Source organism: Chlorocebus sabaeus, chromosome 2 (genome assembly GCF_047675955.1).
Source record: "Chlorocebus sabaeus isolate Y175 chromosome 2, mChlSab1.0.hap1, whole genome shotgun sequence".
NCBI classification, from domain to species: Eukaryota; Metazoa; Chordata; class Mammalia; order Primates; family Cercopithecidae; genus Chlorocebus; species Chlorocebus sabaeus.
The window spans coordinates 96649953-96791868 of record NC_132905.1 but is presented as its reverse complement, the minus strand read 5'-3'; the positions used below and the strand labels follow the sequence as shown (position 1 = coordinate 96791868).

The 141916-nt window shown below is 52.2% G+C and overlaps 1 protein-coding gene and 1 long non-coding RNA gene across 4 annotated transcripts; both read right to left on the bottom strand.

The window, feature by feature from the left end:
- Positions 1–5372: 5372 nt before the first annotated feature.
- Positions 5373–7019, bottom strand: LOC140710497 (uncharacterized). Its single transcript, XR_012091563.1, has 2 exons — positions 6653–7019; positions 5373–6460 (listed from the first exon to the last, which is right to left on the bottom strand). It is a non-coding gene; the product is annotated as an uncharacterized lncRNA (long non-coding RNA).
- Positions 7020–21843: 14824 nt separating this feature from the next.
- On the bottom strand, positions 21844–139497 carry PDE9A (phosphodiesterase 9A). 3 transcript variants are annotated; one of them, XM_007969241.3, is made up of 20 exons: positions 139204–139497; positions 107216–107286; positions 105507–105584; positions 94798–94841; positions 64887–65066; positions 64712–64766; positions 63420–63490; positions 54350–54434; positions 47074–47155; positions 44201–44275; positions 39363–39449; positions 37962–38066; positions 37491–37573; positions 36189–36345; positions 31095–31208; positions 28028–28132; positions 27170–27298; positions 25292–25387; positions 23590–23671; positions 21844–22078 (listed from the first exon to the last, which is right to left on the bottom strand). In XM_007969241.3, exons 1-20 carry the CDS (start codon positions 139270–139272, stop codon positions 22065–22067), a joined length of 1782 nt encoding a protein of 593 aa, XP_007967432.3. In that variant the 5' UTR covers positions 139273–139497; the 3' UTR covers positions 21844–22064. The 3 variants fall into 3 exon arrangements, with proteins under 3 accessions (XP_007967432.3, XP_007967443.1, XP_037840783.1); XM_007969252.3 differs by lacking the exon at positions 64887–65066 and having other exon boundaries at positions 139204–139491; XM_037984855.2 differs by lacking the exons at positions 64712–64766; positions 64887–65066; positions 105507–105584; positions 107216–107286; positions 139204–139497 and having other exon boundaries at positions 94798–94816.
- Between the last annotated feature and the right edge of the window lie 2419 nt (positions 139498–141916).

The following is a 141916-nucleotide window of genomic DNA, read 5'->3' as shown; positions in this document are numbered from 1 at the left end:
CCTCGCTATTGCTGTTGCCCAGGCTGGAGTGCAGTGGCACGATCTCAGCTCACAGCAACCTCCACCTCCCAGGTTCACCTTCCTCACTCCCACTAGTAGCTGGGATTACAGGCACATGCCAACTATGCCAGGTTAATTTTTATATTTTTAGTAGAGACAGCATTTCGCCATGTTGGCCAGGCTGGTCTCAAACTCCTGACCTCAGGTGAGGCACCCGCCTTGGCCTCCCAAAGTTCTGGGATTACAGGCATGAACTACCATGCCCAGCCATGAAGCAAGTTTTTAAACTTGGGCTTGACCATATGATTTGCTCTGGCTGATGAGACGTAAGGATACTTGCATACTGAGACTTGAAAAGTGCTTGAGACTTGGGACTTAACGTTCTCTGACTGCTGGGAACCACTTGTCACCGTGTGAATGAGCCTTGTTAGCCTGCCACACAATGACAGAGACGTGTGCTTGAAACTGCAGTCTGCTGGCAAACCAAGTGGCAGACATGTGGGTGAGGACATTGTAAACCAGCCAGCTCTGGCTGGGCTGGTCAGACCAAAAATCTGCCTTGTCAACCCTCAAAACTGTGGAAAATAATAAACATTGTTGTTCAGGCCAGCAAGTGTTGGGATGCTTTGTTACACAGCCAGGGCTAGCTGATACACTCCCCTTTTATGTCCAGGCAGTTGAAGGCAAAAGTTTAGGTTTGAGATTGACACAAGCAGATTACACATTGGTCATGATTTGTTCTCCTGAGTTCTTACCTCCCTGTCAACCTTTTCCTTCTTGCCCCTTTCCATCAGTTTCCCCCTCCCATGTCACACTGTACCCAGTTTGTAGAGCCCCCGAGCTATCCAAGGCCTCTCAAGGAGACCTGGCTGGCAGTCCCTGGATCTCACACACACTCTGAGTCTCCAGTTCCCTTTTGGTCGTGGATTCCTCAGATCCTGACTTGTTTGGGGAAAAGACGTTCCCAACTAACAGCTCCACCCGTGCTTGCTTGGATTAGGAGTAACGATGCCTCCACACACAGGAGAGACCGAGGCAGGCCCCGAAGGGTACCCAAGGAGCGCCAGACATTGTGCAGAGCCCGGTGTTATTTCGTGTTATTAAACTTCACAACAACTGAAGAGGTAGAAGTTGACAGATGGGAAAGCTGAGACAATAAGGGTGTCGTGAGTTGAATTGTGTCTCCAAAATGATACATGCAGGTCCTAATCCCCAGTTCCTGTGACTGCGACTCTATTTGCAAATGGGGTCCTTGCAGATGTGATCAAATTAAGATGGAGTCGGTGAACAGGAGTAGGGTGGGCCTAATCCCAGCATGACTGGTATCCTTATAAGAGGAGGGACGTTTGGACACAGAGAGACACACAGGGAGAAGGCCCCATGAGGACAGACGCAGAGACCAGAGTGACGCAGACACAAACCACGCAATCTCCCAAAGTGCTGGGAACCACTTGGGAGATAAAAGAAGCTAGGAAGGACCCTGTTGATCTGCTGACCTCCAACTTCTGCCCGAGGACTCTTTGTTTTAAGCCACCAAGCTTAAATGACTCCCTGCTGTTTTAAGCCACCAAGCTGGTGTCAGTTTGTTACGGCAGCTCCTGGAAAGGAGCACAGAGGCTGAGCGGTCTCCACAATCCCGGGGCAGAGGAACGCGGAAAGCCTCAAACCCTGTCCTGCCAGGCTGTCTGCAGAGCAGGTGGCTTCTGTGTGGGCCACGTCCTGATGGCAGAGGTATCCCAACACAGCTGCAGTGATGGGCCACGCCTGAGGCTGGCAGGGGTGTCGGAGGGGCCAGCGTGGGCCGCGGGAGCCTCTGGTGGGTCCATCCAATGGTGGGCAATCCGAGGTGGGCAGGTGATGTGCAGAGGGAGCACCTGTGTGGATCCTTCCCCTGAGAGCTGTGCGGTGTGCCCCGCCTGTCTCACCTTGGCCTGCAGGGAGGCAGCAGCGATGGAGGCAGCAGCGATGGAGGCAGCAGCGATGGAGACAGCAGCGATGGAGGCAGGGCCGGTGGCCACACATGGGGAACTCTGCGAGTGCTGCTGCAGCCGCTTCCTCCAGGCCCTATGGCACAGGTGGGACATGCTCACGGCAGCTGAGGGGAGAAGCAGCCAGGCGGTGTAGCATTTCCTTCTGTTACATTCTGATTGGCACATCCAATGCATTTTGAATTTCTGGATAAAATTACTTTCAATCAAAACAACAGAAAGTGAGTCCAGACTTCTCCTTGCCATAAGTAGTTGTCGGATGCTGCATGAGGCCTTGGCGCCCGATGGTGCTGCTCCAGGAGGGACTCGCTCTCTGCCTGCCTCCCCCCTCCGCACTTGCCCCTTTGCTCCTTCGTGAAGCCCAGTGTTGCTAGCTTTTACTCTGTTCCCTGCCAGGTCTGGAAAACTGTGGCCAGGGTGCTTGCTTGGCATCTTTGCATGTTTTTGGCTTCCTTTCTCTTAGCTGGAAGCAGGGCTAGGTGAGTGATATGTGCACGTCTGCACATAATGTACACACATGCCCAGGCACACACATCACAGGAATACACATGCCTACCAGAGGACCCCCTCCTCCCCCAGCACAGTCTGCACTGTGGGATTTTTTCCTCTGAGCTTCTTTAGGTTGGCAACCACCACTCACATCCACCCGGTCATCCCACAAATGGTCACTGAACCCCTAGCATGTCCCAGCCACTGGGCTGCCCTGAGGCGTTCAGGCTCCTAGGAAGGGACGTTCTGCAGTGTGCCTATCTATACAGACACTTGGAACCACCCCAGTTCAGCATGCTAGCACCATTCTGGTGGTCAATGTCCAGTGATCCCATGACAAACGTGGCCCTGGCCAGGGGACGTGCTCTGCTGCCAGCCACGGGTGCCTGACTCCAGCAGCGCCTGGGTCTTCGGCTGACCCCGCCTGTCTGGGGTCTGGATAGAAAGTTAGAGTACATCTCAAAAGGTGGAATGTGGAGGAGCCCACGCGTCCCTGCCCAGATGGCACTGCCAGGCCGGCTGGTCTCAGGCCATTGGAGTGGGACTTGGAATTTTGGGGAGCACCACAGGGCAGGGCCTGTGGCTGTCTGAGGGTGGCATCACAGGCATGCTGAGGTTTGGGGCTGGAGGAACCCTGGACAGAACAAGGAGTAGGGGAATGACAGACAGAGCAAGCCAGCCATGTGGAGCACATGGGGCCAGGACATCAACCTCCTCCCGCCGTTAGCCTGGGCTTTTCTGGTTTTTGTACCCAAAGTGCGGAGTGGGGGTGGGGTGGAGTGGGGGTGGGGTGGAGTGGTGGTGGGGTTGGGTGAGATGAGGGTGAGGTAGGGGTGGGTGGAGTGGGGGTGGGGTAAGGTGGGTTGGAGTGGAAGTAGGGTGAGGTGGGGTGAGGCACAGGTGAGGTGGAGTGGGAATGGAGTGAGGGTGGGGTTGGGTGGGGTAGTGGTCGGGTGGGCTGAGGGCGGTGGGGTGAGGTAGGGGTGGGGTGGGGTGGGAAAAAGGGGGGGTGAAGTAGGGGTGGGATAAGGTGGGTTGGAGTGGAAGTGGGGTGAGGTGGGGTGAGGCAGGTGTGGGGTGGGGTGAGGATGGGGTAGGGTGGGTTGGAGTGGAGGTGGGGTGGGTGGAGCGGGGGTGTGGTGGGATGAGGGTGGGCTGCGGTGAGGTAGGGGTGGGGTGAGGTAGGGGTGGGGTGGGATAAAGATAGGGTGGAGTAGGGGTGGGGCAAGGTGGGTTGGAGTGGAGGTGGGGTGAGGTGGGGTGAGGCAGGGTTGGGTTGGGGTGAGGATAGGGTGGGGTGGGGTGAGCCAGGGGTGGGCTGAGGCAGGGGTGAGGTGGGATAAAGGTGGGGTGAAGTAGGGATGGTGTAGGGTAGGTTGGAGTGGAAGTGGGTGAGATGGGGTGAGGCGGGGTGGGGTGGGGTGAGGATGGGGTGAAGTAGGAGTGGAGTGGAGTGGGTGGGAGTGGAATGGGGATGGGCTGGAGTGGGGGTGGGGTTGGGTGGGGTGGGGTAGCAGTCAGGTGGGATGAGGGTGTGGTGGGGTGAGGCAGGGGTGGGGTGGGATAAACGTGGGGTGGAGTAGGGGTGGGGTAGGGTGGGTTGGAGTGGAAGTGGGTGAGGTGTGGTGAGGCGGGGTAGGGTGGGGTGAGGTGGGGTGAGGCAGGGGTGAGGTGGAATGTGGATGGGGTGGGGTGAGGTGGGGTGAGGCAGGGGTGAGGTGGAATGTGGATGGGGTGGGGTGAGGTGGGGTGAGGCAGGGGTGAGGTGGAATGTGGATGGGGTGGGGTGAGGTGGGGTGAGGCAGGGGTGAGGTGGAATGTGGATGGGGTGGGGTGAGGTGGGGTGAGGCAGGGGTGAGGTGGGGTGAGGCAGGGGTGAGGTGGAATGTGGATGCAGTGGAGTGGGGCAGGGGTGAGGTGGAATGTGGATGCGGGGGAGTGGGGCAGGGGTGAGGTGGAATGTGGATGCGGTGGAGTGGGGCAGGGGTGAGGTGGAATGTGGATGCGGTGGAGTGGGGCAGGGGTGAGGTGGAATGTGGATGCGGTGGAGTGGGAAAGGGGTGAGGTGGAATGTGGATGCGGTGGAGTGGGGTAGGGTGGTGCTGCAGTTTCTGACGGGGCGGTCAGGAAAGGCCCCCAGCCAGGTGCAGGACAGAATCCGCCCCCACCCTCCCAACAGGATTTCCTGGTCCTAATTCCTGGAACGGTGAGCGTTGGCTCCCACAGCCAAAGCGACTTTGTAGATGTGATTAAATCCCGGACTGCCCTGTGGGCCTGGGTCCTCTCGGTCCTTTCAGGAGGGCAGCAGAGGAGGGCAGGGACAGGCAGTGGAGAGGGAACGAAGGAGAGGGGAGGGGATGATAGGAGCAGAGGCTGAAATGATGGGCTTTGAACTGGAGGAAGAGGCCATGGGCAAGGCCACAGAAAAGGCTAGGGAACGAGCTTTCCTCCAGGCCGCTGGCAAGGAAGCAGTCCGGCTGGCACCTTGGCTTCAGTTCTGTGGCAGGGCCTGTGGGCTCCAGACACCCAGGGCTGTCAGAGAGGGAATCTGTGGTGCTTGGTCGGGGATTGTTACAGCAACAACAGGAAACCAGGGCAAGCGGAGAGCCGAGCCGGAAGAGAGGGGGGCGGAGGAAGGGCGGCAGCCTTAAGCGGCTCAGGCCGGGCTGGAGATCGGGGCTTCTGCCCTGCAGCCTGGGCTGTCTCAGCTCTGGAGGTCCGAAGCCGCAGATCGGGGTGGGATGGTCGGGCTCTGGGGAGGGTGCTGCTCCAGGTTGCAGGCAGTGGTCTGCCTTTGTGTGCATCCTCACGTGGCCGAAAGAGAGCTTCCTGGGGTCCCTTTCGCAAGGGGACCACTCACACTCCCCTCATGACCTCATCACCTTCCAAAGGCCCCACCTCCTAATACCCGGGGGCTGGGATTTCAACATAGGAATTTGTTCAGCCTGTTGTAGCCCTCCTGGACCACCCATTGGGAGAAGATGTAATAGGACATAGAGTTAACTGCAAGGGATCAGAATCCAGAATTTAAAAAGAACTGTGATCTGATCGCCAGGTGAGATGGCTCACGCCTGTAATCCCAGCACTTCTGCGAGGCCGAGGCGGGCAGATCACCTGAGGTCAGGAGTTCGAGACCAGCCTGGCCAACATGGTAAAACCCTGTCTCTACTAAAAATACAAAAATTACCCGGGAATGATGGCGGGTGCCTGTAATCAGCTACTCGGGAGGCTGAGGCGGGAGAATCGCTTGAACACGGGAGGTGGAGGTTGCAGTGAGCTGAGATCGTGCCATTGCATTCTAGCCTGGGCGACAGAGCTAAAAAAAACAACAACAAAAAAACTATGATCAACTTGGAAAAGACAAACTGCCCCAGCGGAATGTGGGCAGAGGCCATGGCATCACAGAAGAGGAGGTGGAATGGCCAGTGAGCAGATCAAAAATCAAAGATCAGTCTCATCAGCCATCAGAGAAATGCCTGGGAGCCTCGGGTAGGGCCCCCACGCCCACCACGGAGGCGTGACTGACGCTGGAGGTGACAGGGTGGTTGGTGACCATGGACCGACATAGAGGGTGGGGGCAGGGGTTTTACAGCTGGCTGGTAGCGTGGACAGGGACGAGGAGCAGGCATGGGAGGGCAACTTGGCGGTCCTGACAATTGAGGCAGTGCGAAGGTTGAAAGGGGTTTCACTGCGAGCTAATTAGACTCCCCTGGTGATGTTGAACAGGTTGTCACTATGGTGAGGTTGTGAATTCGATGGTCTAAGGTGCTCCTAATGCCAAGAAACAAATTACTAGAGCACAGCCGTAGCAGGTTGCGGTCCCCTGTGGGCCTCTCTGGTGACGCACACTAGGCAGCCTGTCCCTCGTATTTCTGATGCTGTGGGTGGACAGCACGAATCATTTTCCAGCTCAGTTTCTCAGGTGCAGGGCGTGTGAGATGCCTGGATGCGGTGGTGTGGGTAGCACGTCACAGTCCTTATGTCTGTGGAGGGAGAGAAGGGGCATGCAGGCTGGCTCTGTTCCCGCGCCCACTCCCCACCCAGCCATGCCCCCAGGCTGCCTTCTCCATTCTCCACCAGACCAGAGCCCCTGCAAGAATCCACTTCCAAGCCAGGACACTTCCCTGAAACAATTAGGGCCTCCCGCCCCACACTCTTGCTTCCTTTCACGTCACCTCACATGCATCAGATGTAGACACAGATGGGCAGATGCCAGCACCCAGGAGGCCGTCGAGCGTGGCACCCTACGCCTTGCATCAGAAACACACAGCTCGGCAAAACGGACTTGGCAACCGGAACAGACGTACAGAATCAGAATCTCAGGGCTGGAGCATGTCTCAGTGTCCATAGATGGCCTGAGGACCAGCCAGGCTCAGAAACTCCTGGCCCAGTGCAGCTGCTCCTGGGACTTTCAAGAGGAAAAGCTCAAGGTCATGGAGGCAGGGAAGGGAGAGGAGAGAGGGGAGGGAGAGGAGGCAAGAGAGGGAAGGGCAGGAGGGAAGAGAAGGGAGAGAGAGGAGAGGGGGGAGAGAGAAGAGGCAAGAGAGGGAAGGGAGGGAGGGGAGAGAGGGGAGGGAGAGGAGGCAAGAGAGGGAAGGGAGGGAGGGGAGAAAGGGGAGGGAGGGGAGAGGGGGAGGGAGAGGAGGCAAGAGAGGGATGAGAGGGAGGGGAGAGAGGGGAGAGAGAGGAGAGAGGGGAGGGAGAGGAGGCAAGAGAGGGAAGGGCGGGAGGGAAGAGAAGGGAGAGAGAGGAGAGGGGGGAGGGTGAAGAGGCAAGAGAGGGAAGGGAGGGAGGGGAGAGAGGGAAGGGAGAGGAGACAGGGGAGGGGAGGGAGAGAAGGAAGGGGAGGGAGGGGACAGAGGGAAGGGGGGAGGAGAGGCAGGGGAGGAAAGGGAGGGAGAGGAGGGAGGGGAAGCAGGGGAGGAAAGGGAGGGAGAGAGGGAAAGAGGGGGAGGGGAGAGAGGGGAGGGAGGGGAGGCAAGGGAGGAAAGGGAGGGAGGGGAGAGAGGGGAGGGAGGGGAGAGAGGGGAGGGAGAGGAGGAAGGGGAGGGAAGGGAGGGAGGGGAGGGCAGGCAGGCGAGGCAGGGCTGACAACAGAAAACCTTGGCCTGTCTGGCCGCCCATGCTCCTGCCATGGGGAGCTGCCTGTGTGCAGGCGCTGACTGCCAGGCACAGCTTCCTGGAGCTAGGAGTCCCCTGAATACGTCCCCCGCTTTCTAGGGTTTAGCAGGAGTGGCCATGGGGGTGTGGGGGCTCAAACCTGGCTGCCTCCAGCTCACAGAAGACAGTGTCTGCTGTCTGGAGAGCCTGTTCCTGGTGAGGAAGGAGGATAACGGGATGCGCTGTTCCATTGCCAACAGTGTTTTTCTTCGGAAAGGAGAAAGGACATGGTGCTGTTTGAGGAATTCTTGGAAGCTCGTGGTAGGTGAGCAGAGCGGGAGGAGTTTTTGGCAGGAGCGCGGGTTTCCCACCGGGCCGGGCAGCAGACCTGGCGCTGGTGCGGCTCCCCCGGGCTGCGTTCATCCCGCGCGCCAGCCCGGAGGCAGAGGCTGCATCGCCTTCGCAGCCGCGTGTGGGTGAGATCCAGGGTCCGGCTCCTGCAGAATTACACCGGCTGTGACCCCGGCTCATCGTGAGCTTCTGAGGCAACACTTGTGTTTAGAATTTTCCATGATATGATGTCTGCAAATACATTCTCATGAGAGGGAGCTTCGGACCGTGCCGGCCCCATGTCCAGCAGGAACGAACCAGAATTAAGAGGAGGGTGTCCAAGGCGGCAGCTCACCTTGTTTTCCAACTTCTCAGAAACCCTGAGAAACAACGAACATCTCTTTGCAGCAGATGGAAAATTTTATAGTCTTGCTGTCCCAAATTCTTTGGCTAAACCACCAGATTTTAAATATCTGCTAGCAAAATATATTAGAAAAGTTAGGATTAACTGGAAAAAAAACAGCACTCTATATATTTTCACTTGTAACCAGGCAGCTTAACTTCAAAATGCATTTTAACGTTTTTTTCCCCTTTCTCTTCGATTTTAAGATACAACCTTGAAGCGAACTGCAGAAGCCTTTTCTCTTAGCCTTAAAGTAGACTCCACGTTCCCGCCTTCCTCACTGTCTATACCCGCTTCACAGTTCTCTAACTGCCTGCGCGTATCTAATTATGCACCTTCTTAGAAGTTCCGGGGGCTAATCTTGAGACAGACCAAACCTGGAGATCAAGCTGCAAAGTTGCACAGATGACATCCAGGTGGCTAGTTGACCACCTGGTCACTGTTGAGGTGATGCCAACCCGAGACCCAGGTGGACGGGGACCCAAGATAGCCGCCGGAAGAAGACACACAGACATTGTACTCCACCCAATTCTTGTATTTCTTCCTTATCAAGTTCTCCTTTCTTTCTTTCTTTTTTTTTTGAGACGGAGTTTTGCTCTGTCGCCCCGGCTGGAGTGCAGAGGTGCGATCTCGGCTCTATGCAGCCTCTGCCTCCCAGACTCAAGAGATTCTCCCACCTCAGTCTCCCCAGTAGCTGGGATTACGGGCACCCGCTAACATGCCTGGCTAATTTTTGTATTTTTGTAGAGACAGGGGGTCACCATGTCGGCCAGGGTGGTCTTAAACTCCTGACCTCAGGTGATCCACCCACCTCGGCCTCCCAAAGTGCTGGGATTACAGGAGTGAGCCATGGCACCCGGCAAAAATCACTTTCCTTCTATCAGACCTCACTCTTGTTAATTGTAGAGGCAGGGGTGAGCTTCGGGACCTGCACTGGGTGGCATACCTGTCCTTTTTGTTGGTTTGTTTATCCAATAAACATCATACACCTACACTTTCAATTCCTAATTTTGAATATTTTGTTTCTTATTAAAAATGCAAATTATATAAATACAATTATCTATATTATGAATAATTGAAAATCCTGTGTGAAGGCCCAGGTATGTCATACGAAGTGTGATTGGAAGCAAATCCTAGAGTAATGGTAGAAATTTGCATTAGGTTAAAACCACATGGGAAGACTCCCAGGTAAGCCTTTTAAAATATTTTCTTTTCTGTGCAAAATATGTTTAAAATTTTTGAAGTCAAATTAGGCCTGGGTCTCGTTTGGAAGCCTAAGCTCAGTAGTCTGGGGATCACCCCGGAGGCTCCTCGAAGTCTTGGGGTCCAGGCGTCTTCCCTTCCCTTAAGGCCGCTTCATCATCCAAGATGGTGGCCTCGGTTGCAACTATCTCACCCATACTCCAGCCTTTAGGAAGGAGGAAGGAACATAGATGAAAGGGGGCAAAAATCACACCCTGCTGTTTTGTTTTGTTTTGTTTTGTTTTTGAGGCAGGGTTTTGCTCTTGTTTCCCAGGCTGGAGTGCAGGGGTGCGATCTTGGCTCAGTGCAACCTCCACCTCCCAGGTTCAAGCGATTCTCCTGCCTCAGCCTCCCGAGTAGCTGGGATCACAGGCACACGCCACCACACCATGCTAGTTTTTTTTTTTTTTTTTTTTGGTATTTTTAGTAGAGATGGGGTTTCACTATGTTGGCCAAGCTGGTCTTGAACTCCTGACCTCAGGTGATCCATCTGCCTCGGCCTCCCAAAGTGCTGGGATTACAGGCGTGAGCCACTGCGCTGGGCCTGCTCTGCTGTCTCTTGAGGATTTTTAAATGCTACCATATGATGATCACAGTTCTTACCATTTGCCTGGATCCAGGCAACATCGTCGTTGCAGGAGAAGCAAGGGAAGTTAGCCTTGATGAAGGTGCTACCCTGGGCGCTCGTGTGTTCCGCTAAAGTTCTGTCGCTAGTGGGGAACCTCTTCTGGGGTGCAACTAACAGGACCTGCCACAAGGTCCTTTGATGAAATCCACAGAATGAAAGTGACAGATGGATAAACAAAACGCGGTCTATTCATACGGTGGAATATTATCCAGCCTTAAGAAGAAGGAAATTCTGGCCGGGCGCAGTGGCTCACGCCTGTAATCCCAGCACTTTGGGAGGCTGATGTGGGCGGATCACGAGGTCGAGATGGAGACCATCCTGGCCAACACGGTGAAACCCCGTCTCTACTAAAAATACAAGAAATTAGCCGGGTGTGGTGGCGGGCGCCTGTCGTCCCAGCTACTTGAGAGGCTGAGGCAGGAGAATCGCTTGAACCCAGGAGGCGGAGCTTGCAGTGAGCTGAGATCGCCCCACTGCCCTCCAACCTGGGCGACAGTGCGAGACTCCGTCTCAAGAAAAAAATAATAGTAATAAAAATAAAAAAAAATAAAGAAGAAGAAGGAAATCCTGACACATGGCCTACATACAGCATGGATGAACCGTGAGGATATTGTGCTCAGTGCAAGCAGCCAGCCACAAGAGGGCAGTACCGTCAGATTCCACTTACATGATGTCCCCAGAGGAGTCGGATTCCTAGAGGCAGGAAGTGGAATGGTGGTGCCAGGGGCTGGTGGAGGGAATGGGAAGTGAGTGTTTAACAGGGAAGAGTTTCAGTTGGGGTGATGAGAAGTTCTGGGATCGCCCCTGCCTCTGTGTTGGCAATCTCCTTGAGGCTGTTTGCAGACAGAGCCCAGCAGCCTCTGGCTCACGGACACCCTTGAGTCCCAAATGCCCCTCTGAGTGGGCACCTGGCCTCTGGGGTGCCAATGGGACCCTCCCCTTTGCTGTGGGGGATGGGGGAATCGAGAAGATTCTTCCCAGTCCTGCAGAGCCTGAGAAGTTCTTTTCCTCCCTGGGCCAACGCCTGAGCTGGGCATGGGGCAGAGCCAGCTCCCCACAGATGAGGTCATGGGAGAGCTGAGGAGCTATGACTGCAATGCTGCTTACGTGTCTGGCTTCAAGCCTCATGTCAGACTCGGAGGCTGGTTCAGTTAACATCTTGACATCACAGGTGAGTAAGGGGTGCAAGGAGAGCTTCAGTCATCATGCCTGAGGTCACATGGCCAAGGTGGTGGTGCTGGGATGGATGGATGTTGGAAGGAGGGCCACCCACATGGCTGGTGTTCTCAGTGCCCAGGTGCCCAGGCTGTGTGCGCTGGTGCCCTGTGCCTGCTTCCTGGGGTGGGGGGGGGCCTGGGAGGATACCCTCTGTGCCCCTCAGGTGGATGGGGCTGGGCTCCCAGTGACTACCTAATTGTATCATACATCACCCCCTGGACACAGGTCCAGCTTCCAGCGCCCAGGCAGGAACGCGTGCCTTAACAGTGTTTTTGCAGGGCATTGGAGAGGGAGCAGTCTGTGGATCCCCAAAGATGTGTCCACATGCTAATCCCCAGTAACTGTGAATGTGATCTTTTTTGGAAGTAGAGCCTTAGTAGATGTAATCAAGTGAAGAATCTCAGGAGGAGATCACCCTGGATTTTCAGTAAGCCCTAAACCTAATGACTGGGTGTCCTTTTGGGAAGAAGAGAGGACACAGAGAGATGCATGCGGACGCACAGGAGGGAGCCAAGTGCGTCTCTGTGTGTGATGAATAAAGCCCAAGTTCTTTTAGGACTCACCACCCAGCACAAGAAAGACAGACATCAACAACCACCACTGATGACCAGGTTTGGACTCAACAGCGTGGACTGAGGCAGAGATTGGGGTCAGGCAGCTACCAGCCCAGGACTGAGTCAAGGACAGCGTCAAGGAAGAGTTTTGAATAGATTCTCCTTTAGAGCCTCCTGAGGGAACCAGCCCTGCTGACGCCTTGATTATGGATTTCTGGCCTCCAGAACCATGAGACAATAAATCATTCTGTTGTTTAAGTTGCCAAATTTGTGGTGGTTTGTAACACAGACACCCACTTGGCCTGATGTTGGGATCCTCCCCTCTACACCTCACTCTAGAGGTGCCCTTGGTTCCTCACAATTGCACCGACCACCTAGGTCTCTTCAAAAAATCTGGTGAACTTGTGGGGTCCATTCTGTTGAGTCTGCACCTGATCATCATGGTGGTTGTTGATGTTTGACTTGCCTGTGGTGGGTGGTGAGCCCTAAAAGGGCTTGGGCTTTATCCATCATAATTTCCTCCCATTCTTTTTTTTTTTTTTTTTTTTTTTTTGAGACGGAGTCTCGCTCTGTCGCCCAGGTTGGAGTGCAGTGGCCGGATCTCAGCTCACTGCAAGCTCCGCCTCCCGGGTTTACGCCATTCTCCTGCCTCAGCCTCCCCAGTAGCTGGGACTACAGGCGCCCGCCACCTCGCCCGGCTAGTTTTTTTGTATTTTTTTAGTAGAGACGGGGTTTCACCATGTTAGCCAGGATGGTCTCGATCTCCTGACCTCGTGATCCGCCCGTCTCGGCCTCCCAAAGTGCTGGGATTACAGGCTTGAGCCACCGCGCCCGGCCTTTCCTCCCATTCTTACAATAAGGCCTGGAATATAGTAGGTGCTCCATTTGTCCATGTATCCATCTGTCCATCCATCCTTCCATCCATTCATCCATCCATCCATCTCCATCCACCCATCCATCTGCATCCACTGATCCATCAACCATCCATCCATCCATTTATTTATCCATTCATTAATCTATTCACTAATCCATCTATCCTTCCACCTACTCCATCATCCATATTGTATCTATTCATCTATCATCCCTCTATCCATTCATCCACCCACTTCATCAATTCATTCATTCATCTTTATCCATCCATCCATCCATCCATCATCTTTATCCATTCATCCATCCGTCCTCATCCATCTATTCATCCATCCATCCATCCATCCATCTCTATTCATTAATCTATCTATTCGCTCATCCATCTATCCCCCATGCACACCAGTATCCATCTTTTCATCTATCTATTCATCCATCATCCCTCTATCTATCCACCTGTCCATTCATCCACCCATTCTATCCATTCATCCACCCATTCTATCCATCCACCCACCCACTCATCCATCCATCCATCCATCCATCCATCCATCCATCCATCCATCCAACAGGTATTAGAGCACTTGTTAAGTTCTGAGGATACATCAGTGAGTAAACAAGCCAGACAAAAGTCTCTTCCCTGTGGAGCTATGTTTTAGTGGGAGGAGATAGAAAATAGACAATCACTACAATAAATAAGAACTGTAGAGTCTGTCAGAGGTCGTAAGTGCCATGGGGACAAATGGGGCAGAGTGCTCAGTGGTTTGAGGGTAAACACAGTGGTCAGGGTGGGGCTGGTGGAAATTAGTGATGGTGGGTGTTTAACAAGATCAGCCACACTATGGCTTAGACTCTTAAATCATCTGTTTAAACAATCTCAAAGAGCAAATGGTTCCTGGCTTCAAACACTTGTTCCCTGTGTGCAGCTTGAAACACAGCCTGTTCAAGGAGGGGCTGCCCGCAGACAGCACTGGGGGAGGGGAAGGGTTAATGAGGGTGCTTGTCCCGTCGGCCTCTGGACGGGAGGGGACAGCTGGGCTGGCAAGGGGGACCTGCCCTTTCAGAGGGTATGGTCTGAGGCTGTCTCATGCTGGGGACAAGCATGAGGGATCAAAACCAAACCGGAAACAGGAAGCTGGGGCACCCCAGCAATCTGCTTACATTTTAAAACTACATCATCTCTGATAAAAGACACAGAAAATTAAATTCTTCTTAAAATCTGTGCTAGGAAAAAGTTGGTTCCACCTGAGTAATTGGTTTGCTTCTTTGTGTTAGAAAATTAGGACTGGGTAATTCATCATTTCTTTTTTCACCCTGGCTGCCGGGAAACTCAGAGCTGAGTTTTAACCTCTATTGTAATAATTTTCCTTAAGCCAGGTTTTCTGTCATAATTGACTCTGTGTCTTATTTATAAGCTCACATTTACTCCCCACTGTTGTAACTGATGCTCTCTTACTACATACAATTCAGCCCATAACAAGGGGGCTCATGCCACACACTACATTAGTGGGCTTTATTTTTCCAGGTTGGTGTCACAGTTTAGGGCACAGGCTCTGGAGTGGGAAGGCCAGGGATCAGACCAGACGTAATGGTTAAGAAAGTGCTGCCATACCAGCGCCTGAGCACAGCAAGGGTGTGGTATCCTGAGCTGTTTTGACCTGTTACATCTGTTTTAAAGTTTGCATATGTATCTTTTTTTGAGAGCTGTCTCAAATCCCTTTTGGAAGTAGGTGGGTGTATTCGGCTGCTAGGGCTGCCATAACAAAATACTGCAGACTGGGTGGCTTAAACAACAGGAATTTATTTCTGTGTTCTGGAGGCTGGAAGTCCAAGATCAAGGTGCCAGCTAAGTTGGTTCCTGGTGAGGGCTCTCTTCCTGGCTTGCAACCGGCTGCCTTCTTGCCGTGTCCCCATGTGGCCTTTGCTTGGTGCATGCATTCAGAGAGAGAAACACTGAGCTCTCCAGTGTCTCCGTTTTCATAAAGGACTGACCCACCAGGAAGGCCTTGCCCTTATGACTTCATCTAACCCTAATCATCTCCTAAAGGCTCACCTCCAAACCCCATCACATTGGAGGTTAAGGTTTCAACATGTGAATTCTGGGGAGACACATTCAGTCCATAGCAATAGGGAATAAATCAGAGATTATAATAAGGAAAATGAAAAAAAAAAAAAAGAAAGGAAGGAGGAAGAAAAGAAAGAAAGAGACGACACTGCTGACTCTCTAGTTCTTATCTTCTTCTTCTTTTTTTTTTTTTTCCTTAGAGGTGTGGTCTCATTTTGTTACCTATGTTGGTCTCAGACTCTCAAACTCCTGTGCTCAAGTGATCCTCCCACCTCGGCCTCCTAAAGTGTTGGGATGACAGTTGTGAGCCTCCATACCCAGAGGCAATGGTTCTCTGTCTGCTTTTCCAGTGCAGTCAAGGACTCAGTCCACCCCAGGCTGTGACCTTGAATGTCCCCCAGAGTCACTGGAGCTCGGGCTCGGGCTAGAGGGTGAGAGTTCGACAGCGCCGCCTCCTTCCTCCCTCTCCAGTTCACACGTGAGTGGGTGGAGGAGCCCGCCTTCCTCCCTTGGCAGCTGGAGGGGGAAAGCCGCATTTGGGGAGTGGGGAAAGGGAAAAGCATCGGCCCAGACAGTGCCTCTGATGGGCACCCTGGCCCCTCGTGGCCTCTATTGGGTCATTCAGGTCCCTGGCACCACACCAGGCCCTGTGCTGGCACTGGGAATACAGTGACAAAAGGCCCTGCTCTCATGGGGCTGCCTCTGACCAGAAAACTGGTGCCACAGCGGAGGGCTGGTGCTGTAACCCCAGCCAGAGCTCAGTGAAGGAGGGCACCGAGACCAGGAGGTCAGGGGGGGCTTCCTGGAGGAAGATGCGTCCCAGTGGAGACCCAGCGGACACTCTCTGCCCCTTTCTTTTGAGTTCCTCAGGTGGAGTGCCTTCTGTGGCCTTGGTCACTGGGCCACACGCACTGGGACACCCCACCAAGGAGCTCTCCTGGTGGCCCCTGATACCAAGCCTGAGGACCAGCCCTTCTTCTCCCACACCCTCTCCTGTTCTTCCAGCATCTCAGGCCATGCCCTCCTTGTCCCCTCTCTTGGTGCTGGGGGCCCTTCCAAAACATCCCTGGGGTGCACGAGGGAGGCCTGGTCCCGGCTGAGTCTCAGCCTCACTCCCCGCCTGGCTCTAGCCCTGCTCTCCGGGAGCCTGTGCTCTACTCACCAGGGCTCCCCAGAGAAGCAGCCGGACAGGATGTGTGCGTGTGTGTATGCATGTGTCCATGTGTGTGTACTGTGTGTATGCTCGTGTGTGTGTAGTGTGTGCAGTGTGTTTGTGTGTGTACTGTGTGTGTGTGTCGTGTATGTAGTGTGTGTGTGGTATGCATGAGTGTGTGTGTGGTATGCATGAGTGTGTAGTGTGTGCATGAGTGTGTAGTGTGTGTGGTGTTTGTGTGTGTGTTAATGTATAGTGTGTGTGAAGTGTGAGTATGTGTAGTGTGTGAATCTAGTGTGTGTAGTGTGAGTGAATGTGTTTGTGTGTGTGGATTGTGCGTGTGATGTGTGTTTGTGTGTAGTGTGTTCGTGTTTGTGTGTAGGGTTTGTGTAGTGCGGGTGTGTTTGTGTATAGTGTGTGTGCCGTGAGTGCGTGTGTAGTGTTTGTAGTGTGTGTGGTTGTGTGAGTGAATGTGTAGTGTGTGTGTAGTGTGCTTGTGTGTAGTGTTTGTGTGTACTGTGTGTGGTGTGTGTAGTGTATGTGTGTAGTGTGTGAATGTGTAGTGTGTGTAATGTGTGTATGTTTTTGTGTGTAGTGTGCGTACTGTGTGCGAATGTGTGTGTAGTGCGTATGTTTGTGTGTGTAGTGTGTGTGTAGTGTATGCGTAGTGTGTGTGTGAATGTGTGTGTAGTGTGTGTGTGCGCGCGCGAGTGAGTGTGTAGAGAGAGATTTTAAGAATTGGCCCACGTGACTGCGGAGCCTGGCAGGTCTGAAATCTGGTGGGCGAGGCCGGCAGGCTGCAGGCGAGCGGGGCGTGGCAGCTTGAGGCCAGGCCGGGTGCAGAAGGCTCCCTTTTGCTGGGGCGGTCAGCCTTGGTCTACCCAGACCCTCTCCAGAGTGGACGAGGCCCGCCCGCATTAGGGCAGCCTGCTTTACTCAAAGTCTACCATTTAGAGGCTAATCTCATCCCCGCAGAGCACCCTCCTAGAAACACCCAGAATCACGTTTGGGCCAGGTCAAGGTGGTGCGTACGTTGACCATCGCCCACGCATCCACACGCCAGCTGCCCGTTCCGGTCTCTGGTTTGCGCCCCGGGCATGCGCGCTTGGCGAATGGCAGCCCCTGCTCTCTGCCAGCATCCACCCGGAGCCTGTCCGTGACTCAGACCTGACATGCTGCAGCCACACTCATCGTCCTCCCCGTTCCCTGTCTCCTTGTTCCCTGTGCGGGGCTCCGCAGCCTCCTCCAGCCACGTGGCTCCCAGGAATGCTGTCCAGGGATGAGCGGGAGGGCTCCCGTTGCGCCTGCTCTGGGGCTCCGCGGCTCTGTGACCTGGTGCGTCACACGCCTCTCTGTGCCTGTGGCCCTCTCTGCCCTAGGGGTTACTGATGACAAGGAAGGCCGCTCAGGGCTTGCTGTGGGGAGGGGCTCCTGAACAGCCCCGGGATGGGGGCGGGGTGCTGCAGAAACGCAGGGTCAGAGCAAGCAGTTGTCAGGAGGAGGATCATCACTCAGTGACCGCTTGTGTGTGCTTCCCCAGGCGGCCCAAACAAACGACCCCAGAGGGAGCCTTCAACAGCAGAAGCTCATCTCTCACAGCTCTGGAGGCCAGAAGGCTGAAGTCACGGGTCGGCAGGGCCTGCGCTCCCTCGGAAGGCTGCAGGGGCTCCTTCCTGTCCTCCGAAGGCTGCGGGGTAGGGCTGGGGGTCCTTCCTGTCTCTTCCAGCTCCTGGTGGGCCGAACGTCTGTGATGTTGAAGCCAGACCTAGGTTGGTGGTGTTAGGAGTGGATCACTTGGCATGAGGGTGGCGCCCTTAGGAAAGAGATCCCCCCACTGACAGCTGGTGGGCCCTTTCCCGCGCCATCTGGGAACCCTCACTAGACACCGAGTCAGCCGGCTCAGAGCGGTGGGAAATCCCTGTTGCCACAGCCACGGGACGGGCTGAGACGCCAGCAGGCGGTGGCCTTGCCACTTGTGGACACAGTCACCTTGGCTTCTTCTGCACATGTCAGGCCTTCTCCCTGCAGGTTACACGTTGCTATTTCCACACCCCAGCTCTAAAATAAAATAACGTTTATTTATTTTATTCATGAAAGGAAAGCCAGTTGTGGAAAAACTGGAAACTACAGGGCAAATAATGAAAATAATTTCCCCCATCTGCGTCCTGTGGTCTCACTGTAATTCGGCTGGAATCCTAACTCGACCTTGGCGGTGAGGAACTGAGGTCAGAGGGCTTGGATTTGGGCTCGATGACCCCATCTCATGCTGGCCGTGGTGGTGGCTGGGTCCACGGGTCCTTAGACGGAAAGGCCCTGCAGGCAGCTGGCACGGACTCCGTGGCGGAGGCTTCCGGAGGGAGCAGCCTCTCCTTTTGAGGCCCCCTGTCCCCTCGCTGCGTCCTCACTGCCTGTGCCTCATAAGGGGTGAACCACAGGCCTGGCCTTGCCTGAGGAGAGAGAAGGGCTGGACGTTCCCTGAAGCTGCCTCTCCTGGCTCCCATGGCCTCAGTGCTGGAGAGTACCAGCCTTCTGGGCAGCGCTGGGGCAGGGAAATGATGATGGCTTTGCCTAAGGGAGGTTCTTTAAGGGAGCTCTGCAGGATTGGGCTGGCCCCAGAGCAACTGCGTCCCAGCGTGCGCCCATGCAGAGAGAGAGATCATGCTACCAGCGTGCGCACATGCAGAGAGAGAGATCATGCTGTGCTGGCCCCAGTCAACCCAAGCTCAACCTGTCTCCAGCGCCTGTCGTGAGCCGGGCCCACGTTGCTGCCCAGGGAGGCAGTGGTGAGGGAGGTGTGGTGTGTGAGTCTGCTCGGGCAGCCCTAGCGAGGCACACAGGTGTGTGTGTGTGGGAGCTTGGCTGGGGGCTTAAACCACAGACACTTATCTCTCAAAGTCTGAGACAAGGGTTGACAGGGCTGGCTTCTGCTGAGCCACCACTCCTCTGTGTGTTGGGTTCTGTCCTCCCCCGGTGCCCTCTGTGTGCATCTGTGCCCTGATCTCCTCTTCTTGTAAGACACACTCAGAGTGGCTCAGGGCTCACCCCGTGAGCTGTTATCTTAACCGCCTTTTAAAGGCGCTGTCTTCATAGTACTGGGAGGCACCAGGTTGGGCTTGGATGTAAGTTTTGGGGAGAGAATTCAGCCCGTAACAAGGTGACCCACCCCCACCGGCCCTGGCTCCTGCCTGAGGCCGTGTTTCACAGCGCCGTGTTCTGGCAGGGCACCGGCCCTAGCTCCCAGGAATCTAGGGACCCCTGACCCTCATGTTCCCCTGTGGCAGGGCGGGGAGTCCCAGGGTGGGGGCTGGGAAGACCTGCCTGAGGACTCAGGGAGACTGGAACCCCAGCACCTTGCTGGGCCCCTTTTGGTTACCAATAGAACACAGTCCCCTCCCAATTCAGAGTGACGATGTTATCTGTCCCTTAGACTACGGTGAAAGCCCTTGGACCGAGATTTTTAAACCTCCCTCATGGCCACAGTGCAGGAGCTGTGGGCAGAGCACAGCCTTGTCCGGGCACTGCCCGGTGTCTCCCGGCTCAGGGGCATCCAGCCCCAGGCACTGCCTCTAGAGTGGAATGAGGCGTGGCTTCCCGTGGGATGGACTAGGGTGTGACATGCTTTCCTGTTCCAGAGGCCACCTGGGAGCCGATGGTGTCCACTGATGGACATTTTCCTGGGCTGAAGTATTTCAGATGCCCAGTGTTCTCCCAGCCCTCACAGCGGTCAGTTCTGCTTCACGGGTTTCCCATGTGCTTGGGCTAAGACGTCAGCGGGCAAAGACGCTTGGGCTGGCTTTAGACATGACGAATAAAGGAAGCTGCGAGAGGCGGCCAAAGTCTGGGACATGACAGGTGACACGGGACGGCTGTGCACAGGCCGACCCTCCCTTTGCAAACTTTCTGTTGTTTTTGGCGAGATGCTTTCTGTGTGCTGGGAGGTCATGGTGGAAAGTCCCGGGCATTGCTGCTGCTGTCTCCTGACGTGCGTGCGGCTTAACCGTCAACATCTTTACCCTTCATGCTGACTTAATACCGACTGTTGGGCAGAGAGTTCACTTGGAAACACAGCGTCCTGGGAGGAGATGGTGCCGCCCACCCCAGAGGGGCGTCGTGTTCAGTGGGTTGTGCTCATGGGGGTGGGCGCCTGTGTCTGCACACTCACTCCCTATGCTGGGTGTACCCCCAGGCCTGGGGGCTGCGTTCCCCACACCTGCCTCTGCTGCTGGACCCAGAGCTCTCTGGGGCTGTGGGCACATCTGTCTTGTCCTGAGCCTCCACTACCACATGTAGCCCATGATTCGCTCACCCGTGTGGCTGCCTCCCGGTGCGGGTAGGCTCTGGGTGCGCGGGCTGACCAGGGTGGACACGGCCTCCAACTGTGGGGCCTCAGGGACTGCTGTGCGTGACAGGAGGGTGGGTTGGTGGGCTTTCTGGGGGTCCTGTGCATGGAGACCAGGCTGGCTGCATACGAACCGGGACTAACAGTAGAGGCCGTCTAGACACCTCCCCTAATGGACCTCAGTCATTTGATTTAATTGCTCCAGGATGCAGTATAGCCTAGAACCAGAGGAGGTATGCTGACATGTAAGCGCGTGTACGTGTCCATGTGTGTGCGTGTGATTGCGTGTTTATGATAGTAAAATTCAAGGGAGTGTTGTATGGAGTTTGATGAGGGGCGCAGTTGGGTGAGGTGGGCATTCCAACTGCTGTAGCAGATGAAGGTGCTGTTCAAAGAGCCTTGTTATGGATGAAGAGAGTGGGTAATAATCCCTCATAGAGGCTGGCAGGAAGGTCGAGGGCATCAATATCCACAAGCCTATGTTTTGCTTCTATTTTTGCCAACGTTGCCATATCTATTGGCTTTAGTAGGATTCAAATGAAGAACAAAAGCAGAAACAAGAAGGGGTGTAGAAATCAAGGTCCCTATACGTATTGAGCTGGAGTCAAGATGAGATGGAAAATTTTACAGGTAAAAAATGAATTATTTGAAGGTGGGAATATTCTGGAATTCACCAAGAGGAAACAAATGCTCCGAGGAAAGTGACCCAACACAGAAACGAAATGTTGACCAAGCTCCGACCACGCCGATGGCCTTTACAGACGAGCTCTGTAGGGCGAAGCGCGTCGGGAGGTGGTTCAGTCTCTGGAGTGCAGCAGAGATGGAGCCCAAGGCCCAGGGGACTTTTCCTTGCTTTTCATAAAGCGGGTCTCCAGGAGTCCACCGCATGCAGGCAGTCTCTGAGAGCTCAGGGGTGCGACTGTCCCAGCAACAACAGGAGCCTGGCCGTGACCAAGCCGGGGGCTGGGTCCCCCGTGTGGACACAGTGCCACCCAGAAGGTCCCCTGCGCTCGTTACCGGAACAAAGGTCGGAGGGACGGCCATCTCTCCTCCCGAGATAGAGACCCTCAGACGTGCTGAATACATATGTCTCTTTTCCTTATCTGAGGATTTAAATGTGAAGTCACCAGTCTTCCTGCGCAGGAGCACGTAGCGTGTGTCGTCCCCGTGGTCATGGGTGCGTTTGCTCCGACACACGTCCTACAGTCTGGCCACCCTGCCTCAGTCCCCAGATGTCCCACACACGGCACTGACGTCCCCCTCTGCTCAGAAACACAGGACCCGGGCACGTCCTTGCGCTCAGGGCACCGTTCTGACATTTAATGCTGAATTTACAGGGACGTACGCACCGTATCACACCGGTCAATTGCTCTGAGATACATCTGGGGGAAAAGCACAGTGTCCTTCGTCTCCACGAGAGAACTTACCGGAAGCAGCGTACACAACTCTAGCAAAGAAGAAGTACAGTACCCATTTCCGTATAAGAATATATTATTTAAAAGACAGTTTAAAAATAAAATTCTGTACAGCATCATGAATTCCGTGTTTTTTTTTTTTTTTGTATCAGTGAACAAAATGTTTCTTAGAAAACGTGGTCTTGTGGTGCCAGGTGCTCAGGGCAGCTCTTCCCTGCACAAGGATCCCGCGAAGCTCCGCCAGCCCATCCGGAACTGCGGCCATGCCCCTCAGTTTCCTCAGGCACAGTCTCCTAGAAGAAGGGAAAGATGACTGATTTGTGTTTTTTAGGAATAAGGCGCGGTGGCTCACGCCTGGAATCCCAGCGCTTTGGGAGACCAAGGCGGGTGGATCACGAGGTCAGGAGTTTGAGCCGAACCTGACCAACATGGTGAAACCCTGTCTCTACTAAAAATACAAAACTTAGCCAGGTGTGGTGGCACATGCCTGTAATAGCAGCTACCTGGGAGGCTGAGGCAGGAGAATCGCTTGAACCCGGGAGGTCGAGGTTACAGTGAACTGAAATTGCACCACTGCACTTCAGCCTGGGCAACAGAGTGAGACTCCACCTCAAAAAACAAGATGAAAAAAAAGCGCCAGCAGTCGCAGAAACGTAACAGGATTATACACAGACTTTTTTTTTTTTTTTTTTTGGAGACAGAGTCTGGCCCTGTTGCCCAGGTTGGAGTGCAGTGGCGTGATCTCGGCTCACTGCGACCACCGCCTCCTGGGTTCAAGCATACGCATCACTTATAAGAGTAAGGACTTTTTAAAAGTGCAATTGAAGTACTGGAAACTTCACAATCACGTGTTGGCTTTCTGTGGCTTTGAGAGTTTCTCTCTGCACTTGTTGATATAGTTATACAGCTCACGGGGAATGCAGAGCAGCCATTTGTTCACCTCATAATAAGGTCACACTGTACATGTCTAACAGATAATTCAAGAGAGAGTGCATCAAGCATGTAAGGCTCAGGGCAGGACAAACGGGACATGGCTTATAAGCGGGGCAGCAACAGGCTTTGGCGTCCAACACACCTGGTTTTGAGTCCAGGCTTGCCAATTACAAGCCAAGAGACGTGCACAAGTGCCTCAGCCTCTCTGAACCTCAGAGCCCCAGTCTCTAAACCAGAGGCAATAATACCATTGTCACTGCTGTTTTAGTGACTAAACAGTCAAAGTGCGGGTCTGGTCCCTGTGAAGGGCTCAGTCAATGTTGGTATTTAATTTTTTAAGTCAGTTCATATTTTTCAGTGGCTCAGAAAAGGGATCAATATTGTTTTATTTTGCCTAAATGTATTCAGCAATATATCTGATGGCCTCTTTCTTTTAAAATGGTCTGTGTGTCGGCCGGGTGTGGTGGTTCACGCCTGTAATCCCAGCACTTTGGGAGGCTGAGGCAGGCAGATCACTTGAGGTCAGGAGTTCAAGACCAGCCTGGCCAACATGGTGAAACCCTGTCTCTACTAAAAACACAAAAATTAGCCAGCCGTAGTGGCGCGTGCCTGTAATCCCAGCTACTCAGGGGGCTGAGGCAGGAGAATTGCTTGAACCCGGGAGGTGGAGGTTTCAGTGAGCCAAGATCACACCATTGCACTCTAGCCTGGGCAACAAGAGCGAGAATTCGTCTCAAAAAAAAAAAAAAAAAAAAAAAAAAATCCGTTCATTTAAAGGTATTCCAAAATTCAGATTTTCTCGCCTTCCTCTTCCTTCTGTCCTTTGTCGGAATCACGGTATGGACTGACGCCACGTCAGCAGGGACATTACCTTCACTGTGTTTCACATCTCTGCTTCTCTCTCTGGACTTCTCGGTGGCTCCAGACGTTAAGCTGTCAGTCTTCTTCTGTAACTGGAACAAAGTGCAGAGAAGGCCAAGTCAGGGAGCAGGAGACAGCAGGGGAGTGTCTGCCTCTCTTCCAGCAGCTTCTGTTGCCTGGAGGTGCTGCAGTGTGAAAGCCTGTGGTCTCCAGCCCCTGTGAGCCCAGTGCTCCTGACATGGGTTTTTCAGAGGCACCTCTGTGTACCCTGTCCCAGTACCCTTGGTGCCTCATCCGGGGCCTGGACAGTGAGCTCACCCAGCTGCAGCCACCACAGCCGCAGGGACTGGTGGTGTGTGCAGAGCCTGTGACTTGAGCCTTTTCACCTCTTTGGTGTGACTGTCCTTTTTGTGGGGGCTGAGAGGGGGAAGGCAGAGGTCTTGAAGAACCCTAGTGTCCCCTACTGGGCAGCAGGCTCAGGACTAGAGACTCACGGCCATCAGGGCTATGGCTCTCAGAGGGCCACGAGAAAGGCAGAAGCCCCCTCAGCTCTCCCGTGGGGCTCTGGAGAAGGAGAAGCCTTCTTGTTACATCTGTCCCTCTGTGTAAGTGCTCTCAGCCTTCCAGAGGTTTAGAGACCTTTCTGTGACTTTCCATCAGCTGGAGAAGTCAGGGCAGCTGGTCTGGATTTTCAGTCAATTTCTAAGCAATTGCTGGGCATCTACCACGTGCCTGGCCTGGCGCCCCAGGCGGGCGTGGGCACGGGGCCGTCAGTCGAGGGAGATGAGACCAACACAAGGCTACGCCTGGGCAATGGCTCAGTGCTCAAAAGGGCATCGTGGGCCACATGGGCTTCAGGAGCGCCCAGGCAGAAAAGATGGCGTGGTGGGCACAGTAACTAGGGGAGCCCTGACTGATGGGCCTTGGAGGGTGCTTCAATGGTACAATGGGCACTGTGGGGAGGGGAGGTGGCAGAGGCAACACCAGCCAAGGCCAGGAGGCGCCAAACTCTGCAGGAGTAGTGAGGCTGTTCTAGCTGCATGGGGGCGCTGGGGGGAGGAGGCAGGAGGGCGGGGCAGAGGCCACACCATGGGCAGCTGGACAGCAGACAGCCGGGGGGAATCTGTGGAAAGACTGAGTGGGCCCTGAGCCTGTGACCTTGACCCCTTCCTCCAAAACGATGTCAATCCAACAGCAACCGAAAGCCAGTCCCAGGCTCCCTGTCCCCTGAGACGTGCTGGTGTGTGTTCTGGGCCCGGAAGCTGGCAGGTGGGCGATCGCTTTGCCCCTGTGCCAGGGGAGGGCCCCTTTCTAGCCCATGGCCTCCTCTGAACAAGTCAGCCCTGGGGCCAGGCCAGGCGCTGTGCTCAGAGGGGTCCCAGATGCTCTAACAGCGGCTGATACGCCCAAGGACACCTGGGTGCCCACAGATGTGGCTGACAGTTGTGATTTTTGTGAAGGGCACGGCCAGTAAACTCCCTCGAAGGTTCTGAGCCCTGATGCGTTCTTGGCGAATGCAGTTTTGGTTTCCCGTATCACATTCCCTAGTTTCACTGAGCCAGGCTTTCTGATGGAAGGGACACGTGCGCCTGTCCATGGGGTCACCTTCAGTGGTGCCCTGCTTGGCACGTCCAAGATTCTGGAGTCAGGAGTGTGGAGGGCGGTGTGCCTGCTTGCCACAGGGAAGAAAGGTTCTTCTCGGTGCGTTTTACCTCTTTCATGGCGTCGTCTATCCGCTTTAGTTCCTCATAGCGATCTCGGGATTCCCAAAGCGGCTGCAGCATGATCTCCTCAACCATAGGGAAGAGCTGGGAGAGAAAAACGGATTCGTTCAGAGTCGCTGGTTCTTAAGGCAAATGGGGAACGTTGGAGAAAAACAGGTGTCAGGTGCACTGTGCAGAAGCATGTGGGCCAGTCCCAGCTCCTGGACACCCTCCTGCCGGCTCTGCTGCCCCCACCCGCTGCGGCTCTGTCTCTGGCCCTCATCACCCTCCATGAGGTCCTACAGAAAGTCCCCCCCCGCCTCCTGTGTCCCCCGTGCCCGTGAGATGAGGGTTGGGGACGGGTTCTGAGGTTCTAACAAAGACGAGGGGCAGGGGAACGGAGCCGACAGCCTCCCGACTGAGGGTCCTGGGAGTAGGAAGTGGGTGGGGGCGGCTCCAGATGCCCTGGAGCAGAAGGATCCACAGCACTTGGGAGCCCAGGAAGGTCGGAGGGTGCAAGGCTGTGAGCCCAGACCCCCGGGGTAAACAAGAGATGGGCCTGTTTTGGACATGCTGGGGGTGCCTCGAGGTGGGGCCTTGGCAGGGGCCATAGGCAGCTCAGGAGCCCTCGGGGGGAGCTGGGTAGGAACGAGCTGTGTGCAGGGAGCAAGCTCTCGGTGGCTGGGTGCGGTGAGACTGGGAGCTGGATGGGGGCTTCACAGCTCGAGGGCACAGAGCTCAGTGGTTCCTCCACAGGTGAGGACTCGGTGGAACTGGGACACAGAGAGGGGACAGGAGAGTCAACAGCCGGTGCTGCCTCCAGGGACCTGAAGGCCAGCAGTGATGTGGGAGGGCAATGAGGGGCCCCCCCAGGGCCCAGCGAGGCAAGGCAGGGAGTGCAGCACACAGTGGGAGATGCTGGGGTCACGGGCCAGGCTGTGGGGAGCAGGCTCTGGATGGAGCAGGGACAGCGGTCACCATGACAGCTGGGGAAGAGGCTGCTCAGGATGTGCAGGTGTGCCTGTGTGTGTGTGTGCGCCTGTGTGTGCATGTGTGTGCATGTGTACGTGTGTGTACCTGTGTGTGTGTGTGCCTGTGTGCATGTACCTGTGTGTGTGCATGTGTGTGCCTGTGTGTGTGTGTACCTGTGTGTGTGTGTGCATGTGCATGCGTGTGTGTGCCTGTGTGCGTGTGTACCTGTATGGGCATGTGTGCGTGTGTACCTGTGTGTGTGCCTGTGTGTGTGCATGTACGTACCTGTGTGTGCATGTGAGCCTGTGTGTACCTGTGTGCATGTGTGTGCCTGTGTGTGCATGTGTATGCCTGTGTGTACCTGTGTGTGTGCATGTGTGTGCTTGTGTGTACCTGTGTGTGCACCTGTGTGTGTATGCGTGTGCCTGTGTGTGCACCTGTGTGTGCATGCGTGTACCTGTGTGCATGTACCTGTGTGTGCCTGTACCTGTGTATGTGCATGTGCATGCATGTCTGTGCCTGTGTGCATGTGTACTAGTGTGCCTGTGCGTCCATGTGTGTACCTGTGTGTGGATGTGTGTGCCTGTGTGCATGTGTACTAGTGTGCCTGTGTGTACCTGTGTGTGCATTTGTGTGCCTGTGTGTGCCTGTGTACGTGTGGAGGCAAGGCATGACTGTGTGCCTGTGCGTGTGTGTGTATATGTGCTTGTGTGTGCCTGTGTATGTGTGTGTGCATGAGTGTGTGCCTGTGTGTGTGCCTGCGTGTGCCTGCGTGTCTGTGTGTGCATGCGTGTGCCTGTGTATGTGCCTGTGTGCCTGCGTGTGTCTGCGTGTGCCTGCATGTGCCTGCGTGTATCTGCGTGTGCCTGTGTATCTGAGAGTATGCAAGTGTCACACGTGGTGACAGTTACTCACCTTAGTCACTGTTTCAAACATTGGGATCAGGACAAACTTGATAAACCCAATCTGGGCTGTGGCCTTGGTCACTTTGTCTCGGTCCATGAACGGGGCCACGGGAAGGCCTTCTGACTTCTCACGGTCACTCTGCAGGGAATGTAGCAGATAGCGACATTAAAGACAGAAATGCCCCAGAACCAGATCGGTGTTCTCAGAGAAAGACAAGATGCGTCAGTTAACCACCAACCAACCAAACCACACCACAAATATGTCTCAGTAAAGAACAAGGCGAGGGCGACAGTATCTTCAGTGCTAAACAGAGCTGGGCATGCAGGTCTAGCTGGGAAGACTGAGATGAGAGACAGACAGAGGTAAGTTGCATGTAACACAGACGGCAGAGGCGCCCTGCAGAAAGCCTCCTGAGTTCTCCTAGGTTTGATCAAGCTGCTGTATTAACATTCGGTGGTTCTTTTCAGCTGGCTTGGTTTTCTACGTCCCCGACCTTCCCCGTGGCCATCTGTGTGAGCTGACCTGCTGGGTCTCAGCCCTCTGGGGGCCCCTCCTGCCTCTGCAATTCTTGCTTCTTGACTTTCAGGCAATTGGCTTGACAAGGCTGCTTCTAATAATGGTTCAATTAGCAGTGACAGGTGGCAGTTTTAGGACATTAGCTTTTCTGGATTGTCACTCTCTTTCAGGTCTCAAATTATAATCTATTTTGTTTCTGATGGACGCCTCCTGTGAAGGCTTTCTGGAGGCTGAACTGGCCGCGGCCCGGTGAATATGCGGGTCCACCCTGGCATGCTGTTTCACGCAAACCCTTACTAAGTGGGGTTAATAAGACTGGCTGGAGGCTTGATTGCTCTGCAAGACTCTTACCTGCATAAAATATTCCTCTAATAAACAGTCCACCCAGGGCTCTGCGACTTCCATTGGACGGACCTCGTTAGAGATATCACAGCATTTTATCAAAATCATCTTCAGCTGAAAGAAGAGATTTTGGAATTGAGATCACAGGAGGTAGAACATGGCCTGCTGAGCTGCTCGGGTCTGGACTTGCCATTACAGGCAGGAAGAGATGGAAGACCGTGCAGCTGGACCATGCAACTGAGCTTGGCTGACTTCAGGGAAGACAGGCTCCCTTCTCAATGGAGAATGAACCTTCAAGGTCCTGTTTGGGTCCCCTCCTTCCAGCCTTTCTCGCCATCCCAGCCCAGGTGATATCCCCGGAGCACTGCCCCGTGCCTGGTCACCCCCTATTTGCTGCTGTTCCCCAGGTGGGTGCACTGCTCATCTTCCCAGGGGACAGGTAGCTCTGTCCGAGCGTGGCCAGGGTTGGGCATACCATGGGAGCTTCAGGAGGAGATAGGGTGGACCCAGGGATGCAGCAGCTTCCACCTGAACTAGCCCAGATGTCGCCATAGGACAGGCCGTGGAGGGCCGGTGTCCCGCAGCCCTGCCTGCACTGGGCACAAATGACTGTCTGGAATCACCAGGTTTCCAGGCCAAAGTGTTGGCTGCCATTCAGGCTCTGAAGCTGATTCGACAGGAAAGCCCAGCTGAAGCACATGGCCCCGGGCTGCGGGCTGCACCTGCTGGTTTGGGGAACGTGACTAGGTGAGGGGCAGGTCAGTTCAGCTGGGTGTCTGCACGATGCTTGGTGGATCCTGCCTTCCAACCTCGGCGGGACCTCGAAGGGACCCCGCTGTGGTCACCCGTCCTTTCCCCACCCTATCAGTTCCCAGGAAGCCATCCAGGCCTTTCTTTGACTCCTCTGTGGCGTCCGGCTCCAGACCAGAGGCAATTACTAGCCTGTGCCTGGCAGCCCCTAGGGGAGCTGTCCCCACACCAGATGTAGGACAGGGCCAGGGCAGCACTGTCTCTGGGGAAGGTCAAGGTCCTAGGCCCTGCTGGCCACACTCCCTGCACCTCACACCTCCCACGTCAGCCTGTACTCTCCTTGGAGGCCTCCTTATCGAGGCCCACTTTGACTCAGAACCTTTCCCCCGGAGACCTTCCCCCCACCTCTGTCCTCCAGTGTTCATGAAGCCCCGTCTGGAGCTCCTCAGCAGTGAGAGGATCCCTGGCTGTGCTGCTTGTCATCTGACCCCGCCCGGTGCCGGTCGTTGGGATAAACGGAAGCCTGGGCTCTGAATCTCGCTTGGCCTCTGGGCTGCACAGCTGCAGTGTGTAAGGCTGGGGGTGGGAGTGGGGACCTTCAGCTGGGCTCGGAGGTCCTGACCACCTGGCACCCGATCTTCCAGCATCCTGCCCCTCCCCGTCTCTTCCCTGACCTCTCCTCCCACCTCAGAGGGAGGAAGAAGGCATCGGTGGGGCGTGGGTCACCCCTGCCTGCAGGTCCATCCCTGCCTTCCTCATATCTAAGAGGACAAGGCGGTGCCTCCCACCTTCCCTTGGTTTTTCGGGAGCGAGGAACTTGCTTGCCAGGAAGCTGTTCCATGTGTCCGTTTCCCTCTTGGGGAAGGGGCTTCTGGAGACCCTGGCCTGGGGAAGTTTGCCTGCTGTCCAGCCCTTGCCTGCGGGAGCTCCCGTCCTCTCGCACAGCCTTTGGGAATTAACTGCACCTCAGCTCCAGAGAGCTGAGTCCTAAAGACTCCACCTACGGGGACTGGATGGTTAGAAGATCAGCCTGAGCCAAGAGTTCCCTATTTTTCAACCTCTCTGGAGGTGGAAAGTGATGCTATTGATTTTTTTTTTTTTTGAGATGGAGTCTCGCTCTGTCACCCAGCCTGGAGTGCGGTGGCCGGATCTCGGCTCACTGCAAGCTCCGCCTCCCGGGTTTACGCCATTCTCCTGCCTCAGCCTCCCGGGTAGCTGGGACTACAGGCACCCGCCACCTCGCCCGGCTAGTTTTTCGTATTTTTTAGTAGAGACGGGGTTTCACCATGTTAGCCAGGATGATTTCTATCTCCTGACCTCGTGATCCGCCCGTCTCGGCCTCCCAAAGTGCTGGGATTACAGGCTTGAGCCACTGCGCCCGGCCGATGCTATTGATTTTAAACAATCAAATTTCAGAGTAAGACTGCCAGGGGTGTACCCAATGCTTAGACAAGGTTCCACAAAACCAGCTTTCTCTTTGAAGACTGGAGAGCAGTTCTCATGCACCTCTCTCTCTCTCTGTTTTTTGAGACAGACCCTTGCTCTGTTGCCTAGGCTGGAGTGCAGTGGAACGACCGTGGCTCACTGCAGCCTGGACGTGGGCTCCTGCGACCCTCCCACCTCCACCTCCCAAGCAGTTGGGACCACAGGTATGCACTGATTTTTTGATTTTTCTTTTTTTGTGGAGATAGAGTCTTGCTAATGTTGCTCAGACTGGTCTACAAACTTCTGGACTCAAGCAATCCTCCTGCCATGGCCTCCCAAAGTGCTAGATTCCAGGCATGAGTCATGCTCCGGTCCTTGTGTGCCTTGGGGTGCCCAGTGCCTGCCCTTTCTGAAAGGAAGATGCTGCACCTTCTCATGGGGGAGGCCCCCTACCCCTTCTCTGGCCACCTTGTCCTGGTGATAGAGGGGTGCTGGGCTATGGTGTGGGCCTGGGGGGGATGCCGGCTTGGGGAGCAGGGACTGTGTTGGAGTTGCCCCCACAGAGATGGGCTGGGCTGTGCCTTCATGGGAGAGCTGGTTTTATTCTCTGGAAAGCAGAGCGAGATGCATGGCCTTCACCCACTTATCTCCCTCAAATCCAAAAGAGATGGAGGAATGGGAGAGTGCCACCACCGACCACGAAGGAGGCTCCGTCAGGAGGGAGGCCCTGCCTGGGACTTTGCTAGTAAGAGTCATGACCTTGAAAACCAGATTTATAGATACCATGTTTCAAGGCAAGACTAATACTTTTGGCTTCATGGCTTCCAGTATGAGCTGGATGGATGACCCACTCAGCCAGTCCACTGCCTGGCTGCCCACACAGGCAGAACAAGCCACTCACCAGGGTCATGTGCTCTTCATTGCTGTAGTCAAAATTCTCCATTTTCTCTTTGAAAGAATCCATAATTTCTGCATGTCTTGCCATGTCAGTGGCCAAGATTAACGTGATCATTCCCTAAATAGTGAAAGAACAAAGCGTTAACACGGGCATAATTCCAACAAGTATTCAACGGAGGCCTACTGAGACCCCTGCACACCTTATTTCATGTATCCCTCATTCTGATTCATATGTGCATCCATCACCCATCCATCCATTTGTCCACACATCCATCCATTCACCCAAAAAACACATCCATCCATCCATCCATCCATCCGTCCATCCATCCATCCACCCACCCATTCATCCTCTATCCATCCCTCTACCCATCCACCCATTCATCCTTCCATCTGCCCTTCCATCCATTTATCCATCCATCCATCCATCTATCCACCCATCTGTCCTTCCATCCATCCACCCTTCCATCCATTTATCCATCCATCCATCCATCCATCCATCCATCCATCCATCCACCCATCCATCCACCCATCTGTCCTTCCATCCATCCACCCTTCCATCCATTTATCCATCCATCCATCCACCCATCCATCCACCCATCCACCCATCTGTCCTTCCATCCATCCACCCTTCCATCCATTTATCCATCCATCCATCCATCTATCCACCCATCCATCCACCCATCTGTCCTTCCATCCATCCACCCTTCCATCCATTTATCCATCCATCCACCCATCCATCCACCCATCCACCCATCTGTCCTTCCATCCATCCACCCTTCCATCCATTTGTCCATCCATCCATCCATCCATCCATCCATCCATCCATCTATCCACCCATCTGTCCTTCCATCCATCCACCCTTCCATCCATTTATCCATCCATCCATCCATCCATCCATCCATCCATCCATCCACCCACCCATCCGTCCTTCCATCCAACCATCCATCCATCCATCCATCCATCCATCCATCCGTCTTTCCATCCACCCACCCTTCCATCCATTTGTCCATCCATCCATCCATCCATCCATCCATCCATCCATCCATCTATCCACCCATCTGTCCTTCCATCCATCCACCCTTCCATCCATCCATCCATCCATCCATCCATCCATCCACCCACCCACCCATCTGTCCTTCCATCCATCCACCCTTCCATCCATTTATCCATCCATCCATCCATCTATCCACCCATCTGTCCTTCCATCCATCCACCCTTCCATCCATTTATCCATCCATCCATCCATCCATCCACCCACCCATCTGTCTTTCCATCCACCCACCCTTCCATCCATTTGTCCATCCATCCACCCACCCACCCCTCAAGCATTTACAGAATACATCTCTGTGCCAGGTATGATGTTTTCCTCTTCCAAGAACATAAAACCACAAGCATCAGATACAAAACCCAAACCCATCAATCTAGGTCATTTCAAATGTATACATATATTTTTGAGGGGGACACCACTTGCATCTTGAATTATTCAATTTTCCTGTAAACATTGAATTGTGTTATTAGTGAAGCATTTATTTGGTTATTCCTGAAATCTTCCATGACAAAATATATTTTTTTAAAAGTGGGACAATGAATTTTACCCCCCAGAGGAGAGTCACATTTTGCAGTCAGTGAAGCATTTGAAGCAGCCAATGCTGGTGTGTCCCCACGGTGGCTGGGCACGAGGACGATCCCCTGTGCAGAGGGGCTGCTTCTCCAGTCGGGTGCCGCCTCCTTCTCTTGCGGGATGCTCTCCGACACGGCTCAGTGGGACGAAGCCTACACTAAGGGGCGTTCACTTCCTTTGATTCCCAGGGTCCTGTCCCTGGAGGAGCTCCCCACTGGGGCAGCAGTGGCAGATGCAGTGTTCTCTCTTCACGGTTGCCCCTTGACCTACTGCAGACGAAGATTTGCCACAGCTTATAGCCACACAGGGCACCTGCTTGCAGGGTGGGGAGGGGCACAAACACGGATGAGAGGCCAGAGAGCCTATAGATAAAGGGGAGATAACTGTACTGGGAACCGGTGATTCAATAATGACTGTAAATTGTCTGTTGAATTGTGTATGTTTGTGCAATGATGTCGTCACAGGCCAGAGAGCACTGCTGCTGTGTCAGACCTAGGGGGTTCCGAGGTGCGGCTGTCCTTGCTCCTCCCGGGGCCATCACCATGCACACCCATCTATTCTCCTTCTGCTCATTTCACACTCCCAGTGGCCGGCACAGCACAGGCCAGCAGAGGCCTTGACCACAGCATCCCAGTGAACCACAGCCTGGTTCTGCCCACCTGCCTCTGGCACCTGGTGACATTTGACAATTTCGCAAGAGGCCGTGATGCCTCAGGGCTCCGTCCCAGGGAGCGTGCTGCTTCCTCAGAGCTTCCTCAAATGCTTCACTGACTTTAGTTTTTTACATTGGGCTTTGAACCTCCTGGAAGCGTGGACAAATTGGAAAGCCATGGTCGACGAGGCTGCTGCTCTCTGATAAAGGAGGCTCAGCAGCACTCCGGGAGGGCGGTGAGTATTTTCCCAGTGCTGGCGTCCAGACGGTCTCTGTCGGCTGCCTCTGGAAGGAAGCCACTTAGACTTCGAATGGCTGAGGTCTGCCTTACGGAACGGTGCCCCGGGTGAGTGTCCTGGGGCCGCCACATAAAGTACCACAAACTAGGCAGCTTAAAACAACACTCATTCTCTCACAGTGCTGGAGGCCAGAACCAAGATCAAAGTGTGGGCAGGGCCCTGCTCTCTCTGAAGACTCCAGGGGAGGGTCCTTCCTTGTCTCCTCCTGGTCCTGGGGGACGGGGAGTCCCTTGGTTCAGGGCCGCATCACTCACCACATCTTCACGCTGCCTTCTCCTCCGTGTCTGGACTGTCTTCTCCTCCGTGTCTGGACTGTGTTCTCCTCCGTGTCTGGACTGTCTTCTCCTCCGTGTCTGGACTGTGTTCTCCTCCGTGTCTGGACTGTGTTCTCCTCCGTGTCTGGACTGTCTTCTCCTCCGTGTCTGGACTGTGTTCTCCTCCGTGTCTGGACTGTGTTCTCCTCCGTGTCTGGACTGTGTTCTCCTCCGTGTCTGGACTGTCTTCTCCTCCGTGTCTGGACTGTGTTCTCCTCCGTGTCTGGACTGTCTTCTCCTCCGTGTCTGGACTGTCTTCTCCTCCGTGTCTGGACTGTCTTCTCCTCCGTGTCTGGACTGTCTTCTCCTCCGTGTCTGGACTGTCTTCTCCTCCGTGTCTGGACTGTCTTCTCCTCCGTGTCTGGACTGTGTTCTCCTCCGTGTCTGGACTGTGTTCTCCTCCGTGTCTGGACTGTCTTCTCCTCCGTGTCTGGACTGTGTTCTCCTCCGTGTCTGGACTGTGTTCTCCTCCGTGTCTGGACTGTGTTCTCCTCCATGTCTGGACTGTCTTCTCCTCCGTGTCTGGACTGTCTTCTCCTCCGTGTCTGGACTGTGTTCTCCTCCGTGTCTGGACTGTGTTCTCCTCCGTGTCTGGACTGTGTTCTCCTCCGTGTCTGGACTGTCTTCTCCTCCGTGTCTGGACTGTGTTCTCCTCCGTGTCTGGACTGTCTTCTCCTCCGTGTCTGGACTGTCTTCTCCTCCGTGTCTGGACTGTCTTCTCCTCCGTGTCTGGACTGTGTTCTCCTCCGTGTCTGGACTGTGTTCTCCTCCGTGTCTGGACTGTCTTCTCCTCCGTGTCTGGACTGTGTTCTCCTCCGTGTCTGGACTGTGTTCTCCTCCGTGTCTGGACTGTGTTCTCCTCCGTGTCTGGACTGTGTTCTCCTCCGTGTCTGGACTGTGTTCTCCTCCGTGTCTGGACTGTGTTCTCCTCCGTGTCTGGACTGTGTTCTCCTCCGTGTCTGGACTGTGTTCTCCTCCGTGTCTGGACTGTGTTCTCCTCCGTGTCTGGACTGTTTTCTCCTCTGTGTCTGGACCGTTTTCTCCTCTGTGTCTGGACTGTTTTCTCCTCTGTCTTGTCCAAGGACACTAGTCTTTGGATTTAGGGCCCCCTTGGACAATCCACACTGATCTTATCTGGAGATCTTAACAAGTACAAACGCAAAGACCCTTTTCCAAATAAGATCACACTCACGGGAGGTGGGCCTTGTTTGAAGGACGCTACTATTCACCCCACACATTTCTCCCAGAGGTTACTCTGAGGGCTTCCCTCCCCTGCAAACGGAGAGTGAGGGTTTGATGAGGAATTCCCGTGTGGAAGGGGGCGTTATTTCGATGAACTGGAGGTGTTTGTCTGGGGCAGGTGGACTGGGTCATCTTCCTCTCACGCAGATGTCCCTCTCACTGTCCTCCCATCACGCCCTGAGAGGCAGAAAGCCCCCTTATCTAAAACGGAAGGGGCGGCTGGGTGCGGTGGCTCATGCCTGTAATCCCAGCACTTTGGGAGGTCGAGGCAGGTGGATCACCTGAGGTCTGGAATTCAAGACCAGCCTGGCCAACATGGTGAAACCCCCATCTCTACTAAAAATACTGAAAATTAGCCGGGTGTGGTGGCGCACACCTGTAATCCCAGCTATTTGGGAGGCTGAGGCAGGAGAATTGCTTGAACCCAGGAGGTGGAGGTTGCAGTGAGCTGAGATTGCACCATTACACTCCAGCCTGGGCAACAGAGCGAAACTCTGTCTTAGAAGAAAAAAAAAAAAAAAGAAATGGAAGGGGGCTGACTGGGCTGTGGGTGGCAGGTGACAGCAGCTGGGGTTATGGAGCAGGGTAGCTCTCCTATGTTGGATGCAGCAGACGTGTCTGTCCAGGGCCCACCCCCTCCTTGGGCAGGCTCCCTACCTTCGCTAAGCCTCAGTTTCTTGGACTGGAAGAGGGACAAAGGATTTATCTCAGAGGGAGCCAGTGAAAGCTCAATTAAATAGAGGCTGGGAAGTGCAGGTCAGTGGGATACACGTGTGCATGGCGAGGGTACCCTCTTTTTGGGGCTCCACTCTGGGCCCTGGAGGAGGTGAGGAAGGAGGGAGGGCTTCCCCTGGGTCCACAGGGCACTGCTGTGGCCAGGAGCTTCTGGGAGCCTCCAGCCAGTGGAGAATGGGGGCTGCTGTCCCTGAATGTGCCCCCACTCCGGTGGGAGGGCCCTCATCCCGCGCACCTGTCGGATCTGCTTGAACCCATCAGGTGGGATGTTGGAGAAGATGTTGCACTCGGGCTCAGCGAGGATCTGGAAGGCCACGGCGCAGTGGTGGTTCTCCAGCGGCGAGATGTCATTGTAGCGAACCGCCAGCTCTGTGCGGGCGTTGATCTGGTACCTGGGAGGTGAGGGGAGAGTGAGGGGAGGCTCAGGAGCCCTCACCAGGCACCTGCACTGGGGAGCAACGCCCAGGCATGTAAGTGGAGTAGAGTCGGGGAAAAAGTGCCATGGGGGCTGGGGGAGCCGCCTGTGCCCTGCCCCACCCAGAAGGTCCCTCCTGCTGCTCGGCTGCCCCTGCAACTTCACGTCCCCATACTCCTGCAGTCCCAGAACCCCTCTGAGGAAGCAGCACGCTACCTGGGACAGGACCTGAGGCATCACGGCCTCTTGTGAAATTGTCAAATGTCACCAGGTGCCAGAGGCAGGTGGGCAGAACTAGACTGTGGTTCACTGCGATGCTGTGGTCAAGGCCTCTGCTGGCCTGTGCTGTGCCGGCCGCTGTGAGTGTGAAATGAGCAGAAGGAGAACAGATGGGTGTGCGTGGTGATGGCCCCGGGAGAAGTGCTGACTGCCGCACCTTGGAACCCACTAGGTGCCAACACACGGCAGCAGAGCTCTCAGGCCTGTGATGACATCGTCACACAAACACACAATTCAACAGAGAGAGCTGCTGCGCCACTGTGGACACGAACCCAAGCCCACGGCCTGGACCGTGTCTGCCACGTGGGGAGGAACTCTGTGCCCGTGGAGGCAGGAGTGGAGCAACGGTCTGTCCTTCTGATCCCTGGCCCCACGAGGGACACCTCACTCCCACCTCCTGTCGTTCTGCAGTCCCTTCTCTCACTCTCTTCTGGCCCCTGCCACTGCCTTCCCTGCGGAAGCCCGCCCGGGGAGAGACGAGCTCCTGAGAGGGTGTGTGGAGCCCCCATCCCTGCGTGCCCACAGGCGTTGCTCCCTGCCTGGGGTGGAGAAGGCGCCGGCGTGGCCAGGGCTCTGCCATGCACCTGAGCCTGGACCAGGCCCGCGCAGGGGTGGGAAAGTCCCCCTGGGGTTTGATAATCCCGAAAGTTCCTACTCCGGGGAGACCCGAGGCCCTGGGCAAAGTCCAGAAGCCGGGAGCTGTGTCACTGGAGGCAGAGCTGGGGCTGGGAGGCCGTCGCTGACAGCTCCTTCTGGGAACTGCTCTGAGGGTTGGGCTGACAGGTTCCCTCCAGTAGCCAGGGTGCCTTTTAAAAGGAAAACAAGAGAAAATCCTGTACATACGTGTTGTTGTAGCCGGGATGGTCCAGATCATGGCAGATGGCCGCTGTCATTAGGATTAGGATATCCGTTTGTGAGAACTTCTCCTGGATTGGAAAACAGGGCGTAGGTGTTTGCCCTCTTCACTCGGAGGGTGGGATGGGATGAGGGGGGTGGAATTGGGGGAGTGGTAAGGTGGGGACAAAGGCCCCTGCAGCCATGTGGAGTCTCCTGGCATGGTGGGAGGGGACCAGCCTTCCTGTGGGGGTGGATGGGTGACCAGGTCAGGTGCGCACCTGCTCATGTAATCCTAGGAGCAGCCTTGCTCATGGGGAGACTGACAGTGGTGTGGGGGGTGCTTCCCTAGGAGGGGCGGAGCGGCTGCGGACACCACACCTGTGGCTCTCGTGGTGGGATGGGGCTGCCACTCCCTGGAAGGGGCTTCCATCTGACCCCCGGGAGTGGAGGTCTGGGTGTGCGGCAGGCAGGACCCACCTGGAGGCCACAGAGCCAGACCATGCTGTACATCATCTGGGCCACGCAGAAGCAGTGCCGGAAGTTGTGGAAGGGGTTGTTTCTGTAGTTGTCGTGGACGCAGAGCTGTGGGAGGCAGGGGGTCTGGGTCACCCTGTGCCTGGGCCCGCCAACCTCTCCTCCCAAAGTCACCCAGAAGGCTGTGCGCTGGTTTGAACGTTCTCTGCCAAACCCTCATCCCAACCAGAGGTCAACAGTGTTCCCATGTTTACCACAGGTACCAATGAGGTGACACAGGGACCCTGAGAATGTCCAGTGGGCCACACCATAGCACCCAGGGCAGGTGTGGGGACAGAGCTCCTAGCAGGGGTTTTCACCTTGCAGTCAAGGACTGGGGTGTCCCCGGAGGTGTCTGAGGAGCTACAGTGGGGCACAAAGTTAGGGGATGGGGGAGGGGAGGCTCCAAGAGGGGGCTCTGGGTCCCCAATCACCATGAAACCTTTAATAGGCTTTTAATATTTGGTTCTGAGCAATATTTCATTAAAAAATGCCTGCTGCTAAACATACACACACATGCAGACGTCCACATGCACACACCCGCTCTCTACACACTCCACGCACACTCACAGCCCACATCCACACACACACATACACATGCACACACACCCCACATCCACCCCCCCACATCCACACATCCCACATCCACACACCCTACATCGACACAGATACATGCACACCTACATTCACACTCTCATACACACACGCCACATCCACACCCACACATGCACACACCCACCCTCATACACACCCCCATATCCACAGATACACACATGTACACACAGACACACCCCACATTCAGATACACACAGACACACATCCATACTCCCACTCCCACTCCACACACTCCCACCCCACATTCACATACCCACCCCTAAACTCACACAGACGCCCCCCACATGCTCACATCCACACCCCACACACACACGCTCCCATACTCACATCCACACTCCCATACACACACACACACTCCCACACTCACATCCACACCCCCATACTCACACACGCTCCCACACTCACATCCACACTCCCGCACACACACTCCCACACTCACATCCACACCCTCATACTCACACACACACGCTCCCACACACCGCTACGTGAGGACATGCTGCTTCGCTTGGTGATGGCAGAGTCTCACTATTTCCTTGCTCATCAGAGCAGGAGCTTGGGTGTAAAGGTTTTGGTGGAAGGCAGAACAGAGACAGGCTGAGCGTCTTCACAGAGCGCCCGGGGAATGTTGTCTCTGCTCACGGGGAGCGCAGTGCCATCAGGAAGGTGCCCTGGTGATCCATTCCCTCCATTCCTGTGGAACTGGATGAAACCACGTGCCCAGGAAGAACCGAAGGCGGGTTTGACACTCACCAGCCACCTCCTGAGGGTGACGGGGTTGATGCTGAAGTCCCTGACCAGCCCCAGGTCGTGGTACATGTGCTCCAGGCAGCTCAGCATCTGTGGGCACAGGAGAAGGATGGGCGCCGAGCAGTCATGTGGCTGGCTCCCCAGCCCCTGGCTTCCCTCCCTCTGCCGTCCTCGGAGTGCCAGCAGAGCCATTGGCAGGAGGTGGGTTCTCCCCCTCCCAGAAAGTCCCCGGAGAGGGAGGAGAGGTCTTTGGACCAGCCTTTCCAGGCTACCCAGATGGGTGAGGGTTTGAGAGCATACTGGGGGTCTCCTGGTGGGTGGAGGGCCGGTTCCGAAGTCAAGGAGAATTCTAAGAAAGAAAGGACGGCGACTGGGTGGGAGAGTGCACCCGTTCAGAGAACACTGCACCAAAAAGGAATTTATTGATTTCTACGCATGGAAAACAGTCTCAGTGGATCAATATCATAGCTGAGGTTCTAGGACAGAGTTCCATCCGATGCACACCTGAGCACGGGTGGTGTCATAGAGAGAAAGACCCTTTCCTTGCCCGAGGTTGGGGATCGAACAAGCTTTGACGATGTACATCCAGAAACGCTGAACTGTGCTCATCTGGGGCCCTGCTAGGACCGGAGACGCTTTAACGTCTTAACTGCAGTGCTCAGATGGAGTCCCTGCCCCGGCAAGCCGCTCCTAACCCTTTTTCACGGAGCCCTGTCTTCTATCAATACCCCTGTTCAAGTTGAAATAGATTTCGTTTTCAGTCCCAAAGGAGGATTTATTGTCACTGTGGTGATCTGTTTCAATACAGCTCAGTGCTCTGGAGCTAAATTAGGGAGGAAAACATGAAGTGATTTTTGAAAACAAGAGTTTGACCAAAGTGGGCTTTGCTTTCTGAAAAAAGCAGGTCTTCGGTGGGGAGCCCAGTGAGAAGGAAGATGTACACAGCAAAGGGGCCGTTTAGATGCACCTGGCAGGCGTCCTCCACCCGGGGCCCCCCACTTGTGTCCACCTCCAGCCCAGCTGCCTGCTGCTTGCGCAGGGCACTGGGCCATCCCTGCTGGAGCCTGGCATGGCTTCCTGTCTGCGTCTGCTCATTGCCTGACCTTTCTCTTCCCAAAAGGGCATGTGACGAACTGAATTGCACCCTCCCCCAGGTCAATGTGGTAAAGCCCCGGCCCCAGTGAGCTATTTGGAGACAGGGCCTTTATGGAGGTAATGAAGCTTCCATCCAGTCAGGGTGAGGCCTTGGTCCCACGGGACTGGTGTCTTCCTAAGAGGAGGAAGAGCATGCATGTGTGAAGAGAACAGGCCACATGAGGACCCAGCAAGAAGGCGGCCGTCTGCACGCCAGGGACCGAGGCCTCTGGAGAAACGGAACCTGGCAGCACCTTGATCCCGGACTTCCGGCTCCAGAACTGAGGACTTGACTTCTGCTGCTGACGCCACTCCAGTCTCTGGTACTTTGTTACGGCAGCCTCAGCAAACTAGGACAGGGCGTGCTGCCCAAAAATCCATTTTTACTTGTTACACCGTGTGTGAGACCTGGAAATGCTGCAAGGGAGGCGAGTTTTTGTAAATCGAAGCTCGCGATCACTGCATTGATGAGATGGCTCTGAAGGAGGCGGAGGGTTCTCTGGCATCGCAGGAAATCCATCTGGAAAACTGGAAACTCCCCCACACGCAGCCACAGATGGGAGCTTGGAATGTCACCTGGGAAACGTCCTTAAAGCATGTGAAGCACACACTCGTTTTCCTTGGGGGGACAGTACAGATGTAGGTTGGATAATGTGCAGGGCACGGCACCGACTTTTGGAGACGGGCCCCCTTCAGAATGGCAGGAGTCTGGGGCCCCACGTGAGGACAGGAGGGCTGGCTCCCAGGCCACTGGTCAGCTGCCACCTGGATCACCCAGCCAGGGGCCTCACTGCCCAGAGCTGCTGGCCCCCCACCCTCCTGGACGCCGGCCCTTAGGACCATAGGAGCTGCAACCTGGAAACTCCTCAGTCTCCACCTGACCAGCCCAGATGTTGCTCAAGGCAGTCCTGAAAGGCAGGTGTGTCTGCTGTGAAATCAGAATCAAGAGGGGATGCTGATGGGCAGACAGAGCCACCTGGTGCCACTTATGTGGCCGTCGTGGAGGCTGTGGGGCAGGAGGGCTGGATGCATCTGTGGCTGCACGTGCAGTCAGTCCTCCGTCCCAGGCGGGCGCGAGTGAGCCAGCAGCTCCCGCATGCTGCGGCGGGTCCTGGTCTGCGTGGGCTGCATGGTCGTGAGTGGGGGACTCATGAGATGATGGAGAGGCTCCTGCAGCCTTCCAGCTCTGCACTTGATAGAGGCAGGCCAGGCTCACACACCACAGCCCTGGGCCCTCAGAGGCCCTAACAGATGGGAGGACACAGCAGCCTGAAGTCATGTCCTCCGTCTGGTTTGTGATGAGCAGGACACTGGGTCGAGCCACTCGGAGAAAGGCAGGGTGGCCCCTGCTGGAAGGAAGAGAGGCGATCACTTAGGAGCCCTGACGTTCTCCGAGTGCCAGCTGCCTCATGGGCGGCCAGATGCAGCCGAGTGGGCTGTTTTCATGTGTGTTCCTTTAGTTGTCCCTCTTTGCCACTCACACTCCCAAATTCCTGGCATCCCCAGATCTGCTGGAGGCCAAGGCTCCTGTCTTGGGCATCTCTGCGTTCTCACACGGAGGCAGCTAGATACTTCCTGGAAGAACTGGAACCCTCATCGGTCTCCTGGGGTGCCCTTGAGATCTGCTGGGCAGAAGCCACGGGCCGTGGGAGATGCCACACAGAGGCTGAGTCCAGCCGCCGGCAGCCGTCTACCTTGCCCACCTGCCAGCCCCGAGAGTGGCTGTGAGTCCACTCTGCAGTCAGAGGACAGAGAGGTGGCCTTTCTAGATCCCTCAGCTTCATGGGGCAAGCCCCACCTCCCCAGTCACAATGGCCCACACTCAAAGGGTTCCCTGGTAGAAGTGGCAGAAAAGACAGAAAGTGCCGGTTTCCATGCAGGCACTTTGCCATCGGTGGCCCCTGGCTTGGCTCTTCCTCCCAGCAGGCTGAGGTCAAAATGGCTTTGGGGATGGTGATTTTTCTGCATGATGCTGAGGCCGGCGCTTACCCACAGGCTGGGAGCACGAGACAGTGTGCTCTAACCGTCTGCCGTGTCTGCTTGCTGTGGACTTGCTCTGCCCAATCTCAGTGGCTGTGCAGGGACCCTGGGAGCCGCTGCAGGCCGGCAGCTCCAACACGTCTCTTCCGAGCTTCCCCTCTTACTCCTTGCGTCTCTCACACCTGGAGCCCTTGCTTTTTGTGTGTTGACCTAGACAGTCATGCTGCACATTTAAAGCCTCTTCTGTCGTCTCCGTGCCCTGGTCCTGTAGTCTCAGGGCTGGGAAGCAAGTTGCCACATGGTGGCCGGAGGTTTTGAGCAGGTTTGCAGCAGTGCCGCCCCTGGGACTGGCTGCCTGCTGCTCTTCTCGGGTGAACTGGGGTGGGGAGTGGAGGCTGGAGCTTTGCTTTTCTGGCTGGTGCTGCAGTTTTTCTCCTGCTGGGAGACCATGGGCGTAAAAGAGGTTCGCTTAGGAGAGGGCAGTGCCCCAGGTGTCAGCAACCCGGCCTCAGGGATGCCAAGAGGCAAGATCCCACTTTCTGCCCTTTGCGAAGACATCGCTGCGGCCGAGGGTGTCAAAGAGCGCAGGTGAGCTTGCTGAGGAGCCTGTGCATTCTCTGTGTTGCTGACAAGCAGGAAAATGTCCTTAGATTTTGGTGGGTTGAAAACAGCTGGGTCCGAGGTCTGCAATGAGGGAACGTTTTCATTTTTTGGGGTGTGAAAAGATGGGGTCTATTAGCCAATGAGATGAAACCAAAAATTCCCCATTCTTGTACTCTTCAGCAAATAGGAATTTTAACACTTTTTTTTTTTTTTTTTTTGTAGCGACGAGGTCTTGCGATGTGGCCCAGCGTATTAGTCTGTTCTCACGCTGCCAATCAAGACATACCTGAGACTGGGAAACTTATAAAGATAAAGAGTCTTAAGGGACTCACAGTTCCACATGGCTGGGGAGGCCTCATGATTACGGCGAATGGCAAAGAAGGAGAAAGTCACTTACATGGGGGCAGGCGAGACAGCGTGTGCAGGGGAACCCCCATTTATAAAACCATCAGATCTCGTGAGACTTACTATCACGAGAACAGTACGGGGAAACTGCCCCCACGATTCAAGACCTCCACCTGGCCCTGCCATTGACACGTGGGGACTATGACAATTCAGGTGACATTTGGGTGGGGATACAGCCAAACCATATCACTCAGGCTGGTCTGGAATTCCTGGCCTCAAGCCTTGCTGCAGAAGGTGACACAGTTCCCGGAATCCCACATGTCCACTTATCTGGGATAGCCGGCTGCCTGTGCCTTGCCTTTGCAGACACTGCTCTCAGAGCAGAGCACTCTGACCGCGGCCCCTTCCTTGAGGAGAGATCTGCTCCTGGCATGGGCGTTCTGCAGCACTGGGCTGCCACTCGTGTGCATGAGGGTCTGCAGGGTGAGCAGATGACCCCGGGAGCCCGGTGCCATCAGGAGCCCTGGGTGGAGGGTCCCTGCCCCGACAGCTGTCTCCCTACGCACAGAATCCCCTTGCTGTGAGGTCTCCTGGGCCCTGCTATCAAGCATTAGTTTCAACTAAAACCCAGCAAAACAAGGGGTTTTTTTTTTTTTTCCCCAGTCTTTAAAAAGAGGAGAAAGCATGAAAGAGGAAGAGCGACGGGGGTGGTCCCACTGGGGTCCACGATCCTGAGCTGCCTCCCCACGGGACGTGGTGCCCACAAGCCCCGCACTTACCTCGTTGGGCTCCCAAAGCCAGACATCAAAGGTCGGCTTCCGCAGGGCCTCGACGGTCTCTGGAGAGAGTAGGTACTAGAAAGGACAGGAGTTCCGTGTTAACCAGGTGCCGGGGGCCTGTGATGGCGATGTGCATGCTGGGATGTTTCTCCTCGCTCTCCCGTTCTCTTTCTTTCTTTTTTTTTTTTTTGAGATGGAGTCTCACTGTGTTGCCCAGGCTGGAGTGCAGTGGAGTAATCTCGGCTCACAGCAACCTCCGCCTCCCAGGTTCAAGTGATTCTCATGCCTCAGCCTCCCAAGCAGCTGGGATTACAGGTACCCGCTACCATGCCCAGCTAATTTTTGTAATTTTAGTAGAGACAGGGTTTTCACGATACTGGCCAGGCTGGTCTTGAACTCCTGACCTCAGGTGATCCACCAGCCTCGGCCTCCCAAAGTGTTGGGATTACAGGCGTGAGCCATCGCACCTGGCTTCTCCCGTTCTCTTTCTAAGGCACCTCCGTCAGACTCACAGGCCACATCCTTCTGGAAAGGGCCAACACTATGGCTGGAAATCCCGTCAGTGGATGCCGGAGGCAGGGCGAGGGGGGTGGGGGGAGGTTTTGGGGTGACAGAAATGTTCCATATCTCGCTTGTGGTGGAGGCCACAGGACTAAACAAGTTTTGTCAAAATTCACTGTACTCCAAACCTAAAGAACTTTACTGCATGTAAATCAGACCTCAACAAGCCTGACGATAGAACAGACAATAGCTGGGCATGGTGGCTCATGCTTGTAATCCCAGTGCTTTGGGAAGCCTAGGTGGGCCAATCACCTGAGGTCGGGAGTTCAAGACCAACCTGGCTAACATGGGGAATCCTGTCTCTACAAAAATACAAAAATTAGCCAGGCATGATGGCGGGCGCCTGTAATCCCAGCTACTTGGGAGGCTGAGGCGGGAGAATTGCTTGAACCCGGGAGGCGGTGGTTGCAGTGAGCCAAGATCGTGCCACTGCACTCCAGCCTGGGCAACAGAGCGAGACTCCATCTCAAAAATAATTAAAAAGGGCAATAAAGTGAAGTGTGGGGGTAAAATTCACTTGGCATAAATTCAAACACCAGCTAAGAAGTTACTCTGAGATGCTCCCATTGGGAACCCATCCCTGGTTTCTGCTGAGAGCTAGAAGAGCAGCCCTGCTGACGGGGCAGTGCCCGGGGTTGCTTCTGAGGACATCAGGCTTTAGGTTAAGCTGTCGCAAGGACAGAAGGCTGTGGTTTTATACAGAAGAACACGCTTTGGTATTACACACTGTCTTCTCCCAGGTCTTATTGGATATTTGCTTTTTGTTTTTTATAAGGGGATGGATCTGGAGTGCTGCCACCTTTTACTTTGGATCTAGGCTGTGCTTCACGGCTCCCTGGGACAGGATCCTGAGAAGCGTGGGCCATATTTTCCAATGGAAAAAGGCACTCGTCTCCATTCAAAAACCTCAGATAAGGCTGGGCACAGTGGCTCACGCCTGTAATCCCAGCACTTTGGGAGGCCGAGGGGGGTGGATCACCTGAGGTTAGGAGTTCAAGACCAACCTGGCCAATGTGGTGAAACACCGTCTCTACTAAAAGTACAATAATTAGCCGGGCACGGTGGTGGGTGCCTGTAATCCCAGCTACTCAGGAGGCTGAGGCAGGAGAATCGCTTGAACCCGAGAGGCAGAGGTTGCAGTGAGCTGAGATCGTGCCATTGCACTCCAGCCTGGGTGACAGAGTGAGACTCAGTCTCAAAAAAACAAAACCAAAAACCCAAAAAATCCCCCCGAACCTGACAATATCCAGGGCACTGTTTGGACCTGCATGGATAGAACCACGGACTAATGGACTCTAGTGGCCCACATGGAGGCTGTGGAAGCCTCTGCCATTGCTTGAACCGCAGGCAGCAGCAGAACCCACCTGTGTGCAGCCCAGGCCTCTGCTGTCTGTGGAACCTGTGCCCCCTGAATCTTAGCACAACAGCACATTACAAATCAGGTGGGCCGGGCCGGGCCGGGCCGGGTGCAGTGGCTCAGCACTTTGGGAGGCCGAGGTGGGTGGATCACCTCAGGTCACAAGTTCAAGCCCAGCCTGGCCAACATGGTGAAACCCTGTCTCTACTAAAAAAAATACAAAAAAATTAACTGGGTGTGGTGACAGGTGCCCATAATCCCAGCTACTTGGGAGGCTGAGGCAGGAGAACTGCTTGAACTCAGGAGGCTGATTTTGCAGTGAGCTGAGATTGTGCCCCTGCACTCCAGCCTGGGCGACAACAGTGAAACTCCTTCTCAAAATAAATAAATAAATAAAAAATAAACAAAAAATGAGGTGGGCCGGGATTTTGCCTGCTTCCCAGCTGAAGGCTTTGAGCGGTTTACCAGCGTCTTGAGACCCTCCTTTTGTCATTATTTCAAAAATGCCATTGCTACCTCACCAAGGTTACAGCTTCTCTTAGAACTAAGAACACTTTTGTGCAAAAGAGCAAAACTGCCAGGACAACTAAGAATTGCTCAGAGAGGAGGGCCAATGTAGTGGATTTTTAAAAATGTAGTTAAACATTAAAGTTCTTTAAAGTAACGTTTGACCGTGAAAACCATTTACCGAGGTCAGCTCCAGGGCAGATGGCAGCACAGAGCTATTATCTCCTTGCAGGGGAAGGTATGGTCTGGGATCACTTTTGCTAAACAAATGTCAAAGAGGAAAAATACTTTGCCTTAGAGTAACCCGCAGTGTCCGTCCGCAGCCCAGGGCTGGGAGCGGCTGTTGATGAGAATGAGCACACAGCAGGGTCTGGCCGCAGGGCCACAGGGCTGGGCGTGGGGCTGGGGACACAGCCACAGCCTCTTCTGGGCCGGAATCTCGTCTTACCTTGGGGTAAGTGGGAACATCGCGTCGAGGAGTCAACTTCTTGTGGTTATCCAAAAAACTGTACTTACAGGGGCAGCTGGTCCTAGAGAGAAGGAGCAGAGATGAGCTGTAGTCCTGCTGTTTCAGTCTGGTGAAGCCCTCAGCAGAGCAAAAGCAAGGGACAAACCGAAATCCCCGAGCCCCGTGTGGTCTTATTTGCTATGGGAGAGGAGTCAGGGCGGCAGCAACCTATTCGAAGCAAAATCCCCAAGGACCTGCCTGACCTCTGACCTCACATTGGGCTCTCGGAAAACACATAGAAAGTCAGATGTTGGGGTCGGGCGCAGTGGCTCATGCCTGTAATTCCAGCACTTTGGGAGACCGAGGCGGGAGGATCATGAGGTCAAGAGATCGAGACTATCCTGGCCAACATGGTGAAACCCCGTCTCTATATATAAAAAAAAAAAAATACAAAAATTAGCTGGGCGTGATGGTGTGCACCTGTAATCCCAGCTACTTGGGAGGCTGAGGCAGGAGAATCGCCTGAACCCAGGAGGTGGAGGTTGCAGTGAGTGAAGATCACGCCAGTGCACGCCAGCCTGGCCAGTTTGGGCAACAAGAGCAAAACTCCGTCTCAAAAAAAAAAAAAAAAAAAAGTCAGATGTTGAGGGCTTTCTGTCTGAGATAAGCTTCTAAAAAACCTTTTTCTAATGTTTTCAAAATGAAAACATTCTTATTCTCAAAAATCTAAACAACACAGGAGTAAAGTAAAAAAAAAACCAAAGTCCTCACTTTACCCACTTATTTCCCTAAATCCCATACTCTGGAAATCACTTCTAATAGTTTGGTTTATCTTTCCAGAATGTTTTGAAGTGTGGACACACATGGGTGGCCGCTTATACCTTTTAACAATATTTTAATTTTTATTTTTTGTAGAGATGGGGTCTTGCTATGTTACCCAGGCTGGTCTCGAACTCCTGGGTTCAAACGATCCTTCTGCCTCAGCCTCCCAAAGTGTTGGGATGACAGGCTTGAGTCACTGCACCCCGCCCCTTTGCACCTTTTTTTTTTTTTGGAGACAGAGTCTCACTCTGTTGCCCAGGCTGGAGTGCAGTGGTGCAATCTTGGCTCACTACAACCTCTGCCTCCCGAGTTCAAGCGATTCTTGTGCCTCAGCCTCCTGAGTAGCTGGGATTACAGGTGCATGGTGCCACACCCAGCTAATTTTTGTATTTTTAGTAGAGATGGGGTTTCACCATGTTGGCCAGGCTGGTCTTGAACTCCTGACTTCAAGTGATCCTCCTGCCTTGGCCTCCCAAAGTGTTGGGATTACAGGCATGAGTCACTGTGCCCAGCCCCTTTGTACTTTTTAAACGAAGATGGAATTGCACCAAATTCACTCTGCTGCAACCTGCTTTGTCATCGAACATATCATGAACTCATCCCAAGTTGCTCCACACAGCTTCGCTTCATTTTCCAAGTTTCTCCAGGGTGTGGCCGTAGCACACGTTAGCCATCCAATCCCCAGTGATGGACTTTTAGAATGTTTCCAACTTTCCCTGCTGCATGTAACGTTAGCAGATGAGTTTTCTGTCTGACTCTGGTTTTGTTTAGCACTGGGTATCGAGGTATCCCGCATAGGAGCAGGGCAAAGGGAGCCAGGCGTGTTTCGGAGGAAAGCCGCCTCCTGGTTGGGCAGTGTGCTGGCTTCAGGGTGGTCCCCTGGGGCTGAATGAGGAGCAGCTGCCCCGGGAGGTCTGGCCGCTCTTGGGCCTCTGCAGCAGAATGCACCAGGGGGCTGGGCAGATCTGGGGACCCCCTGTGGCTGTGCATTTGCTTGGAAGTGAACAGGCTCCCTGTGTACTTGGGTGATGGTGGGTGGGGGTCACGCCTGGCCTGTGTGACATTCACCAGGCTGGGGGGCACTCAGGGAGCTGAATGTAGCAGAAGCTCCTGCAATTTGTAAATAAAGCCCCATCTTCTGGGAGAGCCATTTAATACCGCATAGTGAGAGCCATATAGAAATCCGTATCCTTTCAGCCCACGTATCTATCCTGGGGAATTTATCTTAAGCCAAGAATTAAACAGGAACAAACAGCTCTATGCACACAGATATTCATTGTGGCGTGATCTGTTGTAACAAAAACACAAGACCTACTAGAAGCCACCTGAATGTCCCAAAATGGGAAGTGGTTTAAACCACCACAGTGCATCCACGTGATGGACTATTATGCCATTGGGAGGATAATCATGGATATTATGCCAAGTGAGGGAACTTTACATGAGAAGGGAAAATAAGAAAGCTATGCACAGTATGTACTGAAAGCGAATGCCGAAAAATGCCAAGCTACGGGGAAGAAAGAGCACATTCGGGAGGTTTAAAAAGAGTGCTTGATTGTGGCCTTCCAGGAAAATCTATGAGCTGTACACCGGTTAAAATTTAATCTAGTTATTGCTCACAATGTCACTAGTAAAAAAAAGACTACAAAACAGCATGTTTTCGTTGTTTTTCAAAACAAGGTATCTATACACAGAAAAAACATCTGGAAGGCCTCGTGTCCAGGTTTAAACTGGGGGGACACTGCCGGCTGCTGTCATGATCGGTGCCCACCCTTCAACTCCCATCAGTATAGTTTGGAGGTTTTCCAATGAGCCTGTGCTATTTTCAAAACTAGAATACTCAATCAGTGTTATTTTCTCAGCATGCTGCCGTCTCTTCCCCGTGATAACCACCGCTCCACAGAGATCCATTTGGTAGCCCTTCCCTCTGCTTCATGCTTGCAAAACCCGTCAGAGTTCCTGCTACAGTTTGATGTGAAAGGGGGAATGCTAACAGATTCAGCAAAGTATTAGTAAAACCAACCAACAAAATGCACCAATCAAATGATTTCCATTGTCATCCAGTAACCAAGAGATTCCATTTACACATTTCTGAGCAGTCACGAACATTTTCTGTGTAGTTAAAAAAATAGATGGCACGATGATGATTTCTTTGCTGCTTTTAACCTCTTTTGTGTAAACACTCGCACATGTGTTGTCTCTGTAAGTCTCCTGCATTCCCCAGGAGGGTTATGGAAATTTTCACCAAGCAAGACCATTTGACTGCTGGAATCCTGCTGTTTTCTTGCAGATCCCAGAGCTGGGAGCAGAGGAGGGTCTGCTGGGGCCCGCTGACCCTGCCTGGCCAGGCAGCCCCTCTCTCTGCGCCCCGTTGCCATGGGAACCAGCGTCTTCAGCAAACAGAGCAGCTGGCACGGAGCTCTTTCTTTTCATCCTATTTGGAGCTTATTTTCGCTTTCATTTCGTGGGGTCTCCATCCCCCTTTCCTGGGGCTTAGGCCAGAGGGCAAGGCCATTTGTTTGGGATGAATGTTGAGCCCTCAGTTGCTACCCCAGGCTCCTGCAGGCTCCCCAGCTCTGGGTGAACCCCACATTCCATGCTCTGCTCTCTGCCTGGCACAGTGCTGGGGGCCAGAGTGGCCGTGGCCCCTGGGGTAGACCTGCCCCTGCCCCTGCCCTAAATGTGAGCTGGCAGTTGGACCTCTGTCCTCTTTGAGGGAAAAGCAGGAGAAACCTAACTCGGGAGAGTCAGGGGACAGCCGCCTGCTCCCGGGTGCTGTGTGCTGGACCCCGATGCCACTGCTATTCTCAAGGGCAGCTTCTGGCGGATCCAGACCCCTGGCTCCGCGGTCCCACTGCAGTGTGCTGTGTGGGGTGAATGTAGCTCCACATTTCAGGCTCACACTGGCCATTGGTGTGGCACAGGGCTGAGCTAGCTCCACCCTGTCTGGGGTCTTTATTCTCTTCCCAGAGGTAAGAACGCCGGCCTCCGGCTGGGCTGCCATCTCGGGAAGGCCCCTCCACCCCCACCCCCGCCTTTTGCAGCTCCTCTCCCCAGCCATCCGGGAAGTCCCAGCTTAACAAGACTGGTCCCAGGGTCCCCACGCTGCTGCAGGCTCTCATAAGTAAGACATACCTCTGCTGTTGACAAAGACGAAGAGACAACGCACACAGCTCAGTGTCTCTATTCTGAGTTCCTTTCTACATAGAGAAACAGGAAGGGGTTTCGTGTGTGGGGGCTGCCGGCTCTGCGACGAGGGCCTGGGGCACGTGAGCGGCTGGGGATTAGACCAGAACCCAGGAGGCTGAATTTGTGTTTTTCTCAATGTGTCGACGACGCTTGAGAATTTTTACCCTGTTCCGTTTTGGATGCAAGAATCCCATTTACCTGTCTCTCACCTACAGGGGAGGCTGCCAGAGCTGTCAGCTGAGAACATCACCTCCAGAAGCTGACGGGGCGCCAGGAAGTCTCCTTCTCTTTGGTTAATGGCGCTGTGGGTTCTAAAAATGTACTCCTGGGGGAAGTGCAGATGCACCTCTGTTACTCAGATGGGCCCAAGTGCTGCCCGCAGCCCGGTGTGCCTGACGGGCACCTGGGGGCTGATGCCGGCTTCCTCTGTGTGCTCTGAAATCGGTGTTATCCTCCCACATGGTGTGTTACGGGCTGAAGTACATCTCCCTCCAAAAGTCGTATGTTGAAGTCCTAACCCTGCTGCCTGTGAGGGTGACCTCATTTGGGGTCACGGCTGTTGCAGATGTAGTTAAGGTGATGTCATCCTGGAGGGGGGTGACCCCTACTCCAATAGGATGGGTGTCCTTACAAAAAGGGGGAATTTGGAGAGAACGGATGGGAGCACCAGGTGAAGAAGCAGGCAGAGATCCCCAAGCCGAGGAGCCACCGGCAGCCACCGGAGGCCAAGGGAGACCAGGAAGGACCCTCCCCTGGGACCGTCAGAGGTGGCGGGGCCTGCTGCCACCTTGATTTTGGACTTGTGGCCTCCAGAACTATGTGGCAACACATTTCTATTGTTTTAAACTGCCCAGTTTATGATAATTCGTTACGCAGCCCCAGGAAATGACTACGACTTCGATAAAAATAATCCCCCCCCGCAACCTGACCTGCAGGACCAGTGCACACCACAAACCACGCCAGAAGCGGCGTGTGATCCGAGCACTCACCTTGCTTTCTACAGAGCAGGTGCCCGTCAGGCACAGCAGGGGCAAGACCTGTGAGGCTGGAGGCTGCCTCCCTACTCACTCCTGCGACTGTGGGAGGGCAGCAAATGTAGTTGTTTAAGGGATAGGAGGCTGCATTCTACAAATACCTCCAGAAAGTGCTCAGGGACACATAGTTGTGGGTGAGGAGCTGGGGGAGCTCTGGGAGGCATGGCCTGGCTCCAGACACACCCCTCGGGGCGGTGGAGTTCCCCAACCCGTATGGAGCCCAGAGGCCACTGTTCGGGGAGTCTGGTTTTCGGCTGAAGACTAGAACTCAGTTTTCGTCCCTCTTCCCCTCGTGCTGCTGGTGGGGCTGGAGAGGCTGGTCCTGCTACAACCGCAGCCCCTGCTTGAGGCAGCCCATCCCCACCTGGCTCTGGGCAGAGGGGAACCCTGCCAGGCAGCACCAGCCTTCTGCCAAAGCAGCCATGGCACCCGGGGCACAGGGGACAGCCACTGAGCTAAGCCACGTAGAGCCCACGGCCAAGGGCGCACAGGTAAAGGTGCTGCATGTTTGAGGCTGCCAAGCCCGGTCCCAGCCTTGGGGCCCCGGCTGTGTGGCCACCCGTGTGCAACTTGGGAGCTCTTCCTCAGCTCACAAAGGAGGGACTCTGTCTCTCATCCCTTAAAGAGCCTCCTACCACAGGAATGACGAAGATGGATTGTTCACTCACAATTTTCCATGGTCACAGACTATGGCCCTGACTTCCCCTAAGTCAACTGGGTTGAGACATCCCTAACTCCAAATGAGCCCACGAGTGCATGGGACAGACACGTGGCATCCCTGTAGGACAGGCTCTCATGTGGCTCAGACAAGGCGTGCTTCCTTCCGCTCGGCCTTCCTCCCTGTGCCCACCCCGAGGCCAGGCCCCTGGGGCTTGGAGGGGACCAGGCGAGGCCCGCCGGCTTTCCCCTCACCTTGTGCCTTTGAGACCCTCCCACCTGCCACGCTCCATCACTAAGCAGACTGCCCTCAGTTTTAGAATCAGGGAATGATCGTCAGCATGCCAGGTGGCCCTGAGACAATTCGGTGCAATGGCACAGGACTGCTTCTCAGTTCATCAGGCCCCATGAAATCCCGCTGAGGCCGGGCAGGGGCACTCTGGGGAACCATGAGCCACATCGTATGCCTGTGGTCTCTGGGCTGGCACCAGCGGACATGGAGGCAAAGCCCGGAGGTGTGAGCGGGTCCTGTGTGCCCCTCACTTGGCACAGCGCCTGCACACAGTAAGTGCTCAATGCGTGCGCTCTGCTCATCGTCACCGCCGTCTCTTTGCCACTACGTGCATTTCCATCCCCAGTTTGGACGTGATTCATCCACACGTGTCCTGACCCTGGCTCCCGTAAAGAGTCCTGCTGTCCATAAAACTGACTTTGGAGGCAGCATCGTGGAGGCGGGGCATTTTCCCCACGAGTCACCGCTCACTGGGCCTCCCGCAGTGCCTGTGAAGGACGCCTGTTCCCAGGAGAATGACTTCTGTGTCCCCAGTGCTGGAGCCCTCGCTGGAATGCAACCCAGTGGGAATATCAGGCAGGGAACCGGCTCCCTGGGGGCACCAGGAGGCTCCTCCCCTAATGCCTTTTTTCTCTTGTTGTTCTGTTTTTAAAAGTAGATATCAGCTTATTCCAAGCTGGATACATTGCTCCTAAGGCTTGGATCTGCAGGAGGAGGACTCCTCTTCTGTGACGTTGTCTTCCCAGCCCCCATCTCCCATATGCGCTCTTTTTTTTTATTTTATTTTTTTTGAGACAGAGTCTTGCTCTGTCGAGCCCAGGGTGCAGTGCAGTGGCGCGGTCTCGGCTCACTGCAACCTCCACCTCCTGGGTTCAAGCGATTCTCCTGCCTCAGCTTCCCAAGTAGTTGGGGTTACAGGCATGTGCCACCATGCCTGGCTACTTTTTGTATTTTTAGTAGAGACGGGGTTTCACCATGTTGGCCAAGCCGGTATTGAACTCCTGACCTCAGGTGATCCTCCCACCTCGGCCTCCCAAAGTGCTGGGATTACAGGCGTGAGTCACCACGCCTGGCCCATACGTGCTCTTTTCTTAGAAGAAAGCCACGCCACTGACAAGCAGGTCGCAAGCAGGGTGGCTGCCTCCAGACTGCACTCTCCCAAGCCTGAACTGTACCGAACTGCACCAGCCTTTATTTTAGAGAAACAAAGCCCATAGCCTCAGCCCAGCTGGAACGGGGAGCCCTCCCAAGGCCCGGCCGCCCGTGGCCCCAGCACAGACCCTACCTGCTGCTTCTGGCCGCCAGCTCCTCCCTCATCTTCTTAATGTCACTCTTGCATTTCTCAATCTCCACCACTTTCAGTCCTTCCACTGGTGACAGAGAGAGAGACAGCAAGGGGGTTACCACGGATGAACGAGGAGGATCTCTCAAGGCTGGTAACTAAGGGCTCCCTGTGGTTCCCAGGGAGGAAAACGGCTCAGTGCAGAGGTCTCACTCCTACCCCCGCTGCCGATACTCTGGGTGTGCCCGCAATGCCCCACTTAGCTCAGCCCCAACTGACTCCAACCTCGCCGGCATGTGCCGTGGCCACCGCTGCACCACCGCCTCCATCTGGGCAGTTTCCAGAGGGCAGAAGCCTCTCCCCACTTTCCACTTCTGGAATCTCAACTCTGGCACCCACTTTTTGCTCCATACCCCTAAGCACCAGCTGAGGACATGGGACAAAGGCGTCTTTTTTATCCCAAAAAGAAAAGAGGGCACATGTGGTGCCAGAGCATTAAAATGCAGCGAACGGCAAAGCGTTTTCAGCAAGGATTAAGATCTCATTATGGGAAAAGCTTTTCATTGTAACGTCCTTCCAGCGTGGCATCACCAGGAGAAACTGTTGACTTAAAACAGAAGAGAAATAAACAGGCAAAGTTGAGGATCAGCAGAACCTGGGCTTGATCACATTCCTGGAGTTGAAACCGCCTTGGCCAAATGATGACGGAGACAGTGAAAAAGAGCTAACTTAACCAACTCCATCTTGCTCCTAACCTCCAAGCTGTCTTTGTTCGTTCCTCAAACTAACTTTGGGAGAAACTTCGTTTGTAGTTTATAGTTTAGACAAAGACTGTAACAGCCCTTTCCCAAAGCAGACCTCCTTCTTGACTGGGGACGAGACTAACATTAGCCACAGGATTAGAAATTATGGTTTAGGAGTCATGCAGCTGGAGGCTACAAGATTCTGACCCTCCCTAAATTGCTCCTAGGATCAGCGCTTGAGATATTCTGCAGACCCTGCAGTTGATGGATCAGCTGGCTCCACCCCGATCAATAAACTGGCTCGTCAGGTCTTGTGGCCCCACTCAGGAACTGACTCAGTGCAAGACAGCTTCCGCCCAGGCTCACACCTGTAATCCCAGCACTTTGGGAGGCCGAGGTGGGCAGATCATGAGGTCAGAGTTTGAGACAAGCCTGGCCAATATAGAGAAACCCCGTCTCTACTAAAAATACAAAAATTAGCTGGGCGTGGTGCGCCAGTGCCTGTAATCCCAGCTACTTGGGAGGCTGAGGCAGGAGAATCGCTTGAACCTGGGAGGCGGAGGTTGCAGTGAGTGAGATCGCGGCATTGCACTCCAACCTGGGTGACAGAGCGAGACTCCGTCTCAAAAAAAAAAAAAAAAAAGAAGACAGCTTCAACGCCCTATGATTTCATCCCTGACCAATCGATCAGCATTCCTGGCTCACTGGCTTCCCCCAACCCACCAAGTTATCCTTAAAAACTCTGCCCCCGAATGCTCAGGGAGACTGAGTTGAGGAATGATAAAACTCTGGTCTCCTGCACAGCCGGCTCTGAGTGAATGACTCTTTCTCCATTGCAGTTCCCCTGTCTGGATGAATCAGCTGTTTAGGCAGCGGGCAGGGTGAACCCGGTGGGCTGTTACAGAGTCCCACTGCAAAGGTGTGCCTCAACAGTCAGGATACTATTTTTCAACCAAAAACAAACTAGAGCTTATGCCTCCAAGCGAGTGTTAAACTTCAAGATATTCACCCTTGGCTGACTGCACGTTTACCCCAGAAATGCTGCCATGAAGCAAGCAGCTTTGCACAGCTTTTCAATTAGAGTTGGTTCATAAGAAATAAAAAAGATTAGCTTTGTTACTTTGTAATCACACCTTAATTTTTATGCAGAAGGACACTCCCACGATGCCAGTCTATTCCCTTTTTCATGAAGTTTGGCTCTGAATAACTGCTAAAAATAAAAAGCGAATGTTTTCTAAAGGAAAAACCAAGCAACTAGGAGCCTTTGGCTAATTTCTAACGACTCCTTCCCACCGGAAGTAGTGCAGCTCCGGAAAGGAATTCTCCCGGTGCAGGGGCCCAGGGCAGCCTGGCTGGAATCAGCCTCCTGGGGGGGTTCGAGGCATTTCCGGGGTCAGGGGTCAAGTAGGGGTATGGCTTCCCGAGACACTGCTTCTCTCTGCCAGAGGATGAGGAATCTGGAGGGGGCAATGTTTGGATCTGGTCCTGCTGATGTGCTTCTGTGCCGCAGAAACCTTCTCCGCCCCTCTTCTACCCAACGGCTAGAGGACAGGGGTCTGGAAGTGCATATGGCAGGAGCCAGTGTGGTCGCTGTCCTGATGGCCGAGTCCAGATGAGCGGCCGCTGGGGAAACACAGGGTACCTGAGGTCCGGACTAAGGTATTTTGTCCAACCACTAAGAGTCCACATTCTCCTTTGGAGCCGGGTCTCCGTTTTCTCCAGCATCGTGGGCCCCTCCAGGAAGCTGAAGAACGCCACAGGCCGTCTTCTGAGAAAACGCGCCAAGAACACATTTCGGGTCGGCATTGGATTGGGAAGCCCAGCGTGGCCTCCACGGGTGCTCCTAGGTTCTGTCTAGACTGCAAGATCCCACCCGTGCCCTGTGGGTTTGCCACTTGGACACTGACGTGAGCAAATGGACGATTCAACATCAGTAGCAGGAAGGCGCTCAGTGTGGTTCACACGTGGAAGGCAGCACATTCCAAAAGTGAGTAGATCTGGGGAAGGGTTGAGCATGTGGTGTAGACTGCAAACAGGGCAGCTGCGCCCTCTGTCCAAGGTCCATGGTCCATTGACTATGTCTTAAGTGTCATTTTCCTGAATGTAAAAAATCCTATGATCACTGTAGGAAGTGTAGGAAATAGCACTTCAAAGAAGATTTTAAAATTTATCTAGGATCCTATGGGCCCAGAAAACAACTCAGTTAATATTATTTGTATTAATGTGTGTCCTTCCAGGCCTTCTGCCCACTCCCAGGCCTTCTAAATATTCATCCTGTTTCTCTCTCTCTCCCTTTCTACTACCTATCTACCTACGTACTCACTATGTATCCATCCACCCATTCATTTATCTATTATCGATCGATCCATCGATCTATCTATCCATTCATCTATCTATCTATCTATCTGGAAACCCCGTCTCTACTGAAAATACAAAAATTAGCCCGGCGTGGTCACGGGCTGCCTGTAATCCCAGCTACTCTGGGGGCTGAGGCAGGAGAATCACTTGAACCCGGGAGGTGGAGCCGAGATCACACCTCTGCACTTCAGCCGGGGCAACAGAGCGAGACTCTGTCTCAAAATAAAACAAAACAACAACAAAAAAAGGGGCTTTAAAAGAGATTTTTGTGAGCTTCTGCAAGTCACAGGCCACCTGCAGGGAAAGCTTTAAGGACGACTTTCTGAGAGACGCTGGCTTTGGGGAAAGCGGCCTGGCGGGTGGGGAGAGCTCAGCCAGGGGTTGGGGAGAGCCGAGCTGGGGATGGGGGAGAGCCGAGCCAGGACGGGGAGAGCCCAGCCGGGGGTAGGGGAGAGCCGAGCTGGGGGTGGGGGAGAGCCGAGCCGGGACGCGGGAGAGCCCAGCCGGGGGTCGGGGAGAACTGAGCCAGAGGTTGGGGAGAGCCGAGCCGGGGGTCGGGGAAAGCCCAGCTGGGGGTCGGGGAGAGCCAAGCCGGGACGGGGCAGAGCCCAGCCGGGGGTCGGGGAGAACCGAGCCAGGGGTTGGGGAGAGCCGAGCCGGGGGTCAGGGAGAGCCGAGCCGAGGCTCAGGAGGCTCTGTGCTGTGCTCCTTCCCCAGCCTCACTGTGCTCCGGCTGGGAACCTGGCAGGCCCAGTCCTTTGGCTGCAGAGCTAGTGAAAGTTGTTTAAAGACATGTATGAATAGAGCTGTGTTTCAACACTTCCTCCAAGAGCCTCACTAAAGAGCCCGCGTAGCGCACACTTCCTGAGTGACGGAGAAAAGCAAGGCTTGGTTCTAGCATCTAGGCTCTAGGCTGTTTGGATGGCCTGTGTTAAACTTTGCCCCAGGCAGTCAGCTCCTGCCACGGCCCACGCTGTGTTTAGGTTTTGGTCCAAACCCAGAGCACAGGGACAAAGGGTGGATGGAGCAGGGCTGCCCTGTGCCCCCGCCGCAAACCAGGAAGGAAGGGAGTAAAGGGCCCTGCTTTAAAATCTCTTTTTAATGTTTCACCTCCAGCCAGGACGTGAGGGGAGGCGCCTGGGTGTTCTGTTTACAAAATAATCTGTAACGTAAGGGAAATCCCAGATCGCTGGAATGAGGCTAAACTTTTTATATCAAAAGGAAGAAGAGCTTTGAAAGTCAATGAAGAGAAACGAAGAAATTTATATTCAATTCAGAGGAATTATACATTTGAGAAGCAGCAGGAAATTCCATTTAAGTCAAGTCCACCACAATGTAATACGGCTTTAAGGTGGCCAATTCTAGTGCATGAGTCTTTTAACTGAAGAAGCAGAAAACAACTTGGCTGGGCACAGTGGCTCACGCTTGTCATTCCAGCACTTTGGGGGCCGAGGCGTGTCGATCACCTGAGGTCAGGAGTTCGAGATCAGCCTGGCCAACATGGCGAAACCCCATCTCTACTAAAAATACAAAAATTAGCCAGACATGGTGGCGGGCGCCTATAATCCCAGTTACTTGGGAGACTGAGACAGAAGTGTCCTGTCTTTGGGGTGCGGAGGCTGCAGTGAGCCAAGATTGTGTCACTTTAGCCTGGGCCAAAGAGCGAAACTCTGTCTCAAACAACAACAACAAAACAAAACAGCTCACAGCAGCTCATGTACAGCAGAAGCAGCTGTGTGTGTGCATGTGTGTGTATGTGATCACATGTATGAATGTATCTGCACGTGCCTGGGTGCTTACACGTGTGCATGTGTGCATGTATATGTGACATCCTGACATGCCTGTGTGATTTCACGTGTGTATCTGTGAGTGCATGGACACCTTTGTGTGTGTTTACACGTGCATGTGCATATGTAGATGGCAGCATCTGCCTCTGGCCCAGGCCCTGTGCACTGGGTGTCGGACCACGCTCCTGGCCGCCTTCCCCATCTGGTTAGCTTCTGGCAGCCGTGCAGGGTTGGGACTGACCTTCTGAGAAGCTGGGCACACACTTCCCCAGTGGCCTGCCACATGAGAGGTTCAGCTCCCGGCCCTCTCCTCAAAAGGATTTTCCCTTTCTGTCCTCCAAGCTTCCTGAAATGTCTGGGTTCTTGTGTCTTTGGGTTAAGGCTCTGCTGCCCTTGTGGTGTCTCCGGAACTCAGACTCCCCGGGGCTCAGCACAGCTGCAGCATCCTGGCCACCTCCCGCTAAAGCACACCCGCTGGAGAGTGGGGAGCCATCAGCCAGAAGTGTCCGGGGAGGATGAGCCCAAAGCCAGGTGGAGTTCAGGAGGACGACAGCCTGTCTGGACACGGCTGCCTCCTGGAGTGGGGGTGTGAGCTGCATGCGGCAGGAGGAGGGCAGCCAGGAGGACTGAGGAGAGGTCCCCTCCCTTACCCTCCACAACTCCTAGACTGCTCCTCCTTCCCTACTCCTTAGAGAGGGGAGCTCCCCCAATCCCAGTTCTGCAGTCCTAGGTCTCTGGTGCTAGAAATCAGTACAACTGATAACAACCAGTTTTACCTGCAGAAGCACCAGTAATAATTCTGGTCTGTGCTGTGAGCCTGAGCTCGGTGGGTCAAGAGTGGTGTCCTCTGCCAGGCCATCTATGTGCACTCACTGAGGGCCTTATGGGAAGATACCTTCCCTCTGAGAAGTGAGCATTTTGGAGAATTCCGCAGCTAGAACAGGCTAGAGGGGAAGGTCCTATGGGCCATGTCCTTCAGTGATCTTCAACTCACCTGCCACTTGGAGGTAAAACAGGAACACTTTTCTTTTGGCTTGATGGTTATTTTCCAGGGTCAGTTATCCAAAGACACACAGGGTTACTATTCATCTTGTTGTGGGAGACATAATTCTCTGTAAGAGTTTTGAGAGTTACGGCATGGCCTCTTCGACTTGCCTGTTTGCACTTTCTGGGAAGAGCATGGAGGGAGCTGGCACTGGCTTCCAGGTGGGGCATAGGAGATGGGGGAGGCTGAGGAAAAGCCCAGGCGCTGGAGAGAGGAGGAGAGGTGGGAGGCACCTGCTGCCTGCGGGCATCTGCACGCTCGCCCCGTAGTGACTGCGTGACTTTTTGGATCTGTAAAGGTGGGTGGTGACTCTGCAGCAAGCCTTTTTTGCATGTTTGGCTCAAACCCTTACCCATGTTTGGAGAATTCCCTGTGACATGGGGCTTGGTGGGGGGCTGAGCCAGCCTCCCATGTTTGGAGAATCCCCTGTGACATGGGGCTTGGTGGGGGGCTGAGCCAGCCTCCCAGGTTTGGAGAATCCCCTGTGACATGGGGCTTGGTGGGGGGCTGAGCCAGCCTCCCAGGTTTGGAGAATTCCCTGTGACATGGGGCTTGGTGGGGGGCTGAGCCAGCCTCCCAGGTTTGGAGAATTCCCTGTGACATGGGGCTTGGTGGGGGCTGAGCCAGCCTCCCAGTGCAGAATATGGAAATGCAAACACTCGCTGTGGCGGGTTGAATTGTGTCCGCCACAAAGATCTGTTCACAACCGACGCCCTGGAACGTGTGAATGGGACCTTATTTAGAAAAAGGTCCTTGGCAGATATAATCCATTAGGGACCTGGAGATGAGCCCATCCTGGATTTAGGTTGGGCCCTAAATTCAAAGAGAGGCATCTTTATAAGACCTAGCAGAGAGAGACTGGTGACGTGGAGACATCCTGGGAGAACGTCACCATGTGAAGACACAGGCGGAGGTTAGAGTGATGCAGCATTCCAAGCTCAGTAACGGCAAGGATTGCTGGGAGCCACAAGGGGCTAAGAGAGAGGCACGGAACCAGGGCCCCTCAGAGCCTCCAGAAGGAGCCAGCCCTGCTCATGTCTTGATTTCTGACTTCTGGCCTGCAGAGCTGCGGGAGAGTCAGTTTTTGTTGCTTAAGCCTCCCAGTCTGTGGTGCTTTGTGCGGCAGCCTCAGGGCACTCACAGCCTCCCTTTGTGGGGCCTGCCTTGCAGCTAGACCGTGGGTGCATGGTCTGGCTGTGTCTAGATTTTGAACCTGTAGCCAGTGACATGGAGAAGTGCCTGATATCTGCATAAGTGGTTGTGGAGCCTCCGGGGGGCCTAGGTCCAGAGCGAGGAGTACAGGGGAGCTGGTGCTGCATTCGGGGCTCAGAGACGGCAGCAGAGGCATCTGCACAGCATCAGCTCTGCACGGGATTTGGGGAATTGCTGCTGCTGCACAACCTCCAAGCCCTGTTCCCAAGCCCTCCTGGGGATCCAGGGAGCTTCCCAAAATCCTTCAGGGAAAAACTGCTTTTCTGTTGAAAGCAGCCACGGTCAGTTTCTGTTGCTTGCAGAAAAAGTTTCTTCAGCTTTCTAACCTGAGTTACCATGGAATCCTCATGGAGTGCCTGGTCCTCTTCAGCCAGGTGTGCAGGGAGGTGACCCATCCCAGAAGGGCAGGTAGCAAGGCAGTGAGAGTAGCCTGGCCAGGACCCTGGATGCCAGTCTCAGCTTTATTTGTTTTTCTAATTTGCTGAGTGAACTTGAGGTTACCTAACCTCTCTGTGGCTTCCTCACTGACAACGGGGAAAATGAAACCGTCTTAAAGATCCAGTGACCACATACATTTTTAGAAATGTCCATACACTTTGAAAAGTATAAATCTGACTATGTAAATCATGTTTCAGGAGAATCACTTGAACCCAGGAAGTGGAGGTTGCATATTGAGCCAAGATTGTGCCACTGCACTCCAGCCTGGGCAACAGAGCAAGACTCTGTCTCAAAAAAAAAAAAAAGAAAAAAAGAAAAGCGACAATGACATTCAGTCAATCAGCCAGATATTTTTTTTTGGTGATGCTGTAACCCTTAATGGCCTCCTGTCTGGATTCTGTTTATTTAGTTCCTAAGTTGGTAAACGTGGTGCATGTTAATCATTAACCTTTGCCTTGTCATTGACAAAGAGTTCACTTGTCAAGCTGTGAGTTGAACACAGAATTGTGAGGCCTGTGGAATTCAAGCATTGACCTTGATATTACGGATGAGGACAAAAAGGATGGGTGACTTGAAGTTGTTTTCTTCCCAGAATTTGAGCTTTTTGATCATTGAATCAGGACTTGAATTGATACCTCTCTGCTCACTAGTCATTTTTCTGCTTTCCTTTGGTGGTGACTGGAGGCTGTAGTAGGCTGTTCTTCTGTTGCTACAAAGAGATACCCGAGGCTGGGCAATTTATAAGGAAAAGTGCTTTGATTGGCTCCCAGTTCTATCGGCTTTACAGGAAGTCTGGTGCCGGCATCTGCTTGGCTCTTGGGGAGGCCTCGAGAAGCCTCCAATCGTGGTGGAAGGCGACGGGGAAGCGGGAGGGTAGAGAGCTGCCATGTGCTTTTAAACAACCAGATCTTGCGACAACTCACAATCTCAAGGAGAGCATCAAGCCGTTCAGGAGGCATCTGCCCTGCTGACCCAAACATCTCCCACCAACCCCACCCCCAACATTGCCAATGACATTTCAGCGTGAGAAATGTCACGCTGAAATCTGGATGTGGAGGGGACGCACATCCAGACTGTATCAGAAACCAAGAGATAACAACTTAATAGGCAGATTCCAAAAAATGGTGACCCACAGGGTGCAGATCAGTGTGCAGAGAATGTCTTCATTTACACATAAAAAGACACAGACAAGACACTCGGCAGAGGTTCTCAAAGGGGCTAAGTGTGGGAGGCTTCGTGTGTTCATTTCTACTCTTTGGGGCTGAAAGAATGCTTTATACCATGAGCTGTGCTTCTTTTAAAACAGAAATAAAATGCTTAGTTAGTCACTGTGCGAGCCTTTGTTAACATCAAAGGTAATTTTCAAGTATTTCAGAAAGAAAAGACATTCGTATTTACCTTCAGCACTGAACTCCTCCTTGTTCCAAGTGGTTACTTTGAATACAGGTTAAAGGACAGAGAAGCAAAAAGGAAACAGAAACGTCACTCACATTCCACGCGTTTCTCGAGCACAGCCAGGTGATTCGCAACTTCAGCTTTCAGTTCATTGATTTTGAATGCTCTAGGAACGAAAAAGAAAAGAGAGAGGAAATATGACCCTTAAAATTCTCAGAGCCAAAATGGGTTAAGCAAACATGTACTGAGTTCCCGCTGTGGGCATGGGCAAGGCCTCTAGGTAGGCTGGCGAGGGGCTGGGTGCCAACATGCCAGGACTTGCTTTTCAGAAATCATCATGTCCCATGGGGAGGAAAGAATCACCAAATTATCATGAGGTGTATTTTCCGAGCTAGTGGGCATATTTACTTCCTCAGGCCTGAGCAGTGGACCCAGACTCTCTGGGGAGAACTTGCGGCCTTCTCTGCTTATGTGGTTGAGAGGGTCCAGTCCCCGCACCCTCCCCCGATGGGCACAGACACTTTGGAGGACCTGTTGTGCTCTCTGGAGGCTCCAACCTAGTCAGTTAAAGAATTCGAAGGATTTTTTTTTTTTTTCTGAGACAGTTTCACTCTGTTGCCCAGGCTGGAGTGCAGTGGTGTGATTTCGGCTCACTGCAACCTCCACCTCCCGGGTTCAAGTGATTCTCCTGCCTCAGCCTCCCGGGTAGCTGGGATTACAGGCATATGCCATCACGCCCGGCTAATTTTGTATTTTTCATAGAGACGGTGGCTTCTCCATGTTGGTCAGGCTGGTCTCAAACTCCAGACCTCAGGTGATCCGCCCGCCTCCGCCTCCCAAAGTGCTGGGATTACAGACGTGAGCCACTGCGCCCAGCCAATTCGAAGGTTTTTGAAAAATCCTAGCCGTCTGCCCTTTTCACCATTTTGATTAACCTGGGCAGTAAGATACCGCAGAGAATAACGCAGAGAAGTCAGTCTGAGAAATGGAAAATACGGTATCCAGGTCAGGATTGCTGGGATGACTCCGATGAAAAGGAAGTCCCCTAACTAAGCGAGGAAGCTTATTTTCCAATGGAGCCAATTCTTATAGATGGTTCTCTGATCCCAGAAGAGCCGATAGAGAACATTCTCGACCACACGAGCTCACATTCTAATGCGCCCAGTCAACACGGTCTTTGGCCTAAGGCGAGTGTTTCCTGGGCCCCATCCAAGCTGGCTTAGTTACAGAAGCCACAGAAGGCTTCCGCCGTGCGGGCAGCTCCTCCAGGCAGGTGACACAGCCGCGCTTGCTGGCCAAGGCCAGCCTCAGAGCCCGGGGTCTGCCCTCGCTCTTAGAGAAAGATGCGCGCATCTCTGGCTGGTTGTAAGTTTAGAAGACTCTGTACCTTGAGAACTGCTCTGCGACCTGCGCCAGCACGCTCTGGATTAATTCTTCTCTCTCTACAAACCAAAGAAGAAAGACAGATGGAACACGGACAAGAGGAAAAGACGCATAGGCCATTGCGGCCCGAATCCCACGTGCTGGGGGGCGGAGGCCGCGACCGAGGAGCTGCCCGTTACCTGGAGGGACGTGCTGGCCTTCCTGGCAGCAGTCCTGGGGCTCTCTGGGCCTGGGCTCTACCTGTCCACTTTCAAATGCTCCTTCCCTCTGGGGCTGCTCCAGGCCCACAACCCGTCTGTCCCCCAGTGGTCTCTCAGCAGACTGGCCGGGGCTTGTGGTTCTCTTGTCCTCAGCACCAGCTATAAAAAGCAGGCAGGCCTGGGTTTCTCAATATGGGAAGTTTTCTCTGAGTGCCCAGGTCTATTTTATGGGGGCAATTACTGGGACAAAGTGAGTTCAAGGCACGTCTCAATTCGGAACACGGTGTTCTCACGGCGGGTCTGCAGAGGGGAGGCAGGCCCGGGTCCAACGAGTTGCTCCCTTTGTCGCCCGGCCTGTAAAACTGGGCTGGGTGACCGGCTTTACAAGGTCCAGGTCCCAGGCTAAATGGAACCTGCCTGTCTTCCTGTTTCCTGACCAGGCCCAATGCCAGATACCTCATAGGAAGGTGTGGGTGCTCACAGCGCTGTCCTTGTCATCAAGGCGACATTCTAAGGAAGGGAGCGGTCTCTACCTGGCTCCAGCCGTCCTCCAGCTCATGCCCCAGGACACCGAGAACCCACACCAGGCTTAGTCATAAGTTCACAACATCTTCTATGTTGATTTGATGTCTAACCTTCCACTATAAACAAAACAAATAAAACCAAAGCTGCGCTGGGCACGGTGGCTCAGGCCTGTTATCCCAGCACTTTGGGAGGCCAAGGCAGGCAGATCACCTGAGGTCAGGAGTTCGAGACCAGCCTGACCAACATGGAGAAACCCCATCTCTACTAAAAAATACAAAATTAGCCAGGCATGGTGGCACATGCCTGTAGTCCCAGGTACTCGGGAGGCTGAGGCAGGAGAATCACTTGAACCCGGGAGGCAGAGGTTGCGGTGAGCCGAGATTGTGCCATTGCACTCCAGCCTGGTGAATGAAAGTGAAACTCCGTCTCAAAAGAAAATGAAAAAACAAAACCAAAGCTGCCCATTCTTGAACAAAAAATTCAAGAATCCAACTTGGCAATGGGGCTCAGAAGCTAAAATGTTCACAAGTACTGACCCAGGGTTCCATTTCTAGGAAATCATCATGCACGTACACAAAAGATGTTCATCACACTGTTATTTAACACAGAGAAAACTGTAACAACTTGCACGCCCATCCGATGGAGATTCGTTAAATAAATGATGAGAAAACTCTATCATTAGACATATATCTGGAATGATATTTTGCTATTAGAAATAATATTTTGAAAAATGTTCATGTCTATTGTTAAAGTACAAGAAAAAAGAAAGGTTTTGAAGCAGTAATAGTGATCTTGCTTTTGAAAACATATTGGGAGGGTATACTCCAAAATAATAATAGTAGTCATCTTTGGTTATAAGTTTTATATACATTTTATTTAAAAATGTTTGCTTCCCTCTATCTTATGCATTTTCCCTTTTTTTCTTATGCATTTTCTATAATTAACATATATTAATTTCATTTAAAAAATTAAAAGAAACTAATCAGTTTAACTTTGCAACACCTCATTACTTCATCTGTCAAATGAGAGGGTAGACCAGATGACCCTAGATTCCCTCTGGCTTTAGCATTCTATGACTTGGTAAGAAGAAGAAAAATGATGTTTTGTTGTATCTCTTGAAGCTACAAGCGTAAAAATGTCAGCCAGAAAATTTTCGTACAGCCATAGGTTGAACTGGTGCGAGCTCGAGGCCCTCACCTGAAGAAAGTCCCACATCTGCTAGTGGGGGACGGTGGCTCCCATTGACAAGAATCGTCATAGGTTTTACAGGCCACTTGGTGAACTCAGCAGGGGTTTAGATCACTTAGGAATTCTTTGGAAAAGGTAGTGTATCACATAACCTTTGAGAATGAATGATCTCAGAGTCTTGAGATAAATTTAGAAGTTCATCAAATGATGAATATTTATAGACCACTTCACCCAACAGCAGCAGAGCGCTACATTCATTTCAGGCGCCTACAGAGCATGTACCAAGATAGACCGTATCCTGGGCTATAAAGGAAATCTCACCCAATCTAAAGGAACTGAAGCCACACAGAGTATGTTCTCTGACCACACGAGGATCAAAGTAGAAATCAATAACAGAAAGATAGTAGAAAAATCTCCAAACGCGTGGAAACTTAACAACATACTTCTAAATAACTTAAGGGTCAAAGAGCAAGTCTCAAGGGAAAATTAAAAAGACATCGAACTCAATAAAAATGAAAATACAACACAAAATTTAGCTGTGGGACACAACTAAAGCAATGCTGAGAGGGAAATTTATAGCATTATGGGCTTCCATTAGAAGAGAGGAAAAATCTCAACTCAATAAGCCAAGATCCCACCATGAGAACCCAGGAAAAGAAGAGCAAAGTAAACCCACAATGATAGCAAAGAAAGGAAGGAGGGAAATCACAAAGATAGGGGAATAGAAATCCCAGTAACAGAAAACAGAAACACAATGCAGAAAATCAACAAAACAGAGCTAGGTATTTGAAAATAATAAATTGTCAAACTTCTAGCAAGACTGACAAAGAAACAATGAGAGGGAAGACACAGATTGTCAATATCAGGAATGAAAGAGGGAACATCACTACAGACCCTGCAGACATCAAAAGGATAATAAGGGAACACTACAAATGCCTCTACACACACAACTCTGACATCTTCAATGAAATGGACCAACTCCTAGAGAAGCATGAAGTACTACAACCCATTCAATAACAAAGAAGTAATTTAAACAACCTATAGCAAAAGTCAATTTGTAATTTAAAAACTCCCCAAGACGAAATGTCCAGGCCAAGATGGTTCTAAACATTTATAGAGAATTCTACCAAATGTTTAAAAAGTCAACATGATTCTAACAATATCTTCAAGAAAACAGAAGAAGAGGTAACACTATCATTCTTTTTTTTTTTTTTTTTTTGAGATGGAGTCTCACTCTGTCGCCTAAGCTGGAGTGCAGTGGTGTGATCCCGGTTCACTGCAGCCTCTGCCTCCTGAGCTCAAGCAATTCTCCTGCCTCAGCCTCCTGAGTAGCTGGGATTATAGGCGCAAGCCACCAAGCCTGGCTAATTTTTTGCATTTTTAGTAGAGCCGGGGTTTTACCATGTTAGCCAGGCTGGTCTTGAACTCTTGGCCTCAAGTGATCTGCCTGTCTCGGCCTCCCAAAGTGCTGGGATTACAGGCGTGAGCCACTGCACGTGGGCCCCATTCATTTTATGAAGTTAGTATTACCCTGATACCAAATGCAGACAAGGAACAACAACAAAAAGAAAATTACATGCCAACATCCCTCATGAATCTAGATACAAAAATCACTAATGAAATAGCAAGTAGAATTCAGTAATATGTAAAAATAATTGCATATCAAGATTGAGTGGGGTTTATTCCAGGGATATAAGGTTGGTTCAGTATTTGGAAAGCGATCAATGTAATCTCCAATCAACAGGCTAAAGAATAAAAATCATATGATCATATCAACTAATTCATAAAAAAATCTGACAAAATTCAATCCATGTTCATGAGAAAACTCATAAAATTAGGAATGGAGAAGAACTACTTCAAACTGATTAAAAGCATCAACCATAACCTTACAGCCAACATTATACAGTTGTTCCTTGGTGTCCCTGAGGGATTGGTTCCAGGACCCCCCACAAGGATCCCAAAATCCAAGGATGCTCAAATTCCTTATATAAAATGGTGTAGTATTTGCATATAACCTATGCACATCCTCCTGTACACACTACATCATCTCTAGATTACTTAGAATACCTAATGCAATGTAAATGTTATGTAAAGAGTTGCTGTACTGTGTTGTTTATCTATTTGTATTGTTTTTCTTGTTTTTAAAATATTTCTGATTGGCGATTGGTTGGATATATGGATATGGAACACACAGATACAGAGGAGCCGATCGTACTTAATGGTGAAAGACTGAGTGCTTGGTGTCTAAGACTGTCACAAGGCAAGGTCGTCTGCTCTCACTACTGCTAATTAACATAGTGCTGGGAGTCCTAGCCAGTGCAATAGGCAAGAGAAGGAAATAAAAGGCAAACAGATTAGAAAGGAAGACAGAAAACTGTCCCTGTTTGCCAATGACATGTTGTCTACAGAGAAAACCCCAAGGAATCTACAAACAACAACAACAAAACACAACCCTCCTAGAACTAAAAAGAGAGTTTAGCAAGTTTGCAGGGTGGAAAACATACAACATTCAATTGTATTTACTACAATTGTATATTCTAGCAAAGAACATGTAGGCACTGAAATTATAAATAAAATACCAGCCACGCATAGCGGTGCATGCCTGTAATCCCAGTACTTTGGGAGGTCGAGGTGGGAGGATTGCTTGAGCCCAGGAGTCTGAGACCAGCCTGGGGAACAAAGAGAGATCTCCAACTCTACAAAAACACAAAAACAAAAAACAAAACAAACAAGCAACAACAACAACAACAACAACAAAATAGCCGGGCATGGTGGCATGTGCCTGTGGTTCCAGCTACTCAGGAGGCTGAGGTGGGAGGATTGCTTGAGCTCGGGAGGTTGAGGCTGCAGTCAGCTATGATAACACCACTGCACTCTAGCCTCAAGGACAAAGACCCTGTCTCAAAAACAAACAAACAAACAAACACCAGTACCATTTACAGTCACTCAAAAATGCCCCTAGGTGTAAAACTGACAATATGCAGAAGTTGTATGTTGAAAACTACAAAACATTCATGAAAGAAATAAAAGAAGATATAAACAAATGGCAAGACTGACCATGTTAATGGGTTGGAAGACTCAATACAGTAAATTCTCCCCACATTGGTAAACAGATTTTACAAAATTCCCATTGAAAGGCTAGCAAGACCTTTTTTTTTTTTTTTTTTTTTTTTTTTTTTTTTGTAGAAATAGAGATTATTCTAACATTTAGATAGAAAGGCAAAGGACTCACAAGAATAAAAACAATTTTGAAAAACAACAGATAAAACGAGAGGAATCAGCCTATTTTGAGACTTAGGATATAATTTCAATAATCAAGACTGTGAGGTATTGGCAGAAAGACAGACAGGTAGAGGGATGGAAAGAAACAGAGGGTCTATGACCACGTCCATACAAATACGCCCAACTGATTTTTGACCCAGATGTAAAGCAATTCAACGGAGAAAAGAGAGCTTTCAATAAATAGTGTTGGAAAAATTAGCTATCCGCAGGCCAACAAAAAAAGAAAAAGAGCCTTGACCTAGAATTCAGTTTATATAAAAATCAATGCAAAATGGACCACAGATGTAAAGTATAAAAGTATAAAACGTTTAGAGAGAAAATAGGAGAAATCTTCAGGGTCTTCAGTAAGGGGGGAGTTCTTAGACTTGACAGCAAAAACACAAACCAGAAAAAGAAAAATTGATAGCCTGGACTTCATCAAAATGAAAATTTTTGCTCAGAGAGATATCCTGGTAAGAGGATGACAAGACAAGCTACGGTCTGGGAGAAAATATTTGCAAGACACATATCTGACAAAGACTTTGCATATAGCATATATAAAGAATGGTCAAAACTCAATGGTAGAAAACAAAACCAGCCAATTTGAAAGCAGGCAAGAGATGAGCAGACGGGTACTGGAGAAAGGCACAGATGGAAAGAAACCCATGAAAAGATGCTGAGCACCACTCGGCCGTTAGGAAATGCCAGTTACCACCACAGTGAGATACCACTGCACACCTATCAAAACGGCTAGGATACCAAATAGTGCCAACCCCCAACGCTAGAAAGGATGTGGAAACACGGCTCACTCACTCGTGGCTGGTGAGAATGAAAAATAGTACAGTCATTCTGAAAACAGTCTGGTAGGTTCGTCAAAAAACAGAAAAAAAAAAAAAAAAAACAAAAAAAAAAAAACTACAGATGCAAGCACCAGGGCAGAGAGATGATGTACACAGAGAACTGATGTCCACACAAAGACCTGTCCACATGTTCACGGCGGACGTATTTGTAGTAGCCGCAAACGGAAACAATGCAGGTGCCTTTCAAGGGAGAATGGATGGACAAACCGTGGTCTATCCATACCGCAGAGTATGACTCAGAAAGAAGGGAATGAACTACGAATACAGGCGACAACCCGGATGGATGCCCGGCGGTTGTGCTGGGTGGAAGGTGCCAGTCCCAAAGCCACCTGCTGCATGATTGCATGTGTAGAACATTACGGAAATGACAACATCATATAAATAGAGACCAGAGGCCAGGCGCGGTGGCCCATGCCTGTGATCCCAGCACTATGGGAGGCTGAGGCAGGGGGATCACCTGAGGTCAGGAGTTCGAGACCAGCCTGACCAACATGGAGAAACCCCGTCTCTACTAAAAATACAAAATTAGCCAGGCATGGTGGTGCATGCCTGTAATCACACCTACTCGGGAGACTCGGGCAGAGGTTGCGGAGTGAGCCGAGATTGTGCCATTGTACTGCAGCAGCCTGGGCAACAAGAGCGAAACTCTGTCTCAAAAAAAAAAAAAAAAAAAAAAAAAAAAAAGAGAGACCTCTTGATTGCCAGGGAACAGGGATCCAGTGAGGAATGGAAGGGAAGCGGTGTGGCTATTAAAGACCAGCAGGCAGGATCCTCGTGGGGACGCCAGGTTCTGGATCTGGACTGTGTCACAGTCAACGCCAGGCTGTGACATCGTGCTAGAGTTTTGCAAGATGTCACCACTGGGACAAACCGGGCAATAAATGGGCTCTCTCTGTATGCATCCTTACAACATGTGAATCTATCCTTGCTTCAAAATAAGAAACGCATAGACAGAACGGAATAAAAGTTAAGGAAGAGTTTTCCTTTGGACTTTGGAGATGGAACCCTTTGAGCATGACAGGATTTGTGTGACTACATCTAATTTCCAGCACAAGCAGCCGTCATGTTTCACGCCACTCTGTCCACACCTTCTCTCTGCCCAGTTCAGTGCTGGGGCAGATGCTGGTATCCTGGTCTGTCACAGTCACACCTCGGCCAGTGTGCCACCCAGGCCAGCATGTAGCTATTCTCAGGAAGGGTACAGACACGAAGCTGCGCTCCCAGCGAGAACACTCTGGGGGCACTGCCCAGGTGGTGGTACTTACACCAGTGGAATACATGGGACTCAGCACAGTGGGCTCACGGAACCGCCTCTTTAGATAATACAAAATCTGCATGCTTTTGCTGGGGGAAAGAAGCAAAACCGCCAGTGTGCACAAAGGCCAACCACACCCACGCATCCACAAACAGAGCCCTGATCAGGAAGTGGGTGCCTCCCCTCCTGACCCTAGAATCATTGGAATTCCTGCTGTGGCCACAGTTTCCTCCCAGGGGAGCTCAGAACTTAAAACAACTGTGATTTCATGCGTGTCGAGTGCTCAGGACAGCGCCAGCCCAGCCCTGGCCACGTAAGCCTGCCTGCCTGTGCGATTGCTGTTGGCGTTGTTAGTATTTCCGCATCACGGAGGCCCGCTGAAGGTCCCAAGTTCCCTCTGACCTCCCTTTCCTGCTTCCACCACCTTCCCTGGGGTATCATCATCCTTGGGGTGACAGGGTGCGCTCCGGGCACCACCTCCAGGCTATGAAGGGGTGAATCCCACCTACACCACCTGAATGTGGCCCTTACCCCCTCTAGCACCTCCGGAATCCTCAGAGAGCCTGAAATGGCTGGATTTTGGGGGCAACGAACAGTTTTCATTGCAAATGTTCATCCTTCCCAACCTTCATGGCAAAATCACCTCGTGTCAGCCAAATTTGATATTATGTATGACACCTGCCTCATTTTCCTAAATGCTGCAGGACGTATGATGAATTTTAAAAATTAAAGCATAGTCAAGTCATTTCACGTTGATAATGTCTTAATAGTTTTAAGAAAACCCAGCAATGGCCTGAGATGCTGGTAATTCACAGGTGGACATGACAGGCGTCTTTAGGGTCCCTCTGGACCTGGAAGGTTTTAAGCAAATGGGGAGACAGCAAATAAGCCCCTGAGGGAGGGGGAGTCAGCATTAACTCTCACTGATCCATGTGATGGAAACTGAGGGAGAGCAAGCAACTCACAGGCAACTCACACGTCCTCCAAAGGAAACTGTCCCCGAGAACAACCAATAGAATATCTAAAAGTGCCCCAGAGTCTGCCTGCTAAAGAGGATTTCAAGGGTGCTCCTCCAAGCTGATGAGGATTTACTTCTAGATACCAACGACCTTAATAAAGGCAGAAGATCTGACTACACCAAGGATCAATCAGTCGTAATGACAGTTTTAGGTAGGCTCCTCTTCAGCCTCAACTCCTGGCTGCTTCTTGCCTGCACACACCTGGACTCATTGAAATGAGCTCACCTGGGTGCTGCATCCTGCTGACCTCCTCACTTGATAAGCACAGGCAGGGAATGCTGGGCAGGGCTGGCAGAATTGTTTGCGTGTGATAGGGGACTTTAGGTTTGTTCCAGGGCAATCCTGGAGCCCGGCAGAGTCCGGGTCCTGTTTTTAGACACTGCCGGATCAGGAGCCTGGCAGAGTCCAGGTCCTGTTTTTAGACGCTGCCAGATCAGGTTAGCTTTGGGCCATTGGTTTGCAACAGAGGGGCCCAGGCCCTGCCCACTCGACAGAACCAAGGGTACTGGAATGAAGCAAACCTCTAGAGGGACTAAGGAGGGGCCTATGGGCTGCCAGCCTCATTCCTGGGCAGGATGCAGCCGTGCGGGTGGCAGGACGGACGCCCTGCCCCATGGTGTTCACATGGCTGCCCCTGTGTTCACGAATGTCCAGAGCAGGGGCTGCCCCCACCCCACGCGATGCCCAGAAGCCATCGCCTGACTCCACCTTGGTCTGAGTGGACAGTTCAAGCCTCTGCCTCGCCCACTTCTTCCAGGAATTGTTTAATTGTTTCAGGCAAATCCTGAGGCTACCCGGCGCAGAATGACATAAAATTTGATTTCACTGATCGCTAGCACAGCCTGACCTATAATTCTGAATCTAAAAATTAGTGTAACACAATAAGCTAATTTGATTGGCCAGCCAGCTGATTTGCTGATCTCTTTTTTATCTTGTGCGGAAGAGAATACTAACGGCAACAGTGGTTCTTCCGTCCTCCATGCACCTGAGCTGACGGGAATGCGTACTTTTCTCCCCTAGGCAAATGAATGCACACATGGCCCCAGCCATAGAACACGCTGGCCCCCAGACCCATGCATTGAGGGAGGTGACCTAGGAACCTCAGCATGGGCAGTAGCATCCCAAGCGTCTGACCTGCAAGAATAGAGTGAATGATACATCACAAGGGCATGTGCGTGTGGCCTGGGAGCTCGTGCACGATCCATTCCATTGCCCTCGATCGTAGCCACTGCATGACATCACTGGGCTTAGATTTGCATGCTATTAATATGATGCAATGAGCCACGTTTCACCTTGTTAGTCCTGACCTGGAGCAACAGGGCGAGGTGCTGAGCATCCTCCAGTGAATATATATATACTTAGCAGACACTTCCCAAGCATTAGAAAAAATACCTCTGCTGGCCAGGTGCGGTGGCTCACGCCTGTAATCCCAGCGCTTCGGGAGGCTGAGGTGGCTGATCATGAGGTCAGGAGTTCAAGACCATCCTGGCCAACATGGTGAAACCCCGTCTCTACTAAAAATACAAAAATTAGCTGGGCATGGTGGTGTGTGCCTGTAATCCCAGATACTTAGGAGGCTGAGGCAGGAAAATCACTTGAACCAGGGAGTTGGAGGTTGTAGTGAGCCAAGATTGTGCCACTGTACTCCAGCCTGGTGACAGAGCAAGATTCCGTCTCAAAAAAAAAAAAAAAAAAAAAAAAGAAAAGAAAAGAAAAATACCTCTGCTATCCTTTCAGAAAAGGGTAAAGGGGTGGTATCTTATTTCTTATTTTTGCATTGGGGAAAATAGTTCACATCACTTGGCCCCAGAGAGATAAGCACTCTAGACGTCCTGAAGATTGTGGTGGGGGTGGGGGCAGGGTGCCTTTATTTCTGCTCTTGTCCAGCCTCTGATCCCTGAGAGCCAAGGCTCTTTGGAGGAAGGGCTGGCAGGCTTCCCTGTCAGTGAGGGGTGGGATGTCACTGTCCCTCTTCCTGGGAAGCAAACTCATCTCCTGTTCCACTTTTGCTCTCTCCTGACCCCTGTAACCGCCCTTGAACCACCCAACTGGTTGAGGATGTTGTCACTCAGGGTACGGTCACTGGCAATTCACTGTTTATGGACATCATAAAACAGACATTCAGATCAAGGACGACATTTCCTTTATAGCCCAGGAACACAATAAAGTTATATGATTAACAGTGACCTTAAAGGCACAAGAGCCTTTCCTGTGGCCTGTCCTGCCTGCCAAGGGATTGCATAAGTCTATCAGCAGCCAGAGGACTATCCCAGATCACTGGCGTTCCAGCCACTCAGATACGACGAAGAAAGCAAAGAGCCTAGTGACCGAAGAGCCTAGTGGCCACACGTGAAGTTTTGGAGAGTGTCTGCCTTGTCATTTCAGGTTCACCTCAGGGGCAGGCATTGAATCGAGTTTTTTCCCTTTCGTTTTCGGAGAGGGGAATTTCATGTTTTGCATCGTTTACATTGACTGGGTGCAATTTCTCCCTCTGCCCTCCTCTGTTCCTTAGGATTAGTTTGCAGGCAGAAAAATGCCTGTGAAGCTGGCAGCATCTGGGGCAGTTAGCATGCATTTCCCTTTCTGGAAGGAGCTATTACTATGCTCTGGGTGCTGTTCTAGGTGGTTCATGCATGTTAGCTCAATCCTTTTTTTTTTTTTGAGATGGAGTTTCGCTCTTGTTACCCAGGCTGGAGTGCAATGGCGCAATCTCAGCTCACTGCCACCTCCGCCTCCCAGGTTCAAGCAATTCTCCTGCCTTAGTCTCCCGAGTAGCTAGGATAACAGGCACGCGCCACCACGCCGAACTAATTTTGTATTTTTAGTAGACATGCGGTTTCTCCATGTTGGCCAGGCTGGTCTTGAACACCCGACTTCAGGTTATCTGCCCGCCTCTAGCCTCCCAAAGTGCTGGGATTATAGGCGTGAGCCACTGCGCCCAGCCAGCTCAATCCTTCTTATAACCTGTAGGGGCTGTGTGACACCAAGAGAGGCCAAGTCATGACATCGTCAAGCCCAACCTGCCCTACTCCACCATGTTCCTATTTAGGGCTGCAAAGAGGGGACAGAGCTGCACTTATTTTCCCTTCAGAAAACCCCAGAGATACCTTTTTTTTTTTTTTTTTTTTTTTTCCTGTGTGGCTTCTTACTCATAGTGGGGTGAACTTCCTTCCCTCCCTCCCTCCCTCCCTCCCTTCCACCCTTCTTCCCTTCCTTCCTTCCTTTTGATGGAGTTTTGCTCTTGTTGCCCAGGCTGGAGTGCAATGGCCTGATCTCGGCTCACCGCAACCTCCGCCTCCTGGGTTCAAGTGATTCTCCTGCCTCAGCCTCCCAAGTAGCTGGGATTACAGGCATGCACCACCATGCCCGTAATTTTTATATTTTTAGTAGAGACAGGGTTTCTCCATGTTGGTCAGGCTGGTCTCGAACTCCCAACCTCAAGTGATCTGCCCACCTTGGCCTCCCAAAGTGCTGGGATTACAGGCGTGGGCCACTGCGCCTGGCGGAGGGGTGAACTTCTAAGGGAGGGTGTGGGTATGAATACCCAAATGGATGCCGCCGGGGGAATTTGAATTTGGGAGCCACCAGCTGATTGTACACACTGCTGGGACTTTGTCCATTATCTGACAGCCTGTGCGTGTGTCACTGTAACCTGATAATCCTATGGGAAAGTTTAATTATGGTGAAGCCAAAGGAAATCAACTCTGGCTCATCGTGTCTGGGGCTTTGACTCTGTGCCAAATGATCCCACAGACTAGTTCCAGGAAGGATCCTGTCAGGATAATCTGTGATCCAATAAACGAATTGATTACGGTCCAAATGACAGAATGTTTGTGAAGACTGAGTCATTTTTGCAAACCAAAGGTTTTACTACATCTGTGGACTTTAACGGGTTGTACGCAGCAGCAACATTTGTAGCAAGAGAAATGAAAAAGAACCAACTGCTCACTGTAATATCTAGCCTGGAAGCAACTCAGACATCCATCAGTAGGATACACAATAGTACATCTACAAAATGAAGCACGGTGATGCTATAAAAGAATGAAGGAATATTCCTTTTTCTTTTTTATTTCTGAGATGGACTCTCACTCTGTCACCCAGGCTGGAGGGCAGTGGTGCCATCTCGGCTCACTGCAACCTCTGGCTCCCAGGTTCAAGGGATTCTCCTGCCTCAGCCTCCTGAGTAGCTGGGATTACAGGTGCGTGCCACCACACCCGGCTAATTTTTTAAAAAATTAGAAGAGACAGGATTTAGAAAAATTTAGAAGAGACAGGAAAATTTAGAAGAGACAGGATTTCACCACGTTGGCCAGGCTGGTCTCGAACTCCTGACCTCAGTTGATCCACCCACCTCGGCCTCCCAAAGCGCTGGGATTTCAGGTGTGAGCCACTGCGCCTGGCCTCGAATGGAATAATATTCTATCTCTTGCTATAGAGTGACCTTATAATGTAGATGGCTAAAACTTAAGCAGAAAGTTCCAGGTGGAAGTGTCAGATGACAGAGTTTTAGGTTGTCAGAGAGGATGGAAATGGAAAGGAGAGTTCCCAAAGGAGGAAGCCATGGCGGTGGGACCCAAATTCTGTTTAATTACCCTGTTCGTTGGTGGATCCCTGAATGACGCAAGTTTGTGGGCCTCGTGTGTCAGAGGTTTCAGCTCCCACCGTGGATGAGACAAAGTTTGGAGTTTACGTGTAGTCCAGTGAGAGGGACTTGATAAACACCTCAGGCTTCCTACTGAAACCACAGAAGGGTCACTCTAGAGATCTACCCGAACAAAGCATAAAACTGGGCTGCATGAGGCTCAGGCGATCAGTCAGTAATGTAATTGACTGCTAGAGCAAAATTAACACTCTTCAGAGGATGATAACAAAATCTAGTGTCTCTACGAGGTATTATTCATAATATTAGTCTACAATAAGAAATAGACATGCAAAGAAACAGGAAAATGTGACCCACGGCCATGGAAAATCATCTATCAGACACCCAGACACATGCCAGCTCAGATGCCAAAATGAGCAAACAAAGACTTTAATGCAGCAATTCAAGTATGTCCAAATACCTAAACAAAAAAGGTGTCAGTAAATAGTAAACAGATGGGAGTCTCCAGAGAGAAATCTATGAATAAGAGTCAAGTGGAGATTTTAGAATTTTAAAATATAATATCCTAAATAAAAAAAGCTTCATGGATCAGCTTACAGCAATTTGGAGTCAGCAGAAGAGTCAGGGAAATCAAGGACAGATCAACAGAAATTACCCAATTTGAAGGGCAAAGAAAAAAAAGATTATAAAAAACCCCAAAGCCGCAGTCACTTGAAAGATAATAGCAAACTTTCTAACATACAGGTCATTAGTGAGAAAGAATGGTGCTTATAACACATAATGGCTGAAAATTTTGCAAATTTGCCGAAAACGCAAATTCACAGTTCACGGAAGCTCAACGAACAAGAAGAAGAATAAATAGGAAGAAAATGAGACTGTAGCACATCACAGTCCAACTGCTGAAACCTAAAGATAAAGGAAAGAAACCAACAGCTTGAAAACAGCCAGAGGCCTGGGCGTGGTGGCTCACGCCTATAATCCTAGCACTTTGGGAGGCCGAGGCGGGTGGATCACCTGAGGTCAAGAGTTCGAGACCAGCCTGGCCAACAAGGTGATACCTTGTCTCTACTAAAAATGAGTCAGGCATGGTGGCGGGCACCTACAATCCCAGCCACTTGGGAGGCTAAGGCAGGAGAATCGGGAGGCGGAGGCTGCAGTGAGCTGAGATCGTACCACTGCACTCCAGCCTGGGCAACAGAGCAAAAGCTCTATCTCCAAAACAAAACAAAACAAAGCAAAAACCAAAGAAAGCAGCTAGAGAAAAAAGACACACTTCATACAGGGGAATAATGATCAAATTAAGCTGACTTCTCATCAGAAACAACAGAGGCCAGCAAGAAAGTGAGCGAGTATCTTTAAGCTTCTTAAAGAAAACAAAGAAACTGTGAATGCAGAATTCTACACCCTGAAAACCCATCCTTCAAAATGAAGGCAAAATAAAAGCATGTTCCCTGCCTGGGCATGGTGGCTCACGCCTGTAATCCCAGCACTTTGGGAGGCCAAGGCGGGTGGATCACCTGAGGTCAGGAGTTCGAGACAAGCCTGGCCAACATGACGAAACCCTGTCTCTACTAAAAATACAAAAAGTAGCTGGGTGTCGTGGTGGGCGCCTGTAATCCCAGCTACTTGGGAGGCTGAGGCGGGAGAATTGCTTGAACCCAGGAGATAGAGGCTGCAGTGAGCTGATTGCGTACTCCAGCCTGGGCGACAGAGCAAGACTGTTTTTTTTTTTTTTTTTTTTAAAAAAGGCATGTTCCAATGAGCAAAAGCTGAGAGAATTAGTTACTAGCAGATACACACTGCAAGAAACATTAAAAGAAAAAAGAAATGCTTTAGAGTGAAAGGATATAATACAAGTTGGAAGTTGAGAAGAAATAAAAACATCGGAAATGGCAAATATATAGGCAACTATTAACAAACTATCTTGAAGTTTATTTTCATAATTTCTTCAGAAAACAACTAGCCGTTTAAATAAGAAATTATAGGCCAGGCACGGTGGCTCATGCCTGTAATTCCAGCACGTTGGGAGGCTGAGGCGGGTAGGTCACTTGAGGTCAGGAGTTTGAGATCAGCCTGGCCAAGACGATGAAACCCCGTCTCTACTAAAAATACAAAAAATTAGCTGGGCGAGGTGGCACGCATCTGTAATCCCAGCTATTTGGGAGGCTGAGGCAGGAGAATTGCTTGAACCCAGGAGGTTGGAGGTTGCAGTGAACTGAGATCGCACTACTACGCTCCAGCCTGGGCAACAGAGTGAGACTCTGTCTCAAAAAAAAAAAAAAAAAAGAAATTATAATATTGTATTATGGGGCTTAAAATGTATGCAGATATAAAACATATGACACCATAGCTCAAAGGTGGTGGGAGAGGCGAGTAAGTAGACTTTGATAGTTGCAGTGCCCTTATTTTTTACCTGAGGTGGTACAGTGTTAATTCTAAATGGATTGTGAAAAGTTCAGGATGATTAAAAATGGGCAAAAGATCTGAACGGACACCTCAGAGAAGACATGTAGATGGCAAACAAGCATATGAGAAGATCTCATCATGATATGTCACTAGGGAATTGCAAATTAAAACACGAAGAAGATACTGCAATACACCTATCAAGAGTGGTGAAAATCCAAGACACTGAAACACAAAAGCTGGGAGGATGTGGAGGAGCAGGAACACTCGTTCTTTGCTGCTGGGGGTGCAAAATGGCCCAGTCACTTTGGAAGACTGTTTGGCAGCTTCTTACAAAACTAAACATGCTCTTACCAAAAGATCTAGCAATTGTGCTTCTTGGTATTTATCCAAATGTGTTAAAATCTTATGTGTGCACAAAAACTTGCACAAGAATACTTATGGCAGCTTTATTCACAATTGCCCAAACCTGAAGCAACCAAGATGCTCTTCAATAGGTGAAGAGCAAATACACTGTGATACACACAGACCATGGAATAGCCTTCAATGCTAAGATGCCAGGAAAAGGCATAAAAGAATCTTAAAGACATATTAGTAAGTGAAAGAAAACCTGAAAAGGCTGTATTCTGTATGATTCCAACTATATGACATTCTGGAAAAGGCCGAACTATGGAGACAGTAAAAAGATCTAGGGCTTGGGGATGGGAGGCATGAATAGTTGGAGCACAGGAGGTTTTGAAGGCAGTGAACCTATTCTGTCTGACACTGGGATGGAAGACACGGGTCATCATATATTTGTCCAAACACAGGGAATGTACAACCCTGACAGTGAACTCTGAGGTGGACTATAGACTTTGGCTGATAAGGATATGTCAATGTTGGTTCACTGATTGTAACCAATGTACAATCTTTTTTTTTTTTTTGGAGACAGAGTCTCTCTCTGTCACCCAGGATGGAGTGCAATGGTGCAATCTTGGCTCACTGCAACCTCCACCTTCCGGATTCAAGTGATTTCCCTGCCAAGTAGCTGGCATTACAGGTGTGTGCCATGACGCCTGGCTAATTTTTGTGTTTTTAGTAGAGACCAGGTTTCGCCATGTTGGCCAGACTGGTCTTGAACTCCTGACCTCAAGTGATCTGCCCGCCTTGGCCTCCCAAAGTGCTGTGATTACAGGCGTGAGTCACTGTGCCCGGCCGTAACCAATGTACAATCTGACGCAGGACGTTGACGGTGGCAGAGGCTGAGTGTCTGTGTGTGGGGTGAACATGTGGGAGCTCCGCACTTTTCACTCAATTTTGCCGTGAATCTAAAAAACAAAGTCTACCAATTATTTAAAAAAAAAAAAAAGGTAAAGATGCATATTGTAATACTTATAACAGCCAAGTAAAAATAATGCAAAAAGAGACAGCTAAAGAGTCAGTAGAAGGAATAAAATGGAAAACAAAAATTTACTCAGTTCACCCAGGAGAAGGCAGAAAAGGAGGGACAGAGAAACAAAACCCAAGATCAAGGAACAGCAGATAGCAACATGGTAGTGCTAACCCCAACCATATCAACAAATACGTGGGTGCGCTCACTGCCTGGGTGCAATATACCGTGTAACACACCTGCATGTGACACATTTAGATCTGACTGTAAAATAAAAGTTGGAACTTAAAAAAAAGTTTTAAAAAATTTACAAAAATTACATACATTTCCCATGGTCAAGATGATGTTTTGAAATATATACATTGTAGAATGGCTAAAGCAAGCCAATTAACATACACATTACGCCACATAATTATTTTTTTGTGGTGAGAATGCAAAATGTACTCTCAGTGATTTTCAAGAATAAAATACATTGTTATTAACTATTAAAAAGACAAAAAAAAACACAACTACATTAAGAGTAAAGGAACATAGGAAAAAATAATACCCAAATTACATAAAATCTTTCAGAAAATAGAGAAGAAAGTAAACTTCCCAACGTGTTTCATGAGGCCACTATAGACCCAATATCAAAACATGACAAAGACACTCCAAGAAAAAAAATTACAAACCAGTATCCCACTTAAGCATAGGCAGCCACATCCTTAACGAATTGTTATGAAATCAAATCTAGCAACACATAAAAAGTGGTTGGGTACAGTGGCTCACGCCTGTAATCCCCCCCAGCACTTTGGGAGGCCAAGGTGGGCGGATCACTTGAGGTCAGGAGTTTGAGACCAGCCTGATCAACATGGTGAAACCCTGTCTCTACTAAAAATACAAAAATTAGCCGGTGTGGTGGCAGGTAACTATAATCCCAGCTACTTGGGAGGCTGAGGCAGGAGAATCACTTGAAGGTGGGAGGCAGAGGTTGCAGTGAGCCAAGATCGTGCCACTGCACTCCAGCCTTGGCGACAGAGCAACACTCCATCTCAAAACAAAAACAAAACCAAATCAATACATAAAAAGCAAACACATCAAGGAGAGGGCCTGCATATCCTTTGTTACATTTATTCCCAAGTATTTTCCTAGAAATATTTCCTGGAAATACAAGTGAGTTTACCCCAGGAAATTTCCTAGGAATATTTCCTGAAAATATAAGTGCGTTTACCCTAAGAAAGCAACGTGGTTTTAACATTTGAAAATCAATCAGTATTATTCATTATCTTAACAGAATAAAGGAGAAAAACACCATATATATGATCATTCCATAGGTGCAAAAAGAGCATGGAACAAAATCCAATACCTCTTTATGAGACAAACCACTAGCAAACAAGGAATAAGAGGACGCTCCCTCAACCCACCTCACTACATGCAGAGAGAACATTTGATAAAAGTGAGCAAAGAATTTTGTCAAAGAACATTAGACAAAAAACTCTCAGAAAACTAAGAGTATTTGGGGACTTCCTACCTGATGAAAGGCATCAGCAAAAAAATCTGTGGCTAACATCGTACGTAATGGTGAGAGACTGAAGGTATCTCCCCTAAGATTGGCAACAAGGCGAGGATGTCTGTTCTCACTTTTGTTTAACTGTATTGCAGTTTCAACTAGTACAACAAGACAAGGAAAAGAAATAAAAGCCAAAAACTGGAATGCAATAATTAAAATTGTCATTATTCTTGGACGGTATGACTGTCTCTGTGGACAATCACAGGAACCTATAAAACAACAACTAGAACTAACCAATGAACTAAGCAAATTCACAGGATCCAATGTCAACATCCAAAAATCGATTGTATTTTTATAAACTAGCAGCAAGCAATTGGAAAATTAATAAAATCCTATTCATAAGAAAACCACAAAACAGAAAACACTTTGGAGTAAAGTTAACCAAAGACACGCAGGACCTTTATCCTGAAAGTCATAACCTTTTGAGAAGTTAAAAGAGACCTAAATAAGCGGAGGGATGTATCACGTTCGTGGGTTGGAAGACTCAGTACAGTTAAGACACTACCCGCCCCAAAGTATATATTAAATAAAATGGTAATCAAAGTCATAGAAGGCTTCTTTTTTGAAATTGATAAGTTGATTCTAAAATTTGTAGGGAAAAGAAAAGAACCTATACAGTCAAAACGACTGAAGAGGAAGAACAAATGGAGAACTTAGAGTACCTGATTCCAGGGCACAGTAACGTAGCCAGTGTGGTATTGGTGTGAGGATAGACAAATAGATCAGTGAAGCAGAACAGAGTTCAGTGAGAGGCCCAAACATAGAGACCATTAACTGTCAACAAAGGAGCCATGGATTCAGTGGGAAAAGGAAAGTCTTCTTAACAAGTGGTGCAGTAACAGCTGCGTGTCAGCGTGGGGAAGAAAACGAAGGGCAGTCTCCACTTCACAACACACACAACATTAATTTGAAATGAATGACAGATTAAAACATAACATCTCAACAATGACTGGGTTGTTAAAAATTTTCCTTAAATTAAAAAAAAAAAACAAACCATAACGGCTATAACTCTAAATCTTCTAAAAATGTATCTCTATGACCTTGGGATTAAAAAAAAAATTTTTTTTAGGGCTGGGCGTGGTGGCTCACACCTGTAATCCTAGCACTTTGGGAGGCCGAGGCGGGTGGGCCACCTGAGGTCAGGAGTTCGAGACCAGCCTGGCCAACATGGTGAAAACCCCATTTCTACTAAAAATACAAAAAAAATTAGCCAGGCGTAGTGGCGGACACCTGTAATCCTAGTTACTCAGGAGCCTGAGGCAGGAGAATCACTTGAACCCGGGAGGCGGAGGTTGCAGTGAGCTTATCATGCCACTGCACTCCAGCCTGGGTGACAAGAAATCTTGTCTCAAAAACAAACAAACAAAAACACAAAAAACAGAAAAGTTATTAGAGAAGACACAAGAAGTACTAACTACAACAGAAAAACTTGTTACACTGGATGGAATTCATCACATTAAAAACCTCTGCTCATCAAATGACCTCATTAAGAAAACGAAAAAGGCAAGTCACAAACAGGGAAAATGTTTGCCATATATATCTGACAAATGAATTACATCCTAGCTTATGTAGAGTTTCCTACAAACCAGTGATAAAAATAATACAAGCCAGCCTAAAAAAATGAGCAAAACCCTTTTTATACATATTTTTTTTGAGATGGAGCTTTTGCTGTCTCGCCCAGGCTAGAGTGCAATGGCGTGATCTTGGTTTACTGCAACATCCACCTCCTGGGTTCAAGCGATTCTCCTGCCTCGGCCTCTCAAGTAGCTGGGACTACAGGCACCCACCACCACACCCAGCTAAGTTTTGTATTTTTAGTAGAGAGGAAGTTTCACCATGTCGGTCAGGCTGGTCTTGAACTCTTGACCTCAGGTAATCCACCCACCTTGGCCTTCCAAAGAGCTAGGATTACAGGCGTGAGCCACTGGACCTGGCCTGAGTAAAATACTTTTGAACAGACACTTCACAAAATATGACATTCAAATAGCCAATAAGACATAGCAACATGTTCAACATCATTAAGTTACTTGGAAATGCACATTAAAACTATAAGAAGATAGGATTGCTCTTACACCTACTCAAATGTCTAAAATGTAAGCAGAAAAGGTTTACTGTTGCAGGGATGTGGAACAGCTGGGTCACTCAGACGCTGCTGGTGGGAACGTGGAATGGTACAACCATTTGGTAAAACAGCTTGGCAGTTTCTTTTTTTTTTTTTTTTTTTGAGATGGAGTCTCGTTTTGTCGCCCAGACTGGAGTGCAGTGGTGCAACCTCTGCTCACTGCAACCTCCTCCTCCCAGGTTCAAGAGATTCTCCTGCCTCAGCCTCCTGAGTAGCTGGGACGACAGGCACATGCCACCACGCCCTGCTAATTTTTTGTAGAGACCGGGTTTTACCATGTTGGCCAGGCTGGTCTCGAACTCCTGACCTCAAGTGAGCCTCACACTCCAGCCTGGGCAACAGGCGTGAGACCCCGTCTCAAAAAACACACACACACACACAAAAACAAACAAAAATGATGTTGAGTGAAAGAGTCCAGACATCAAAGAGCCCGTGCTGTGTGATTCCAACTCCGTGCAACTCAACAATAGGCAGAGCACTCCACAGTGGGGACTGCCTTGAAGCGGGTACAGCGGCATTTTTCTAGGGTGATGGAAATGTCCTCTGTCTTGATTGCGGTGGTGGTTACGTGCACGTGCACTTTAAAAAAATTTAAGTTCTGGGATACATGTGCAGGACATACAGGGATGTCACACAGGTAAACGTGTGCCATGGTGGTTTGCTGCACCTGTCAACCCATCACCTAGGTATTAAGCCCAGCACGCCCCAGCTATTTATCCTGATGCTCTCCCTCCTCCAACCCTCCCGACAGGCCCCAGTGTGTGTTATTCCCCTCCCTGTGTCCATGTGTTCTCGTTGTCCAGCTCCCATTTATAAGTGAGAACATGCAGTGTTTGACTTTCTGTTCCTGTGTTAGTTTGCTGAAGATAATGGCTTCCAGCTCTATCCATGTCACTGCAAAAGACATGATCTTGTTCCTTTTTATGGCTGCATAGTATTCCATGGTATCACATTTTCTTTATCCAGTCTATCATTGATGGGTATTTGGATTGATACCTTGTCTTTGCTATTGTAAATAGTGCTTCAACGAACATACACGTAGATGTATCTTTATAATAGAATGATTTATATTCCTTTGGGTATATATATAAATGTCATTGCTGGGTCAAATGGTATTTCTGGTTTGGGTGGTGATTCCTCAAAGGTCTAACACATGAACTTCTATCAAAACTCATCAAACTGTGGCCAGGCGCAGTGGCTCACGCCTAGCACTTTGGGAGGCCAAGGCAGGTGGATCACCTGAGGTCAGGAGTTCGAGATCAGCCTGGTCAACATGGCAAAACCTTGTCTCTACTAAAAATACAAAAAATTAGCTGGGTGTGGTGGCATGCGCCTGTAATCTTAGCTACTCGGGAGGCTGAGGCAGGAGAGCTGCTTGAACCCAGGAGGCAGAGGTTGCATTGAGCCGAGATCGTGCCACTCCACTCCAGCCTGGGCAACAAGGGCGAAACTCCGTCTCAAAAACAAAAACAACAAAAAACAAAACTCATCAAACTGCACCCACAAGATCTGTGCATTTCAGGGCAGTCAGGCAGGACACAGCCGTGGGCAGGTATGGGTTGGCCTGGTTCTCACAAACGCCTAGCAGCAGGGAGGGCAGTCCTAACGTCTGCAGCCTCGAGGTCTGTGCAGCAGTGTTCGACGGTCATCATCTCCATTTTACTCCAATCTGCCGTCAGGACACTTCCATTCCGAAGGCTTCTGTATTACTGTTTGTGATCAATATCTCTGACAGTGGCATGCTAAGGGCTGCCGTCTTTGTTGGCTAGGCTACTCTAAAGGGAGTCCGTCTGAACATACAATTCCAGAAATGGTTATTTTTCATTTATACACTGCAGCCATTTTTTTTTTTTTTTTTTTTTTTGAGACGGAGTCTCACTCTGTCGCCCAGGCTGGATTGCGGTGGCGCAATCTCAGCTCACTGCAAGCTCTGCCTCCTGGGTTCACGCCATTCTCCTGCCTCAGCCTCCGAGTAGCTGGGACTACAGGCGCCGCCACCATGCCTGGCTAATTTTTCGTATTTTTTAGTAGAGACGGGGTTTCACCGTGTTAGCCAGGATGGTCTCCATCTCCTGACCTTGTGATCTGCCCACCTCGCCCTCCCAAAGTGCTGGGATTACAGGTGTGAGCCACCGCGCCTGGCCCACTGCAGCCTTTTTGTTTCAAAAAGAATGGAAGTAAGGATGATGGCAGCTATGCTTATAAGGCCTTCTAGAGTGAAACTGCACTGAAATAGACAATATTATTAAGGAGTGTTATTATTTCTCGCGAGCAATGTGTCTGTGCTCAGACTTCCAGCATTAACTTGGCTTCCAGGGCAGACACAGCCAGTCCTCTGTGTTTTGTTTGAGACTTTAGGAAGCATTCCTGTTCTATTAAAATTCAGCAATTCCAGAGAGACCTAACTTTAGTCACTCAAAAATGCCCTCTAAGTCATTTTCAATGATAGCAACCATTTACTGGGCACTTACCAAGTGGCAGGCACTGTGTTCAACATTTTGCATAAATTACTTCATTTATCCTCCCAAGAACCAGGCAAGGTATGCATTAGAATTCCTGTTTTGCAAGGTAAATGGAAGTTCAGTGGGGTTAAGTGGCTCTCCTAAGGCTATTTCATCCAAATGACAAATGAGTATGCCAGGGGGCCTGACTCCTCTTGGAGTGTAAGTTCTTAGTTTGAGATCCTCAAAAGACCACTGGAGACAAGGAGTTGGGGGCTAGTGGCGCATTTGAAGGCCAGCCCAGGAAGCCCTGGGAGGGAGTGGGGGATTGAGGCGTGGGGGGAAGAGAGCTCCCAGAGGGTGAGCTGACGCGCAGGTGACTCCCCGCTCTGAGCTCCCTTTGAGCAGCTGCATTGATGACATCAGATTCGCAGTCCCACTATGGAGCAAGGAAGCTGGGCACCCGTCCTCCAGCTCCCTCTCACTGGGGAGGACTGACCTTGGGGCGGGCCCTCCCCACCACTTCCTGGTGTGCCCCACACAGAGGAGGTCCCCAGGCAGGGGGACTCAGGGGTTGGAGGAGGCACCCATTAGTGGGTAAGGGACCTGCTATCCAGGCTGCAGGGACCTCCTGGACAGGCCAGTCTGGCGCACCCACAGCATCCAGTTCCCTCTGCTGTGAACTTTCAGCACTTCTCTCAGGCCCTCCCCTTCAAGACAGCTAGACTTTTAAAAAGATTTTAATATTTCATTTACTCCAATATACCTCAAAATACCTAATTTCACCATGTATCTTTCACACAAAAATTTGCACACAAATATTTGCAGCAGCATCATTCACAATAGCCTTTGTGGAAACAGCCCAAATGTCCATCAGCTGATGAACGGATCAACCGAACGTGATGCAGCCACGTGACGCAGCCACGCGACACAGCCACACAACACAGCCACGCAACGCAGCCACGCGACGCAGCCACGCGACAGAACGTCATCCAGCCATAAAGAAACGAAGAGCTGTCACGAGCTGCAACACAGGGAGCCTGGAACACAGTGTGTGAAGTGGAAGAAGCCAGGCTGGAAAGGCCACAGATTCTGTCATGTGAAAGGTCCAGAATGCACAGGACAGAGAGCAGGGCCTGCCAGGGGCTGGGGGGTGAGGGGGATGGAGAGGGACTGCTAACAGGTACAGGGTTTCTTTTTGGGTTGATGGAAATGTTCTGGAATTAAATAGTGGTGATGGTTGCACAACAAAATGAAGACACTAAAAAGGACTGAGGTTGTACACTTTACTTTTTTTTTTTGAGATGGAGTCTCGCTATGTCACCCAGGCTAGAGTGCAGTGGTGTGATCTTGGCTTGCTGCAAGCTCTACCTCCCAGGTTCAAGCGATTCTCCTGCCTCAGCCTCCCAAGTAGCTAGGATTACAGATGTGCACCACCACACCCAGCTAATTTTTGTATTTTTAGTAGAGGCGGGGTTTCACCACGTTGGCCAGTCTTGTCTCAAACTCCTGCCCTCAGGTGATCCGCCCACCTCGGCCTCCCAGAGTGCTGGGATTACAGGTGTGAGCTACTGTGCCTGGCTGAGGTTGCACACTTTAAAATGGTGGGCTTTATGTTATATCAACGACATCTCAACCAGGAAATACGAAATCAATACAAACATGACTGAGATTTTTATATTCTTTTTTTATACTAAGCCTTCAGAATTTGGTGTGTTCTTTATAGTTACGGTGCATCTGCGTCTGGACTGTGGCTGGACTTTAAATGCATTTGGTCACCTCCTGGGGGAACTCTCATGCGGGGGCAGCTCCGGGGTTCCGTGGCTGTCCCCAAAACCTCTTCATATGCGTGTTGTGGGGCACAGCCAGGCAGCCTGCCCACCCCACCGGCCTCCTCTGGCTTGCAGAGGCTCAAGCACGTACTCTGTGGATGCTCCTCCTTATGTCCCCTTTTATTGTCCTTCTATGGAAACAGCAACACCAATAAAGCTACTGGCAAGTGGAAGCCTCTAAGTCACTCTTGGTCTCTGGCCAGGGAGGTAGAATGTGGTGTGGGTCTCCACAGGGCCAGATGCAGAGGCTGGACAGGGTGTGTGTGACCAGAGACAGGTCCTGGGTCCTAGTGCAGGCAGGAATGTGGAGGCGAACAAGCAGAACCAGACCCCTACAGCAGTGTCTAATTGAAGACACTATCATTACTTGGGTTAAGTGTGACAGCACGGCTCAACTGCTGTTGCACCTAAGAATATTGTGAGAGCCCCTGGCTCTCCTACAGGACTTGGGCCGTGGGGGGCTGTCCTGGCATGTGACTGTGCAGCAGGCTTTCCCTAACGCTCTGGTCAAAAAGACACAATCCCCTTGAAATGGTCCTGAGATCACACGGACCGTTTGTGGCTCCTAGGATCCGAGTTCCAGGAGGGCTGCAGAGGGCACCAATCTCTCAGCCACTGGGCGCCTGCACAGCCCAAGGCCAGCAGCCTTTGCCAGAGTCCTCCAGGGAGGAGCAGCTCTGGCCTTAGGACACACAGTTCCAACTCCCGTTCACCTCTTTCCCTTAATGAGCCCAACTCCATCTCCCACTGGTCCTGGATGGGCCCCCAAGTGACACAGAAATCCCTCTTTCCTCCGCTCCCAGCGATACCCTTCTAACTCTGAACACAGCCACCTCGCCCATCTTCACTGGCCTGTGCGAGCCCTGCTGTATCCGACCCACGCCTGGCCGGCCTTTGCCTCTTCTTGCCTCCAGGGCTTCATGGCTTTGACCCCTCTGCTCCTGATGGCATCTAGGCACCAGCATCCTTCTCCCACAGATGGGTTCTGTCTCCGTCCGGATCAGGCCTGGCCCCTCCTGCTGGCGCTCACTCACTCTCTGCTGGCCTCACCAAGCCCCAGACTTCAACACCATCCACTGGGAGCTGGCAGCCGAGAGGCCGCCTGCCCTGACTCTGCCTGCCCCTCGTGCACCTGGTGTCTGACGAGCAGGCCGAGCCCACCCGCAGCAACCCCCTCCCTGGGCCATGGCGCTCAGTGCTCAGGTCAAAGAAGCCCCGGATGGGTGTCTGTATATCCCGCTTCCACTTAGGAAAAAGCTTGTCTCTGCTTTTAGAACATGCTGGAACCTGCACTCCTCATCGCCTCCATGACCCCCACCCTGGCCTGGGCCTCCGTCTCCTCCCAAAAAACCAGCCTCCTCTCGGATTTCTCTGCCTCCACCTTTGCTACCACTTCCCTTTCATGATCTCGACCCAGTGCCCCGAGCGAGATTTAAAACACAAATGTGATGGTGTCACTCCTCCGCTGAAAGCCTTCTAATAGCTGCCCACGCCACTCAGCATAAAAGCCAGCATCCTTGCAACGACCTTCAAGGCCCTGACGCTTTCGTTCTCATCTCCAAACATTTGCACTCTAAACAGCCAGAGGGGAATTTGGTGATCAGCCAGGAGTTTGGGAGAGACCCCAAAGGGATCATGTTTTAGCAGGACTGAGTTATCCCTGGGGTAAGAGACCTCTCGAGCCATTCTGGCAAAACTTAAAGGTGGGACTCAAAGGCATCAAACCGATGTGCAAGTGACTTAACTGCTGGCCAAGGCAAAGCTCAACACGCTAACTGGGAGAAACAAAACCAGATGATGAACCAGCATGCACTCCTGTGATGAGCATTCCATCCAAATCTACTAGATTCATGAGAATCAGAAAAATATGACCCATACCCAGGAGAAAAATCAATCAACAGAGACAGACAGATACGGCAGAGAGCAGGAAACTAGCAGACAATGGCATGAAACAATTATCATGAGGTATAAGCGTTTGCAGGAAATATAAACATAATGAGGCATAAATGGGACATCTGAAAATGGGAGATACGAAAAAGGAGGAAAACAAATTCCTAGGGATGAAGAACGCAATATATGAAATGAAAATTTCACTGAACGAGATTCACAGCAGACTAGACACTGCAGGAGGGAAGACCAATGCAATTGAAGGTGCCACAGAAAAGTCTAAGAAAAATAAAGCAAACAGAAAAAACGGTCTGGAAAGAAAGAAACAGAGTGTGAGTGCGTCAGGGGATGCTCTCAGGCTGTCTATCATTCAGGTAATTAGGATCCCAGGGGAAACGGGGGGGGGGGGGAGAGAGAGAGAGAGAGCAGAAAAAATTCCAAATTTCATGAAAAATATGATCCCAAATTTCCAAGAGGATCAATGAACACCAAGCAGGTTAAACCAAAAGAAAACCACGCCAAGTCCATCATAATCAAATTCCTGCAAACCAGTGATAAAGAAAACACCTTAAGCAGCCAGAGGGAAAAAGACACACTGCACGCAGAGGAACAAAGGGAAGGCATCACAGACTCCTCATTAGAGGCTACACCAGCTAAAATACAACGAGACGACATATCCACGGTGGCTGGAAGACTGCGAAAGTAAAATTCTCTATGGCAAGAAAATGCCCTTTCAAAATGAAGATGAAATAACAACACTGTCAGTCGGGCATGGTGGCTCATCCCTGTAATCCCAGGAAGTGAGGATTACTTGAGTTTAGGAGTTTGAGACCAGCCTGGGCAACATCGTGAGAACTTGTCCCTACAAAAACTTAAAAAATTAGCCAGGCATGGTGGTGTGTGCCTGTAGTCCCAGCTACTTGTGAGGCTGAGAAGGGAGGACTGCTTCAGCCTGGGAGGTCAAGGCTGTCATGAGTTATGACTGCACCACTGCACTCCAGCCTGGGCAACAGAGACAGCTCTTATCGCTCTCTCTCTTTGAAAAAAAAAAAAAAAGAGCAAAACAACAAAGAAAAACTTTTTCAGACAAAAGCAGAAGGACTTTGTTGTCAGAAAACCAGCACTATAAGAAAATCATCTAAAGAATCATAGGAAATCTACAAAAAGGTACTAGACCTAATAAATGAGTTTAGCAAGGTCTCATACAAAAGCCAGTTCCTATAAACTAAAAACTACTGGAAATTGAAATGAAAAAAAAATCCATTTATAATACCATTAAATATATGAAATAGTGATATATTTATCAATATATGTTTAAGTACTTCATATTAACAATGGTAACACATTATTGAGAAACATTAAAGGAAACCCAAATAAATGGATAGACCATATTTATGAATTAGAAGACTCAACATTCTTAAGATACTAATTCTTCCCACATTTTTCTGTATATTTAATGCAATTTCAGTCAAAATCCTAGCAGACTTTTTTTTTTTGGTAGCAATTCATAGACTGATTCTAAAATTTATTTGAAAATAAAAGCAATAACATTTTTGAAAAAGAAAAAAAGAAACCAGAGATAATTTAGAGTACCTGATTTCAAGACCTACTATTTATCTACAGTAGTCAAGATGGTGTGCTTTTGTTTTAAGACATGTAAATTTACACAACAGTATCTGGAGTCCAGAAAAAGACTCACACATATATGGCCCATTGATTTTCCACAAAAGTGTCATGGTAATTCAGTGGGAGAAAAGATCGTCTTTTCACCAAATGGTGCTGGAGCAAATGAACATCTGTGTAGAGTAAATGAACCTCGGTTTTTTCTCCTCCGCTTGGGTGAGCTGGACTTAGTGACTTGCTTCCAAAGAAGAACAGGGAAGGAGACCAACGGTGACTCTGCAGTGCAGAAGCCAGTGGTCCCACCTGGCTGTCATGCGCCCCACATATTCCTTCCAAACCCCACCACACCCAGGCTGGTCGTGAGAGAAACGTCAGACAAACCCAGACTGGGGAGCACTCTACAGACTCCTCCCTCCACTCTTAGGGACGATGGTTAAGTATACGTTTAACTGCATAAAAAAGTTGACAAGGTTATAGGTGTCTTAGGTATTCAGCCAAGCGAAATAAAATATATAAAAATAGATGTTTCCACCACTACTTGTACTTTAATGCTCACAGCAGCCTTATTCATAAAAGCCCTGAAACTGGAAACAACCCAAATGTCCATCCACAGAGAATGGAAGACGCCCTGTGGTACCGCCCACGCCATGGGACACCAATGTCCATCCACAGAGAATGGAAGATGCCCTGTGGTACAGCCCACACCATGGGATACCACTTAGCAATACAAAGCAATGAATTGTCTCTACACACAGCACATGGGTGGGTCTCAAAAACATTATATCAAGTGAAAAAAGAGTACATGTACCATGTAATTTCTTTTATATGAAACTCTCAAAAGGACAAATCTCATGGATGATGTCAGAAAGCAGGTCGGTTGTGGACTGAGACACACTGGGAGGGGCACGAGAGAGCTTTTCTAGGTAGTGCAAATGTCTTGATTTGGGTAATGATTATGACAGTGACACACTTTTCAAAACTCATCAAAATAGACACTTAAATGGCATTTCATGATGTATAAATCACACATAAATAAACGTTATAAAAATCAAATGGAAAAGGGATTCTAGGTTGGGTGCAGTGGCTCATGACTGTACCTAGCACTTTGGGAGGCTGAGGTGGGTGTACCTAGCACTTTGGGAGGCTGAGGAGACCTGAGGTCAGGAGTTCGAGACCAGTCTGGCCAACATGACAAAACCCCATCTCTATTAAAAATACAAAAAAATTACCCAGGCTTGGTGGTGCATGCCTGTAATCCCAGCTATTTGGGAGGGTGAGGCAAGAGACTCACTTGAACTTGGGAGGCAGAGGTTGCAGTGAGCCGAGATCGCGCCACTGCACTCCAGCCCTGGGCGACAGGGCCAGATTCTGTCCCGCAAAAAAAAAAAAAAAAAAAAGAAAGAAAGAAAGAAAGAAAAGAAAAAGGATTCTAACACAGCAGCCCAAGTGACTATATGAGGCACCCCAAGGCATCCCAGGGGCCACAGATGCCTGCCTTGGCAACTCACAGTGGAAAGGCGAGGACAGGTGCTAGGCCAGGAAGACCAGAGTGGATGCTGCCCTGTATCTGCAAAGTCCTTAGGACAGCCTCTGGCCAAGGGGCAGGAAAAGACACTGCAGCCAATGGAACCGGCATAGACCAGGAACAGGCAGTGGCCAAGGGGAGTAAGAAAAAATCCACGCAAGGGAGGCTAATCCCAGGGAGATGCTATTCTGCCTGGGGTTAGAAAGGCAGAGCCCTACAGTAATACAAGGTTTCAGATTCTGTAATAGTGTCAGCTTCAACTGCAGATTCAAATGCTTAACTAACATAGAGTCGAATGCTTCAAAGGTTTAACTAATATACATTTCAAATGCTTAGATGCAAATGCTTAACTAGTATATATTTTATCACCAGGGCAAGCTCAAGATTTCTTTTTCCTTCTTTTAGTTTGAAAAATGACAGCAGGGCCTTACCAGAGAGTTGCTTGATGGCCACAGGTCTCACTTTGTAGGGAGTGCTGCAAAAGAGAAGACAGTGCCGCCGTGAGACGCTGCAAGGCGCTCGCTGTACGTCTGGCAGGAGAGATAAGCACTCGGCGTGATTAGAATTCAGTGGATTAGGTCGTTTTTTTATTTTTTTATTTTTTAAATTAGCTTCTTTGACTGTTCTCAGCTTCCTTACTCAGAGGAGTTTCAAGTATATCATTTAAATGATCAACTTCCTCTATAATGTTCATGTTTGGTCAATTAAATAAATGTCATGGGTGCGACTGCCGATCACAGGTGCTGTATCGAGTTGGAAACGGCAGACTCTGGCAGCTGCCTGGACCCATTCCAGCACCTGGCGGATGCAGGTGGCCTCCCTCTCTTTTGCCCTATTGAGCTAATGGCGACCGTATCCCCCAAATGACCAAGAGAGGATGGTGACAGTGATGACGTTGAAAATGCACTGGGATCTCCGTGATGTCGCCCCCCATAATCATGAGGCCCAGTGTGACGGGAGAGAATACTGGCTGTGCATACGACAGCCAAAACGTTTCTATCGCTGGCCAAGGGGCAGGAAAAGACAGTGCAACCAATGGAACGGGTATAGACCAGGAACAGGCAGTGGCCAAGAGCAGTAAGAAAAAATCCACACAAGGGAGGCTGACCCCAGGGAGATGCTATTCCTTGACCCAGCAGTTTAGCAACATTTGGAAACCTGGAAAGAGAAGTGCTACAAGGACACAGGCCGGCAGACACCACAGGTGTTGCTGGTGGGGTGTGGGTTGCCACACCTTGGGGAAAGCCGTGTAGCAACACCGGTGAAAATCAACACCGGTGAAAATCCTTTGTCTCAGCAGATGAATTTAGGGAGGGATGTATCAGAATGAAACACCAGCACACAGGGAGACAGTCACATGTCATGTGTTCATGTCTTTGACTTGCTCATTCATTTGTTCACTCGCTGTACCCATTTCTTCCCGAGTGTCCACTGTGGTCAGGGGCAGGGGGGTTGAAAGAGCATGCTCCACTGTGCGGTCTGGATGGTTCAGTCTGTGCATCTCTCCACAGGCAGGATAACACATTGGTGGCCCTATGGTGCCAGGGTCTGAATGTTGAGGTACCACCATCCCACATATAATGAAGCCCTCATCCCCAATGGGTAAGATTAGGAGGTGGGGCCTTGGGAGGTGATTGGGTTTGGAGGAGTTCCTGAGGGTGAGGCCCACGGGATGGGGTTGGTGTCCTTACAAGGGGCGAAGGCACCAGAGCTGTCTCTTGCTCTGCCTCATGAGGGCACAGTCAGAAGGCAGCTGTCTGCAAGCCAGGAAGAGAGGCCTCCCCAGGAACAGAACCTGCCCACACCCTCATCTCAGACTTCAGCCTCCACACTCTGAGAAGTCAATGTCTAGCTGTTTAAGTTCAGACAGACTGAGATACTGGGGTGTCGGGTAGCTGTTAAGAAGATGAAGACAAGTGTGCAAGTATTCACCTGTGGGGCGCCCGTGACTCCTTACCAGGTAAAAACAAGTTACAGGGTGATATATAGAGAATGAGCTCATTTCTGGAAGAAGAAAGCACAGTGAATATGGAGGGGTATACACGCCAAGCCGTTAATGGTGACTAATTGGGGGCAATACATGTGGTTTGATGGTTACAGGTAATGTGGAAAATCTTTACAATTTTAAACACCCATAATGTGCAAAAATAAAACCTGTGTGGCATTGACCTCCCTGCGCTTTGGGCTCTTTGTCTGCAGGGTGGTGAGGTTGAGGTTCCCGGGAAAGCCGGGCACTGTGGACTTGCCAGCTGAGCCCAAGTGCTGGGGACTAGAGGGCCCTCTGTCCCCTCGACTCTCGCCTCACCCTATGAATGACCCCGCTCACACAGAACGTCAAGTGAGCCCACACCCTCTCGTCTCCCACCGTGTGCCTGCTTGGGCTCAAGAGAGGCCCTGCCTCGAAAGGCCTTTTAGTGGTGGGTCATTTGGCACTGAAGGGCTCATTTCTCCCCAGAGACTCGGTTATCAGAGGCACTGGGCTTGAAGCGTGGCCCTAAGTGCAGAGCAGAGTCCTCCAAGCTCTGCAGGTGGAGACGGCACTCGGTCGTCACTGGGACTGGGGCCTCTCTAGCCCCCGATGCCTGTGCTTAGCTGGGCAAGTCCACGGTGCCTGGCTTTTCCAGGAACCTCAGCCTCACCGCCTTACAGACCCAGAGCCCAAGGTGTAAAGAAGCCAGGTGCTTTGCTGATGGCCTCAGTGTGGCCAGTGAGGACCCATGCCAGGGCTGCCTAGGAAGGGCCTGGACTGGGAGGACAGAGTGGAGGGTGGGCAGCAGAGAAGCCGGGTGTGCTGGGCTCCTCTCAGATCCTCCTTCCTTCCTCTTCTCAGTCTCTGCAGCTCCTGCCATGAGAGCAGCCATGGAGATGGTGCAGTGGGTGGAGGGGAAGCCAGAACTTGCGTGGGCAGCAGGAAGGGGCTTTCCCATCGCTCCTGCCATCCCTGGCTCCCCACTCCTCCCCCTTTCTTCTCCTGCGCCTCCTCTGAGGGCAGCAAGGACTCTTTCTTCTCCTCCTTCCCCTGCCCCTTGTCCCTAGACAGTTAGTGCTGGAGGTGGGGGATGGGTAGCGACACCAGGAGCAGAGAAGGGTTTCAGGAGGTGGGGCAGGGGCTGGAGGGAGAACAGCATGGATCCCACACAGGGCCGGCGGGGACAGAGCCTAAAAGGCTTGTCCAGCAACTCCTCCCACGCAAGAGACTCAGAGGAAGGTGCCCTGGGGACCTGACACAAAGACAGGCTTACCAAGACACCCTCCCCTCGTGCAGGGGCACTGGGCCTGCTCATCCCCGCAAATGGAGCCCCGCCCCCTTCAAGCCCATTCAACCTGTTCAGAGGTCAGCCTCTTGGAGGAGTCTGGTGAGCTGAGGGGAGGAGCGATCACATCCACAATAGAGGGAAAAGCGGATGGACAGGGAGCCTCTGTGAAAGCTCCAGGGGGCTGCAGAAACCTTCCTGCCCTTGGGCCCAAGATCTTTGGGTTGCATTTCTGGGCCACTCCAGATCAGTCTTGGCTCCCAGCTGCTGAATCCTTCGGTTTCTCAGGACCCGTTATGTTGCTCCCATGAATGAGTCAACTCTTGGCTCAGTCTCAGTGGAGCGGAATCTTCATCATGCTCTTCAACAACAAATTAACACAGGAAGCACCTCCTCTTTGGAAAGAATAAGCTTGCCTCGGGCTTCTACTGTATTTGTCTGTTTCTAAGATCTAACTGCCTGGGCTCTAAGACCTCTTTTAAAACCCATTTAATAGGAGGAGGAGGAGGAGGCCTGGAGCCATTCTGGAATATAGAAAGCTTTTCTCTAAGCCAGAATGGCCAAGAATACTGGCCTTACACGCACAGAGCTCATCTGGTGGAGAGTCACCCGCCGCACGACTTGGCTGAAACCGGGAACAAAAGGAGCAATGGTGTGTGTCGCATGGCACTGTCCTCTGGCCCTCTCCCCTCTGTATGTGTCTCACCACACACCCCACTTTCACTCACGCTTCTGAGACGTCTGATTTTCTCCTTCCACTGCATCTTGAAGCAGTAGTGACCGGGGAATGGAAGGGGTAGGGTTGTCAGGAAGCAACGTCCATGTTAGCTGGACGCCAGGATCTCCAGAATGTTCCCAGATTGGAAAGGAAAATGACACCAGATGGCTCAGGGTCCCTCCAAGGAGGAATGCTGGAGCCTTATTTGATCACGGTTGGGCTACGACTTTTTATATTTGTTGGTCGTTAGGTTGTTTAGTCATCAATTATCTTTCTTGCCAGCTCTAAAAGGGAGTGGAAGGCAATCAGCCTATTTTCCATATTTTCCATGATGTAAATGTGTTCCAGGTTATTTCAAATGCCGGCCTGAGCATGCTCCAGATTGCACCAAATGTCCAGGAGCATAGGAAGGGTTAGGCAGCTGCCAGTGAGCGTGCTCCAGATTGCACCAAACGACTGGGAGCATAGGAAGGGTTAGGCAGCTGCCAGTGGATCCCCAGCCATAGGAGGGGCCTTTGGATTTGGGGTGGGGATAGGAAGACTGACAGTGTGCAGAGGGGGAATGTGCTTGGAGGTTTGCAGAAGGGGAGTGCCCGCTGGGCTGGGGTGGGCACTCCTGCAGCTCAGCAGATTGGAGACAAGTACATTATGGTGAATTGGGGCCAGACATCCCAATGCAGGGGGCTGGACAGTGTCCTGCAGCCAACAGGCCACTAGAGAACTCCATGCTGTGAGTGATGGGATGAAAGTGTGTTTGGAGCCTATTTTTCTGGAAAGTAGCAGGACTCTCGAGAGAGATGACAGTGAGGGGTAACAGGAGGCAGAAACTGGGGAGCCCATCCGTGAGATGCGGTCCACACCAGGAGCTGGCCACCAAAATCTAAAGGATGGCATTAAGGCAAGAAGTATTTTGAAAGAATAATCCAATGCCACAATTCATTTGGTTTGGAATGAGGAGCAGAGAAGGAGCTAGAGTTTTAAGTTCTAAGAGGCCGGGCAACCAGCATTACCCCTTCTGATCAGGATGGAGGTGGTCCATCAAGAGCCCTTGGAATTTGGAGATTTCATGAAACGCCCACCCTGTGGCTGTGAAACTGGGAGGAATCCAAGCAAACTAGACGCAACCAGCCGCCTGCAGGAATCCAAGCAAGTTAGATGCAAACAGCCACCTGCAGGAATCCAAGCATGCTAGATGCAACCAGCTGCCTGCAGGAATCCAAGCATGCTAGATGCAACCAGCTGCCTGCAGGAATCCAAGCATGCTAGATGCAACCAGCTGCCTGCAGGAGAGCCTCCTCCAAAGACATGATTCCTGGGCCTAAGGTTGGGGGGACAGTGGGGTGACCAAGTCTACATCAGGTCACTGCAGGTGGCTTCAGAAGTGGAGGAAGTTAAAGAGAGACACAACCTAACCAACCAACTAACCAACAACTGCTGACGTAGCTTCTGAGCTGGAGGGAGAGGGCTGCTGTCTGCTAGGAAGAAACAGAGTTTAGCCAGCATGTTTCAGCAAGGGAAGGCCCTGGGTCTGGTAGACATAAGTTCCTGGTCACCAGAGAGCTGGGTCAAGAGTGGTTTCTTAGGTTTTCCAGACCTTACATAAGCGGTTAGTTCCCAGACTGTGTGCTGGAATCACTTGCAGACCTTTTAAAAAAAATCTCTTAAAAATCTGGACTTAATTGGAGGGGTCTGGGCATCATCTGGTACCTTTTTAAAGATTCCTGGGAGGGCCGGGCGTGGTGGCTCAGGCCTGTAATCCCAGCACTTTGGGAGGCTGAGGTGGGCAGATCACCTGAGGTTGGGAGTTCAAGACCAGCCTGACCAACATGGAGAAACCATGTCTCTACTAAAAATACAAAATTAGCCAGGTGTGGTGGCACATGCCTGTAATCCCAGCTACTCGGCAGGAGTCTGAGGCAGGAGAATCTCTGGAGGTTGCGGTGAGCCAAGTTCGTGTCATTGCACTGCAGCCTGGGCAACAAGAACAAAACTCTCAAAAAAAAAAAAAAAAAAAAAAAAAAGGATTCCTGGGTGGTTGCAATCTGCAGCCAGGGTGGAAAGCCACTCTTTAGTTGAACTAGTTTACAGGGACTGGTCCGAATAAGAGCAGGTGTGTGTGCTTAGGACGCCTGAAAGCACAAATGGACGGGCATGCGTCTTGCTATCAGGCATTCTCTGCAGGAGCTCAGGCACCTGTGTGGAAACCAGGGCAGTGAATTTCCAGGCCCCGTGGGTCACCGTGCAAGGTGGGGCTCTGAGCAGCTACCTGCCCAGCCTTCCCATGGCCCCTTTTCCACGCAACACCATAGTCACAGCACGAAAGTCAGCAAAGGATGCTGGCTCCCTTCTGGACATGTGGTGAGGGGATGGCTGCAACATGCTGCTGGTGGGGGGGGAGAGAAATGCTGAGCATTCCCGAGGCCTCACAGGGTGGCTCCAGTGCAGAAAGAGTGCGAGGAGCAAGGAGTTCGGGCCCTGGAGCACATCTCTGAGGACGGCCGCTTGTTACCAGGCACCGAGTGGAAGAGAGGAAGAGCAGAGAAGCCAAGGAAGAGGCAGGGCCAAAAAAGAAAAGGCTGGTAACGTCACCTGCCGGAGAGGGAAGAGGGAAGGAAGCAGGAGAGAAAAGCCTTTGGGTCAGAGAGCATCAGTGGCGTGTCCTGGGCCAGCCTCGTCCTCACTGGGAACCTGCAGAAAGATTCTCGGGGCCTACGTCTGTCATGAACCAGAGACCGAAGGGAGCTCTGTGCTCCACCAAGCCCCCTGGGGATTCCGAAGCAGTTGTCTGAGAACCACTAGGTTGGAAGATTGGGGGAGGGTGAGGGGAGCTCTGTGCTCCACCAAGCCCCCTGGGGATTCCGAAGCAGTTGTCTGAGAACTACTAGGTTGGAAGATTGGGGGAGGGTGAGGGGACAGCGACAGCAACAGAGCACAGGGGAGACCTCAGACACCAGGAGCTGTGCCTCAGCACCGCTGACGTCCTGGGCCACATGTGTCATTGCTGTGGGCCTGCCCTGCGCGCTGTAGGATTCTGAGCGGCATCCCGGGTCTCCACCCATCGGATGCGAGTAGCAGCCCCTTACCCCTGGTGACATCCAGAAATGTCTCCAGACGTTGCCCTGCGTCCCCGGAAACAAAGCTGCTCCGGGCAGTGCAGAGGGAGAGGCATGCACGAGCCGGACTGGTTCACTCCATCCCCCACTCAGTCCATCCTGCACCCAGCACGCCCCGCCTCATTTAGGGGCTGGAAATCCCGCAGAGAACAAGGCGAAATTTCCTTCCTACGAGAGACCATCCAGCGGGGCCAGCAGCAGTGAGAACCTCAAACAAGTCAGTGAGGTCACTTCAGACGGAGGCGTACACCGAGGGGAGGAAGCCAGCGATGTGCTGATGGTGACGGGGCTGGTGACTGTGGGTGGTCAGAGTGATGGGTCTGCGTGAATCTGGATGCTCGTGGTGACGGGGCTGGTGACTCTGGATGGTGACACTGATGGGTCTGGGTGACTTTGGATAGTGATGGCGATGGGCTGGGTGACTCTGGACGGTGATGAGGATGGGTCTGGAGGACTTTGGATGGTGATGGTGATGGGTCTGGGTGACTTTGGATGATGGTGAAGAGGCTGGTGACTTTGGATAGGATGGTGACGGGTGGGTGATTTTGGATGGTGATGGTGATGGGGCTGGTGACTTTGATGGTGATGGTGACAGGCTGGATAACTCTGGATGGTGATGGTCTGGGTGACTCCTGATGGTGATGGTGACAGGATGGGTGACTGGATGGTGATGGTGACAGGATGGGTGACTGGATGGTGATGGTGATGGTCTGGGTGATCTGGATGGTGATGGTGATGGGGCTGGTGACTTTGATGGTGATGGTGACAGGCTGGATAACTCTGGATGGTGATGTCTGGGTGACTCCTGATGGTGATGGTGACAGGATGGGTGACTGGATGGTGATGGTGACAGGATGGGTGACTGGATGGTAATGGTGATGGTCTGGTGATCTGGATGGTGATGGTGATGGGGCTGGTGACTTTGATGGTGATGGTGACAGGCTGGATAACTTTGGATGGTGATGGTGATGGTCTGGGTGACTCCTGATGGTGATGGTGACAGGATGGGTGACTGGATGGTGATGGTGATGGGCTGGGTGACTCTGGATGGTGATGGTGATGGGGCTGGGTGACTTTGGATGATGGTGAAGAGGCTGGTGACTCTGGATGGTGATGGTCTGGGTGACTCCTAATGGTGATGGTGACAGGATGGGTGACTGGATGGTGATGGTGACAGGATAGGTGACTGGATGGTGATGGTTATGGTCTGGGTGATCTGGATGGTGACAATGAAGGGGCTGGTGACTCTGGATGGTGACGGTGATGGGTATGGGTGACTGTGGATGGTGCTTAAAGCAAGTGGCTGCGCTGGCAACTAGCAGCTGAGCAGAAGCTGGTTCTGCAGAGCTGGGAAGGCAGGATCCTGTGGGCTGAGTATGATGCAGGCGTGGGGACGGCGGATAAGTTGGAGAAGTTGGTAGGGCATAGGTTGGCAGGGCCCAGATTGGCAGGCCACCACAGAGAAGGAGGCGTCCTACCAGGTTGAACCTGGCAGCTGTGTGGGAGAGGCAGGCTGGAGGCAGGGAGGTCAGAGCTCAGTGAGGCCTGGACCTAACCGTGGAGAGGGAATGGAAGAAGGCACAAAGGAGACAGGGGTGCAGGAGGATGCAGGCACCAGCCTGGGGACAAATACAGCCACATCTCAGCACGTGCCACCCCCAGCCACGATCAGTTTGTAATGAGAGAGGAGAGTCTATTCTCTCCTCCCCACCATGTCTATGCCGATATCCACACCCACAATCATAGCTAGGGTATCCGTAGCTCTTTCTATTCCCAGAGTCGCATTATCTAGATCACATCACATTGGTGTCTAGATCTGTTTCTGCAGCACCCATACCCGGTTAGATCCACACCCTATGCATCTATCTCTATCCTCATCCATGTCTATCTTCATCTTCTCCATCTACATCCTCATCTGCGTCCACCTCCATCTTCTCCATCTCCACTGCTCCCCTCTCCATGTCCACTGCCATGTCCACATCATGGTACCTCATCTGTCGCTGTCTCTTTATCAGAAAGGCATGCATTGTGGCATCTCAGCAGAGAGCTTCCAGACATTTGGGCTCTTTGGGCTCAGGAGGGCTTTTGTCTGGTGTGTCTGATACTTTCCCTTGTTAATAAGGCACCTGGGGCCAGAGAATTAGAAGGGTCAAGGCGGGCTTCTCCTATTTCCCGCCCAGTTTAAATGTCTCTGCATGCTGTTTCAAATGAGTTCAGGAAAACAAAGCGGTTTCTCTCAGAGACCCAGCTGGCACGGACAAGGTGCTGGTCTCTGTGAAATCCCCTCTGAGAGAACATTTTAGTCTTGTGGGTGTCTGGAGGACGGGTCACTCAGTGACTTCACTTCTGAGCGAGACCCCCCAGGCTGGAGCTGGTCCCCGGTGAGGCTGACAACATGCTCACTGGAGTCTCCGGGGAGCCAATTAGCTCTAACTGCACCTTCCGGGGAGTCTGGAAGCCAAGAGTCAGAGCCAGACGGTGTGGAGCAGAAGACGGGCATCCTGGCTAGGGCAGGGGGGAGATTGATGGGCACAGCCAGATGGGAGGAGCTCGGCTGAGGCCTCAAGGTGACAGGGAGGACGGCTGACCAGGACAGCTCTGGACATGTCCACTGGGACCTCGCTGAGGGGGATGGCACTGGCCACGCCCACCAAGGCCTCACTGACCAGGACAGTGCTGGCCACATCCACTGGGCACTGGGACTTCGCTGAGGGGGATGGCGCTGGCCACATCCACTGGGGCCTCGCTGAGGGGGATGGCGCTGGCCATGTCCACTGGGGCCTCACTGAGGGGGACGGCACTGGCCATGTCCACTGGGATCTCACTGAGGGGGATAAGGCTGACCATGTCCACCGGGACCTCACTGAGGGGGACGGTGCTGGCCACGTCCACTGGGATCTCGCTGAGGGGGACGGCGCTGGCCACGTCCACTGGGATCTCGCTGAGGGGGACGGCGCTGGCCACGTCCACTGGGATCTCGCTGAGGGGGATGAGGCTGGCCACGTCCACTGGGACCTCACTGAGGGGGACGGTGCTGACCATGTCCACTGGGGCCTCACTGACCAGGACAGCGCTGGCCACGTCCACCGGGGTCTCACTGAGTGGGACGGTGCTGGCCATGTCCACTGGGGCCTCACTGAGGAGGACGGCGCTGGCCACGTCCACTGGGGCCTCGCTGACACAAGGGTCTCCCTGACATGCACTTTCTCCTGTGGGCTTAGAGCTGGCCATGGGTCAGCTGGGCAGGACACCCTGATGACCAGATTGACAAGTGTCCCATCGCATCTACTGAGTCCCTTGGAGGCTCAGAGACCCCAATCTGGGAGGAACAGAGGACACCAGAGAGGGGTCCTGAGGTCGCACGCCCCAGCTCACCTGCTCCCTCGCCTCATGAGAAAATCTAAGTTCCACTTTGCCCAGCCACAAAGAGCAGTGGAGGCTGCTGGGGTCTCCCCGGGTCACCAGGCACAGGGGCAGGTCACTGACCTGAGAGCCCCTGCTCCGTGTCCTTCTTGGGCCACACACCGCTGGCTTGACCTAGGTCACAGACATTCATGGAGCCTTTCAGTGGCCTCTCCTCTTGACTTCCTGGGCCTCCCTCATCCCTGCCCCTTTTGTGCATAGACCCTCCCACAGGCATCACTTTATGAACACAGAGACCAGCCCCAAGTGGGTAAACACGAAATGTCCCCAGGGGCTCTGTAGGGAATCTCCCGCAGTCCTTCCTGGGGTTAATGTGGGGATCCCGGGGCCTGGCTCTGCAGCTCTCGGCTCACCCTCCTGGGCCTCAGTTTCCCCTCTGTACAATGCCTCCTCCTGTTGAGAAGCAGGTGCAGAGCCATGGCTGCAATTGTTATCTTGGAACGTGCCCAGCTCCTCTGCAGGGGAACACGAGGAGTCAAGACTCCTTCACACTCGCTCCTACCCTCGCCCTCCATCTCTGCTGTCAATTCACACCTTTCTGCAGAAGCACATTTACAAAATCATAGAAAGCCTCCCATGTCAAGGAGAGAAGTGCCAGACACACCCCGAGGAACATGGCCGGAGCCTCTTACCGTTCTGAATTCGCGGGCATGGTGGGGTCGATGGAGACCATGGCATCGTCAGTGGTCAGCAGGGAGATGGTCGTGTTCCTGGAAAACACACCCAAGCCCGTGTTTTTGCCCACAGCGTGCTCTGGGATGTACACTTGAATGTACACATGGGGCCAGAGCCCTGAGACAACCAGGACAGTCCCAGGACCAGCCTGGCCAAAGTGCGGTAGGATGGGAAGGGTGGGAGGCTGTCCCCAAGCCTTTGAGATTCCGTTTGTAAATGAAATGAAGCAGCTGTGTATAACCCTAAGTGTGTGCAGGTGCTGAAATACTTTCAAATGGGAATTGGAGCTAGTCTGCTTTTTTGAGTTGGGAGATTTTTTTTTAAAAACCTGTGGTAAAATAGGAACTAACATTTATATCAGCAGATGATGAATTCATAGTTTTGTCTTTCCACTTCCAGTACCTTTGGGAGTCCATCTGAACTGCACAACTGTCTCCTACAAAATCGTTTTAAATGGTTAGGATGAGTCTTCCTCCAACCTCACATCTTCTGGGACCTCTTGCACGCTGTGTCACCTCGACCAAGTTACTCTCTGATCTTCAGTGGTAAGTTGTTAAAATCTGTGCAATAGAGGCGATACGCGAATCCTAGGGATGCTCTATGGAATAATGTGTCTATATATTTATTTATTTATCGGCACAGTGCTTCACATACGGTGCCCAACGATGCCCCAGACCATGGGCTACTTTTGTTGCTAAAACTGCCATTTGCTGCACTTTCAGACATGTAATTTCATCTCCATTTTCTCACCTGTCTGTGAAAAACTTCAATTGCCCTTCTCTACCTCCGTCCTAACTTTAAAGTTAATCCTCGAGCCAAAGCTACTGCTGCTCACCCTTTATAATCAGAAAGTTTGCTGATAATTAGAAAATCCACTGGTTGGAACACACTGTTGATTTAGGACATTAATTCCTGGGGGACTCTGAGGATTCGATAAGGCAGATCACTGGTCTTTTCAACCCATTTCTGAAGTCAGCTTTTCGCCCAGTATTGATCTGGGTCAAGCCCCCTGGGCAGAAAAGGCACCTATGGGTGATGTGGGGCTGGGGACCAAACTCACACACAGTGACCCCGCTTTCTCCAAAAGTGAATGAAGAAGTGAGAGGAAAAAACCCACACTCTTTTGTATGTATTTATTTATTTTGAGGTGGAGTCTCACTCTGCTGCCCAGGCTGGAGTGCAATGGCATGATCTCAGCTCACTGCAACATCTGCCTCCAGGGTGCAAGCAATTCTCCTGCCTCAGTCTCCCAAGTTGCTGGGATTACAGGTGCGTGCCACCACGCCCGACTAATTCTTGTATTTTTAGTAGAGAGGAGGGTTCACCACGTTGGCCAGGCTGGTCTCGAACTCCTGACCTCAGGTGATCTGCCCACCTAGGCCTCCCAAAGTGCTGGGATTACAGGCGTGAGCCACCACGCCCAGCAGAAAAACCCACACCCCTTGGAGGCGGTTCTGTTTAATTCAGCCGGATGGTTTCCTCCGTGTGGACACGGCCATCACTTGTGCAGGAAGAGAGACCCGGAGGGCGCGGAGCCTCCTTTGGGATTCTGCACATTGATTGATTTCAAAGAGCCCCTTGTAGCAGGCGGGTCCCTCGGGCCCTTCTGCGCCTCTTCCTGCCCCTCCCAGGCATCCTGAAAAGGCAGAGCCGGCAGCGCACTCACCGAGGCAGGCCGGTGGCGATGCAGAACAGGTCCATGATGTCGCTGGAGTTGCAGTACTTGCTGAAGATCACCTGCAAAACAGAAGCGCAGTGAGCCGGCAGCGAGGGCGGCGGGTCTCCCTGGAGACGTCAGAGGCCATGTGCTTCTGCTCCGGCTCCAACCTGAAGGTTCATTTTGAAAAGAAAAACTGTGACCCTAGGCACTGGAAAGTCACAGGCTCATCTTTTCATTTGGTTGATATATACGAGTGGTGAAAAATGTCATTGTTGCGTTCAGTGGAAAGAGATGCGAAAAATACAGCGACCTCCCCTTGCCCACACGCCTGTCGGTGACATAGTTATGGAGATGGTGCATCCCTTGGAAGGGGCCAGGCAGGACTGACCACCTGGGGTCAACACTCGGTGGGCACCAGGTCTTCAAGTATCTCATGGGGGCCATTCTGTAAATAAAATAAAATTCAAGCTCATTAACTTAAAAAAAAAAAAAGGCCGGGCGCGGTGGCTCACGCCTGTAATCCCAGCACTTTGGGAGGCTGAGGCGGGCAGATCACCTGAGATCAGGAGTTCCAGACCAGCCTGGCCAACATGGTGAAACTCCATCTCTACTAAACATACAAAAAATTAGCCGGGCGTCGTGGCAGGCACCTGTAGTCCCAGCTACTTGGGAGGCTGAGGCAGGAGAATCGCTTGAACCTGGGAGACCGAGGTTGCAGTGAGCCGAGATCGCGCCACTGCACTCCAGCCTGGGCAACAAGAGTGAAACGCCATCTCAAAAAAAAAGAAAAAAAAGAATGCCTTTCGGTATTTGGGGACTGAGGGACAGAAGCTAAATGATGAAGTCAAAGAGGGGAATCACATCACGACAGAACCGCTGAGGATCCTGGACGCCCGCAGTGAAATTGGCTCCTGCAGAGTAACAGGACCTCTGCACGGGATGGCCTCGCTCACCCCCCAGTACCATCCGGGCTGCGGTGGAAACACCGGGTTGGCATCCACATCTTTTGTCCAAGTGGTCCCGGCTCTCAGGGAGGAGTCTCGGCTCTCAGGGAGGGGGCATTTCGAGCTCGGTGAGGGTGGGGCTTCTCCAGGGCTGGCAGAGCATGGAACAGGCCACGCCCAGGCCCCGCCTTCATCGCGGTGGATGCCTCCCTGGACAGTTTCCCTGGCTCCTGGCTGCCAATGCAGCTTTTCTTTCCAGCACAAGTCCCTGGCGTGGGGGAAACGCAGGCCTGGGAAGATGGTTATTTTTCGGTGCCCAGCGCACCATTTTTTTTTAAAGCTAAGATTAGTTTTCTTTTTTCTTTACTTAGAAACAGTGAAATATAGAAAAGGGATTTTTTTTTTTTTTTCTGTGACTAACACCATTTCCTGTGGGCTGCTGAACTGGCAACAATAAGACAGTAAACAGCACCTCGCCTTGCCCGTTATCCCCACTGGTATCTGTCCCAGGGGTAATGGTCGGTCAAAGGTGGCCTGTGTCATTGCGTGGTTCCTGACGTCTGTGGCATCGGCTGTATCCCCGGCTGCCTACGCAGCTCGGTCCTGGCCATGCTTGTACGGGTGCAGTAGCCCCTTCAGCAGCCCCCACTTTGGTCTTGCCGTTTTCCCCACATCCTCCTTTGCAGAACTCTGCTGGCTCCTCCCAGAGCTCCCTCCTCCGGGATGTGCTTCTCCTCCTGTGTCCTGGTTCCCGGCTTCGCAAGCAGAAGCTGCTTCTCCCAACCCCACTGCCGAGGAGTCCTGCGCTTGGCCGGGTGCCAGACCCTCACTTCCACCACGACACCATCCTCAGCCCGAGTCACAGTCCACGCCGTGGTCTCCCAGGTTATGCTGTGGAGCTGTTTCGTGGCAGAGCCCGGGCTGGGGTCATGGCCATTTTCCTACCAAGACAGGACAAAAAGTGGTTCCCATGTGGGCCCCTGTGTAACTCCCTTTCTCCTGGTGTGGCGGGCTTACTTTGGGGGTCTACAGACCCCAGTCTGCAGAGGGCAGGGGTGGAAGAAGAGGAAGGCAAGAAGGACTCTTTCTGTAAACATTCTGGATCTGGAGCTTCTGGAGAAGCAGGATGCAGTTTGCAAGGGGCCGGCTAAGGAGCTTGGTGTTCTTCAGAGTGTGCCTCTGGCCCCAGCTCAGGGATTCCCACGCAGTGGGTCTGAGTTGGGCCCCGGGAATCTGCGTTAACTTCTACTGGGTTTCTTGGATTAGAAGCCACTGCTCAAAGATGTGTTTCTACTGTGTCTCCCTCAGATGAGAGGGGTAGTCCTGCAGGAGGCGGGGGGCCCTGTGGTCCCTGTACTCCAACCTGGGCGGCCACAGCAAATGACCCCTTGATAAAGTCCTCACCCCACCCTCCCCACTGGGCGCTTCTCCTTGTGCGCACGAAGGCACCACATCCTGTCCCAGCCCCTCGGAGTGCATGGGGGATGATCTTGGAGTTAAATTCTCTCAAGACACATCTAGCAAGACGAACTCAAATCATGGCTTCTTGGGACTGGCTTGAAGGGGGTGCACCTACCAGCAAGATCTCAAAAGGTGAGGGGAGGGTGATTATGGAATCACAGTCTCTTGGGACCGGGGACGCTCGTCTGACTTTACTCAGAAGGTAAGTGGTTTTGCCAAGGGCACTGGGCTCATGGGCCTGGAGCTTCCTCATCTCAGGAGCATGGGGTCAGGGCGTGAGGTCAGGTGGCCCGGGGGATCCTTGACTGCTTCTCACTCCTGGAACCCTCAACTCAACTTCTTTGAACCTAAATTTCCTCTGCTGTAAAATGGGCCGAAAAAGGGGTGGCTGTCATCTATAGACGCTTTAACTCCGATGCCTCCCCAGAAGGTTCTGCACCCAGCCGGAGGCCAGAGCTTGTGATTCAATGCAGAAGCTTCCAGCTCCATGGAAAAGGACCGCAGTAAGCACCTCCAATGACTGACCCGCAAGCACAGACTCCTGGGGACAGCTTCTGATGGCGTTGCTCGGATGATATTCGGACCCTGCCAGTGGGCTGCCCAGGGCTTCCAGGGCTCTCTTCAGTTGAGGAACATCCGGCTTCATGAGCCTGCAACCCAGGAGCCAGTGGAGAATCCGTTACGGACCCCTGAGTGGAACGAGTGAGGAACGCTTTACTTTTTGGCATCATGCGTGTCGTTGCACTGTTGGACTTTCCGGCTCTGTCAGGAAGCCCTTTCCCTGTCTTCTCAAGCTATCAGTAACCTTTAACGACCTAGATTTTTTGTAAACTGAAATGAGTAATTTTTAAGTGATATCTGATTTTCACCATCTGCTCTCCTTCCTCCCCAAATTCAAACTTTTAGGAAGGCTTTACTTTTTGTGGCAATATCTGCAAAGGTTCCGGAAGGATCTGTCCTCCTTCTTGCCAGGATATAATTGGGGAAGGTTTATGCAACCGAGTCTGGGCCTGAAAGACGTGTGTGAGAACGACACTTATTTGCTGGGCTGTGACCACTCTTAAGGGGCCGAGAGTGACTGTGCAGCATCCACGCCCACAAAGTCCCCTGGGGAAGGGGAGGGGCTCGCAGGGTCGCAGCCTCCAAGCTGGGAAAAAAGGCTGCACTCTGGTAGGCCAGGGTTTTGGAATATCATGGGGCCCCTGAGAAGAGAGGGGTTTATCAAATTTATAAGTACTGCAGGTGAAATCTGGAGGACAGCTTTTTGTGTTTGGTTTCCTAACCTCAGGATAGCAAATAACAGAGGCTTTTAAAGTACAACTATGAGGTCTTCCAGCAAAACAAACCGAAAAAGGCCTGTATGGCATGGTGGCACTCTTGCCACCAAGCAATGATGCCACACCTAGGGGGACCAGCCTTATTCTGCCATCCAGAATAATCTCTCTTTGAGACTATGTTGGACAAAAGGTGGGGAGGCTATGAGGAAATTTGGAATAAGCACGGAAGTTGACACTGGCTGTCTCCACTGGAGAATACAGCTGCATCCGTTTGAAGTCTGTTTCAACATTCCTGCACTCCTTACACATTTAGGGGTCTTGGATTTCTCTTTTGAACTAGTTGCACCTTCTTACCAGTTCCCATTCAATTCATCATTTCGGTAAAAATGTTTGACACACGGTCATTTTAGATCTGGATGAGAGGCATGACTTCAGCTTTTGCTGTTCACTCGTCTCCAGCGGTTCCAAAGCGGGTGCGAGTCTGGGCATGAGGCGTGAGCCCTAGGGATGGGGGCTCGGACAGTCGTGTTCCTCGCTGGTGTGAGAAGCACCCAGCCTGATGCTGCTCCTGACTGTGGGAGGCCAGCCTGGCTGCAGCTTCAGACCACAGGAGGACCCCCAGGCTGCCTCGTCAGGAGGCCATAGGGCTGCCTGACCACATGCTGAATAATTTTGCGAATCCTTCACCCAGAAACAAATAGCGCAAAAAAAGCTGATAAAATGAAGTTTGAAAATGAGATGCAGAGCCAGCAAGATTAAGGGAAAAATGAAGGTTTTATGTTGCCTCCTGGCTTGCAGGCAAGTCAGGGCTGGAGTTCGCGAGAATGCATGGCAAGTCATCACAAATCCTTTTGTGCGGTTTGACTGGCAGTGCTGTGATATTAAAGCAAGACGAGAGAAACAAATGATGAGACAGAGGGTGGCTCCTCCGCTGGAAACTGATGCCTCTTCATAATCAGCTGAGACCTGGGAAAGTCAGCTGGAACGTCACCGTCTGGACGCCCTCATGCTGCCTGCATTAGCGAAGGCTGACACTCACCAGGTGCCAACCACAGGCAAGTGCTAGTCTAAGATGTTTACACATGGAAACTGAGGCACACAGAGATGTGTGTAGCTCCCACGTGCCCAGCCAGAAGTGTACATCAGGACTGCATCTCGGGCCACCGGCTGCGGACCACACACGCTTGACCACAACATACACTGACCTCCAGGTTATTTAATGTCTATATCCAAACGAGCCTCCTTCTAGACACCATGTAATGGAAGGAGCAGTGGATTTGAGAACAGGAAGCCCTTTGGTTAACCAGTGACTCCTTTTGTCCCTGGCTTCTCTTGCAACCCTGTGGGCATCACATAACCAGGACGAGCCTCAGTTGACCATTCTGTAAATAGGGTTGACGGCATCAACTCCACCTGCCTCTTGGGGCTGTGAGAAGCAGTAAGTGAAATGACAGGTTTGAAAAGAATTACACAGAACACTACTGGTTTGACACAACGTTCAATTTTATATCATTTCAGTTGCCATGAATCTCACTGTCCCCACTGGTTGCAAATTCTGTGATTTTCACACAAGTCTCTAGGAGGTCTCTGAGTGAACAAATGTACCTGGAAAAACTTTTCGCCACCTTTTGTCTGGCACCCACTGTTATTTCAGCAGGAATTCGAGTGCACAATCTGCAGGGTTTCCGGAGCTGGGAAGAACGAACACCTGGTTCCTCTGTTCCCACTGTTTCTTGGGGAGGGCGCTGCTTTGACCTTCAGAAAGGCGGGAATGGAGGCCTGGGAACAGGTCTGCAAGCGGTGTGCTCGCAGCAAGACAGACCTGCTGCTTGTTGGGGTGGATCAGCAGTTAATCCAGAGAAGGGACAGAGCTACGGGTCACTCAGGCACATGGTTTGACTGGATTCCTGGCTCAGCTCACGGCTGGTACGGCTGTGGCCCAACCCCGTCAGGCAGTGCAGGAGGGCACAGGGGACCCGGGGCTCTGGTGGGTTGTACCTTCTTGCCTTGCCACCACGCCTGTTGTCAAGCTGATGGCCCCATCAGTCAGGTTGGCTGGGTGGGGGTCCTTCTGACAAAAGTCCCTCTAGGTCACCCCTTCCAAGTGGGGATCCAGGAGGGAGACCCAGGGTCACAGTGGCCACCCTGCACCCATGGCAGCACACGGGACCTCTGCCGGCCGGCTGTCCCGCACATGCCTTGCCTCCCGCTGACCCTGCCCTGTCTCCACAGCCAAGGGGACTGGAGCAGGGGGCCGCCTTAAGCCCCCATGGCCAGCTCCCAATCACACTCTTTTGCGGGAACTTTTACTGAGAGATACGGAGCTGGTGACGACTGTCAGTGAGCCAGGGTCGCAAGGATTTGGGGCCAGGCTGACCACACTGGGACCCTGAGAAGTCAAAGGGAGAAGCTCCAGAAGGTACGGGCAGGGGCCCCGAGCACGGGGGCAGCGGACACTGTGAGAGGGAGCGGAGGGGCTGCAGGCTGTGACAGCCCAGGCCCGCCCAGGCTCCTGGCACCCCAGGTCCTGGGGATTTTTCTGAAGACCCCTCAGTCTCCTTACAACAGTCTCTCCCTGAGCCTGCTCCACACACCCATCGGCCTCCGCAGCAGCGCAGATCTTCTTGAACTGGCTTGAAAAAGAGTCTGTTTCTTGCCGTGAGAAGCATCTTAACTGGCACACTTAGAAGAAACAGGGCTGGAGTTTGAGGGTCCGGCCTCGAGGGGGCTGGGAAACCCACGCCCAGGACCTCTGGGTTAAGGGACAGGACAGAAGGGTCTCTCATGGGCGGGGGCTGAGTCATTTCCATTCCAGTTCCAGAGGCGTCTTCCTGAATTTGACTCTATTTTATCAAACAGAGTGTTCTCCTGTCTCCTCTTGGGCTCTCCGTGGAAAGGCTTATTGGGGGGTTGCAGGAAGGGTCCCTCAAGTTCCCCCTTCTGAGCCCCACATGGTGCTGCTTGCAGGGTGAGGCTGGGCCGGAGGAGGGATTGGAGCCCAGGCCAGGGCAACAGCTCTATGACCGGGTCTCCTCGTCGTGAGGCTGAGAAGAGGCTCTGGGTCCAGAAGGAGGAGCTCCAGCTCCTGGGGGGTGCTTCATGGTCTTCCTGTAAAACCAAGGCTCAAGTAAAGGGATTTACGAGAGCCCCGGAGCAGCAATCCACCAGGACTCCAGCCGTTGACCGCGAGGCGTGATTGCAGTGTGAGCTGTGCGGGAGGGAGGGGAGATGGAGCGAGGGATGAGGCGGCTCAGGGTTCCCAGTGGAAATCGTACTTGGAGGATGCATGCACTGAATGGAAAATAGGACACAGACTCGATGCCAGCAGCAGCCTGCGGGCGGGCATTCCGGAAGGTTCTTCCACCTACTGAGCCAGCCTGGCATCGACACTTCCTCGCCCGCGGCCTGTGGGGAGGAACCAGGGCTCACCTCGGTGAACGTGTCCTGGTGCAGCGCGGCCCCCTCCTCGTGACCTGGATCTCTGAGGTCCACGGGACTCCAGCTCTGGCAGCTCACCTGTGTGTTTTTATCTGGAAGGTGCAGCATGAAGCCCAAGGCACCTGCATGCTACAGTTTGGAGGGGACTTGCCTGGTGAGATCCTTCTAGTGGAGGATCCTTCTGATCAGCGCGAGTCCACTGGGCTCCAGCGCAGCCATGCCGAGGGGAAGTGGCTGCTCCACCATGCTGCCTCCCCCAGCCCTATCTGTGCACCCTGATCCGTGGTACCTGCTGTCATGCTCGCCTGTCCCTGTCCCACAGATGGTCCTGGCTGCCGCACCTGTTTCCCCCGGGGGCTGCTGGAAGAATGCTGGCTGCACATCTGATGCTGTTTGCTGTCCATCGGTTCTGATTTTTGGAGCATGCATTGACGGATATATAGCCCCTTCCACATACGACTTCAAATTCACATACGCTTTCACATACATGAAAACTTTTTTTAGTTTAAAGAAAGACTGATTCCAATGTCCAGCCTCTGCTTTCCTTCTGCTTCTTGCCTTTCCCTTCTTTAAGGTGGTTGTCCAAGGAGCCATGTGAAGACGGTTACCCAGAACTGGGTATCCTTGGTCCCAGCCTGGCCTCCTACTGGGGCAGGCAGCTCTCAGAAGGGCACTGAGGCTGCAGAGGGGCCAGGCAGGAGAGTGGGAGGAAGCACTGGTCTAGCGCTTTTATTTGGGCTCCAGATAGAAAATGACTTCTCACTGTCTCTGCCCCATTTACCCTTGCCATTTCAGCATCTATTCAGTCCAAATGTGGCTGGCAATGGCTGCTGAGAAAATTATCCCCTCTTCGGAGCAATTAGGAGCCAGGCAGAAGGGCTGGTAATAACAGAGCAGAGATCTGCAGCCAGCAGAGATCCCACCAAGCCCCTCACGCTCCCAGGGCTCTGTGTTGAGTCGGCTTCCATCAATTCCACACCCGGAAGGGAAGAGCAGACCCTGGTTCATTTTTCTATTTCTGTTTGAGGCACTTCCTTGCAGCTGCCATGAACATTTCTTGCTGGGTTTGTCAGACTCTAGTTTGGATTGGCACAAAGTCAATGACCACTGGAAATTGTGGGTTTCTTGCACAGACATTTGTGGTGCTACCTAGAAATGCTCCAATTCCTGGACAAACAAGATAACTAGGCCAGGCTCTGTGGCTCACGCCTGTAACCCTAGCACTTTGGGAGACCAAGGTGGGTGGATCACCCAAGGTTAGGAGTTCGAGACCAGCCTGGCCAGGGTGGTGAAATCCCATCTCTACTAAAAATACAAAAATTAGCCGGGCACGGTGGCATGCGCCTGTAGTCCCAGCTCCTCAGGAGGCTAAGGCAGGAGAATCACTTGAACCCGGGATATGGAGGTTGCAGTCAGCCAAGATCGTGCCACTACACTCCAGCGTGGACAACAGAGCAAGACTCCATCTCAAGAAAAGAAAAAAAAAAAGATAACTGGATGGCAACTGAGGTTTGAGTTGAGCATGATAGGCTGGGGAAAGAAAAGCAGCAGCACCGTCAAAAAAGAACAGTATTGGTGTGAAACGCTTAGGGGCCGAGTCACGGGGACAGCTGGAGGTGCCTTCCTAAGACAGCACCCTCTCTGTGAAGCTGGTTGTAGTCTTTTTCACCAGGGAGATGACCCCATAAAGCTGGTAAACCAGGATGGCATTAGTTGCCTCTCCAAATCCCTGAACATGTCTGTGTTACCTTTCAAAATCGTTAAAAACATATCTATGTCAGGGAAGTCGTACTTTGAGACTGGTTGTTGTAAAACGTGCAATTATGTTCATTGTCTTGCTGTTACCGCTTACATCGGCTGAAATTCTTTATTCAATTGCCTTAGCAACAATTTTTACAGAGCTTCTTTGAACTTAGAATAACGGATCTGGAGCGAAATTGTCCTCATTATAGTTATTCTACAATCTTTCCCCCCAAGTGGTTTTAAGTGGCTAGGGCTGAAGATGAGAGCCCGGGCATGCACAAAGCACGATGCTGAGCCCCTGCAGGAGAGACACTGAGCCCCTGCAGCCCGTCTTTCCATCACACTGCCCTTCCCCAGGAGGGAAGAGCGGGCTCTGCTCCTCCCCAAGGGCGGCTGGTTAATGAGGCTGGACGCCAGGCCGCGTGGAGCTGACTGCTGGTGCCCGCCCTGCTGTATTCACACGGCTGCTGATCTCAGCCTCCCGAGCATCTTACATTTCACCCTGCCTCGTATTTTTATTTACTCTTGTAATTTCATGATGATGTTTATTAATTATAAATGTCAAACTGACATCAGAAATCTTCCACCGAATCAAAATAAGGAGTGCTGATTTCTAAGAGCAGCCACATTGGCCTCCAAGACATGGAAGGCAAATACCAGTGACAATCACACTAACAACCATGAGAAGGTCTCGCACTGCCCGAAACTGAAGACGAGCCGGACAGCCTCCCATGGGCCAGTGCTAAACTGGGGTCCGCCCACAACATGGAACGCGGCTCAGCCAGGAAAAGGTGCACACAGCCACTTGGATGGATCTCAAGGGAATGATGCCAGTTGAAAAAAGCCAATCTCAGGAGGTTACATACTGTGTAATCCCATTTATATAATATTCTTGAAATGACAGAATTGAAGAGAGAGAGAACAGATTCATGTTCACCAGGACAGGGTGCTGGAAATTGAGTTAGGGATGGGGTGTTGGAAATGGGTACAGGTAGGGGATGTGGTTATAAGAGGGAGCCTTGTGGTGATGGAATGTTCTAGACTGTGACTGTGGTTGTGGATTTAAGAGTCTACACAGGCAAGAACATTGTGCAGAACTAAGTACACATGCTCAAGTGAGTACCAGTGCATTAGGCTGTTCTTGCATTGCTATAAAGAAATACCTGACACCGGGTCATTTATAAGGCCAATTTCTAATTGGCTTACAGTTCTGCAGGCTGTATAAGCATGGCACCGACATCACTGGGCTTCTGGGGAGGCCTCAGGGAGCTTTCACTCAGGGTGGAAGGCGAAGCAGGAACAGGCATATCACGTGATGAAGGGAGGCGTGCACACCCGTGTGTGTTGAGAGAGAGAGGAGATGCCTTCCACCCTCACAGATGAACAACCAGATCTTGCAGGAATTCACTCACTATATCAAGGATAGCACCAAGGAGGTGGCACTAAGCCATTTGTGAGAAACCTACCCCACGATCCAATCACCTCCCACCAGGCCCCACTCCCACACTGAGGATACCAATTCAACATGAGATTTGGCGGGGACAAATATCTAACCCACATCAGCAAGTACAACTGGGGGATCTGGATCAGATGGGGGCTTGTTCACTGTCAATACCCTGGTTGTAAGACTGGGCCATAATTTTGCACGACATTCCCAGTGGGGGAGACTAGGTGGAGGGTACACAGATCTCTCCATTGTCTTTCTTACAGCTGCACGGGACTCTCTTATCTTCAAGAGAGTATCTGAGATGAAGCAGCGGCGCGAACCCAGAGGCGGTGAGGCTGGCGCCGTTCGGGCTGGCGCCGTTTGGGCACAGCGCCATTGGAAAGCAGGTTGGCGGTTTATTTGTGCCCTTTGACCCAGAGTCTCATTTCCAGGAATGGCTTTTAGGGACATAATGAAGATAAACATAAAAATAAGAGCATTTATTAAGTGCCAGGCGCCATTCTGGTGCTTTCCACGAACAAGGTCATCTGATCCCCATAGCACCCCTGGATTTATACCCAAACCAGTGCTCTGCACTGCCCTGCTGCAAGCAAAGACGCGCACTGAGCATGTTCCTCTGGATTATTCACTGCGGAGAAATGGAATGAAGCTGAGTAGCTCATAAACAATGAAGTGATTACATTTTAGTGAGCCTCCATGATGGAACTTTATAGAGGCTTTAGAATCATGTTTTTGAAGACAATTTAATGCTATATTGGAAACTGCTGCTGATGTAATGCTGAGTGAAAATGATCAGGATGCGGACTTGTGTAGAAGAAAGCCACACACACACTCACACACACACTCCTAAATGCACACTTGCATGAGAACACCAGCAACTGTGGTGCTTCGGGGTTAACGGCAGTTTTCTCTGGAGTGGGGGATGAATTATTTTCTCCCTGATACTGTTCTGCATTTTTCAAAATTTCTGCACTGATTATGTGGGGTTTTTATAACCAATAAAAAAGTTCTGTAGCTCTGGAAGCCGAGCTTAGAAAATGATAACAGAATCAGCCTACGAGCATGCTGCACGGCGTTTACATAAAATTCTCATGGGAGAAAAAAGGTCTTTACCATTTTTATTTGGAAGAACACTCTTTGGCATTAAGCCAAGCAGCTGAGAAAATTAAACGCCAGTTAACCAGAGGACAGAAATCCGAATGTAAAGAGTGTGTGTCTGCGGGGTAGGAGAGGGGCTGGTGCAGGAGAGGGAGGTTCCTGGAGAAAATGGGGCAATGGGAGGCAGCAGAGAGGACCTGGGGGAGGACAAACAGAATCCGGAGCGGAGGACAAGGCGGGGCCCCTCCTGGGAAGGGAAGGGGAGAGGCCTCCATGGCTCTGCACTGACCACAGGAGCGTAGGCGGAGCCATTTTACAAAGGCCAGGGGCTGGAGGGAGGGAGGAGAGGAGCAGCCCCCACCCTGTTCTTCCATCCTGAGAGTCACACGGAGTCCTGAGAAGAAGCCTTGTAGCCAGGCCTCACTCTCCAAGGGCCAGGACTCGGCGGAGTGTGAAAGAATTTCTCCCACCACTGTACCCCAGCCTGGACCACAGATGGAGACCCTGTCTCAAAAACAAAAAAAAAAGTCTAAAGATCCAGCACTTCCTACTGGCCCTCAGATCCATGCATCTCCTACACTGTGGAAGTGGAGTTTTCAGTGATGAGGAAGGGTGTGGTGTCTGCGGGCTCCAGGAGAGTCCAGTGAGCCTGGGCAGGGGCCCCGCTTGGACCACTCAGACCACGCCAGCAGGAGGCCAGCTGGTACTTGCTCCTGGTCACCTGTGTTGCCTTGAGCAAGGTTTAGGGAGGGGGAATCTGTCAGCATGGATTCCGATTTCATTTCTTCGTTTCTATAAGTACCTCTGCTCTAACTCTCTTAGACACGAATTGCAAAGCAACACACTCATTGTGTAATAACCTAAATATCAACACATTCAAGGACGACGCATTCTCTTTGGGGTCAGGTCCACTCAGCGTCCGTGAGGCCGTTCATGACTGCTGTCCTGAGACCTGAGTGTCTTGCAGATGTCCTGCAGGCTGGCGAGGTGCAGAGCAGCGCTGCCCAGCCATCCGGGCTGGCCCACGTCTGCCGAGCGGTGCAGGCAGGACCCTCCTCACACAGCGAGGAGGCCGGTTCTGGATTTGGGGGCCACCATGACAAACTGAAGCAAAGTGATGCAGACACTAATGTGAGCCTGTAGCTGTCACCTCGAACCCCCAAATCCAAATGCAGAACTTACACAAGAACCCTCTTGGTTCCCATGAATTATCTTCTTGGTGCCACAAATGCAAATTTATGAAATAATAGAAAGTATTATGGTTTGCTCAAGTGTTCATCTATGCTTCATATGTTAGCATGGTGTTACAATTTTGTGAGGAAAAGGGTTCAGTTGCTAAAATTGTGCAAAGGGCTGCACTAGACTCATAGACCATCAGGGTGGAGGAGGCTGTGGGCCTGGAGGTGAGAACAGTCAAGCAGCGGACTGACTTCTGCTACCCAATGCTCCTAGCTGGCTCTGTTGCACCTGGGCAGGCCTGGGGTTGGCTGGGCCGGTGCCATTTAGCTGTCTCTTATCTCCAGGATCGCCCTGGTCAGTTGTTGATGTTGTACACTGCTTTAGGTGCAAGAAAGGCAGAGGAGTAGGAAGAGAGGAGGTAGAGATGTGAGTTCAGTTCCAGTCCCTCCTCCTACCAGCTTGACCCAGGGAAGAGTTCTTAACTTTTCTGAGGCTCTGATTCTTTGGCTGCAAAGCAAGACAAATCCTACTTCACCCACGGGAATGTTAGGAGGATTCGTCATGCAGATAGAGGGCCTGCTACACATTACTTACTCAGTTAAGTGGCAGCCGTGATTACTGGAGGGGACCCTTGAAACTCATGGATCCTCCTCCTCCTCCTTTTCCCTTCAAAGGCTGTTTTGCAAGCAAGTAGCACCAAGGCACGTGGCCTTAACTTCAACATGTCAGCATTTCTGGGTGTTTCAACAGAGTATGGGACAAAAGCCTGTCTTAACTCGGGGATGCCACCACACAGCAGGCTCTGATTGCTCTCACTGACCTACTGAGCCCTGCACTGATTAGCAGCCACATCCAACTGTATCCACAGTGCGATGGAAGCTGGAAGCCACATCAATACAAATACGTACGTGTTAATAAGATCAACCATGTCGGATGAACAAAAAAACCAAACTCGACAGGTTAAACAATCCATTTGACCTCACTGTGGTTTAGGCCAGTTTTCTCTTTTTCTAAACACGGCAGGGCATCTTGGGAAGGGGACATCTTTGCAGGCAGGCCCCAGGTGGGATCCTCCACACCCCAGCACTGAGTTGGACCTGCCCTTTGGCATGCGTTCAGGGGGTGCTGGTGCCCAAGCTTGCTCCTGTGTTCACCAGGGTGGTCAAAATTTTGCGTTCCATGGTTTTATGTTATGTGACTAATGATGCTTATGCCATAACCACAGTCACCAACAGGGACAGAGACCACGCTCGGGCTGGAACCAGAGCCAAGCGCCCTAAAAGTCCAGGGACTCTGGGTCCTCAAAAGGACCTCCTGAGTGCTGTTCATCTTCATTCCCACAGACGAGGACAGACAAGAGAGAGAAGAGCCCGGCCTGGCCCCGCTCCAGGCCCTCAGCTCCAGGGGTGCGTGCACCTAAGTCAGACCTTCAGCCGTGGTCTGAACAAAGGCGAGGTGGGCTCATGGCCACAACGGGACGTGCAGCTCCTGTTTGCCTTGTTCTCAAATTACTGATATTTCTGAGTGCATACCCAGAATAAATATTGATTTAGGCTCCCCCAAAGGAAAATAAACCAATTCAAATTCCTTTTATTTTCTCTATCCTAGATTGTGAATCATTTTTAGAGCTTTTATAAGCATTAAGCTTTTATATCGGCTTCTGTAAGATTTTGCTAGGCTTTGTCTGCCCTCAAGACAAACAAGCACATCTCAGCCGGGCTTGGAGATCTCTCTAGGGGAGGGAACAGACCAAACCGGCCCGCAGGACCAGCCAAACCCAACCCACTAGCAGATTCGCAAATTCCTATATTTGAGGGAGTTAAAAGGTGAATTTTCTATTGCCTTTTTCAGCACTTGATAATTACAAGTGTTTAATATTTTAAAAATCAGCTAAAAGAGGCCAAGCCCCAAATTCTACATTCTATTGTTTTTTCTTTTTACCCAAGAAATAAATATGCGTTCACTGAAGAAACATTGCAAGTTATCTACAAATCATCTGTCAATCTATCAATCACCTATCCATCCATCTGTGTATATCTGTAATTCACCTGCAATTTACCTCTAATTACAAATTATATATATACATTTGGACATATTGTTCATTTTGTTTGGTCTTTTGTTTTTAGAATACTTAATAATGCCACACTCAGAATGGATTACAGTTAACCGCCAGACAATCACTGCTTCTCTATTTGCTAAAATAAAATCTGTATTTAGCCTTATTTCCTTTTCCAGTTTAGGAGATATTTTTTCAGGTCATTGCATTTGAAAAAGAATATACAACAACAGAAATTACCATGGATTCCCCAGTGCCAGAGGCATTTAAGACGTTATTTAAAAAACAAAAAAATAAAACAAAACCCCCGCCTCTCTGTTATGGAAATGCTCAGACGTACACAAGAACTGGAGGAAAGTGTCATGAAGCCTCAGCTGCACACTCAGAGCTTTAACACCTGTCCCCACGCCTCCTCTCCCGCTTGAACGGGACCCCAACCTCCCCAGCACAGGAGTTATCCTGAAGCTCCTCTCAGGTGTCATGCTAGTCTGTCCGCACTGCTTCCGCGCGGTTCTCTGGAGTAGAACGAGTAGAACGCTTCCTTTGTGGTTAAGAGAACCACGATGTAATTAGTACACGGAGAAAAAATTAACAACAGTCTCACATCATCTCTCAGCTTGTCATACATCTGTATCTCTAAGTCATGGTTTAAGGATCAAAGATAACATGTGTTCAGGAATACATGGCAAGAAAAGGGATGGGAAGTATAACTAGAAAAAGACCTCAGGAGACACCAAGCAAATGCAGGGTGTGGGCTGTGCTAGGATCTTGACTTGAAAACTAATGCTTCTGTGTGTGTGTGTGAGAATATGTGTGAGTGTATGTGTGAGTGCATGTGTATGTGTGTGTGTCAGAGTGTATGTGCGTGTGAATGTGAGTGTATGTGTGTGAATGTGTGTACGTGTGAATGTAAGTGTGTGTGTGAGAGCGTGTGTGTGAATGTGCATGAGTGTATAGGTGTGAATGTGATAGTGTAAGTGTATGAGTGTGTGAATGTGATAGTGTGTGTGAATGTGTGTGAGTGCATGTGTATGTGGTGTGAATGTGTGAGCATGTGTGACTGTATGTGTTAGTGTGTGAGTGCCTGTGTATGTGGTGTGAATGTGTGAGAGCATGTGTGACTGTATGTGTTAGTGTGTGACTGCCTATGTGTGAATGTGTATGAGTGCATGTGCAAGTGTATGTGTGCGTGAATGTGTGTGTATATGTGTGAATGTGTATGTGCAAAAGTGTGTGTGAGTGTGAATTGTGTGAACGTGTGTGTGAATGTGTGTAAGTGTATGTGAATGTAAGTGTATGTGTGTGAATGTGTGTGAATGTGTGTGCAAAAGTGTGTAAGTCTATGTGTGAGAATGTGTAAGTGTATGGGTGTAAATGTAAGTGTATATGTGATTGTGTTTGTGAATGTGTGTGAATAAGTGTGTGAATGTGTGTACGTGTGAATGTGTGTGAATGTGTGTGTGAATGTAAGTGTGTATGTGAGTGTGTGTGAACGTGTGTGAGAACATGTATAAGTGTGTGTGAATGTGTGTGAATATGTGTGAGTGTGTGTGTGTGGGTGTGAATGTGTGTGTAAGTGTATGTGAGGGTGTGAACGTGTAATTGTGTGTGTTTGGGTGTGAATGTGTGTGAATGTGTGTATGCGTGAATGTGTGTGAATGTAAGTGTGTGTGTGAATGTGTAAGCGTGTGTGTGTGTGGGTGTGAATGTGTGTGTATGTGTGAATGTAGGTGTATGTGTGTGAATGTGTGTGTCTAAGTGTGTGTGTGCTTGTGTGAATGTGTGTGTGAGTGTGAATGTGTATGTGTGTCTGTGTGTGTGAGAGTGTGTGTGTGTGCATGAATGTGATACATGGTCCTTTCCTTTTATTGCCATGCATCTGTTGAAGCACCCACATTATCTTGGATCCTTAAAGCACATCTTCAAGGTGATGCTGGCGTGCCCACCTGGTGCCAGGGCCAGCCTCTCCCTGGAAGGCACAGTCACACTGGGCTGTGTGTGCAGGCTCCCAGGCTTGGTTCCAGCTCTGTCCCTTATTATCCGTGACTGTGGGCAAGTTCCTGAACCTCTTCATTCCATGCTGAGCAGCAGCAGGGACATGATACCAGGAGCCTCTATGAGACACTCAGCTATCTGGGATGTGGCGAGCACTTATGTATACTGGGCAGATCCTATCCCCATGTCACATGTGGAAACTGAGGCCCGAGAACGTACAGCCAGCATGTGCCATTGCTGGGTTCCAACCTCGGTCTGCTGATTCCAGGGCCCCAGATGAGCCGCCAAGTGGGGTGTGGGTCATCATTCTGACGCCAAGTCTCTGAAGCATGCCATGGCCTCCCAAGATTCATCTCTCAACTAACGTCCCTTCTCTGGGGCCCAGCACACAGGAACCTTCAACAAATATCTGTTAAGTGGAAGGATTTGAGAGGCACATTTGTCTAACATGGCATGAGTTAATCCAATTCAAATGTGGAGAGAAACTCAGTGGGAAGTGGAGCGATACCTAAGCCCCCGCAGGCAGGGGAGGCAGGGATGTCCACAACACACAGAAAGGTGGTGTCGTGCGGCTGCAATTCCCAAACTGCGGGCAGCCACCAGCACTGGAGGAGGCAAGGCAGGGAATCTCCCTGGGAGCCTCTAGAGGGAGCGGGGCCCTGCCCACACCTGGATTTCAGCCCAGCGATTCAGATTTTGGACTCCATCCTCCAGAACTGTGAGATAATCCCTTTCTGTTGTTTTAAGCTGTGGCATTTATGGCCATTTGCTACAGCGGCCCTGGCCTCTGTTCTAAGAGGGGTGGAATCTTTTTCGCAGGCAGTGGGAGTCCTTGATGCCGGGTGAGCCTCAGCGCGTGTATGCGATTGGGAGGACACTTTAGGAGGGGATGGTGAAGGAGACATTAACGAGGGGAGACAGTGAGGGCTCAGCAGCTGGCCAGAGGCCGCAGAAGGAGTTGATGTGACCCGCGCGGGAGGTGGGAGGGTGGCGGGAGCGGCTCTGATAATCCATGGGGAATTCCTCTGCCCATGGAGGATGTTCATGCGCAGGACACGGCTATCTAGACCGTCTGAACAGCCCTCCCGTTCACACTCAGAGCTGCCTGGCCGCACGGTAGGATTTCAGCGCCCATTTCCCCTGCGCCGGCATCTGCGCGGATCCCGGGCCTCCGCGCAGAGTCCATTCGTCATGGCGGCTCTGCTCATCACTCTTGTCAGTTTTCTGGGTAGCTTCGCTTTTGTTTTCCTCACTGCTAGTGTCTGAGGCCAATCTCCACTGTTATAAATAATGGATCACAGGGGACTGAAAATGCAAAAATCGACGAACCAGAAGAACAAGAAGTGTGCTGAGACGGAGCTCTGGGCACAGGACTCTCATGGGGCATTTCTGAAGGCCTCTCGCCGGTTGCAATCTGCTTGACTCCTGGACACCCAGTTCAAGCAAGAGGCAACTCTCGCTGCATGAACATGACCCTTCCGCCAGCCCCCCTCTGGGGCCTCACCCTTGTCTTAATAATTCATGCTCACTTCTCCCAGGGCCTCGGTCTGTCTCTACCGTATCAGGACTCCGAGTGAGAGCTAACGTCACCCTTCCCTGGAATCCGGGCTCCCTGGACCCTGGGCATGGCAGGAATGGGGAGGGTGGGGTAGGAGGTGCTCGGGGGACCCAGGCGGCAGCCCCTCTGGAGGATCACTGGGGGAGAGGACCTTCTCTCAGCACGCAGCCCCTTTGAGCCCAGTTTCAAGGCAGTATATGAGAATGGTGTGGCTGGGCATGGGTGAAAAGATATAGAGGAAACCATGGGAAAGGGAGAGCCCAGCCGGGAGGCGGGGGAAGGCAGACGAGAGTGGAATCCTTTTTGTGCATCCCTCTCCCCAACTTCGACCCCAAGAACTTGGATGTCTCGGTAAGCCGGCATCGTCCATTCCATCATCATCATTTCCAAGTGGGAATTGGATAAGGGAGGGGAGATTCCACTAGAACTGCAGTGGGGAAAGGGCGGTTCATCGTGCAGAAACACATGTCCTGGGCTGGTTCCCTTGAGAAGGGCCAAGGTAGTCCCAGTCAGGACTGCAGGGGTCCTGGACCAAACAGCAGGGGGTCTGGAGGAGGGCACTTGCCACAGGGTTCTAGGGAAGGGGTGCCTCTGCCAGCCCTTTCAAGAAGGCCCAGCAAGGCTTTTAGAATAAAGGTAATGTCTGGTTCTTGTAAGATGCCTGTTGTGATCCCAACTTGCATAAAACCCAAAAACCTGCGACTACTGTGAGCGGAGACAGCCTGAGACCATCCAAGAAGCAGGCCGAGCGTTTTCATTCTTCCTGGTTCATTTTCCCTCCATCCTCACCACTCTCTTCCTTTGTTTCAAGCGCACAAAACAAACATACCGGGCAGGCAACTGGGAGGGAGCGGCGTGTTTCTATTCAAAACTCTTTTTCATGCCACCTGCCAAATAGAATTCTAAATCCCCCTTTAAAAAAAACTGTGCCCCATCCATGAAGTAGTTTAAGAACTGTGGCCACATCAGCAACCTCCTCCCTGGTCTGCACTTGCTGGGGTATGTCTCCCTTTTGAAAATCAGTATATTGTCTCTCCGTTTTCTATGGATTTGGTGTCTGAATGGATAGGCTTATGGGCTGCTAGAAGTTTCGGGGACCTGTCATCCAACTTCCTTATTGTGATCTCCAACCAACCACCTCCAACTGGTCATGTGGTTGGTCAGGCTGCAAAGCATGCTGGGGTTGTTTGCTGTTTCACCAGGAAGGCCCTTCACCCCCTGGCTGGAGGACAAAGAAGCAAAGTCTGTGTACAGGGAGTGAATGGGGAGATGGGACCAGGCGCCTCAACATCCTGGGGGTGGCGGGGGAGTGGGGACAGCCTGGAGCCCGGGAGGGCGAGTTGGCCGTCACCAGGTGGAAGATCTTGGTGCTGCCTTTCAACCTTCTGGGCTGCGATGCTCTCCTTGGTGACCCAATGTCGTTCTGGGTCCCTCCTGCTTTCCCACTTTAGGGTTCCAAAGGCCAGAAGATGGGGAAGGTGATGGACATTCCCACTTCCCAAAGGGGGTGCTATGGACTGAACTGTGTCCCCTCAAAATTCATGTGGTAGTCCTGACCCCAGCACTTCACAATATGATCTTATTTGGAGACCGGGCCTTTCAAACGAGGTGTCCTTGTAAAAAGAGATGCTGAGGACACAGACACGCAGAGGCTTGGCCCCCCATGGACATGGGGAGGAGGCGCCAGCCCAGGAGAGGCCTCGGGAACCAGCCCTGCTGCAGCCTGACCTGGGAGCTCGGCCTTCAGACCGCGAGGGCCTTGGTGTCTGCTGTGGAGGCCGCCGGGCCTGTGGTCCTTTGTGACGCCAGATGCACACGGGGGAGTGCAGCCCTCACAAAGCAGAGACGGAGCTGCGGGTGGGGCCTCGGCACCTTCAGGACCTGCTCTGCACTCCTGCTGGGTCCCAGCTGCTGAGTCAGATGGGCTCATCCAGAACCAAGCCAGCTGCCCTCCCTCCTTCCCCGCAGCCTCACACCTGGGAGGCGGGGAGACCTCAGAAGTGCTTTGGTGCCAGCCCTGCCACTGGCAGCTCCAGCTGAGATCCTCCTGGACAAGGAGAACCCAAGTCCAGGGACAGCAAGAAAGGCTTTCTGGAGCTGATGGCCACGCCCTTCCTGCTGCAGCCACGCCCTTTCTTGATGACCACGCCCACTACACAGATAACCACGCCCTCAGCTATGGCCACGCCTGCTTCCTGATGGCCACGCCCCCACCTCAGGGCTGCTTTCCCCTTTGATAAAAAACATCTTTTTAGATGTCAGGGCCAGAAGGCCCTTGGGGAAGGTGAGCCTGTTCTACAGGGCCCCAGGAAGGCAGCATTTCCTGTGCTCAGACTCCCTTCTCACCTTCCATACCACCTCCCCAACTGACTTCAACGGGGCCTCACTGAGCAGAGGTGCCCAGGGCAGCATCAGGAGCTTGAGGCATAGACTGCGGAGCCTCGCGGGAGAAGCTTCATCCCTGGCCCAGCCGAGCAACGCCCTCCCATGGGTAAGCTGCATGCATCCAGTTCATTATTCAACAACTGTTACTGGTTCCCGCTTCGGGCCAGTTTCCGGGCAGGGGCAGAGTTGGAAGGTGAGTGACTTGATCCTGGGCTCCAGGGGTGCCTGGTGAGGAGTTATTACAGTGCACAGAGGCACCTGCACACGACACATCCGGCTTCCTAGGAGAGGGGATATTCAGCAAGGGCCGGCGGGGGCAGGGGAGGCCGGGAGCTGTTGGAGCAGAGCGAGGTCGGGCGTGGCTACCAAGGCTGGAGCCACGTGTCCAGGTCCCGACACTGCTGGCCTGTGGGAGCCCAGGTGACAGGATCACAGGGTCCCTGTGGGCGCTGATGAGCTCCCTTGGGCAGGGTGTAGCCAGGGGTCGCTGGGTGGGGGAGGAGGAACAGAGGGCAGGTTGAAGGGTCTTCTAAGAGCCAATCAGTGCCTCAGAGGGCCAGAATGAGGGTTGACAAGGCGACTCCCTGAGTGTCCTGAGGCTGCTATAACGAAAACCACAAACTGGGTGACATCAAACCACAGAGGTTTATCTCTCATGGTTCTGGAGGCCTGAAGCCTGAGCTCTCGAGGCATGGGTGGGGCTGGCTCCTTCCCAGGACTCCAGGGAGGAGCCTTGTCTCTCTCAGCTTCTAGGGGCTGCCCGCAGTGCCCGGCTTGTACACACATCACTTTGGTCTCTGACTGTCTTTACATGGCCTGATTCTGTCTCTACGTCTTCCGTTCTCATTTCTGTGGACAATGAGTGTCCACATTTCCCTCTCCTTAGAAGGATAGCAGGCATATGGGCTTGAGACCCACCCCAATGCAGTTCCACCTGTCTTGATGTGACTATGTCTGCAAAGACCCTATTTCCAACAGGACGTTCCAGGTACCAGAGGTTAGGACAGGAATCCATTTTTTTGGGAGACACAATTTGACTCGCAGCAGTGACCAGTAGGGGACAAACAGAGGTCAGTGGCAGGACGTGGTGACAGTGCAGGCAGGTGGAAGTCGAGAGGAACCTGAGGCTCTCGCAAGGGCGACCCAGCCGTTTGTACCCAAATAGGAGACATCAGATAAGAGGTGGTGAGTGGAGTTGGTGATCGGGGGCTACAGAAGCCCTGGGGGCTTCCATTCGGATGAGAATGGAACCCCCTCCCTCCCTTCCTTTCCCTCCTCTTTCCTTTCCTTTCGATTGCCTTGGAATTTCATTAGAAAATGAAGCACGGTTTTCCTGCCAGAAAAGAAACGTCTCTGAGTGCTGGCACTGGGGCCTCGCGCTGGTCCAGTTGGCTCCAGGCCTGCTTTGGTGGCCAGGGTCACCTTTACGCCCTTCCTGCCTTGTGTCCATGCAGAGGCCAGGCCGGAAGGCAGGCAGAACCGCTCGCTGGCCTCCTACCTCATCTGCTGCAGGTGTCTCCCTGGATCTGGGCTCCTCCTCAATGCAGCGGCACCGTCAGGGGTGGGTGCCACTGTGATGTGTCATCACCTGCAGGTGGCATGTCCCTGTGCCAAGCTGAGAATGGCACTTTGTGGCCAGCGTGCCCTGTGTCATCGGTCCTGTGTCGTGCTGCGAGGTGAGGCACCATTGCCCAGTGAGCGGAACACAAAGACTCCCTCTTGGCCTCGCTATTTTTAGTTTGATGCCTCGGGCTCACAGCAGTTGGCCGGAGTCACTAAACCTCCAGCTTTCTCTTCCAGAAGCCAAGCCTGGCATTCCGAGGGGCAGGTGGGAGCTGGAGACGTGTCAAGAAGCCCCTTTGGCATCTGGACCCGACTCGGCCCCGGGTCATTCTCTGGGGGCTCCCTGATCCATCGTCTGAGGATATGCAGTGGACTCACCACAGGGACTGAGGCGGAATCAGAAACTCCAGACCCTAGCAAGGACCTGGAGCATCCTGGGTGGCCTGGCATCCAGCTGATGACCTCGGCCATCAACACCTGGGAGACTCCAGAGTCCTGGATGCTGAGAGGCCTGGGCTTTGGGGAAAGGCCTGGGAGGGGTGGTGCTGGGCAGATGGCTACCTGGAATAAATAGGATGGGGCCTGGTAGGCTTCAGTGGGGCCTCAGTGTGCAGTGTAACACAGGGCTGAGGGACATGGCGCAGGCTGGTCACACAGTGCTGGTCTCAGCCTGGCATGAAGACATGTACTGCAAGTGACGGCACATCACGGTGGCACCCCGCCCCCAAGAGTCGGGCTGGGTGACAGGAGAGGGTGGGAAGATGGAGGGCACTGCCAGGCCTCTCTGCTGTGGGCTCAGCCCATACCCTCCAAGCTCAGCCACTTCAGACCTCATCAAATCGAGCAATAAGATCGGGGCTTCACCCTTTGGGCACCCATAGGAGGTGAGCCCCACTGTGAGTCCGCAAAGAAGGCGCCTTCTGCCCTCCCTCCGAGCTGTGTTGCCGCCTGCCTCGTCCCCTCTCAACCTGAAACCCCCGGGGGCTCTGCTGACTTCTCTGTCATCTTCCTACTGTGCGTGTGTGTGGTGTGTGTGCATGTGTGTGATGTGTGTGGTGTATTTGTGTGATATGCATGTGTGGTGAGTGTGCATCTGTGTGATATGTGTATTTGTGTGATATGCATGTATGGTGAGTGTGTGCATGTGTGTGACGTGCGAGTGTCGTGATTGTGATGTGCATGTGTGTGGTGTGTGTGCATATGTGTGACGTGCGAGTGTGGTGATTGTGATGTGCGTGTGTGTGGTGTGTGTATGTGTGCGACATGCGAGTGTGGTGTTTGTGATGTGTGTGTGGTGTGTGTGATGTGCATGTGTGGTTTGTGATGTGTGTGTGGTGGGTGTGTGCATGTGTGTGATGTGTGTGGTGTGTTCTTGTGTGTGATGTGCATGGTGTGTGCATGTGTGTGATGTGTGTGGTGTGTTCTTGTGTGTGATGTGCATGGTGTGTGCATGTGTGTGATGTGTGTGTACGTAGCATGTGCATATATGTGATGTGTGTGTTTGTAGCGTGTATTCTTGTGTGTGATGTGTGTGGTGTGTGCGTGTGTAATGTGTGTGTGCTTGGTGTGTGTGTGGTGTGTGCATGTGTGTGATGTGTTTGTGGTGTATGTGCATGTGTGGTGTGTATGGTGGGTATGTGCATGTGTATCATGTGTGTGCATAGTGTGTGGTGTGTGTTCTTGTGTGTGATGTGCGTGGTGTGTGCATGCGTGTGATGTGTGTGTGCATTGTGTGTGATGCGTTTGTGGTGTATGTGCATGTGTGGTGTGTATGGTGGGTATGTGCATGTGTATCATGTGTGTGCATAGTGTGTGGTGTGTGTTCTTGTGTGTGATGTGCGTGGTGTGTGCATGCGTGTGATGTGTGTGTGCATTGTGTGTGATGCGTTTGTGGTGTATGTGCATGTGTGGTGTGTATGGTGGGTATGTGCATGTGTATCGTGTGTGTGCATAGTGTGTGGTGTGTGTTCTTGTGTGTGATGTGCGTGGTGTATGCACGTGCGTGATGTGTGTGTGCATTGTGTGTGATGTGCATGGTGTGTGCATGCGTGTGATGTGTGTGCACTGTATGTGTGGTGGGTGTGTGCATATATATGTGTGTGTGTACCATAGAGCTCCATCCCTCTGCAACAGTGGGAGGGGACATGGAAGGCATCTATCTTCCCTTCCTTCAGTGAGGAAACAGGTAGGGGAGCATGGATGGGAGCTAACCTGGGAAGCAAAGCTGCGCGGTGAGTTGGCCCTTCATGCACGCCCGGACACAGCCCGTGCTGGGGACGATGGTGGGAGGCACAGGGGCCACTTGACAACCTGGGAGTGTGGGGCCCGGGTCTCTCTCCACCAGGCACTGAGATTAGACTGCCTTAAATCCATGACATGGATAAATAAATAATAAATACAAATGATAACAACATTTATATAGCATTTACCAAGGGCCAGTGCGTTCTAGCATTGGACACGTATTGGCCCACTTAATCTTCCAAAAACTTCCCCCCACTGCACAGACAGAGACACTGAGGCACAGAGAGGGTGAGTGACTTGCCCTGGGGAGGTCACACAGCTGCTGGGCTCAACGGCAAACAAATGACAAATCAGCCCCGTCTGCGCTCTCCACCAGGGCTGGGAGCTGAGCTCCGTGGTGCGGAACCCGGCGCATCTGTCTTCCCCAGGCAGCCCCCTCCCCTTCCACTTCGACACATCACAGGCTACACCACCGGACATGCACACAGCTTTGCAGAGCAGCACAGCCATGACTCAAGACGTGGAGAGGGCTTCGGGAACTCAGTTTTTCAGAAGACGCAACAATAAACCCATCGCAACAGGCCAGCCCTTTGCAAACTGAGGAACTAAGAATGAAAATGACTGAGGCTTAAAAATATCAGGCAGTTTCATTGATTCGTCCGTTTTGAATGGAAACACAAAATGTGGCCCCTCCACACAATGGAATCTCGCTCAGCCTTAAAAAGGCAGGAAATTTGGACGCGTGCAACAACATGGATGCATCTGAGGACATGATCCGAGTGACCGAGGCCAGGCACAGAAGGGCCATCCTGTCTGACTCCACTTCTCTGAGGTCCCCGCACTCATCAGGTTCATGGAGACAGAAAGCGGAATGAACAGTGCGGGTCAGGGGCTGGGGGAGGGGGATGGGGAAGGAGTGTTTATTGTTTCTATATTTTACCACAATTTAAAATTAAAAAAAAAACCAGGCAGACGGTCTAAAGCAAACGGAATAAAACATTGTGGCTCTTCTTTTAGTTGTTTCTAGACCGAGTTTTCAGGGGTACTGGGCCAGTGCTCCCATTGCGTGACCAGCTTTTGGATTCAGGGAGATGTGGTCAGGGTGAGGGGGAGACAGGTGGTCAGGGATGGGGTCAAGACAAATAAGTTGCACCCTCAAGTGAAAATATTTCTTTCTGAGCTTGAAAATGTCGGGAGCCACCCCGGGCAGTTGAGTGCATTGGGCATCCCTGGTGCCCACAGCATGACTGTGCCCATGGTGCCAGGAATACAGGCATACGCTCCTCCAACTCCTGCAGATGGACCCTTGCTTGTGCTCTCCCTCCCTCCCTTCTCTCTCTCTCTCTCTCTTTCTTTCTCTCTCTCTCTCTGTCTCTCCTCTCCTCTCCTTTCTTTCTTTCTTTCTTCTTTCCATTTTAATCTTTTTTTTCTTTTTTTTTTTTTTTTTAAATGCCAATAGTGTTTGGGGAGCGGGTGGTGTCTGGTTACATGGGTAAGCTCTTTAGTGGCGATTTCTGAGATTCTGGTGCACTGTCACCCGAGCAGTGTACACTGTACCCAGAGCGTGGTCTTTCATCCCCCACCCTGTGTACTTTCTTAGAACACTTTCGGGACCCCTGGAAATGCAGGCACCCAACTAGCCTTGGTCTCAACCTCCACAAGCCAGGCACTGACCTGCAAACTGCCTTCTGTGCGAGCCGTCCCTGCGGGCCCTGCACCTGCCCCTGGAAGCTGGAGGGATCCTGTGCTCAGGGTGGGTTTGTCTGGGGAGAAAGCCAAGGAGTACAGACATGCTTTGTCTGGGACAGGCCCAGCTGGCAGGCTGTGCCGTCTGGTCTCTGGGGGCTCTCTGGGCCCTTCTTGCCCAGGACCTTTTGAAATTTCCCAGGAGTGCGGCTTGCTGGGTCACCTGTGCCCAGGGAAGCAGGTGATTGGGTGGGAGAAGGTTCAGGGTTGCCCACCACCCCCTGGGAAGCAAGTCCAGGACCGGGCTGCTGGGCCAGCCTCTCAGGAAATCCTGGCCCTCTGGGGCCCGGTCCCTGCCTCCTCCCTGCCCGGCTTGTGCTCCAAGGTGTCCCGGTTGCTGCACTGAGATCAGCAGCCTGGCGCGTCCCCGTTTCATCTCTCATTTGCATGTCAGTTCATCTGAGGCGTCTGATGGGGACAGCGTGCCCTTCCTCTGCGCTAGATTTACCTCCCTGACAACCAGAGCTGTCTTTTGCCCATTTCTGAGGCTAGACAGCCCCTCCACCCACACTGAGCTCGGAGTGGCTGGCTTGAAGATGAAGGTGCAGGCTGTGGGACCCAGGCTCCTGGGGCCCGTGGCTCTGGCTCCCTCTTCATGGTTGCCTGTGGTTCCAGCTCACAGTGGACTCGGGGAGTGACAAGACAAGTGACAGGAAGGTGCTGCCACTGCTGCCTGCAGAGTCTTCCGGGCTGATGGGTCCAGGGTGAGAGAAGTGTCATGGGGGCTGTGCTGTGCCCAGGCCTAAGGGCCAGGGTGGCCTGAGCCTCCCCACGTGCCCTGGCCTGCTCTGGAAACTTCACCCCATTGCTCAGCGTGGCCTGCACAGCGAGCCTCCACTTTCCCGGGGAGAAAGTGACTTTGCCCAGGCCTCCCGGCTGGCAAGTGGCAAAGGCGGATGAGGCAAAGCTGTCCGTCTCAGCACCATGTCCCCGCTGCTCCATGGGACCAGCCCTCCTGGATTCCCGGATTGGGTGGCATCGATTCAGTCTGAGAGGTTTCCAGGTCATTCACAGAAATTCCTGATGGCGTCAGGTGGGCTCCTGGCTTCCAGCTGTCCCCTCCTGGGCCTCTGGACGTTGGAAATGTCTGGCTAAAGGGGAACTCAGACCACTCCAATGAGAAGGAGTGGGGAGGCCAGCAGCTCCCTAACTTCTCGGTGCCCTTGGGTTAAAACTGGGAAGGGCCCAGTTTCCAGGGCCCTCTCCGAGACAGCACCCGCCGTAGCTCTCAGGTAGTCAGGCACTTCATGGCTGATTGCCAGTTGACAAAGGAACCAAAAACGGAGGGTTCTTATCACTTTTCACAGCCTGGCTTCAATTCAGGCAGAGACAGGGGAGTCATCCCCAGCCAGGGGTCAGGACAGCAATAAGGCCGGCAACTTCCATTGCTCCCTGTCCCCCACCACCGCCACCCCCTCCATTCACACACTGGAAACCCCAAAAGGGTGCGAGTGACCCCCTTCCTTCAGCAGCTTTTCTTGGTTCAATGAACTTACAGTACCATTTTTATACCAATTAAAGATCAAAATTTATAAACATGTAACAGGCAGACAGATGATAGGCTGGAAGTGGAGAGGATGGCGAGAAGAGCCACCGTCCACCTGGGAAGAAGGGCGTAGACAGTGATGCTGGAGTAGAGAAACCCGGAGAGGGGTCAGTGCGGCCGGGGAACACAGCCCTGCACGAGTGAGCAGAGATGCTGCGGCCACAGGACAGAGCGCTGCGTGTGTGGGCTGAGCAGGCCATGCCTTCTAAAATGAAAGGAGGTTTGCATTTGACCATGTCAGGGGGCAGGAGCGGGGAAAGGCACACAGGAGCCGCGTGGGGCTTAAGGACCCACCGTGCTGACCACACCAGACAAGGTTGGGGCCGTGCACTCTCCTCTCCCCTGAGGAGCTGGGAAACACCAGCTCATGCTCGTACCAAAGCAAGAAATGAAGGCAGAGGGGCCTGAACAGGACGGGTTAGTAGAAACAGGCAGTATGGAGTGACATTCCCCTGGGCCAGGACCAGAGACCACCCCAGCAGGGTGCGGAGACCTGGACTCCAAGTGCAGCGGGGAGGACCTGAGCCAAAAAGGGACAGCTCTGGGGCCCACAGAGGCTAGCCTTGGGTCCCAGGACCAGGCTGGAGGAAGCATCATGAGAAGGCCTGGGCAGGCCCCACCAGCTCCCCAGTGCTGAGTGCATTGTCCCTGTCGACCCATGGGCAGCTCAGCTGAGCAAACCCTTTCTCCATAGGCAAGAGAAAGGAGCAGGTGCAGCAGCCAGGGTTCCCCAGGGTAGGGGAAGCTGAGGAAAGGAAAAGACAAACCCTCTGGGGAAAGATGAAGCTTCAGCTCCTAGAGGACACAGTCTCTCCGAAGCAAGGACCTCAGCACTCTAGGTTTGGGGACCTGGGCTCCCACCTCTCCCATTCTTCAACAGCCCACCTGAGGGTCTGGACACGGGGTGAGGGGCGAGAGGAGGGCTTCACCTGGTGCTGGGGAAGTGCCAAGTCCTGATCTGTGCACCTGGCAAGCCAAGGAACAGACAGGGACAGGCCTGTGCAGATGCTGCTGGCTGGGTGGAGGCTGTCCCCAGGCCCTTCAGCAGCTTCTCAGCAGGCCATCTTCATGGCCACCAGTTCTGCACAAAGGGCTCCTTCCCCACAAAGCCCACAAAGCCGATCATCAGGGGAAAAAAAAAAAAACTTGTTCATCAGGCCCCATACGGGATTGGCCCGTATCATTTGTGGTTTCCTTCCCATTCCCATTCACTCTGGACCCCAGCACTCAGCACATAGTAGATGCTCAATAAACACGGTGGTTCATTGACCAGGCAATCTGCTTCATCCCATTTAATTCTTAGCACAGCAACACAGGGGCACAGAGTGAAGTAGCTGAGCCAAGGTCCTTGAGATGGGAAGGGAGCACTGAAACTGGAGCCTCAGTTGGACTCCAGGGCATGGAGTCCTGCTTTCCTGTAGGGCTCAGGAGGCACCCTCCGACTCACTTCACACCCCCAGCTTTCTCTGCACGACCTCTGAAGGAAAAGCCCCCAAGGAAGGAAGACAGAATCCCCCAAATTCCTGCTGCTGTCTCTCACTGCGTAACTCTGGTGATATGACACCTGTGTGTGTCTGGAGTTTTCTTCATATAAATAAAACATTGACCTGGCTGCCAAGTGGCGGCAGTGGCTCCTCCGAATCGTCAGGGATGTCTGCAGGGTTACCTGCACAGGTAAGGCCAAGCCAGGAGACACCGGCATTTGCCAGCCGGCGCCTCCCTCAGACAACTTTAGATCGTCAATGTGGAGCTTTGCCGGAGCAGAGAACTCAGCAGAACCCCCACTTTCGAATGTTCCCTCCTTTCTCCCCATCTCTGCGGTCTCAGGGGGAAACTGAGAGGGCCAGGGGGTCCGGTAACCAGAGGGACAAAAAGCAGAGATAATGAAGGAGCCGGCGTGCCTGTCACTAGGACTCATGGCCAGGTGGTGTGGAAGAACAGTGACAGAAAGCAATACATCCCTCATCTCTGGCCCCCAGTGGCCCCCAGGGCCCCGTCCTAGGAAGCAATACAGGTTTGTTTCCACGACCTTTGATGGAGAGGTGATGGCGCGGATCGCAGGGAGACAGATTCATGCTGGAAATTCCAGGATTTACCCAGTGCCTGGTACTTTAAGAGAAGGAATGGCGGCTGATGGCAGCGGCGCTGAAAGTGCTCTCAGCTGAGCCTGGTGCAACCCACCCGTGATAGCGCTGCTGGGTGTGCAGCCTGGGAGGCGAGCGAGAAGTTATCATGCTTTGCCTGGCACATGCTTGGGCAAACGATTCAGCTTCAACCAGGGCTCACAGTCCAGCTAGGAGCTGCCAGCAGGGTTCACAGCAAGGGGCAGAGGCCGGGGGCAGCTCAGGAGCAAGCAACAGACCTCCTGGAGACGGCGGGGCCGGCGGGGCCGGCGGGCCGGGGGGAGTTGGAGACCAGTCTGGCGCCTCCCTGTTTGCCCGGGAAAGGACATTTATGGAAGGAACTGAGGGGAGAATAATGCTCATCGTGTTCTGCAGCGTTCCAGGCAGTGTTTACATTCATTCGTTCCCTTCTCATTCCAGTCTATAAAGTAGATTTTATGATGCCTTCTTTAGAGACGAGGATGCCAGCTGGGAGAGCCAAGGGGCTTGCTCGTGGTTACAGGAAGTGGTGGAGCTGGTGGTCAGTCCGCCTCTCCCCCTCACAGGTGCCGCATGCCATATCTCCCCCAGGGCCCACCTGCAGGCTGCTTTCCTGGAGATCACCCCAACCTCAGCGTGTCTGCTGTGAAAAGGTATCCTGCCCACAGTAACAGCCTGGCCTGCCACGCCCAACGTCCTCCTCCCACACCTCCTGAAGCTATCCTCCACTTTTCACCTGCTTCCAAGAGAGCTGCTCCCAGGACACCTTTGGGAAGTTCTTAGGACGGACCTGCTTACTGTAGATCTGGTGACTACTGACTTTAAAAAGATTTCTTTTTTTAAAGGCAGGTCTTCGATACATTCTCATCTATTGGGCAGAAAAAGTGTGTGTGCATGTGCCTATGTGGTGTGCATGTCTGTGTGCTCATGTGCACGTGTGTGTATGCATTTGTGTGCGTGTGTGTGTGTGAGTGGATGTGTGAGCACTGGAGCATGTGTGTGGATGTGTGTGAGTGTGCATGCTGGAGCAGTGACATATTCAAGGGCGGGCCACTCCTTCCTTTGGGGAGAAAGAAGGCTGTTACAGTCCCCTGCAATTGCAGACTCCTGGTCCTGGAGTCAGAGACCTGGGTCTAGTTGTGCGTCTGCCGCTGCCCAGCTGCCCCGCACTGATGAAATACAGGGGTGACCACCTGTCCTTGAGGATGCTTCCTCCTCCCGGTTATCTGAGTCTCTCAAAGCCGGCTACAGTAGAGGAGGGCTGTACTTTCCATTTCACGGGGATCAAGCTGGACACAGGGTGAGGGCGGCTTGTTGACTTAAATTTACTGATTAAGCTGGCTAAGTGCACATCTGGGAACAGGAGAGACTCAGGCCTGGCCGGCACCTGCTCTGTGCCGGGGTATCTCCCCCTGGCCTCCTTCAGTGGGGTACTCCGTGGGCAGAAAGGTGAGAAGCAGCTGCACGGGCTTCCTGAAACGTCCAGCTGAGGTTTGAGGGATTTCCTCACAATGGCTTTTCCCTGGGGACTTTAGGGGGAGCTCATGAGAGCCCCTTCCAAGCCGGCACGCTCATTGTCCCTCTCCGCCCGTCAGAGGGGGCCACGAACAAAGGGGGTCTATTCTGAACCCCTCTCCCGTGTAACTCAAGTCCGCTAGGAACACTGGACATTGGAGGGACTTCCTATCTCCGCACAGGAGGGGAGAGCCGGACCCGCTGCCCCCCAGGCTCTCCGCGGCGACCCGGAGGTGCAGCGGCCCGGAGTCCCCCTCTGTAGTCGGAGCTACCCACCTGCAAGGGAGCAGCTCCCGCTGCCGGCGCCCCCCGCACCTGCCCCCGCGCGACAGGAAGTGGCTGCTGCTCGCCCCCTCCGCGGACCACGACCCAAGGGCTGCCCGGCGGGCCGATCCACCGGAAATTAAAGGCTTCATGTGCCAGCCCTTGAATGTAAAAACTCAGCCTAATCAGATCTTTAAAAAGAAAAGCTCTGCCTATGAAATGGAAACACTAGCCCGCCCCCCCAACCCCCAGGCGAGTCGCCCCTTTCCCCGGGGAGCCGGCGCGTGGGGACCCCCGCCCCCGAGCAGAGCTGGCGGAGCGCACGGAGGCCGCAGCCAGAACCCGCAGACGCACGGACAGTCCCGCCCCGCCGCGCCCGGCCCCGGCACGGTTCCCCGGGGGGAGGAGGGGGTGTCTGGGTGGGGGAGGGGGCTACCTTCTGAATGCGTCCATCGATGTCCAGGTAGATGGCCTTGGGCCGGTAGCTGGAGGAGCCGGATCCCATCCTGCGCCCGGCGGCTGCACTTGGACTTTTTACTGTACTTTCCCGACGCCAGCCGCCGCGGGAGGCGGGGGAGGGGAGCAGGGGAGGGGGCGGTAGGGGGCGGTAGGGCGCGGGCGGGGGGCGGCCCGCGGCGCTCAGCCAACCAGAGCCGCGCCGCCACCGGGCCCGGGACGCCCGGGAGCCGCCGCCGCGCGCCGCAGGGTCTCCTCCTCCGCTCGGCTCGCACTCGGGCTCGGGCTCCGGCTCCGGCTCGCGCGCTCCTCCTCCCGGCCGCCCGCCCTTCCCCCTCCCCCCTCCCCCCTTCCCCCTCCCTCCCCCGTCTCTCCTCTCTCCCCTCCTCTTCACTCCCTTCACCTCCCTTCCCCCTCTTTCCTCTTCCCTTGACTCCAGCCCCCTGTCGGCCGCCTATCTCCCGATGCCCCCTGGATAGCTGTGCAGAGCCCTGAGCGACCCCTTCGGCCCGGAGCCGTCGCCTCCCCACGCGGTCCGTCACTCCTAAGCCAGCGCTGGGCTGAGCGAGGCAGCGGCGCTGTGGACCCCGCAGCCCCGCCGGGAAAACTCCCCTCGTTCCTCTGTCCTCGCTGCGACCGCCACCCTCATTTCATTTGAATAGAAAACGGGAAAAGTTCCTTCTTGTTCACCCACTGCTTTCCCAAACCTCCTCCAGCTGCGCCCAGAGCTGAAATGGCGATTTTATTTCTGTCCTGCATGGGGCCGGACCGAGGATTACCCCGCCACAAGCTATCTGCTGGATTCTGCATGTTCGTCCCCTACCCCCTTGTGTGAATTGCTACAGGGAGTGTGGGAAAGGCGGGAGGGGAAGGGGGCTGTGGGCATCCCCTGGACCTGCAGAGCACAGAAGGGGCTGCCTTGGCCGCCCCCAGTTCTCCTGGGCTCCTCCAGTGGGAATGGGGTTGGCAGCTGGGGGAGGAGGCTCAGATGCTGTGGTCCTGGCCCTGGGTGCATATGGCCTTTGGAAGCAAGTATCAAAGCCAGCCGGAGCATGTGCTATTGTTTCGTTGGAAGTGAGTTCCAAGCCACCGCTTTCCATCTGTTGAGTGTCTGAGTGCTGCTTGTTGAGAAAGTCTGGTGCACACAGGCTCCTCCTTCCCCCCTGGGGCCTGCTGGAGCCGGCCAACCAGGGCCAGGGCCAGTGGTCACTTCCTCTCCCTTCCCTGGCCAGCCTGGTCTCCACCTGGTGGATGGTCACAGGCTTTACAGACACCCCCAGGGCCACCTGGAGCCCTGGTGGCAGCTGGGGTCCTGCGGAAGGTGAGGGCTCCCTGCCTGTCCGTGGGAGTGGCATCGTCCTGTGAGGTAAGTGGTGGCCCTCAGCCTTTGGCCAGTCCATCCTGTGTCACTTTATGTCTCCCACCTGCTTTCATGGCGGGGGACATGCTCCCAAAGAACGACAGCTTGGAACTCGATAGCCTGGCACCCCCTGCGCACAGCTCCAGTGGAGTCTGTGTCAGAGCTTGGGCACCATGAGCTGTGCTTTTCAAGTGACAGGGGTGAGAAGGGGACAGCCTGGAGGCCTTTGGGGTGGGGGGGCCCAGCTGGGTGGTTACAGTGGGACACCTGACTCGCCATGGGGATACTGTGTCCTGAGCTCATTGAAGTGAGCACTATTACTAGTAGTTCAATTTGTTGTCAAATGTTCCGGCGCTATTTGTGCTAATCCAGAGAAGTGCTGTTGGGGCCGCGTGTGCCGCCTGGCATGGAGTTCTTATCAGCAGATGGCTCGTTGGCTTGCCACTTAGTTATTCTCCATCCCTTATTGTCATCTGGCCTAGTCTTCTGTAACCATTTCCTCCAAGAGCCCTAGAAGGACGAGTGGCCACCCATGGGGGGTGGTTCTGCAGGGCAGTTCCCCGGTCTCAGAAGACTCTGTGTGCATCCAGCGCCAGTGGCCCCTCACACTGCCTGACTGATTCTGTGCTCAGAAGAATAATCGCATCTATCATTATTTTGCACTCTTAGGAGCTGGACTGGACTGCTGTATAGAAACTGGATCGATGGGGCTGCAGCAGCTGCCCAGAGAGGAACCCTTTCCTCTCCCAGATCCCAACGAAAGAGCAGTGTGGTCTTTCATTCATCAACAAGCTCATTCTTGTGTGTTGGGTGCTGTTCTGGGCACTGGGGATTCAGTAGTGAACAGAATAAGCAGAGATCCCTGGCCAGAGAAGCTGGCATTCTCTGGGGGAGACAGACACGATAGTATAAATAAATAGAATGTGTAGGGTGTTGGATAAAAATTAGGGCAAAGAAGAAAAATCCACAGTGAGACCCTATCTCTAAAAAAGAAAAGTCCTGCGGGGAAGGGGAGATAAAACGTGCAGTGTGGAGGAGTTGGAATTTTAGAGAAAGTGGCCAGGCAAAAGGTCACGTAGGAGGAAGGACCTCATGGGCATTAAGAGCAAGAAGCCTGTGTGTGTCAGAGGGAGGGACCTCTGGCACAGAAGCCGCCTCATGCAGGAGGCTGCGTGGTCAGAGCAGAGGGAGGGAGTGGGCTCTGGGGTACCGGAGTGGGCTGTGAGGTCAGAGAGGTGACGGGGCAACCCCACGTGGTCACATGAGTGGCCTGAGCTCACTCTTCCTCCACTGCATGCCTTGCGGAAGGTAGTGCAGAGGGCTGTGGTCTGAC

Excerpts from the sequence above, each read along its gene's own strand:
- PDE9A (XM_007969241.3), bottom strand. The coding sequence starts at position 139,272 with ATGGGATCCGGCTCCTCCAGCTACCGGCCCAAGGCCATCTACCTGGAC. Across the intron at positions 39,450-44,200 it reads GGCTTTGGGAGCCCAACGAG|ATGCTGAGCTGCCTGGAGCA; the intron begins GTAAGTGCGGGG and ends CTGTGCCCACAG. Across the intron at positions 28,133-31,094 it reads ATGAAGAGCACATGACCCTG|CTGAAGATGATTTTGATAAA; the intron begins GTGAGTGGCTTG and ends CTCTTCTTTCAG.